Here is a 144179-nt window from a genome sequence, read left to right on the forward strand (position 1 = left end):
TAAAAATATTAGTTAATTAAATATTAGTTACTACGACGATCGTATATTCTTTTTAACCGAGAAGAAACGTGAAGTTGGTCAATTGCAGGAGAGTTTGCTTATGTTGAAATAAGTGATATTTTGAAATTAATAAATATACAGAGAAGCACGCAGTCAGCATTCACTCGCATGGCTGTTGAAAATAATTACTTGCATTTTTATTTGCAGCTCTCAGCGAATGATGACAGTTTTTATTGCTAAGAGCAAACAATTGTAGCGTACATTTCAGGCAATTGTAAAAAATGATGGTTTATATTTTCCGCTTTTAACACTGAAGCCCGACCCACATCAGAGCTGGTTGTGCAAACGAAGGCTCCCCTGGAACCATCCGACAATTGTTTATAGCACAAGTGTTAAATATTTTTGCTTGGCACGCCAGTGCACTAAAACAGCCCAGCAATCCAGCAGCCCGTCGTCCCCTCTACCCGGCTACCCAGCTACCCGGACTCCCCCAGCTATCCACCAACCCAATTTGGCAGGCTAGGAATTTACAAATCCAAAGCGACAGCTTAAGCATTCATGTTGGCCCCGATCCCGCCCTGGCAACAATTACAACGACGCCAAACAGCATAAATAAATGTAGAAATTATTATTAAATGCGAGCAGCAATCAGTTCCCCCATCCAGCCCCCACCCTGGCCCATTGATTGCGCCTTATCGATCTAACAGTTTTTGGAGAGCGCGGGTATTTTACAATAAATAACCGAGCAATACAAAAGCGGAATTCATGTACACATTGGATGGCGGGCCATAAATTAGAGCTCATTCCGAATTGTGGGCGAGTATAACAGACATTAGGCACATTTTTGCATTGGCGCACTTTAATTGGCCTAAAGGGGAAGAACAAAATATTAAAAAAAAAAAACCGAAATCAATTGGCCGACACAGGAACCAACGGCTAAGTTTAAAACTATTTTTAACTTTTTCAATTGATAGAATAAAAAATATTAAACGCCCAGCAACAACAACAACGAGAATAAGGCCCAAAAAGGGCAAAAAAGGTACTCGAAATTATAATGCTTAACCTTTAAGCCCCGTTTGGATTGCGTGTTAAGTCGCCTGAAAGTTCTTTCTTACTACTTAGGCAAGTTGTTGTTGATGCCCTACAGCATGTTGAGGATTATGAGAGTATTATAACTTTGTCTCCGGCTATGCGCCGGGACCGACTTTGTTAAATTTTGATAACTGGAGAGTACAAATAAACTCATGAAATATAAATGGACAGTCGGACATATTTGTTGCCAGCTCAAATAAAACATTTCTGATGCGCCCTTAGGTATGCTTCAGTTTACTTTTTATTATTATTCACAGCCATCCATCAAATATATCAAATATTTCTGCTTCTGCTTTCGTGTAACACATATATTTTTCGCATTCGTTGTCTAGTTTGTCTCTGAGATGCAAGCGTATACGTCTCCTTCGTAGCCATGGCGATATTCGTCCCATCGTCTTAAATGTCAGAATATTCACATTACTTTTTTCCACTTTTTTTTTTCATTTTTTCTCATTTTTACTTTTGACGTTGCAGAGTGTGGCATGGTCGAGGTCAAGCACTTCCTGCCACATGCCTGCCTTTATACTTTTACATTTCTTTAGCCGCCCTATTCCACGCTTGTTGGCACCTACGAACTTTTTTTTTTTGCAGTCGGACGGACTTAAGCCTTCCCAGCTGTTAACGACCTTTGCTAGTTGAAACCCGTTCGCTGCCCAACTGTGGGGGCGGGGCAATCAACTAGCGAGCGCTGCGCTGGGTGGGGGCGTTAAGCTGCAATTGCGAGCAAAGTTTATAAAAATGGCCAAGTGCTTCGCGATGTGTATATAAGTTTTCTAAATTTATTACGATTCGCGCGAAACCTGAAAGCTATAATTTTCGAGCGGTTTTACGACCACGCCCCGAATGTCGAATGTCGATTTTTGATATTTGCTCTTGACACGCAACGCGCTTTAAACTTTTACACAGTTGCGGCTCGCTTCTTCTCTAAAAATATCCATAAATCAATTTTAGTTGATTCGTGCTGAAGAGAGTCGAGTCGAGCCCAGCCGAGGACTGTGCGCGCAACGAGTGTCTTCCACAAATTGAAAGGGACGAGTGGCAGGAGGCAGGAGGCACTAGACAGGAGGCAGGAGCTAGCGGCCAGCAGGCAGCAGTCAGTCGGCGGAAGGGGGTTTGTTTTCGCATATCTTTACATAAATTTAACAGATATCCTTGGCATATTTGCTCACGTTGGCGGTTGTGGCACCAGAAACGGGCCGCAGAATATTTGCTTGGTCAATAGTTTCAATTCGAAGCCGTCAGTTCGCGTTTCAACACTTTGCGCATAATTCCCACGCTTAATTGCATTTTTAATTTTATACATTCGCTTTTTTTTAATTTTTTTTTTTTTTTTTTCCTTTTGGTGCGTTTGCATATATTAAGTGCGCAGTTCCCACGGCTCTCTGGATGTCTGGGTGCCTTTGGATGACTGAATTCGCTCTGTCTGTCATCTGTCCATCGACATCAGCGCTGTCAAAAGATTTAACAGTTTAATGAGGTTTTGCAGTACTCACAGCTGCGGGTAGATATATGTATGTACATATATACGTATGTATATCCTTGTGTCAGCGTCTGTATTTATTGTATTTATTGTAACTCGGCGGTGCGGTCAATCCAGCCGCTGGCAGTCCAGCCCTCTCCAGAGCCGCTTCGTCCTTCGTCCTTCGGCCATGTTGCCGCCATCATCGCACGTCGCTCGTCGCTCGTCGCTCGTCGTCGCATGTCAATGCTGCTGGCCATTGTTGACAGTAGGATTTATGTTTCAGCAGTGTCACTCCTCACTCGCACACTCACACATGGCCGGGCTTATATACACGTTCAAACAAATGTAGCAAACTTTTGCCCATTAACATATTGATTTTTATGGCCAACAAATTTACGAGCTTTGCTTTGCGTGGGCATTTTCTTTGTTTTTTGTTGCTTTGCCTTGCTGGCGTGCATAAAAGGTTTCAAAAGTAACGCCATTAATTTGAGCCAAACGCTTTCTGAATTATTTCCTACCATTGACTCACATTCCATTTTCCAAGAATCGAGCGGCCCCTATAATCGCCAACCTCCGTCCGGCACCAAGGGAACTACAGTTCGAGCTCGGCTCAAGATTTTGCTGAACACTTTGAAAAGATTAGGCAAATCATCTTCAATCATTTTCACTTTAAATGTGGAATATTTGAAATGTAATAGAAATTTAAGCTCGCTTTCATTCTGCTTAAAGAGCAACTCTATTAAAGTGCTTGACTTTCTTAATGTATCACGCTGCAGCTCAATATGGAACACATATCAACTGATGAGCATGCTTTCACACAGACTCACACACCCACACACACACACACACACACACACACACACAGCCAGCCACACACCTGGGCCTAAGTACATTCATAAATAAGCAAATAGTTTGATAACAGCTCAACGACAACAACACTTGAGACGCACAGAAGCCTTCGACCCACCATGAAGTCTGCTGGGTAAATATTGATATTTTGATTTGAAATTAAGCAAACCAATATCCCACTCCACATGCTGATGTGTTTATACTGTTTGAATGGGCTTAGTGTGTGAATAGCATTCGACTCGCATTCCGTCCGACATTAAGCACTGCGAATGTAGACCCTTTAGTGTAATTAAAAGCCGCAGTGCATGAATGCGAGTTTTTCGCTTTGAAGTCTGTGTGGAATACTCGTAGGACGTGTATATAGCGAGCCTGCCTGAAAAGAGGATACGGAAAATGGTAACTATTGCAAGTGCTCTGTGCTTTAGCCGGCGACTGAATCTTGTTTTCGGTTAGTTACTCCGTTACGCCGTAAATATTTGCACACAATTATTTGCGTTAAACGTTTTGTGCCCATGGCCAAAGTCAGACGACGCTTTATTTGGCGCTTAAATAAATTATGTGACCCGCCTTTGGTTCCGGCTCGGCCTGGTGGAGATAGACACGTTGCACGTTCCGGCCACAGCAAACCGCATAAACCTTTACAATTACTTATAAATTTCCAGCATTTATAGCATGCTTAATGAATTTCCACTGGAGCAGAAGCGCTGCCCTCCACCCGCGCCCCACCCGCTCGTCCTGCCAGCTGGCAGCGTGGCTGCCGGTCTGCCTATCCGCTTGGCTGGATGTCTTCCACTTCCTTGCCTTGGCAATGTTTTCGTTGAATTATGATGCTTTTAAAATGTAATTTATTTTTTTCTGTTTTTTTCTTTTTTTTTTTTAAATAAACACTCGGCGCAACTGCTTTCACTCAGCTTTCGGGCTGGCTGCTCGGCTGCCTTTTGCGCTACGCCGCGGCAATCAGTAATGAGTTTAATTTAATTTTATTATTTCAGCCGAAATTATGTATTTCATTAAGATTGCTCCGCGCTGATCTATCCCTTTCTCATTAGCATAATAATTCCTAAATGACTAATTGAGTGTGATTTTGAATAGGAAATGCGCCGAACAGCACTACGCCCTGATGCGCAGAGAAATATACTCAGAATAAGCTCCACTGCATCGGAAATGATGTGCGAAATATATGTACATATATATGAAAATACTTTCAGTAGAAGTCTTCTCACTCGACGTGCACAAACTTGAAGCATGAAATATCAAATCAAAGATGTGCACTTTCCTTATTGATATGTTCATTATGGGCATTGGGCAAACAAGCAGCTCACACAATTTTTCTAACTGTCTGCACTGGAATTGGATGGGGCAAACCAACTTTGTGCAATCAAATTGCGCAAACATCGTCGAGCAACACACTCACACTCACACTCACACACGCACACACACACACTCATACACAGCTCGATATTCTAAAACTCAAGATGTGCATATTTATCAAAACATTTTTGATCGGAAATGGTAGAAAAAATTGCGTGCTCATGCCAAAAGCAAATACGCCAAAAATACAAAATTGCTAGCACTGTACATCTGCCAAGTCTGAGGGAATAGTTCAGTTGCAAGTGCTAGGCCAGACAAGGAGAAGACTTGCTGATTTCGCTGGCAGCGCTGGCAGAGCTTGCAACGCACTCGACCTGCAGCAATGTGTAAAATATGCAACATATTTGAAATGGTGCCACGCGGAAAACAGAGCCAAACATTATTTATTGTCTGTACGTGGAATATGGATGTGTCCGCTCGAATGTGTTGCGCAAGTGTGCCTTTGATTGATGCAAGCAATAACCCGTGTGGCGTATACGTAATGTACACATAGATAAGGCAAATTACGTATGCGAATCGATAGCAAAGGCTGCGGCATTCATGGCAACTATTAAGCTAATCGCTATCGCTGTATTCGCCCTGGTAATTATCCGCGCCAAGCACTGAGCACAGATTGCGCGTGGGCAGAGAGAGAGAGAGAGCAAATTATTTTACACCTGTCAGCGAATAAAACGTTGATGCACAAATACAAAAATCCGTTTAAGTAGCCAAATTATTGTTGAAAGAAATAAGAAAAGAAATCGACGAAGCCGAGCGAAACAAACTGGCAAAAGGCATCCGAAAAGCGGTAGCCAAAGCCGTTGGCCTTGGCATTAGGACGAACAAAATACAAGCAGACAGCTCATTGTTTTTGCTTCTCCATATTCTTCTTCTTCTGGCTGTGCTCACCTTTTGGGCTCTCGCCCACTTTTGCGTTCTATATTCTACCTTTTGCTTTCCTTTTGTTCTTTTCTGCTAAATAAACATTTATAAAAACAGCAAAAGTTTTATTCTCGCTGATGCTGCTGTTCGTCCTTTTTTTTTGTTCGCCCTCACTCCTCCTCCCCTCGCCGTACACGTGTTGGCTCAAAATTTAATTTGAGCTTCCAACACAATCTCTGTCTGTGATGCGTGCCAAAAATATATACATACATATTTGGAATTTGCTACGTATTCGAGATACAATTGGGAAAAACACGCATGTACTTGAATAAAATGTAAGCATTTAGTCAGCAATTTGGCCATCTATACGAGTATTGGTATAACTTTAGAGTAGTTTTAGTTAGTTTTCCTATCAAACAAAATTATAAAACAAACTTTAATTTTACAAAATTGATCAAATATATTAGAAAACACTAATTAATGTTTAAATCCTTATTATAAGTATATGTAACTAAAAATATGACAGTTAAAATATTTAAAATAGCTAAAATAATGTATACTTAAACAAAATACACCATATTTGGCGTTATTTTAATATTCATTGATTTATTTACTTATTTTTTCTTTCTGAACTCTAATTATATTGTAGCTTTTATTTCATTTGCAATCTTTTTATATCAGACTACAAAATATATATTTCTTACTTATATTTTTACTAGCTCTTTCTATTGGGCAACTCTAGAAACTAAAATCTGTTCAATCGCAGTCGGCAGTCTAAAAGACGTCAAATTCGGCAAGTTCAGCTTAATGTTTGATTTTTGTTCAATCAAATATAAACCAGAAACCTTAACACTTCGTAACTTTTTCCTTTTTTTAAGGTATCAACTATTTAATAAACGTATTTCAAAATTGTATAAAATATATTTACTTGTGGCAAAGGTCTGCATTTATATCATGAAGTTAAATCTACGCAACATTTATCATTAATTAAGGTAAGTTTTAAGTGGATATATTTCAAAAACTATAAGCGGCACTAGGCAAAGCGTTACTTTAGACTGAAAAAAAAAAACTATCCGGCTTATCTCATCGACCATATTTTAAAGGCAAACTGTTTGCAGTAGCTAAAGATAAATATGTGCGTGGGTCTCAGTTTCGCTGTGCGTGCGGCCATTCGCCTCAAGCCAAACATCTTAAACGAGATCTGTGCCGCACTGCGATAGATAGGCTAGGAGCATAATGTGGCTGTGTGTTACCAACACACACACATACATACAGAGGAGACAAACACACACTGTGTCGTAAACATAGACACACGACTTCTGGTCATACATTTGCGCTGAGTAATGGGAGCCATTGTTTGTTTTAAGCGCTGGCGATGCCTTGGCTATGATAATGGCATATGAATGCAAGCCACTTGGCTATGCAAACGAGGCGTGTGGCGAAACGTGCATTGGGCGTGGCCATGGCGCAGACGTGACGCCTGCATAGTCCTTAGCATCTGCAGTCGCCGACCACGCCCACAAAATGTTGTGCACGCTGCACTTTGTGTTTTTGCAAGGCGCTGAACGACATGACGGGCTGCAGTTGTAGCTGTCTACTTTGTTGTTGTTGTTGTTGTAGTGTTGCCTCAGTTGTTGTTGCTTTTTGCATTGTCTGATAAGCGTCAAGCTCTACGGGGTATCAATGAGCGTTGATATGCATGTGTGTGTGTGTGTGTGTGTGTGTGGGTGTGAGCGTGTGACTTGTACATTTGTTGCCAAGTTGATGTCTAATTTAACGCTATCGCAATGTTGCCAACGTTTGCCTTGCGAATGTGTTGTCAATGTGTCAGCCTGGCCTGCAATCGGAGCGTGTAAGATATTGCTCGCAAACGCATGCCACTGCCAATCAGGAGAAATTCCTCATGAATCGATGCAGCGTCGCTATTTTAGCATGTAGACATCAAATAGTTAAATACCCCAGTTCATGGCTGTGAAGTCATTCATATTCTGATTGCGGCTCTTTAAAGATTCCATGTTTGCAAAATTAATTCAATCAATACCTAACATTTATTGTAGATAAGTATTTGTTGTAGATTACTACTAGACTATATAAATATGTGAAATAAAGAAATAAAAAATACATTTTATAAATATATTGATGCCAATTGGTGTCCCTAAAATTGACAGAAATTCTTTATTAAAACTTGACACCCATACACCAGAACAGAGAACAAATTACATGTATAGCATATATAAGATCGCCAGCTTTATTAGTTAGATATCGACTAGTGCTCATATAGATAGACTATCAGCAACACAAATTATATATAATATATTATATTATTATATTTATTACATAGCTGGACTAATTTGTAATCAAAGCAATAATTTTGAATTGGCATTTGAACTGACTTCAGTAAATAATAATTATCGCTTTACATCCACTGATTTGCCGTGCTCAAAAATATCAAAGAAATATGAATGCACAAAAATGCTCTTCTTTACATTCTCAATTCAGTGCAAACACAAATGAAAATTGCACACACGGGTATTGCAGACTCACTAATACTCGTACATTATGGGATAGCAGCCTAACTCACGTTGGCTGCAACAAATCCCACACATTCACGTTGCTCCCAAAAAGGTTTTTTATCTGAAGCATATCATAGAGATAGTGAAGCAAACGTGACACAAGAACAATATATTATTTCAATATAAATATAAAAGCAAATGTGATTTATACTTATATTTAGGTATTGGGAGCAAAATATTTTAGTGTCATTCATGAAAAAAATATTGGTTTGTTTTTATCAAAATTGTAAATTATTTCTGCACACATTTTGATATTTATTTCCTATGCGTTCCATAAACAGGTTATTTATACAATTCCATACATTCACGAGCTCTATTCAATGATGGCAGCCGAGAGCTATGATCTCAGTCGATCGCACTTGCAGCTCTAGAAGTCTGCCGTTGGCCCGCAGCACGGACAAGTGGTGCCCCGGCTGGGACTACTCCATTTGCGGCAGGGTGCTGCTCTGCTAGAACGTTTCAAAATCTCACCCCTAAAGCAGCTGGGGGTGCGCTATTTGGTGATCTACAGCGCGAGATGCTGTCCATTCACCGTCGACAGTGGAAGAAGATACAGCTTCAGCAACCCAGCAATCAGCATCTCGAACAGCAGCATCAGGTCGGCGATAGGTCGCAGCAGCAACGGTGGCAACAGTAGCAACAGGGACAATAGCAACAGCAACAGCGGCAAGCAAGCAACCGCAATAGACATACAGAAGGGGAACGTGTGGAGGGCGGCGTTGACTATGAAGACCGTCGCTGCTATTGCAGAGGCCGTCCCGGACTTTCTTAGTCAATTGGCTTTTCAGTCCTCGCAGCTCTATTGTGGGGCTTAGCGTCTTGACTCCCGCCTCGTTTCCTCTGGTGGCCAGGAATGTGCATCAGCTAACTCCGTGGTTTGAGACCTGGCTACCTGGCTATTAAATAATCATCTTTGTGTTGTTACGCATATCCGTGCTGCAAAAAACATTCTAAAAAAAAAAAAAAAAACTTTGTTGTATTTAGCTTAAGACCAAAAAAAAAAATACAAAAAAAAAAAACAACAATTTTTTAATCTTGTTTTGCTGAAATATACTCTAGTAATTTCTATTTATGTAATACAACATTGATATTTAAGACTTGCAAGAAGCAACTGTAAAGAACTAAATAATCTGGACCAATTTAATCTCTTATGTGGTCACCAAGACATAAAACTCTAATTACGAGTTTATTTGGAATTCCATTCGATGGCGAAAGTATTTTGATTCTTTATCACCTCATTGCATTCTCGCGTTACATGTAACTAATCTAAATATCAAAATACTAAAAAGTCAACATTTTCCAATACGTTTATAAACAATTTAATTTAATTTAAATTAAATATAAATGTAAAAGAAAATTATATTCATTTCCCAACTTAATTATGCAGCTTTATTCATATGGTTACTTCAGTAATTTGTATTTCTTCTTATCATTCCCCGAGAAATGACAACTCAAATTTAACCCACACGAGCTTACCCCTAAAAGGCCAACGACGGAACTTATTAGCTTATACATATGTATATAAACCGTATTATACTGCGGTTCCTTCTTTATACAGAGCAGACAGAACACACTTGTTGCGACAGACTCTAATCTGCTTATTCATATTTGGGTTTGCTTACTCATATTGTATTTAGTCCATTATTTTATATTTAGTTATAATTTATTTTGAAGGCTCAAATGTAACTTAATTTAATTTTTTTTTTTTAATATTATTTAATTGAATTCATTGAAATATTTCAGTTCTTAATCAACAGTTGAATATGTATAAAAGCTGAGTTAGTCCAGTTTTTCTTTAACTACGATTAAATAAATGTATATAGTATACCAGAAATATAGCGGGAAATATATGTAGGTAATATATGTATGTATTTCCTCCACGAGTGTAAATAACTTTTGACACAAACTCAATAGTTGTAAGCAGTATGAGAGAGCGGCCTTATATATGTCTGATTAAGGAAGTTGGTGTATAACGGTCAGCGTGTGTGTGTGTGTGCTTGACATGATGTTTTGCAAAGTGATGGGAAATGTTTTCACATTTATAAAAAAACAAACTCAATTTAATTTGCTGATAAGTTGACAGCCAAAGGGGGGCGAAAGCAGCTAGACGAGAGCAACTTGGAGCCATTTTATTTATATAAATAGGCTTAACACTGTTTGGTTGCTAATCTACTTGAGGAACAGGTTTTGCTCGGCGAAAGGTCTAACTGACCTTTTTGGGATTTTTGCGATGCTTTGTTTTGCCATGCTATTTCTGATGGCTTTGCTGCTGCTGTTGCTGTTGCTTTCAACCCTTTCGAGCTACACTTGACTGCGCCTGCGAAAATCTGCATATTTCAGTGTTAATCCTACTTTAGAATTTATAAAATAAATTATTTACTTGACATGGCTTCCAGCGAGAGGAAACAAAGCGAAGAAAAATGATCAACTCAACTTTAAGAGTTGAAAAATTGAAAACCCTTGCAACGAGCCAGAGTGGCTCGGCCAATCGGAGACGCAGGAAAAATAGTTGGCGTCTATTGTTTTCGTCCCTAGCCAACAACTGTTGTCGGGCTTAAAGGCCGCTTTGTCACATGTGTGCGCTGACGTGGCACAAAATGAATCGCACTTGATTGTGGCTGCCACCAGGCAGGTTGGCAGGTTGGCAGGGAGGCAGGAGGCAGGAGGCAGCAGGCGCACCGGCAGCAGCAGCCGCACCCAAACTCAAGCGAATTGCCTGTGCAAAGTGCATCGTTAGCCAAAATTTACGTGGCACCTTAACACAGGGCTGCCAAAAACAAGCCAGTGCTCGCCGAGGTACAGCTCTGCCGACCCCGTCCTCAGCACCGTATACAATTTATGCTGGTGAATTATGAATGGCGTCTTTGCCCACACAAACACACACGTGAAGTCCGTAGACACCCGCAGAGGAGCTCAACTTTTCGGTCTTTTGTAGAAATTTATTTCAAAGCTGCACAAAATGTTCTCGCTTGTGCATTTATTATAAATTCATATGCGTCGCCGATTAATTCAGTTTCTTTCTCATATCTCCTCCATCCCCCGTCCCTCAATTCTCCCATCGTCACCTCAGATATTGCCCCATTAGTTATGCTGTTTTAATTTGCAGCGTTCAATGCGCGTGCCAACTGCCAAGTGTGCAATAATAACGCAACGACGGCCATTCCAGACAATATGGCACGAAGAGTGCTATACGCACACAGACTGTAAATAATATTACTCGTCGGGAGAAAAATATGTCTTAAATACGGCTAAGGCATCCTTATGAATGATTAGTAAACGCTTAGATCGGAATATTTAATAAGTGATAAGAGTCAACTAGATATACAGAATCACTAAATAAAGAAAATAATAAATTTGTAAATTAATAAATTAATAAATAAATATATATATAAGAGAAAACATGTATGTATATGGGAAAGCCATTAAAAATGTTTTACAAAAAACTCCGTGTAGGCTTATCCAAAATCAATGCAATATGATGATAAAAAATATATTCATATGATATATGATAAAACTATTTATTGAATGGTAAACTAAAAAATGGCCAGTCTTGTATAATTATATGCAAAGAGTTTTTGTTTTCATTTTTGTCTTCATCCCTTGGGCGAGTGAGTCCAGCCCAGCGAGTTTTGTGTGTTTTAACAGTGCTTTCATAATCCGGCAGAGCCCGATTTCCATTAGGATAAGCGATGCAGATAGGTCGCATTTGGATTACATTCTATTTTGGCAGCATTGTAAATCATTACTCCCTACTTTGGCAATTCCCCGGAGCCAGCGCCGTGGCTGGTGGACCATTTCCATTTTTCCCTCTGTCTGTGTTTGTGCTTTCATTCCAACAATCAAATAAAAATCCAATGTAATCCTTTGGCAGCCAAGCGAAAAAGGGCACCCAAATTGGCAGCACGAAAGTCCCATCAAATATGTTTCGTCTAAGGCTTTGCCGTTTCCCATCTGTGTCTCCGGGCCTAAGACAATTGATTTCCATTTTGGCAGACGTGTCTTAATATTGTCGATCTCCGCGTTTCCAGCTAAATTTATTATTAGGCAAACAATTCGCGCGCTTTCCATATGCAATCATTTTCATTTTTCCCTTTTATACATTACATTATTGTCCTGTGTTTCGTTTACAGCTCAACAGCCCATAAACACGCAAGCAGAAAGCTGACACACACACACACACACACACTCACACACACACGTGCCCACTCTTAATCTCAATGCTCTTGAAATGAAAAGTAATAAAAGAAGCACAAAGGATAATGCGTTTTTAATGGCAATGAGTTCGGCTTTTGTGCTTTTCGCTCTTCGCTCTTCGCCCGCTTTTTAGCTTCTTGCAAACGCAACTTTTTTATACTCCTCGTTTATTGCGCTTGCACCCCTTAAACAGATAAAAATGTCTCAAGAAAATAAAAATAATAAATAAAAAATATTATTATTTATTTTTGGAAGTCATAAAATCATTTGCAGTCCGATGTACGATGTACATACATGTACATACATACATATGTAAATGGGCTCTGCTCGACGCCAAGTGTGTGAATATAAATTTAATTAATTTTTCAGCACCGGTGGGCGGGTTAGGCAAATTTAAAGAGCATGTAAACAAATTATGTAGGTGAACTCGCAGGGAGCAGGGCGAACATTCTTGCTGCGCTCTACCCTCACAGAAATCTGCGGAACAGCAGCAGGCGGCTCCTGCTGACGCCCACGCGTGTTGATTAAGCGCATTCATTTGACTTTATTAAGGGCTCGAGCGAGCCTGGCGAAAGTTTAAGCCGCCGCATGACAGGGCCCATCAGAGCCTACCAGCCTGCTGGGGAGGCAGCGAGGCAGCGAGGCTCACCACGTTCAGTTGCCGGCATTCATCTGGCCAACTAGGCAACTCTAGCCGCCGACGCGTCGACAACACTTTTAATTTTGTGTAATTATTCAAAAATAAGCTGGAAACTTGCTGGGCCTCTGGTAATTGGCGTCGTTGTTCCTTTTACTGCTGTCGCGATCTCGCGTGCTTCATTATCATGGCACAGACAGTCGCATAGGGCTTCTTCGGCAAATATGTCCATGGCACGTGACTACTCATAAGCCATTAGCTGGCCGTGCACACAAAAACCTGAGCTCCGGCTGCCTTCAGCTCGCCGTTGTTGTGATCCCTTGCAGACTGACTGTGACCCGACCAGTTTGTATTGTCGTTCGTAATTGTTGACTAATTGAAGCGGGCAATGGCAGTGCCAGTGGCAGTAGCAGCACCAGTGCCAGGAGCAGCCAACTCAACTGCCGCACTGTTCCATTTCCACTCGCAGTCACAGTCACAGTCGCAGTCGCCGTCGCAGTCAGTTCGTGTCAAGTCCTGTCGTGTCCAGTGATTTAGAGCGCCGTTTAGTAGTTTGGACATGTGTCCTGTCTCTGGTAGCTAATGAGCTGCAAATCGTGCCACCTTACGTACGTGGCAAAGTCCTCTGATTTCAGAAGCACAGCAGACGTACGTAGCTTTATATAGCTCTATATATATGCACAATGCAACGGACTTTATTGAGCTCTAACATATAGGAGAGAAACATTTGCTTTAATATATGTTTTTATTTCTATGCAAATCTGAGCTTATCTATAAATAAATAATTTCAATTATGCTTTACATCTAAATAGCAAAAATTAAACAATAAATAAACAATACTTAAATGTATAGATTTATGTTAATATATAAATATACATATACATTTTATAAAAACCAGCAGAGTTTATATGAGCATATTTTATCAACCAATAGCTAAAAAGCTATTTAAAATTTGTTGCCTTTAAATATCTGATTTTTATCAACTTACTAAATTTAAATATTTAAATGAACATTACAGTCGGCCTTTTGGGTATACCCTATAGTAATTAATATGCTTAAAGCGAGTATATTGTTAATAATTTGCAGCTATAAATATACTAACTCTGTTTCAATGAGATATACCCATCCACTATCTAAGGTTAAATATATGAATGAAAATAGTTAAATTTATAATTATTTGATATGAATATCGTAGGCAAATAGGATAAGTTTTAAGTTGTAGTATATTTAATAAAAACAATAATACTAAAATAGAATATTTTATTCTTAATCTTGATGGCGCTTGAGTTGCCTTTCTTAAACATGCAATTAGCTTGGAATAGAATTCCTTTCTCGATTTCCTTTTAGGTAACTCATGGCCAGGCTGCCTCAATAAGCCTAATTAAATATTTGTTTTAGTTGAATAATTCATAAAAGCAGGCTCATTTACGTATGCATCAGTTGATTACGCACACACTGTATCGCACGTATATTAAAAGTCACAACTTCGCAGTTCAATGCACAAACGAACTAACAATCGCGCTAAATAATTTTCAAAATTAATTTGAACTCATTTAAAATGATTTATTTTCAATTCAAGGCTTTTTTTGTTGAGGTCGTTAAGTCAAAAATACAAATCTCCCGTAGACACACACACACACACACACACACACACACACACACACACGCACACACACTAAAGCACTCACTAGTTTAAACACAATTTTGGGGCTTTCGCTTTTGCTGTCGCTTTTTATTTGGGCCCTGTTAGGTGAGATAAAGTTGGTTACCTGGTTGGATGGGTAAGCGGTCAGCAAATTGTTATGCAAATCAGCGCATTGACAGAAAATCAATTAACTAAGGTAAACACGCGGCGTAACCGCCAACAATGAGATCAGAGACCAGACACCGGTCGAGCTCCATTTGCAGCATGTGAGGCTGTCAAATGCTTTGTGGGTTTGAAATTAATTAAAATCCATTTAGCCGAGTCTTTGGGACTGCCAAGTATTTTCGGCGCACATGCAGGAGGAGCCTTGCTTAGCCGTGTTACGGTCCGACATTTACTTTAAGTCCGGACAAGAGTTAGAGCCTGTAAATGTCAAGCCAGGGGGCAGGGCAAGGGCAGGGCTGCCTCCCCGAATTGACCCAAATGCACAAGCACACATACGCAGCAATTGAACAATGGGTCAGGCGCCTGTGAAGGCTTAAGATGGGCGTAGGAGGGATCGCTTTGCGGATGGCCCCATGGGCGCATGGGCGGATGGGCGGGCAGCGGAATGTGCGGTTTTGTATATGGCATGACTGTCATTTGCTTTATGCACGCTGTAATATTCATGATTGTAGTTAACAAGGACAATTATGATTGATTTATGTGCCGGGGTAAGCGCGTGTCTGCCTCCTGGCCATTAGTTTAAGCCTTGGCAACTGAGCAACTAAGTTGAACTTTATGCCAGGTAGCTCAAGATTAAAGTTCTACATAATCCCAGCCATACATAATGTCAGCCATCATTTTAAGACAATGTGCCCATAAAAATTATGACTCGTCCTAGGCCTCAGAGCGATACGCACAACCTTGAGTGCCTCGTTAAATGCGAGCCGAAAACAAAGCCACGCGATGATAGTCCCACCTAGGCGTACAAACTAACACTGAAAGCGTGTCTATGCTCATGCAGATGTGTGTTGCGGCATGTATCTGCGTGCGTGTGCATGTGTGTGTATATTTAGCTTGTAACATAAACATAACATTTAATTAGATTGCTTATACGCCACGTAAGACGGCGCCTCAAGCTCAAAAATCAAACTCTATCCCAAAACTCATTTACTCCTGCTCTCCCTGTCCCTGTCTCACTCCCTTCTCTACTCGAGAAATGCAGGCAGGTGCTTACAAGAGAGGCGTTAACGCATAAGCCTTTATTGTTTTAACTTTGTTATTGCTTATGTGTATGGGAACTTAATGTCAATGTCAGCTGAAGAGCAACTTGCTGGCTTAGCAAATTATTCACATAACCAGGCAAATAGAACTTGCATAAATTACTCAACACTTGAGTGGAGAATGTGAAATTAGCTGAGCCTCCTCTCTGGGGTCAAGTGCTCATGGCATGCAGCAACTGTTTGTCATTGCACATAATCGCCTCTGGGCTGCTGCCCTTCATTTATTTACGCACTCACTAATCCCAAGGGTCATTGGTCTTAACGAACACAATATCCGCACTCACACGCACTCACACGCACCCACACACGCACCAGCACAATGACCTGTTTAATTTGTATATAAATGTTGATTATTTCTTTTATTTCCGGCTCTTTTGGCTCGTTCAATTTTCGCCCACCGCTGTGCACATTTTAATCCGATTGTTTTCAATTATTTCTAAACCTTTTGGCTGTTTGGCTGGCCCCGCTGCGTGCTCTGCGGGCGTCCAGGCGCCCAAGTCGCTCGTTATGCATAATTAAATTAGAGCAACAACAATTACATGGAAGTTGGACCGAAGCGAAGGGATTATTAAAATGTTTACGTGCTGCACTGGCCAGCGCGTTGCCTTACGACTGAAATAACGTCAGTATTTGCCCGTCAGTATAATGCAATTTTAATTGCATGTCCGCTTCACATTGAATCTTGTTTCTCAATTTGAGCGGCATCCGAGCCAAGCGCCGTGACATTTATCGGCGCTAAGCTGGAGTCGCTGCGCCTTTAAGGACCGAGGACAACCCTTTGGGGCGGGCTTAAGATTGGTGCGACCATGTCGTTTGCCACAATCGATGTCGTTTATCTTCTGATTTGTTGCCAAACGAAGCAAAACAAATCACTTGGTCGAACGGCTGCTGCTCCCGTTCTGGCTCTGCTGAACTAACAACTATACGTACATAAGCCACATCGAGGCTGCGACCTGCCACGGAGCTGCAGCTTTGACGAGAGATTCGCCCTTCTGCTGCTGGAGGCACTGCAAATGAATTGTTGCCATTTTTCAGGCATCGTTGGCGGATGGCGCATGGCGCATGGCGCATGGCGCATGGAAAGTCGTTGCGATCCGCAGCCGCATAGCTGGCAATAAAGACAGCAACGAACTGGCGGCAAGGACAAAAGGCGAACGCTAAGGAATTCGGTAGGCATCACGCCGTCTTGTGTTAACAATAAAAGCACGCCCCACAAAAAAGGTACAAATGTTGCTGAAATTTATTAGAACGCATTAACCAACACATACACACGCACACATGAATACATACGCCCGTGTAGATGGCTTTCACAATTGTTTTGTTTTCCTGGCGGCAAACTTCTCGTCTTCTTCTTTTTATATTTTTTATTATATGCTGTCGCATATTCCATGCCTGTAAGTTAATCAGGATTTGTGTTGCCTTTTCAAGATAAATTAATTTGTGATCTGACTTTGGGCAACTCCATTGGAATTTGCATAAATATCATTTGCCGTGGGTTGCATGTAAATCTTAGCAGAAACATAAAAATTCTATATCTTGTTGGACGCAAGCAGCGCTCGCAGCAAGTAAGTATTAAACTCCGCACTCGATAAGCGGAGGGGAAAAAAATATATATGCCCTTAGCCTGGGGCACAAAAGAAAACTACAAAACATTATTATTTCAGTACATTAATTTTGGATTTATTGCTTATGACGGGACGCAGCTTTAAGTGGGCGGAACAATGTCTATTTGTCAGTCAATGGTCGCCACTATATAAGCTCGGCATTATATAAATAGAAAAAGCCAACAAGGAGAAATCAATATGTTCTGGTTCCGAGTTCTTATTTTGATACTCCTTCACGAAGTGCGATGGGCATATTCGGTCATCTGAGTAAAACGGAAATTGAATTTGCTAAAAGCAGAAAATCCTTCACTAGCAAAACTATAAATATCTCAGTCAAAAAGCCATAACTCAGCTCTGTATAAAAATAAGTGTGTAGTATAATATAAATAATAATAATAATAATAATAATTTACAGAAAAATTTAATTTTTGTTTTCCAAAAATTTAATTTATTCATAATGAATAAGATTTTTTTTTATGTTTTGAATTTTAAGAACGTTAAGTATTTTGCAGCTTTTTTCTTTGAAAATGTACAATTTTACCAAACAAAAATGATTTTTATAAGATTGAACTAACCAAATTAAGTAATAATTGTATTATGGTCATTATGAATTTTGGCATATAAGTCAATGAGTAATTGAAATTAAAGTAGTATTTTACTTATATGTCGCATCAATAAACTGACGCAATATTATGAAATGTTGTAAACCTGTGGAGTACGAGTTGTGGATTCTCGTTTTTGGTTTGTATTCTCTAATTTTCACTACGCGGGATACAGACAACGAAAGTTGCTGAACGTAATTCCTGTTGTTGCTAAAAGAGAGTGAGATTGCTTTTAAGGCTAGGGTTATGAAGGTTATGGGAAAGCTGGTTAAATTGACACAATCCGGACATTTATATCGGAATATTTCGTGTTAAAGCTAGCTTGAAGATATTATTTCCTGTCTCGTTTTTCCCGCATTATCTGGTTTGGGAAATGAAGTTTTCAAATTTATTAACAAACAGTAAATTATAATAAATAAAACAGCATATACTATATGTGTTTTTAATCTTTGTCCATCCTACAAGAACTGTTTGTTTATTATTTCTGTTTCGCTTTTATATTGCATTTCGATTTTGTAATGTTTATGATAGGCATTTTGGCCAAGGTCGTAAATCTTTTAAAAACGGCAAATTGCCCATTTTGCGTTAGCATAAAAATGCTCCGCCAACCGGAGGAGAGGGGGCCCAATGGCCGATCAATAAAACATTTATTTATATTTGCGCCTTGAGTGGTCATAAAAATGATGCGAATTCGTACGACGAGTCCCCCGAGCTGGCTAATTAATATCCGCACAGGCATCTACAAATATTCAAGAAGACGAACGATGGCCAAACTTCAAAGGTTAGCAATGGGATTTATGGGATGTAGCTCGGTAAATAAATGTAAAAATGTGGCAAGCCACCAACCACTGCCAACAAGCGCACAAAACACAAAAATACGAAGAGGAGAAGCAAGCAAAGAAACTTCCACGGAAGTGTCACCCGGAAAGTCGATTGGTTGCAAGTTCTGGCTGCGACTCCAAACTGCGAGTCAGTCTGTTGCTGAGCTTGTATTTATGTAGCGATAAAATTAAATTTATTTTAACGCCAGCCAAATGTGAGCCCCACAGACCCACAGGAGTCCCACATCACCCGGACAGTGCCATGGGCAGGCCATGCCTTGTGGGCGTATCATGTGCTCACATAGTCAAACATTATCGCGAACTTAGTTGCTCGTCGAAAACTTAGATGCCAATGCCTGGCCACGTTTGCCTATCCTCGCTCTGCAGCAGTTGTGGACGGAAATCGCCTAAATTTGCTGCAAAAGATGAGAGAGATTCCACAAGGTAGGCAGGCAGGCTGGCAGGAAAAGCACCTGCGATAAAAGTTTCTGCCCCATTTTCCACTTGCCTCGCTGTGTCAGGCATTATTGCCACGAGTCGGGGCCATTGAACGAACGCATGAGTCCGACAGGCCGCCGACTGCTAGCCGTGAGACTGTGAGGCTGGCTAACGCAGCCCGTAAACAACCTGGCAACTGCAGTGCAATGCAACACCAGGTGAATGTGGCATTAAGGCGGCGTGACTAGTTTAATCAACTCTCTCCAGATTATTTATTATTATTTTTATACCCTGAACCCATTTTCAATGGGAAATCAGGGTATAATGGTTTTGTTGAAATGTATGTAACAGGGAGAAGGAGGCGTGGCAGACCCCACAAAGTATATATATTCTTGATCAGGGCGACGAGCTGAGTTGATTTGGCCCTGTCCGTCTGTCTGTCCGTCTGTCCGTCTGTCCGTATGTATGAACGCGTCGATTTCAAATTTTTTTTAAAATGTCCGTAATTACAGCGCGCATATCAAGTTTATCATTAAAAATCGATAACTCATCCCGATCTTTTTTATCGATAAAAAACCTTATCGAAAAGCAGTTATAAAATTATATCTTCTACACCTTTATTGCTAGAGTCTCCAAATTTTTAATGTATGCTTACATGCAATTTATACAATTTCGGTTTTTGTCAAAATTAACCCCCCACCTCTAAATTCACCCCCTCACCCTCACTTTTGTAAAAAGCGTATTTCAAATACTAGAGACTTGTGCTTTGGCAATCACATGCATATTCATGTTATAATCATAATCTGAAAGTTTCATGAAGATCGTACGTACATAAAAAAAGTTATTAAACAATTAAGTTCTCATACTAAGCGCACACTGCAGCCCATGCGTGTTTATGCGTGGGTGCTTGTGTGTGTATGTGTTTGTGTATGTGTGTGTGTATGTGTGTGTGTATGCGTTTGTGTGTGTATGCGTGTGTGTGTATGTGTGTCTGTATGCGTGCATGTGTATGTATGCCTGTGTGTGCGTAAGCTGAAAGACGCAAAAAATTATTGAAATATCTATTGCTCCAAGGGTTCAGGGGATCTCGTAGTCGAGCAGTCTCGACTAGAGCTTTCTTACTTGTTTTTTTTTTTTTTATACCCTGAACCCATTGAAAATGGGAAATCAGGGTATAATGGTTTTGTGAAAAAGTATGTAACGGGCAGAAGGAGGCGTGGCAGACCCCACAAAGTATATATATTCTTGATCAGTGTGACGAGCTGAGTCGATATAGCCCTGTCCGTCTGTCCGTCCGTCCGTATGAGTGCGTCGATCTCAGAAGTTATAAGAGCTAGAGAGCTGAAATTTGGCATGCATACTCGTGTGTACCATACGCAGTACGAGTTTGCTTTATTTTTTCGATAAATCGTCCGATAACTTTTTTATCGAGAATAATCGAAAAATTGATTTTGTTTTTTTAGCCTTATTTGAACATTTTTAGACCTGGAGTCTTCAAATTTGTGTTGTATATAAAGTTAATCGATACAAAGATTTTATAATTTACAGATTTTGGATACCACGCCCCATTCGCCCCCAATTTGTAAAAAACGCATTTCAAATACTAGAGACTTGTGCTTTGGAATGTACACATATATTCACCATATGATTACACTCTGAAAGTTTCATGAAGATCGTATGTCTACAAAAGAAATTATTCGACAAATAAATTCTCATAATATTGCCCACACTGCAGCGCAGCCCAAGCGCAGTCGCTGCTTACTGCGCAGTTAGCAGAGCGCAGGCTTATGTGAGCGTGTGGATGCATGTGTATGTATGTGTGCATAAAAGAAGTGCAGAATGATTAGAATATCAGCTTGGAGGGTTCAGGGTATCTCCTAGTCGAGCAGTCTCGACTGGAGCCTTCTTACTTGTTTTTTTTTTGTAGTAGTAGTAGTAGACTTGTAGCATACAATGAAATAAGAGATTTGAATATGATTCGGTAAGTAGTTTAATAAGGATAACCTTCATTGTATACGTTTTATAAAGTAAATAGAGTATATTCGTCTTCTGCCCATCTGTTATCTATTATCTGTTAGTAGTTAGTTTGAAAGCAAGCTATAGTATCGAGATTATCTGAAGAAGTGCGAATAGTGCTGTCACATTTTCTATATTTCTTTATTATATAAATATCCTGTTCGATATATATATTATATTATTAATAAATAATCAATTTTGAAACAGTTTTGTAGCCTTAAGCTAAGCCTTTACTGTCAATTCCTCTCCAACTGTCAAACTCTCCTACATTTTGGCGAATAGAATCGTAAAACTATGTTGCTGTAAATATCCTTCATTAATTAAACGAAAATTGCCTAATTATAATTTCTGATTGCTGCTTTTCAGCATGCAGCTTTTCCACACACAATTATAAATTATATATCTCGTCCATTAAATAATAAATATTATTAAATAGTTTATGAAGCGTGAATGAAAATTTAAAAGTCGATTGTAATTTGTTATTTGTTGAAGTGGAATATTTTGAAATTTTGATGATCTACTTTATTAACAACTAGCTGGCCCGGCAAACGTTGCATTGCCCTCTATATTATTTCTAGGTAAAAAATTGTTGAAAGCTATGTTGTTCAGGCTGGGATACACTGATAAATTTATTAATCGGATTTTCATTCAAGCACCTTGTTGTAAACGACATTCTTCGTTTTTTGGTCGGGTGCAAGAACAAATAATGCGGATCGTTTGCCAACACGTGAGCATGCCACGTACAATTGACCATGAGAAAAACACGCATTTTCTAGATTGAGGCCACAAATAGTCAAAGATTGGCCCTGTGACTTGTTGATCGTCATGGCGAAGGCAAGACGAAGCGGGAATTGAATTCGTTTAAATTCAAAGGGCATATCTGTTGAGCTCATCGGAATCCTAGGAATAAGAACTTCCTCATCTTTAAATTTTCCTTTGAGTATCAACGCGTGAATCACATTGCTCATCAGTTTTCTTATCACCAAACGCGTTCCATTGCACAGTTTTGGTTGGTTTAAATTTCTAAGCATGCAAATCATGGAGAATTGCTCTTTTCATAGCTGTGTTCATTTCTTGACGCCGGTCAAGTTGTTCTTCCATATTGCCCATGAAGTATATTTGCAAGAATTTTTGCTGTGCATCTTCAATAGGTTGCAATGATCCAATGCGATGGCAAATCTGGCCTTGAATCTTTAAATTCAAAGCCATAGTTATAGTTATATTTACAAACACTATTTACAGAAATCTAACAAACTACATTATTCAAAATTTTTTTTTGGCAGTCATAGAAAATAAAATTTTTAACGTAAATTACCTTAAATATCCGTCTCCAATATTTTCCGCCCCAAATTATGTCATTTGGAAACAGGCATTGTATTTTTGAGTGTTCGCTAGAAAATGTCGTGATTCTAGTGTTTCGCCATAAAGCAGGGAACGCAATGGCTATGGTGACCGCTAATGGCAATGTCACTTTACCACTAAGGCAGCACAAACCGGGCGTTTCACCAGCAAACTTCAATGCGCCACAATGCTAGCAAACAACGTCCATTGGACCAATGCAAACTAAACGATTCAAGCTGTAATCAATGGTGCAATCATATCGAAACGCTGCTCGATTCAAATCAATCCTTGAACCATTTCTTATTGCCATTTCACGGGCTGCCTCTCTTTGAGAAGCACGAATTAAGGCCCTTCTTTGCTGGGTACTAACGCGGAGCCTTTCTCGGGCGATTTCTCGCTCTTCGTCAGATAATTGACTCGCGCTATTCCGTTGCCTAATTGCATTATGGGTCCGCCGGGAAAGATTAGATCTTCTAGGACGCGGCATTTTTATTAATAGTAATACTGCCCTCGCACAAAACCATATAAAACAATCGAGAAATATAAATATAAATAATTTACACAAATTTATGTTTGAGACAAACAAATACCTGAACTTTCGAGATATTTAGCTTTTGTAAAAGTCCAAAAATACAATTTTTAATAATTAACTTTTTTTTTTTAATTTCGAATTTTGAATTTTGAATTTTTTATTTATTTTTGATTGTTAGGTTTTAATCTTTTGATTTTTTTTTTAATTTTTGCAGATTTTTGATTTGAAATATTTATAAAGTTTAAAAGTCCGAAAATATAAAAAGCCAAAAATACACTTTTTAATAATTACCTTTTTTTTTTTTAATTTCGAATTTTTAATTTTTTATTTATTTTTTGAACAGTCAGGTTTTAATCTTTTGATTTTTTGCAGATTTTTGATTTGAAATATTTTTCCTTTTGATTTGAAAATTTTTTTTTTTTTTTTTTTTTTTTTTTTTTTTTTTTTGAATAGTCAGGTCTGCTCGAGGTCAGGAGACCGTAGACTGACTGACTACATTTGTTTATTTACTTCTACACTATTGTCAAAACTGTCACTGTTACCAAGCCTACTGGGTATAAAAAAAATTTGAACATTTGGGGAAAAAACCGCGTTTTTCAAGTATTCGGCAAATTTTTTCAGTATTTTTAAGACCCTATACTAAACTCGTTGCGGAGACAAATCCAACAAATCAAAAACCATGAAAATTGGTTCAGCCCAAATCAAGTTATAAGCAGTCTTCACTTTTACACAACTTTCTTTTATATATATAGATTTTCGAATATTATGCATATAGGAAAGTATATCAATTCTGATTAGTAGCTACTAAAGCAATTAGTGCTCATTTTTTCGGTTCTTCAAGAAATTTCGAAAAAATGGCCGATTTCTTGGATTTATAACTCAATAAAATAATGTAGTTCATGTACACATAACCCATCAGAATATGAACTGAGCCATACAGCCATATATATAGGGCGAGTCATTAGGAGTGCTCGAATTTCTTGACAGTCTTAGCTATAAGCTGTAAGCAAAAATATATAAATATGATTTTTGTAAAGCATGATTATTGAATGACAGTAGCGCAATAAGCTCGCCCAGCTGGCTTATCGCATATTTATGCGTGCTTATATCACTACTAATTAAAAGTCTTAATAGTGTATCATATTGATTTTTTGTGTTTGGATTGATGGGCTTAACGGAAGCGAGTTTCGCTAAATGGTAATTGCCCGCGATAAGCTGATAATATACAACGGCCCGTGCGTGACTTATAAATATGAAGGGGATCAATGGGTTCCGGGTAGTACGCCAATGACAGGCGGTAAGACAGCAACGCGGCCCGACTCCTTCCAGCAGGAGCGGGACCAGCAGAGACGCCACAATCCTGACCAATGCAGCTGGCTAAGCCGCACTCACAAGAACCTGCCGCAGTGGAACGCGCTCGGGGCTGGCTCGCTCATCTTCGTTTCAGGTGGCATGAGCTTGGCCTGGGGCGCCGGCTTTGCAGCGCACTCGATGCATGTGGAGCTTCTGCAGCTGACGCTCCATATGAAAATCAGTTGGTACGGAGCGGCGCTGCTTGGAGCCGCGTTGAGCGCAGTGTTGACCCACCGGACACCACAGCGACCCGTTTATGTGAGTATGCCCTAGCCATCTTCTACTCGAAGGCATGAGGCTAATCAATATGCGTCTGCCAACAGGTGGCGAGCTCTTGCCTGGTGCTTATCTGTGGCATGCTTTACCTCACGCTGCCGGAGCAACCGAAGGCCATCATTGCCGCCCGCTACTTGGATGGCTTTGCCAATGGCCTGGTCTTTGTGCCCACGCTAACCACAGTGGGCGAGCTGTCTGTGTGTGAGATGCGGGGCATCTTCTCCGCCAGCCTCGAGCAGCTGAGCTACAATTTCGGCATCTTTATCCTGCTCAGCTACACGGCCATCTGGCACAGTGGCTGGAATGTGACCATTGTGGCCGACCAGGTGCACGGCCTGCTGAGCATTGTCTATGGCGTTGTAGCCCTGGCCCTGGCGCTGACCTGCTGCGTCGAGTCTCCGGTGTATTTGCTGCTGCGGCGCAGTGAGCAAGCTGCGGTGGATGCTCTGCGCCATCTGCAACGTCCATTCGTAGTGACGTGCGAGACCTTCCTGCTGCTGGACGAGCACAAGCGCTACGTTGCTGCCAACCTAGACCTGAGCTGGTGCCAAAGTCTTCAGCGGGGTCTCGTGCCACTGATAAAGATTATTGCTCATCGCTCGCTGTACGCCCTCAGCCTGAACACCATTGTATGGAGAGCTCTGTATGATACAGCCGTGGAGCTAACGCCCCACGCGCACACCTGGCCCTATGTGGTGTTTGGCACTTTGCGCTGGAGCGGCTCCGTCTGTGTTGTCTTCCTGATGGACTCCGGTGGCCGCAAGAAGCCCTCGCTCTTCGGCACCTTCGCTGGCGGCTTGTTCGCCGTTGCCTTTGCCAGTCTGCTTGACCGCGTGCCTCGCATGATCGCTGCTCTGACCATATTGTTTTTCTTTCAATTCTTCGCGGGAGTGGCGCATGCAGCTTCCGCTGTCTATCTGACCGAGGCCTTTCCACTGGCGGTCAAGCCGTACCTTGTGGCTCTAGTCTATATCGCTGAGCTGATGATCAGGATGGGCTGCTGCATGGTGACGCCCACACACACCGACATATCGCTCTACTTTTATGTGCTGGGGGGCATATCCTTGAGCTTTTTCTTACTAGGCATTTTTTGCTTGCCCGAGACGAGGCTGACAACTCTGACAAAGGCGCACTTTAAGTTACGAAAATGGTTCAACGAGGACTTCTGAACTCTGAACTAAACTAACAACAGCAGGATAGTCAAACCGACAACATTGCTATGAAAGAAGCTGTTTTTTATTAAAATAAAACTAAGTTGAGCTTGTCAGAATTGATATAATTTATTATATTAAAATCAATTAACATTAATATCTATATCCATATAAGAGCAAGTCATGTCAGTTGCTTGTATTCTAACGAATTTTTATGATTTCGATGTTATTGAATTTGTATTCATGAAAGAGATAATTTTCGATGTGCGAAATGAGATTATTCACGTATTGATTAGAATCGAGCAGAGTTTCGAATCGATTGGAATGCTTGCCTTTCCCAAGGTAATCCAAGAATGCTATAAATACCATTGCAAATCTCATTATTATGTATATATTATAATTAAACACAGATGTCAGCCTAGGAAATTCCAGTTCTTTAAATGAATTTTTGAACTGCTGACCAAAGCCGCTTACGACTCCCCCTCTCTCTTTACTCTTTACTCTTTACTATGAGTTACATAACTGCAAATTACGAATAAATTGAAACTCTCGATAGTCAATCTCAGAAGGCCGAGAAAATGGTTTGTACTTCGACAACAAACTTTTTCATTTCATTTTTTTTTTTTTTTTTTTTCTTACACTGTCGTTTTAAGATAATTACAACAAATTAGTTTTTTGTTTTTAGAATGGTTTTGCAACACGGACGTGAGTAACAACAGAAATTCGATTACTTAATACCGTGGTAGGCAGACTTCCAGCCATTGATTTAGCTGATGCACATTCCTGGCCGCCAGAGTGAACGAGGCGAGGGTCAAGACGCCAAGCCCCACAATAGAGCTACGACGACTGAAAAGCCAACTGAATAATGAAGTCAACGTCAGCCTCTGCACTAGCTGTGACGATCTTCATAGCCAACGACATCTTCCAAGCGCTCCCGTTCTCTATACCTATTGCGGTTGCTTGCTTGCCGCTGTTGCTGTTGATGTTGTCCCTGTTGCTACTGTTGCCACTGTTGCTGCTGCGGCCTATTGCTGGCCTGATGCTGCTGTTCGAGATGCTGATTGATGAGTTGCTGAAGCTGTATCTTCTTCCACTGTCGACGGCGTATGGACAGCATCTCGCAACGTAGATCAGCAAATAGCGCACCCCCAGCTGCTTCAGGGGGTGCAATTGGGAAACGTTCAAGCAGCGCAGAACCCTGCCACAAATGGAGTAGTTCCAGCCGGGGCACCACTCGGCCATGTTGTAGGCGAACTCCTACTGTGAGCGAGTTTGATCGTAGCTCTTAGCTGCTATCACTGAGAAGAGCTCGTTTTTATATAAAAAAAGGGGATTTTTCCCATGAAATGACTCAGTCAAATTTGATTAGAAAAATCGCTTAGTCGACCAAAAAAGTGTTTCGTTAGGTTCTCTTTTAACTGTCTCATATAATAAAGCAGATAAGAACTTTTATAAAATTTGCGAAATTTGAAGTGTTTGATTTATACTTGAACATGGTTACACAAAGGTGGTATTATATTTATATGTCTAACCCGCATTTGCTATTTTATATGAACAATGTGATAGGCGCTGTTGTCACCAATACACGTTTAGGGTTCGACTGTGATTCCGGGTGAGGCTTATCAGCACAGCGATAAGCGCATATCAAGTCCCGCGTGTCGAATTCGTCAAAAACTTTACAAAAAATGCCTGACCATGGACTTGAGCTTTCAGTTGCCAAATGCCAGTGATCCGAAGCAGTTGAGGCTGGTTCATCAATAGCGAAATGAACGATAAACATATGCCACCCCAACCACCAGCGTATGGCTTTGCGTCAGCGCCAACCGATGGGTCGCAGAACTACCCCCCACAAGGTTATCCCCAGCAAGGGTATCTGCCTCAAGGATACCCACCGCAGGGGTACCCACAGCAAGCATACCCCCAACCAGGATATCCTGTGCCACCTCCAAGCTTTGCACCGCCACAAAGCTATGGAGCGACGCCTCCGCAGAGCTATGGACCAGCACCGCCACCACACGCCTATGGACCTACTCCACCACAAAACTACGGGGCACGCCCACCACAGATGTCAACCACCATAATAACAGTGCAGCCCAATGGCTGGTACAACCGAAACCAGCGGAACAAGCCACAGTCCAATGCTGTGGGAGCTGGTACGTACGGCTGAATCATCTGAAATTACTCAGCTGGCCATAAAAATAAGTGCTCTAGATAAGATGTACAGTGCCAATCTACCTTGCGCTTGGCTAACCTGACTGTGGGCTTTTCAGCTAGCCATTAATGCCTGCAATTCAATTACTAAATATAATTTTCTATGTTTTCAGCTGCGCTCATCTTCATTTCGGGTGGCATGAACATTGCCTGGAGCATCGGCTTTCACAGTTGGTATTTTTCTTTTGCTCCTCTGCACACGCGCGTTGCATGGTTTATAGGTGCCATCATCGGAGGCGTGCTTAGCTGCTTCGTGGCTAACAAGCTACCCAAGAAAATTGTCTTTGTAAGCATGCCCGCATCATGGCCCGAATTTTCAAATGCAACCTCACATTCTTCTTCTTCAGTGCTTCTGCTCACTTCTTGTGATGATCGGGGGAGTCCTAATGGCAGCCACGACTTTCAACATCAGAGCCATTGAGGCGAGCCTCTATCTGGATGGCATCGCCAATGGATTAGCATTCGCCCCAGCCTTGGCATTGACCGGCGAAGTCTCAGTGCCTTACATGCGTGGAGTGACGGCTTCGACCATTGAGCAGATGTGCTACATGACTGGTTTCTTCATTCAGGTCATATATATGACATCGTGGAACACATCGGACATCAGCAGCTTCAATGGCGAGAATATGCACGGAGTCCTGTCCGCTGTCTATGGACTGATTGGCCTAATCGTTGCCTGCTTGCTGTGCATTGAGTCGCCAGTGATATTGCTGGCCAATGGAAACGAGCAGCAAGCTCTTGATGCACTGCGCCGCCTGCAGCGCCCCTACACGATGACCACAGAGACTTTCGTGCAGCTGGAGGAGCACAAGCGTTATCTGGCACAAAACGCAGAGCTCTCCACTGGCCAGAGCATTGTCCAGGCCATGCCAGCCTTGTTGCGTCTCTGCTATCTACGGGCCCTTAATGCCATGAGCCTTTCTGTATTTGTGTTATACGCCCTAGTAATGTCCCAGTCGCTTTTATATATATCGCTATACACACTTACCTGGCAATACATAGTATACAGCGGCTGTCGCTGGCTGCCAGCCTTCATCATCAGCTTATGCGTGGAGTCGGCGGGCCGCAAGAAACCAACGCTTCTGGGTCTCCTGGGCTGCGGTGGCATGGCCATTGGAATTGCCAAACTAATCTATGACCTACCCTACATAGACAGGGATGCCTTATTTATCATCGTGTGTATTTTCCAAGTTTTTGCTGGCATTGCATTCTCGGGCACCTCTGCCTATCTGACTGAAGCGTTTCCACTTAGCGTCAAGCAGCATTGCATTGCCTTCACCTTCATTGTCGAAATGCTGATCTATATTATTACCTCATCTGCTTCCTACAGCCAGACAGGTCATGGGATTTACTTTTGCATTTTGGCTGGACTTTGCTTGCTTGGCTTTCTGCTCGGTATCTGGTGTCTGCCAGAGACCCGGCGTACTACACTACGTGAGTCACAGGAAAAATTCAAGGGTTTCCTGAGCAAGGGCTTTTAACGGGCTGTCCATCTAAGCAACAAAATCTAACATTATCTGTAATACGAACTTTTACGCTTCAAAAATAAACACTAATTAATTTAATCATCCCATTTGGGATAGCTATTATAATGAAATTATGATTGTATCTATATATATACTATGAATCAGCATCTACAAATATCGCATCGCCTAGCTCTACACGGCAAAGACTAAAATTTATTATCGGGTAATCCCCAGCCATCAGAGAATGTGATATGGGGTCATAAAATACGGTCCGTGCCCAGTGGGATTCGACACTTACGAATCGCATAAAAAGGTAATATTTTATTTGGTATCATTCGATATCAACAAAAAGTAGGTATGGACGCGCTGCTGTTAGTTTCATAGAGCTAAAAACTCTTTTGCCGTTTCCGAGCGAAATGGCAGACGACAAATTTTTATTATTAGAGCCACTGGAGTGGACTTTTTTGGCAGAACCGGATCATCAACCTACAGAAGGGAGACAGAAAGTCACTGTTTTTCAGCCCTACCCTACCTTAACAGAGGTACGCCGAGCAACGCCCACCCACAACAACAACCACTAGCGCCTCAGAGCACCTTCAGCGATTGCTTTGACCATGCAGAAGCCGAAGGCAGCTTAGATTGCTTAAACCATTAATTGTACGAGCGAATTCCCCTAAAAACATTTGACGAGCAATTTGTGGCATATCTAATCAGTATTTATCTAATCAGCTTTATAATTTATATTGAACTATTAATGTAGATAAGCTTATTGCGCATGCATACTCCAGTCTATTGTATGTATACCTATTCTGTACATATTTATTAACTAAATATATTTATCTGATTTGAATAGCATATGCTAGATTTACCACAGTAAGTAAGACATTTCGATTCTTATGTTGGAAACAGTGTCCCAGGACATGGCTTAAGCAAATGGTAAACTCAAACACGTTTCATGATTTGGCAACTTGTCTGTTGCTCTATATCTGAAAAGCTTTGCGAATGCTCATATATATTTTGGCAAATCTCAGTCAAAAGGGATCCGCTGCTTTGCCTGGTAAATGTAACGTTTTTTCACAGCTGGCAGGGCACTCACTATGTGGTCGGACTCTAAAAGCTTATGCAAAGCTTTGCTTACCAAGCGCTCTCAATACATTCAATACAGCCACGTTCATATTCTAAGCCCTTTAGAACTTCTCGAACTGATCCCATATCATACATGTTCTGTTTGGAATAGCATATCTAGGCACGCTGGAGCATATGTCCAAGTCGGATACTCCCGACAGGAGCTTTCTTACTTGTTCTTAACTATTATCACAAGCAATATAAACGTATTTTCTTGCACTTTGATCAGTTCGAAGTGGGAGCTCTATGTCAAATTCAGTTCTATCGGCATGCAAGATCGGGAAGCACTAGATTAAAACTACCGCTAATTTGGCATGTGCTATTTAGGATTTAGTATTAATGTGAAGCAGTTTCCACTACGTTATATTATGTTATGACGGCAAGCTCAATCAATGAAGATTTTTAGATATTTATTTAAAACGCAATATTTTTACTTAAATCGTTTTTCTTTTTAATTGAACAAATATGTTTTTATTTTATTTATTTTTGTTTTTTTTTTTTTTGCAAGGAGACAAGAAACCATTTATACATGGCATTTTACTATTCCCAAGCAATATGTACTTATGCAAACGACTGCAAACGCTATCAAGACCCAGAATAATAAGCCAGATAAACTAAAAACAATACATTTTTATCTTGAGAATATGACTTTGTATGTCTGTTGAAGGTCGAAAAATCCACCTTACATTGTTAATAAACAAACATTGAGTCAGAGTTGTTTATGAAAACAATAGCCAAATAGCATATATAATACTGTGAGTGTAAAAAAATTCTTTGGACAGAGCGAGGAAATGCCAAAGTAGCAAACGGGTTGATATATAAATAAATATATATATAATCAGTATAAAAGTCTCACCGCACTTTTTTCTGATATAGAGCTCATTCCAAAAACTTTCTCTTTTTTCCAGGTGTTCACCTGTACAAAAGCGAATTTACCTATGTTCACAAAGAGAAACATTTGCTATCTATCGAATGTACTCAAAACTCAATACAAACATGGATAGATAAGTCACTGGCTGAAGGGTTGCGCTGTGGTTGTTCGATAACGATGGCCGCTGATTCTATGTATGGACTCTTAGCATTTGTCAATCAGTGCGATAAGAAACGTTTACCAATGGATAAGTAACACCGAAACCTGTTCGCTCCGGAGTCGAAAATATTTTGATATTTCGGTTCGCGTAGTGTTCTCTTGTGCCTCGACATAGAAGGACGTACACACAATAGACATGGAACAAAAGAATGAATATCACCGAACGATGTCACAGTCCACCGTGGGCTACTCGCCACTGCCCGAGCCATCAGCCCAGGAGTCTCCTCCGCGACGCCAAATACTCTATGAACAGCCAACCAGCTGTTGCATTCGTGATATGCGCAATCAGCCTCAGGCGAATGCCTTGGGCGCTGGTAAGTCTTAAATCATTCAACAAGTTCATAGGACGGAAGTATTTCCATGAATTTCGAGGCTACTCATTATTTTTGTGGTTTTTCTGAAGTGATATTCAGATACTTGCATTGGTAAGAATAGAAAATTTTGATGACTCATAAAGCAACACAAATTGTATTATTTATAACCGAAGGTGATTTTTAAGTTCCTTGTAGAATGAAACTTCAGTCGATAAAGTCATTGTCATATCTTATGCATTTATTTCACTCCTCGTACAGCTGCTTTAATCTTCCTGTCGGGCGGCATGAACATAGCCTGGAGCATAGGCTTCGACAATCTGGCAGACGAAATAGTAATCTGTATGCCTCTACGGATTTCTTGGTTCATCGGGGCTATCATCGGATCCGTGCTCGGCGTGGTATTCTCCAGGTGCCTCACCTACAAATTGCTAATGGTACGTACAATAGCTGGTTGCACATGTAGATAATCTAACTGATAAGCGTTTTATTTCCTTCAGCAACTCTGCTGCCTGCTCACCATTGTTGGCGGCATTCTATTTACTGCGACGCAGCTGAATGTGGATGCCATGATGGCTGCGCGTTTCCTTAATGGATTGGCCAATGGACTCGCGCTGCCCGCCACCTTGTCCACAGGCGGCGAGTTGGTGGTTTTTTACAAGCGTGGAACTTACGTGTCCGTCACAGAGCAGCTGAGCTGCACACTGGGCATATTCATGCAGATCGTGTTCAGCGTCAGCTGGAGCCCGGACTATGATCTGACGGCGGACCAGCTGCAGGGCGTGCTCTGTACCATTTATGGGGCCATTGCACTCTTCCTGGCCACCGTATTCATTGTGGAGTCGCCAGTGCAGCTGCTGATCCAGGGCGAGCAGGAGCTAGCCATCGATGCACTGATCCGCCTGCAATATCCCAAAGCCGTGACGGTGGAAACCAGCGATCAGCTGACTGAGCACAGCTCCTACGTAGCCCAAAACAATTCACTGCGCAGTACTGAGGCTTGGTGCCAAGCACTGCCCGCTCTGTTGCGTCTCTGCCTGCTCCGTGCACTCTACGCCATGAGCACGAGCATGCTGATCGTCTTTACGCTCACGCTGGCCAGCACCAGTGTCTATGGACTCAGTAGCGGTCCGTACGTGCTCTTTGGCCTGCTGCGGCTGGCGGGCAGTTGCAGCGGCGCCTTTGTCCAGGACACGCTTGGTCGGAAACTGACTCAGCTGATTGGCTTCATGATATGTGGGGCTGCGTCTATTGGACTGGCTACCAGGTTCTCGAGTGCAGACTTCGTTAGACTGCCAGACTTGAGGAAGGCTGTGTGGATGCTCTTGATATTCCAGTTCTTTGCCGGCCTCGGATTCGCGCCCAGCTCGGTCTACTTATCGGAGGCCTTCCCGCTGTCCGTGAAGCGCACGTGCATCGCCATCGCCTATATCGTAGAGCTAACTATTCAGCTAGCCGTGTGCTACGTGGAGCTCAATGTGCACACCAACTGCATCTACTTCTACGGCCTTGGCGTGTTTACGCTGCTGGGCTTTTTGTTCGGCCACTGGTATCTGCCAGAGACCAACTACTTGACGCTGCGTCAGGCGCAGCAAAAGTTTCGCGACTTCTCCTGAAGCAGTCGGCTCACCAAGACTTTTTGCCATTTAATATTAGCTAGATGTAGGCAAACGTAGTAGCTCCATAAGGAGCACCTTTTGCACATATTCCTATATACATATATTTATTGAACGACTGATAACGGCTGTAATACCCTGCAATTATCCGAAACTCTTGCAATAAGTGTCTAATCAGCGGCCAATTCTGGCATCTAGTGCTCGCTCATGACTATAAGAGGATAATACAAGTCCAGTTTTGAATCCTGTTAAAGAAAAATTGACTGTTTTTATTTTTATTATTTTATTATATATGCCATTTTATTTATAATTATTTGCTTGACGTTAACCAAATGATAAGAGTTCGATTGCTGAAATATTTACTATCAATCGCCAGTTGAATGACGTACAAATATTGCGAAATCCATCAACAAATGATTATGCACCTCTGACTGCATTTATCTGCTAACACAAATATAAATATTTGTTATGTCTACGCTAGACGACAGACAGACAGTAATACCTAATTAGGACGAGTCGGAGAATGTTTGTTATAGCTTATAAATATTAATATATTATAAATGTATACACAAATATATACCTAAGACATCATGCACTTGCGTTTGATTATTGTATTGCCCTTTTTTGATAAAAGTCGATAAAACACACATGACTTAAGAGCAGAGAACCAACTAGAAAGAACAATAAAAATATAAACAGAAAATGGAAAGGCAGAGAGACACATAGCAATAGAGAGAGAGAGAGAGGGAGAGAGAGAGAGAGAGAGAGAGAGAGAGAGAGAGAGAGAGAGGGAGAGAGAGAGAGAGAGAGAGAAAAATACAATATTCATGTAGGTTTAACTGCAAGAATGAGCAAAGATAAGATGAAGCCGATTGATACTGCAATAATAAATGTATGAAACTTCTAATCAAAACCTTGAATCTAGAATCCACAATCCAGAGTCTGCTAAATAACAAAAATATCAACAAATAAATAGCTATCATATAATAACACAATATTGTATACATACGGACTTTAAAATGACTATGGCCTAGTTTAAGTAAAAATATAAAGATTTTATATATATGTACATTTATCGTGCATCTATAACATTTAAAAAGGGCATCAACTCAATTGACTTTTTGACATGTAAAGAAAAATATTCGTTGCAAGAGTTTTCTGTATTTATTTATGGAACGTGCAATAAATGCGAAAAGCGTCTGTAATTGATTTTGTTAAATTCTGTACTCCAATCGAATGGCGCGATGCATTATTGCATGAACGGCAATTGGTTTGGATAAGCTTGGCATACACGGCGAGTGATCACTGTACTTGACAGAATTAATCGGAATGGATAAACAATATGCCGATTGCTGATTATCGGTGGACGGTGAGCCCACAGCAAGCAGCAGGGAGTAAAACAACATCTGCTGAATAACATGGCACATTTTGAATAGAGCTTTCATGAGGTAATCCAATGTTAATTATTTGTGTATTATTTTGTTACCTGTGAGTGGAAGTTCATAGATATCAATTAATTTTATTAAGTATTACTGATATAATTTGGCATCTGGACATGGCATGGGGATACATTTAAATTATTTACTTATGATAAGGAATGATTTTAAATGATTTTGCTCAGTGTAGAGCATGCGAAGCTCACCTCGATATCAGCAAACAAACAGCCTGGAAGTCTTTTGGCATTTGTGTCCATGCTGCCGCTTCTGACGCCTACTATTCAAATTTAATTAATTTATTTATATCCAGTAATCATATTGATAAGCGAGCGGGCGAGAACTTTTGTGCGTTTGCTTGTTCGTTTGTATTTGGCATTTATCTTATCGGGGCTTCGACGATCTCGACTGTTGTGAGCGCTTTCCGTTTATCAACTGCACAGGCAACCAGTCGGTCAGGCGAACAGCAACTGGCCAGCGCTCAGGGGGCAAGTGTATGGAGTCGCGAAAAATCAGAAATCGTAAAATCAATCGTAGTATGTAACTCGGTGTGTGAAAATGACGGCTACGGTCAGAACAGTGATAAGTGATAAGTTCTATGACTTCTAGACCTAGAAAACCCAAACCGAATAAACAGAATACAAACGCGAAAAATACCTGCGAGTGACAGTGCGTGCCTGCAAATAAATCAATCTAAGTGTACACAGCTCAAATAGGACAGGACAGACAAGTCTTCCACAATGCCCATTCTGCCGACTATCGAGGAGGAGGGCAAACTGTCGTGGCTGCGAAAGTTGTGGCGCTACCGCCTGCAGTTTCAGTCCCTGACCGCGGGTAAGGTCGCGGAATACCTCGATCAGTAGTAGTAGTGGTAGTATTCCCTTCCATATCTGATATATCTGTATCCTGCAGCTGCGCTGGTGTTCGTGGGCAGCGGCATGCGACTCGCCTGGTCCATATTCGATACGCCCGCGGGCAAGTTCCTCAACAGCTACAGCACCCACAATCTGATGATGAGCTGGTTCATTGGGGCCGCTTTCGGTGCGCTGCTGGCGGCGCTGTTTGTGCAGCGCGTTACCAAAAACGTGGCCTACGTAAGTGCTGCGCCCGCAATTAGCGACTAATCTCACTGCCAATAGCTGATAAACTTCGACTAGTATTCGCCATTAGCCATTAGCCCTAACTGAATTCGGGGATGTACCATAGAGCAAACAGCAGTCGCTCGTTGTATATTCCATATTGATATCATATACCACAGATACACTAACTTGGCTCTCTGTCCTTGCAGACCTCCAGCGGATTCCTGCTGCTTGTGGCTGGCATACTGAATCTGCTGCTGCCGCGCCACTTCATCCCCGCCTGCTACAGCAGCGTCAGCGTGGGCGCCGCGTATGGCCTGACCCAGGTGCAGGCCCTGGTCACGGGCTCGGAGATGGCCAACAAGTCCATACGTGGCATGCTGCTCAGCTGCGAGCGCATCTTCCTGTGGCTGGGCGTCTGCGTGCAGGTGTTCTACACGCGCCTCTGGTACACCCTGGAGCCCGTGGAGAGGGGCTACACGATGCACATTGATCAGCTGCACGGCATCCTGCTGGCCGCCTTGGGCGTGGCGGCGGTCATACTGTCCCTGTCATATCGGCTGGAGTCGCCGCTGTTGCTGTTGCGCCAGGAGCGGGACATGGCGGTCAGCGACACGCTCAAGCAGCTCAACGGCCATGCGCAGTCCGGCACGGAGCTCATGCGCCTGCGCGAGGACTGCCACCAGCTACACAACTCCAGCGACTGGGAGCGATTCACGGATGGCTCGCTCGACTCCGGCTGGCAGCGTTGGTCGCGCCGTCTGCTGCCGCTACTCAAGGTGCTCTTCCTGCGCTGCTTCGCCGCACTGGCGCTCTCGTTGCCCTACAACCGCGCCTTCCTGGTGGTCAGCTGGCACGGACTCGAGTGCGACATGAACTGCCTGTACTGGCTGGCCTTCTGTGGCCTGCTGGGCAGCCTGGGCGGCGCTTTGCTGGTGGATTGGCAGGGGCGCCGCAAGCTGTGCTCGCTGTCGCTCTTTGTGGCGGGCATTGTCATCGTCATCGTGGGCGGCGTCTTCGAGCATCTGGAGGCCGTCAAGAAGACCTACTACGACATCAACCTGCAGGCGATTGCCCTGCTCATGCTGCTCTTCGAGCTAATTGTAGCTGCAGGCGTCGCCGTGCCCGCCCTGGTCTACACGGGCGAGGCCTTCAGCGTGGCGCACAAGGCAAGGTGCTTGGCCGGCGTCCTCATCGTGGAGCAGGCCCTGCACCTGGGCCTCATGGCGGCCGCCTTCGAGCACAGCCTGCGGGACTCGGTATTCTTCTTCACCTTTGGTGGCCTGAGCTTCGTCTTCGGGCTGCTGGTCTTCATGCTGATGCCCGAGACTCGCCAGCTGACGCTGTACGAGTGCCTGTTGAAGTTTAAGAAACTTCCCTAGACTTTACTCTAAAATTGATTACCTATCTCTACTTATGTATCTTTAGTCGTATGCATTCATCTCTCCAATTAGTAATAATACATAAAATAAATACTTCTTTTTGGCTAGCTATTGCAACAAAAGGCGACTCTACTTGGAAGGTGTATTCGCTTCTGATGGGGAAGCTCTTTGGTTAGCATGGGTTAAGTGTTTTGAACTACGGTAAAGCTTATCCTCGCAGAGCTTGAGCTTTTTTATGGCATTGCCCCGGTCCGTCACCAGTATTTCGCGTTCCAAAGCTTTCGCTGGAATGCTCTTACAAATATCCCATTATTTTCATTGTAAACATTGTAAACACGCGTGCTTTTCGCTCAGCCGGCTTCTGGGTAGCTTTTGTCCACTCAACGCGTACAACTTATTTAGGATTGGCATTGCCCTCCAATACGCGGCTTGGGGCTTTTGTGAGTTAAAGGCGTCCTCTGCCAGAGAGCAGGGGAGAGGGAGAGCGACTGTGCGAGGGAGCGAGAGCGTAAGACACATGGCACAAACAGAAATCAAGTTGATGAATATGGCGAGTGATGAGTTTGAATGGCACTCGCAGCAGTAACCGAAAAAACAGAAAAAAACAGTAGCTGCGTAGAACGCTTGCTTAAAGCCAGCGAAAGCCAAGAAAAGCCAAGGAAACAAGCAAAATAACTCCCCGGATAGCTCACTCGAGTGCTTTCCCATCTAATGATGTGGAAAATTTCTTCGCCCACCCAAAAATGTAGATATCCTGCACACACACACACACATACACACATACACCTATATGGACGCATGTAAATACACATACGCCCACACACACAGTCCAGGCTGGCAGGGAAAGAGTTATTATTGATATGCAATATTTGTGTTTTTGTTGCACACATCTTCATTCTGCGGTGGCATCGGCGGGGGTGGTTGAAGGCACTTTGGGGTCTCGTTTGTGCATAAAGTGGCGTTGGTTTCCACGCTTGGCTATGCTGCTTGACATAAGGATTGGCTTGTGCTCTCTGCTTCTACGTCTGCTCGTGCTCTCTGTGGTCGTGTGGAGCAGACTGCTTTGAGCCTGGACCAAAGCAAATATGCCCACAATTAGCAGTTGTGGTGTAGGCCGATACTCACAGGGCAATAACATGTAACCAGCAACAACAGCAATACCGACTGCACCAACAATCCCCGGGGAGCTAAGTAAAACGGCCTCAACACTCAGGTCGGGTAAATGAAGCGTCGGGAATTAAGTTGAAAGTTATTTAATTTTTAATTGTATTAATTAGCGTACGCCAAAAAAAATATATTTATGTACAAACTTTTACAAAATTTGTTTGTTTATGCAGACGTTTTTGGTATTGGTATTGTTGTTGTTGTTTTTGTTGTTTCTGTGTACATGTTTCTCGACGGCCTTGCTGAAAACTTTAAGCTTGAGCTAATTATACAGCCTGGCCCACAAAACTTGTTACCCATAAAAATATACACGATAAGAGCAAGAAGACGGTGTAAGTTTCATAATTGCTTAATGCTCATACAAACACCTATACATATACCAACACACATACACACGCACAGGCACCTAAAGCAAGCAAGGGCCTGCTCCTGGGAATGTTATTAATGCAAATATTCAAGTTGAAGCAACCTACAATAAGTGCTGATCCCGTTATAACTATGTAATTAATCATTTTTTTTTTTTTTTTTTTTTTTTAATATGACTTTTAAATAATTCTTTCTCTTAATAAGGTTTCTCTTTTTTACTGCATTACTCACTACTCAAAACAATTAATTAGGTGTCCTATGTCTATCAAGAGATTCCATAGATATTATGACTGTGCGATTTGATCAGCTAATTCTATAATCTTTTCATTTACACGTTGATTGGTCATAGTTTCATTTCAGCTGAACCCTCTTAACCCACATTATTCTCAACCCACAGGGCTTAAAGTACTTCAATCAAACCCAACATTAATTGTGAAACAAGAAGAAGTAAAAAAACACTTTTTGGACCAATCATACTCTAGCAACACGTAAAACATATCTCCAAATGTAGCATTTTTTTTATATTAAAAATAATAATTGCATTCTTACCGATTATTGTGTAATTATTCTTATGTGTAAAAAAAAAAAAAAAAAAAAAAAAAAACATTTTAAATACTATTATTTTGTTAGTTAGACATGAATAGCCTTTTCCTGTATTTTTTAAACTAGAGTGATAAATGTTATTTAGCTAATGAAAAGTTCACTCCATCTGTCGAGAATTGGTTAAAAGAACCTCTTAAGGAAACAGCGTGCTTAAGACATACACCTAACAATCCGTCTCTGTTAATTGTTTCGGCTTATTTAAACGTACTCTGGAAATACATGAGGCTCTTTTTTTTTTGGCTCTAGATAAGCGCAGCTGCTCCCAGCAATTGCAACGGTTCAAGTTTCACATAGTTCAACAAAGTTACTTTTTGCACTGCATTTCGAAATGTGCTGCACAAAAAGCAGGAAGCACGAACTAAAGCTTTGTTTATTTGTGTACTTTGTGCACAAAATGAGATGTAAGAGAGAGAGAGAGAGAGAGCATATTCGTGTCACATTTGCAGTCGAGTTTGTATAAAGCTAACCAATACTACTGAATGTAGATGATTGAATCAAAAATACTTAATAATATAATCTTTATTCTTCATCAACTGTGCTGTAAAGACATCAAATTTGAATGGCAACAAAAAGAAAGCTAGATCTTCAGAAAGATGCGAACTACTTGGGCAGATAGTTCATTTAACTAGCCAATATTGAAGAGCTTGATGACAGGGTAGTGCTCAGTCGGTTTCACCCGTGGCACCCGACTGCAATGCGTTCAGCTTAGTTTTTTTCTGGGCCAAGTGCGTTCAAAGTGAAAGCAGCGCCAAGGGCTTCCCAACTTTGCTTTGAGCTGAAAATTTAAAAACAGTGGCCAGCAAAAAGCATTCGAAAATATGAAGGAATTTGTACTTTTGGCACTTGGCAGGCGACAGGACATGGTCAATGCTGTGTGTATAGAGGAGATTCTCTCGCATCGTTGCCGCGGGGCTGCTCTTGTATGTTTCAATTAACCGAAATGGTAAACGACTATCGTAGGCATTAACAGTGTTGAGATGCTCGCCTCATGCTGGGCTGCACAGCCACAAGTGCTGGGCGTGGGTGCGAGGGAGGCGTGGCTGCAGCAGCATCTGTTTGGACGACAAACAGAACTAGAACAATTGCAGCCAAGCAAATCGTTTTGCTGCGGCCACAAGCAAAACGAAAAAACAAAACAAAAAGAGCAATGCAATGACGAGCAACAGTCAAGAAAATGCATTTCAATAAGCCAACAAAACGGGCTAAGCAACCAAAGCGAGATAGATGAGGGAGAGAGAGAGAGAGAGAAAGAGAGAGCGAGAGAGAGAGAGAGCGAAAGAAAGGGAAAAGAGCGTGCTGCCGTCGTAAATGAAAAAAGCAAACAAACGTAAAATTTTATTTGTGCGCAATTTTCTATAAATTTTCATTGATTGCCATTGGGATATTGGCGACATTTGCGTTTGGCATTTTACTGCTTACCGCGTCCTTCACACACCCACACACCAACACACACACACACACATACCCATACACCACTGAAATGTTGCTCCTTTGCAGCTGGATAACGCAACTCTTAAGGTGTTGATTTTCCTACCATAACTTTGGCTGCACTTCTTGTTGGCTTACTGTTCTTGTTCTTGTTGTTGTTGTTGTTCTCGCATGAAATTGAAAAAGCATGCACAGAAGTGACTGTGTATGTATGTGTGATTGTGTGTGTGTGTGTAGATTTCCAATCAGCTAGAAATACCGACAAAATATGAAGTTTCTTGAACAGCAAAAACGAGTGCAAATAAATTATGTTCGCTCGCCTAGCGGAAGCGTAAGACCTGTAAGCGGCAGCCACAGCAGCAACAGCAGCAGCAACAGCAACATCAACAATGGTATAGGGGCCACAACAGCCACACGGACATTGGCAGCGAATTAATGTCTCGGCATGCCACGAAATGGCCAACGTGGCGGAATTTATGACTGCCGGAGACAACTCTAAAGTGGCCAACGCTGCGGTGTGACAATAAAATGGCGTCAAATTGCCATAAAAATGAAGCCCGAAGAATGAAACCCAAATCGCTGGCAAACCACAGCCCGAGAAGCGCTCTGCCCATATACAAGTGAAATAATAAATAAGCGCATAAACAGGAGTTGGATTCGGCGGTTGCTTAGGCAGCGGCAAGTCAAAGGGTTCCTCTTTCTCGAGATCAACTCATAAATTTACCGAGGAACCAAGCAGTATGTAGGCAGTGGGCTGCACTTTAATCAATTTCACAATTTTACCTTAATAAAGTTAAAGGGACAATGGGAAAATGGGAAAAGCACAATGAGAGGGAATCAGGTCGGAAATCAGACGAGACTTGAATCCAATCGAGTATAAATTGAAATTACAAATTGTTTGTGATGTTGAAGCATATCAAATAATAAAAATATAGGGTGAATTAAATTACTAAAATTCATTGATTCATTGAAGTGAAAGGCAAATAGATGAAATGAAACCTCAAGGCGAAGAATTGCTGCGACTGCGACCACGTTGACAAAAGTCTAAAACAAACAATTAGCTTAATAAAACAAAATGATATCCTTTGATGATTAAAATTGGAAAATTACATTTTATATAAATTAATTATAAATAATATCAACATTAGTCAAGCAGGTTGGCGAAACGAGCCCGACAGGTAATTAAAATAGTTGTCCTTGATTATGTTTTTAATTCATTTCAATATTTTTCTCTCCTTCACTAGATTCAATGGGTTATGTCTCTGCCGTTACCCCATTTGCCAGTTCAACGCCAAATCTTCTGTTATTCATCAACGCTAAGGCAACGCTGATTCTACTTTCCTTTGTTTGTACCTGTCTTCACCTGGAAGGTCATTCATCATAAATTATATCCTAAGACAGGAGGTATTAATTCAGTTCAAAATGACGATTGACGTTATGACAAAATGCACTTGGATATTAACTGTTATTGGATATTAGCTGAGCCAAAATTTTCCCAAATACCTTTTTTCCAATTGTAAGTTCAATCATTTTTGAGTATAGTCGAATAAATAGTTATACTTCTTTGATCCTTTAAAATACAAGTCTTTGATCCTTTAAAAGTCAAGTCTCATTTAGCAACGACTGCTTTGCTTCGCAATCTGGTTCAATATATTTTGATTTGTAAAAGATTTATAACTTATCGTCACATTAATTGTGCCAGGACTTATAGAATCTCCACAAAGCATCAGATTGATATTAATTAGACTGTGTTCGACATTATATGAAATTGGATTGCAATGAATATGATAATCATTTGGAAAGTGCTGTGGCGGTTTCATCAGCAGCTCTTCAGATGTATCTAATATTACTACTTACATATAGACACGGCCCACACCCGATAATCAGCATAATCATTAATCATAATAATCGTTCATCCAAATGCTCACTAATTCCTTTCTCCAAGTGTAAAGTGTAAACTGAATTGAAGGAAACTAAAGTAAAGACGAAACTGTGGCATGATCTTAAAGCTACTCAGAGACATCTCAGTAGCTCAACAATATTCACGCAAGCTTAAATTCTAAAACGAAATTTAATGTTCTATATGAAAACATTTTTCTGCTTTTTAGAACAAAGTAAAAGTCATCAGACCAAGACTTCAATGCAGATAGATTTCATGAATAGAAGGTAGATATGGAGAGCTGTCGTGTATGTATGCTTTTCGAGTTTGGTAGAAATTTCCTTTGTCACAACAAATTGACATGTGTGCTGTTATTTGTTGCTGGCCAAGTGACTGTGTCTGGTAGCTGTCAGGGCCAACTAGAGTGTTTGGTCTTCAGCGCAGTGCTCACTGCGTAGTCAATCTTTTATTTAAACTGCAGAAGTGCTTAAATATTAAAGTGCCTTGTCTTCGCACTTTGCAGTCTGAGTTGAATCGTTTACCTCGTCGTCGTCGAATTCGTGTCAAGCGAGTCGACTTCTTCTTTTCAGTGCAGAATGCCACACAATGGGCATTAAATTTAATTAGCTGACATAAATTTGCAGCACTGGATCGGAATGTAAAGCTGAATTTGAATCTTTGGCTGGTGTTGACTCTGCTTGTGCAGCTGCGGCTGTGGCTGTCGCAGGAGCAGGAGCAGGAGCAGGAGCTGGGGCTGGGCAGGGGCTGGGGCTGGGACAAGGACTAAGGCAGTGGTCTGGCATTTGCATCAAAGTGAAAAGCAAGGTAAGCACGAAAATCATTCGAGTTGACATTTTTAATGGAAGCGGAGCAGAGTGGAGCGGCGGAAGAGTCTGTGCCAGCCAGTTCACAAAAAGTCTGGACGGGGCCTGTCGAGCTGAGCGCATGCATTTTCATGACTTATGCAAGTTTTGACGACAGGTGCAAGCCTGTCTGTCTATATATATGTATATACATATATATAAAGTGCAAGTGTAAGCGTGTGTGTTCGTGTTAAATCAACTGTCACTTCCTGTCGACAAACTTCGTCCTGCAAGGCAGCAGGAGTCGGGTAGGGTGAGTCGGGCTACACAGGGAACATCGTTCGAGGGCCACTTCGAGTTATGATAGCTGCATGCATTTCAACAATTTACTTAACTGTTAACTGCTCTAAAAATTATGGAAGAATCCGAAAATCGACAACTTGCTAGATAACGAGCTGGAGACCTCCTATAAATACTAATATGAATATACAGCTAGAGCACCTTTTGAAGTAGGTCAAAGCCAGGTAGGAGAATACGAATAGTATTTTTTTGTTTTTTTAATGCTATTCATAAATGTTTTTGCTACCACAATTTGTTGGACTTTAAGCCGGTGTCTGATTATATGTATGTTTCTTTTTTCATATATCTTTATTTTATTTTTGATTTTTGTGCACGCGTCCAACTGTAGTTAATTAATTTTTTGATTAACACAAAATTGAGCTGACGACTTGCTGAGCGTCATTTATGGCATGAAATTAACGCCATTAAAAATCACTGCATACTAATTAACTGCAACTGCAACTGAAACTGAAACTGAAACTGAAACTGCAGTGGAAACAGTAATTGCAGCGTTTTTTCTTATTCTTTTGTATCAATGAAAATGCGTAAAATTAAGCTTCCAAATGGCAAATTATAATCCCGACGACACGTGGATATACACAAATTACAGGTCAGCATCAACACCAAAGAGCTCGTTTTTTTAAAGTAAATTTCAAATCGATATTTGCAGCCAGAGTATATAATTATATTTTATTAATAAACAATACATGAAAGCTGAATAAAAACATTGATTTATTTTTATTTATTTGGATGAACTCAGTTGAACTCAGTTACAACCATCTCTGCTGCATTCCGATGAAGAAGCTCAAGCTCTCTCTCCTCTCTCAGAGCGGCGGCTACATGAATGTGTGAAAAAAGCGATCTACCTGTACACTGATAAATGGGCTATAGCGATCTATATAAAGCTCTAGTGAATAATCGATCCCAATAATCGATTGTTTTGACGTTGAGGATGGTCGTAAATAAAAATGCTACAAGAATCTCATTTTGTCGAAATCAATTCATTCCTTGATAATATATAACATTCCACAGGCTCAAGCTTGAAAATATCCGATTATTTAAATTTATTTCCGTATCTATATTATTTTATAATATAACATCTGAATAGTAACCCCATGTCTGAGTTAAAATGTAACTTAAAATGTCTGAGTTTACAGAGGAACAGTAACGCATATTTCGACAAGTTGACTACGAACTTACGCTGATTATAATTATATAAAATCCAAGTTCTCTGGTGAGAGCTTACGGCTTAAGCACGGCCATCTGTCCACGGAAAGATGCGTATGCTTCGCATCCGCTATGAGCCTCGGTTATGGCGCTGCTTCCATTTTCCATTTTTTATGCGATTGCCGCATCCTCGCACGGAGAGAGGAGTAGTTCTTCATTGGTGTTGTTGGGATTTTTGTATATGGAGCGCTGTGCGGGAATCCCCCAATGGCTGCTCGGTGCATTGCATTCCATGACGTAACTGATGTTGATTACGGATAACATGGTGACTGCGCCACGCTCCTGTTCACTCCTGATTTGCTGCCTTTTGGTATGATGCACACTCGTCGCTGCCTCCGCACCTACTCCAAAGTGCAGGACTTTGGACTTTAAGAGCGTCTGCCAGCAGGCATGAGCGCCTGTTCTATGCAACGTAAACTGAATACTGAATCATGTGGTAATGGATCGAAATAATTAGATTTAACTCAAATACGTTGCATTGGAAGGTCGATGCTTAGAAAGAGGCATTTTTCTTTAATGTATAAAATAAATATATATATGTGTATTATTATATAAGTCAATGCCAACTGTCTGTGCTTTGTTCTTACAGTCAGTTCAATCAATATGCGGAGTATCTGCTATAAGTTCTCAATTCATTCGATGTTGTGGAACGCAGTGAACGACGAAATTCTAAATGTTGAATGCCAAGGAATGTTTTGTGGCAATGTATTTATTCTTCTGTTTTTTGACACGCGAGTGAAGAGTAAACAAAGAAGAAGAAGAAGAAGAAATAAAATCGATTGACATCCGTCGAGCAAGTCAGTACAACAGGGCAGAAGTCTAAGTGTCCAGGGGTGAGGCCGGGGGGCGGCGATAATGTCTGCCGGTGCATTGACAACTGCAACTGCAACTGCAACAGCTTCGTGGGTTCTCAGCGCTATTTGAATTAACTGACAGCGGAAACAGGTCGCGTCGAAGGTTCGTGTTGTTCTGTGTGCTCTACGCTGAACTGTGGTGTGGTGTGGTGTGGTGTGGTGTGCTCCGTGCCCTGCCTCGCCGCCTGCCGCCAAGCGCTTGTTTACAAAATAAGCGAAAGCTGTGCCAATAAGCCTCAACGTCGCCTGCACTTAATTTATTTGCAACAAAACGTGGAGAAACCAAAACTTTTACGCAAGTGCAACTTTGCTTTACGTGCTTTTCTCATTCCCATCCGCATTCGCATTCGCATTCGCATTCGCAGCCACATCCGCATCCGCATTCACATTCGCATCACTTGGCTTGTTTTCAACACATTCAGCGGGAGCGCAGGCCACGCGCTTTTTGGCGACCGCAAACACGAAGGAGACGGCAGCAAGTCTATCGAATTACACGAAAATGGGAAAAGGGAAGCGGCAAAGGGAAATGGATGTTCAAGGTGGAGGACGAGTATCGAAGACCGGGGAAGGCAAGTAAAATTAAAGCATTTACATATTCCCCAGCATCTCGGCAGCGGCACAGAGCAAACGGATCCCGAGCAGCATTGAATCCGAATTGAGCAAACAAATCCGTGCAAGAATATGAGTAGAGAACACTTGTGACATGTGAGGGTCCGCCTCCTGCTTGGCGCTGCGGCTGCGGCTGCGGCTGCGACTTGCACCGCGAAAGCTTTCAGACATATTAAAAATAATTTTCAATTAGTGTGCCGTAATAAAGTTGATGGAAGGAAAACGATTTGCAATATTCATTTAGCATTTTTAGCAGAAATCGAAGTAGTTGTTGGCTTTTGTTTGCCTCGACATGTAGCCAAATAAAATATAAAATATGTCACGCGCACGCAGAGGTCGTTCATTTATAAATATTATTTGCTGGCAGGAAGCTGGGCGTAGATTCCTGCTCTAATTTTGCATATAAATTACAAGCAACAAATAATCAAATGCAAATATGTCCTTAAGATTCAATTTTTGTGCAATCAACACACTTAAACGCATCATCACCAAATGCCATCAAGAGCAAACGACAGCAGTTATAGAAAGAGAGAGAGCGAGATAGGGAGAGAGAGAGAGAGAGAGTGAGTAAGAGCGGGTGGGTGGTTGAGATAGATTGCAGACATTGGAATTGCGTTGAGTTGTAGCGGCAAAGCAGACATGGAGCATAGCTGCAAGAGTATGTCTGTATGTGTGCGTGTGCCTGTGTGCGAGTGTGTGTCTGTCGCCTGTCTGTGTGCGTGAATGTTTTCCTGTGTGCTCTTCAACTTTACGCGCTGTTTGGCAACGCCTCAGCGCGCCGTCAACGAGACGTTGTCCTTCACACTTGTCACAGGCGCCCCATTTTCCATTTTCTGCTGCATGCAATCAAATTTTAAATCCCGCCAACTGTCTGCCAGAAGCCCGGCCGGTTCGTATTAAAGCCTCGTTAGCCCATTGGAGCACTAATAGCTGTTGTGACTGCTGCGCGAATTCGCCCTGGATCGAGTGAGAAATTGTGAGATATGTGAGGCTGATTGGGCTGCAGCTTCAGCTTTTGCTTTCAGCTCGTGTCATTGACACCTTTGAGCTGCCTGGCAAAATTAGCACTCGGAATGGACCCGAGTGAATTGAATAGCTGATTTATGATCGCACTTAATGTGTAAATATGTAAGCAGGAGTCTCCATCTCCATCTCCATCTCCATCTCCATCTCCGTCTCTATTGGTGCTAGCCCAGCAGCTTGTTTGTTTATGCAGCGCACATTGGACAAAGGAGACGAGATAGCCAAAGGCCAGAGGGGAACGGGTCAGTGGAGGAGCTGCCGTCTCTTCTGCTGCGGCTGCTGAACTGAATTGACCAACATTTGCTTAAGCAGGCGTGTGAAAATTGACCATTAGCAATGCAATATATTCTCAATCTGTGTATGATATAGCTTGTTGGTGTGTGTGTGTGGTCCCAGTGTCTTTCTGAGTGTGTGTATGTGCGGGGCTCTGATAATTGGTGTAAGGACCGCAGGCATTGGCAAGGGACAAGCGCCAGAAATAGGCTCATTTATTGTATCTCGCTTGCACGCACACAAACACAAAACATACACACACACACACACACACATTTGCGTTTAATATGCAGCTGCATAACTTATGGCAGTGGGAGCCATTAATTTGAGTCTGCACACATGCAAGACACATGCAGCAAAGGGCACAAAGGGCGACAGAAGCAGAGAAGCAGAGAAGCAGAGCAGAGAGCAGCCAGCCAGAGAGGAGGCAGGCAACAAACGTTGCATAGCCACAGGCGCACGTGCGTGACCAGAGAAGGCTGCCTGGCTAGGTGCAGAACCTGAGCACACACACACACACACACACACACACACAAATACACACACACATACATATGTATATAGATATGACTGGCACATATTTTATTTTAATTTGGTCGACAATGGCCAAAGCGAAAGCGAATTTTCGTTTGGTTTGTCGCTTGTCGCCGTCGCAGTCGCCGTCGCCGTCGCAGTCAGCGTTGACGTCGCGTTGGCATCTTCGGCGTCATTACGAGTGCTTCATTTGCCTTATTGAATCTGGCACACGTTTCACAATAGTTGCCGCTACACAGAGCTGAGGAAATCACAATGGAAGCACAAAACAATATGCAAACAATTTTTACCTCTACATGACTGAAATACACAAAATGCCAAAAGGAAGGCAGCAGCAAAGGCCACGCCAAAAGCAAGGACAAACCAAACGCATTTATGGTCACGTGCGTACTACATATATACATACATACATATATATAAATAAATTTACTCAATGGTTCACAATTGACCAGACACGAAACTGTTTGGGCGAAAATAAAAAATGCCCACAAAATGACAGACAAACAATTTCACAGCTCTCAGGCTGCTGCCCGCCCCGATTTACAGATATCGCAGATAATTCCTTCTGCCCTGCTACGTCATTCATTTCATGTGTTCTCTAACCATCAATTGTTATTTAACGCAATTATTTTGGCGCTATATTTAAAGTGTGCTTGCTTAAATAAAGAGAGGAATGAAAAATGTGGCAACGCTGTCAGGCCACAGACCCCATACCTGTATTCGCAGTTCGTAGCTGCTTTGCATGTTAATTAGCTGGCCATTCATTTTAAAAGTTTAAATTCTGCTTTGCTTCACTCGCCAATTTTTATTGGTCTTAACTTGATCGACGTTTTCCTTATTTTAACGCACACAAACTTGTCTGTCACGGCAGCAGAGTGTGCGTGCGTGTGTGTGTGGCAGGGTGTGTGAGCGAACGTGCGTGTAAATGTGAATGTGTGTGAGCCATGGTGATTGATGATATCCCACGAAAGGGTAGGGTAAAGGAGATAAGGCCAAGCCCGAGTTGACAATTATAATTTAATTTGGATATTTTATCAAGTCACAAACTCGAAAAGGGAATATCCTTGGGAAAAGGTATATTTTATACATATTAGCAATATACAGCGAAATATAACAGTTGGAACAAGGTATGAAAATTTACTTTGCATCAGTTCTGTTATCACGCCATTCGTTGTATTTAAAAACATGAGGAGCAGAATCGTCTAGTGTGGAGCAGTTCAAGTACGTTCGTCAAGTAACCTCATGCTTCGTTAAGCTTAGAACATTGTTATAATGCTCGATAAGAGTGTGGATTGTAATAACGAAATTCGAGTATAGTGTTATACAGTGATTTCGTTAAGTTCTTATTATCGTTATTATCTTAGACTCAAACCAAATACACTGTATATTGTTATAGTGCTACCAGACAGTTAAATATGGAAAATAGCCGAGCCAAGCACCTTTTTATACTCGTAACAGTTTCTTAGCTTGGGTAACATTACCAATTTAAAATGTAATTATAACAGTGTTAACAGCACTGTTATTGATCAACTCCCGCTTGTGAGTAAACCAAACGGAATATATTTATTTCAAATGCTCTGTTATAAAGTAATTGCCAGTTATATGTACATCAATTATATATTTCAGTTTTTTCGTTTAGCATGGAACATTACTTGAATTGAAGAAAGAAAAGTTGATACTCCTTCGATTAAATCGTCTTAAGGAATTAAATTTTTGTTTGCTTTCCGTGGGATGCCTGTGGCTCGGCTGCAGCTTTGTTAGCTGCTCCATAACATCCGTCAACATTTGCTGAGCAATGTTCGCCTTGCGCCTGAGCCTCTCCAGGCCCAGGTTGCCCATATCCTCCACATCCACGAGGCCAGACCCAGGCTGCAGCCCACTGCACCCCCTACAGGCCTTCGGCGGCTGCCTCGCCCCCGCCCTCGCCTTCACCTGTTCGCCTGGCCCGCTGTTAGCCGGTGACATGGTTGCTCTGGCTCTTGCTCCCGCTGCTGTTTTACACACGACACTGATAACAATTGAACTTACGTAGTCGCTGAGGCTGCGGCGGCTGCTGCTGTTGCTTCACTTGATACACAAATCATTCTGTTGGCAGCTCCAAAGCTTTAATAGCCAGCGGGCAAACGTTTAGGCAGCACGTCGACTGCTATTTGCCAGCTCCTCGCTCTGCCCCCTCGCCCCACATATTATTCCGTGTTGACTCGTTAAACATTGCCGACGTTAAGCAGCCGCTGGCTCTGGCTACGTTTGCTAACGAAATAAACGTTGAGACTAAAGAATTCACAGTATATTGGTTAAAAATGGGCCTCGCAACTAGCAGATACCCTGGAAACTTTAATCTGAGCCGTGGATATTCCATTTGCATTATGAATTACTCTGTGCTATGAGAGAAGGCACTTATCATTGCTTGATGCTTTCTCATTTGGTTTTCAAGCCATAATTTGAAACCCATTGAATCTGGGGACACCAAATTATAATATATATAATAATATATTTTAAAGAATATATTATGCATAAGATATATTATAATATATATTATTTAATAAATAGTCGCTCACCAAAATACTTATCTGAGTCTTATCTAATCTACGTATTATGCAGCATAAATGCAGTCGACGAATAAATTTTATTTAATATTGGGAAAGAAAAGATTGGCGGATTGCAAGACTACATTTATTTTAGGATAAATAAACAAATGTTCAAGTCTAGATTTTGTTGTTGAATGAGTCACCCTGCGAATGAATCACGCTGTGAGTATTTATTTTCGTTATACCCTGTGTCCACTGAAAATGGAAAGTCCGGGTGTCATTGTTTTGTCACAATGTATGTAACAGGCAGAAAAGGGCGCGGTAGCCCCCATTATTTATATGTATTCTGGACGTGTGCGACGAGCGGGGTAAATTTAGCCATGTTTATCTGACCGTCCGAAAGATCTTCAGTGTTAGATTCATTTAGTAGTGGAGATGACTTGCCCAGCTGTCTGTCGATGCTGAAACCTTCTTAGGGTCACTTACGAAATTCACTTTCCGACTCCCCTTAAAGCGTCCGTCCGTACGAAAAAATTATTTGAGTAAATCTATATGGTTATAGCGTCTTCCAGATATAACGACGATGCCTTCGGTGTCGTTATAATCGGATTCTAATGTAGTCGTTTTAGCTAATGGGCAATCTTACTTTTTCCGCTTTTTTCTGACTTTTCGCTTAGCTCCGGATATCTCCAACACTAATTGATCAGTCCCGACATTAACATTTTATAAAAAAAAAAAACATATTTAATTGTTTAATTTTTACTCTTTAATGGTTTTCATTTTGTTTTTACATTAATAGTTTTTATTTTGTAGTTTTTTTTTTTTTGCTTTTGTTTTATTTTTTGTTTGCTTTTTTGTGCTAATTATATTGTTAAACATAAAAATTGTTGTTTGCTTATTTTACCCATACAGACATAAGTATATCGTTTGGTTGTTTTTGCCTTTTGATTGTATTTTCTGGTTGTTCGAGTAAAATGCGATTTTTTGATTCAATCTGATTCAATATGATTCAATCTAATTCAATTTGATTCAATCCGATTCAATTTGATTTGATTTGCTTTGATTCGCAGACTTGCTGTGTGATGTGATTTTCAATTTGCAACTTTGTGTTAAATTCGTAAAATTCGATGTTAAATTTAATAAACCATTTATTACACATTATATAAATAAATGCATATAAAAACGGATTAAAAATACTGCAACTCCATTGCTGGATTATATACATACATATATACTATAATATACATATATATATATTGATAAATAATAATTAAAAAAGTGCTTCATACGAATTCTATCAAGTGTCTAGTTTTGTTTAAATACTTTTTTTTTTTTTTTGCAAATGAAACTCGAATTCGCAGACTCTTTTGGCTGCCAAGAGTCCGCGGCCCTCTGGCCCTCTTCTGTCCGTCTGTCTGTCTGACAACCTATATATAGTTGTATATATATAAATTTATCTCTGAAGTTGCTATATACTTATATAACGCATTTATTTATTTTGTTTTCTGTTTTTGTTTTGTTTTTTTTTTTTTTTTTTTATTTCCATGGAGCTAATAAATCCATTCGGCTTTATTTATTGTATATTTTCTTAATACGATTTCTTGTTGACTTTGCTTTCAAACAAATTTTGGCACATGGTTTCCTAAACGGTTCTGAAAGTTCTCTGATGTCTTGTCGGCTAGACGTCATATAAGTTTTGTTGGCTAGTTTAAAATACACCTAATTAATACGTGGATTATTCATATTCACTAATTGTAATTTGTAGTTGCTTTTCTGCTCTCCTCACTTGGCCTTTCCTCCTTGCCTTCCTTCTCTGCATCTATTTGCCCGAGAGCTCTTGAATGTTTGCTTCTAATTTGATTACGATTTGCTTTTGATTTCTATACTTTGGTGTTAAAAACATCTATCTACACGCTGGCGAACGACCGATTATTGTTTGGGAACACTAATTGCGTAGATGCTGCGACATCGTGTCATAAAACATATGTATATCAAATATCTTCGTATCGTCTATCGCATATGAATACTGATTCAGCTGGCGACTCCTGCTCCAGCTCCTGCTCGTGCTCCTGCTCGTGCTCGTGCTCGTGCTCGTGCTCGTGCTCGTGCTCGTGCTCGTGCTCGTTCGTGTATACATTGAATATATCAAATACATTTAGTTAACATTCTTCATTCTATATATATATATATATATATATATATATATTTGTTATTATGAAGTTATTTCTGTTTCTGATCTTTTGTTTCAGTCAATTTCGTTTTACTTGTGCCTATTTACAAAATGTAGCGCTAACAACTAGAGATTTCTTGATTCCAGTGTAACTGTGTGTGTGTGTATGTCTGTGTGTGTGTGTGTATGTACAGACAATTAGATTTTAGTATTTTAGACATAAATATAAATAGATTTGTACACAGCATATGTCTTGAGTTAATTGTTAGTTTGAATTGCATGTTTTAAATTCCTCGTTTTACATGTGGAGAATGCGGATTCAATTCGAGGGAACTTACAAAAATATCTCAAGTCCCTAAACGTTACCTATATATGTATGTATAGACGGTATATAACTCAATAAAAAAAAAAAGAATAAAGAAACAGTTTTTGCATTGATCAAACTACAAAATTCGTACAACCTCTCTACACACATACATTCATAGAAAAACAGTTCGATTATGGGTAGTACGAGTAATACGCGTTAGTATATGCATTAGTATTCGAGTTACACGCCGTTAGTAGTTCGAGTTACACAAGTCGTTAGTACTTAACACTAGATTAGATTAGCTTCGATTCGATTCGATTAGATTGGATCGGGTCTATAACGGATATACGCGTATAGATAGATAGATATACGAGTCTATGTACAACATTTGGAAGTTCGATAACTGACCTGGGTTGTGGGTGCATGCCGTAGTACAACATGCACAAATCGTAATTATTATTACCTATGTAGTTGTTGTTATTAATACTTTGTAATATTTGTAAGTTTATACGGTTATATGAGCGCTATGTGATTACGGGGAAATGGAGAGAGTAACAAATGGGAAGAGTGTGCGTGTGGGTGCGCTGGGCGAGTTGCCCCGCCTCTCGATGGTTGTGCAAATAATTTTGAGATTGATTGTCCGAAAGTTCTTGTGTTTTGTCTTTGTGTTGGTTGGGGTTGGGTTGTCAAGCTGGTTGGTTGGTTACTGGGTCAATGCGGGGCGGTGTGGACTTGGGGTAGAGCGGATGTAACGGGAGTTGGTGGCATTACATAAGTGTAGGTACGGCGCAGCTGCTGCTGTTGTTGCTGCATACCTAAAATCCACTCAAGGAGTCTCACGACTCACGAATGCCCAAATTTAGTTTCACTTTCATTCAATTGTTTGCCATCTGGTGGTCCATTGGCCGACCTCATCCTAGCTGCTGATCAGGCTTGGATCAGATCTTACCAATGTCTCACACAGATATCGAATAATCCGATTTCTCGCTAAGCAATTTCTGGCCTGGAGCGGGTGAATGCTGCTGTGGGCGTTGCTGTTGCAGGGGCTGCTGTTGCTGCGGCTGCGGAGACTTTGAATGTGCTCGCTTGTGTGGTGGTTGCTGTTGCTGACGTTGCTGCTGCTGCTGCTGTTGCTGTTGGTGCTGCTGCTGCTGCTGCTGTTGCTGCTGATGATCCGGCTGCAATTGGGACGTGGTGGAGTTCGGGCGCGACCACAGCGAGGATCGCTGGCCCAGCTTCAACTTCTTAATCGTGTCTACATCGCACTCAACCTCGGCCAGCTCAATGTGATCGCCACCGTCGCGCTCGCCGTGGTGGAAGGCGCCGGCGCTGCACTCGGCCTGCAGCTGGAGCGGGTGCAGCGTGCGCAGGATGCCAGCTCTGCATGGTTTGGTAAGGGGAAGAAGAGTATCCAGAGTTGTTTGATACTATTTGAGTTCTCTAGCAACCACACTCAAGCATTCAGTATAACAGAGACAGAGAGAGAGAGAGACTTAGATGTGTTCAAGTGTTCCAAGTTGTGTACATGGTGGTTGGTGGTGGTGTGGTGTGCTTGCTGCCGAGAGCTGCTGGCTAATGGGCGCCCTCGGGCCCACACACCTCACCGTAGGCCAAGTCTCATGTGTGATCTATGGGATCCATGTAGGTGCACGATATCTCGCCGCCATTATAGCCGAAGCTGCTGCTATCAGCCCCGCCTCCGCCGCCGTACTCACTCCCCCCATTGGCCGTATCCTATTTGGGCAACGGCAGCGTCGGCGCCGTGAAGAACTTCGAGGACAGCAGAGCCGTCGAGGGATTCAGCAGGCCGCCACCGCCCCCTCCTTGGTGTAGCTGCTGATGGTGGTTTTGGTGTGAGTCATGCGCGGGCATTATGGACTTGTGTGGAATGGGGCGAAACTGTGAAGAGGGTGGCATGCAAGTAACGGGCACAACAGATGCTAGGGTACTAACGCCTCCGTCCAAGCCCAACAGCTCCTGGCCACCAGCATGCGTGGCCGTCTGCTCGAGCTGATGGAGCTTGGGCTGGATCAGCAGCGGTTGCTGTTGCTTCAAACTACTGCTACTACTGCACTGGGTCTGACTATGATTGGGGTTTTGGTTTTGGTTTTGACTCTGGTTCTGGTTCTGGTTCAGGTTCTGGTTCTGGTTAGGGCCGGGCTTACTATTCGACTGTTGTTTGTGGAACTGTTTCTGGTGTTGCTGTTGTGTGCTTATCGATGGCGATTTGACCAACGTGGGTATGTGGCATTGTATGGAGTCTTGTGATTTGAATGTGCTCGATATGGATTTCAGATTGCCGCTGCCGTTGCGCGGTGACAGAATTTTGCTCGAGCTGTTCACTGATGTGGCTGTGTTCGTGTTAGTGGCCGTGTTTGTGATGTTGTTGCTTTTGTTGCTATTGTGATGACGCGGTGTTGTATTGGTGGAAAACTGATATTGCTGATGATGATACCTGGAGCGACCGCGTCGTGGTAATGATTTTTGTTCGGACATTGGTGACAGATCGGAGGATGTGCTTGATTGTGCTCCATGGTAGATGATGCCTGCATCGCATAGAGCATTCACGTTTTGGAAAGAGAGATAGAAAGAAAGAAAATACGGGCAAATAGAGAATCGGTATGTGGATGGGGTAACACAAACTTAAAGCTACATTAAGGCTAACCAGCGAGAATTACAATATTATGAATTCATAGTTTCTTAGTCTTTTCTTCGTACTGGCCAAGTGTTATAGGTAGGTAAGTTAGTGTAAATCTTAAGTGCATTGTGTGGCAAAAGTGGTGCAAAGCGCGTTGATCTACTATAGATATGTTATCGATATGTTGTGATTTGGAAACTGTTGTATTAGTCTAGAGTCTGAGTCTGCAAAGTAAAGTAACGCAAAAAGAGAGAGAGGGAGAGAGAGAAATAGCCAGTAGATTACTCCTTGTTACAGGTCCAGGTCCACTAAGAGCTACAAACTATTGCGGGAAAATAACTTAAAGCACCTGGAAGCATCACGTTATGAGAGCCTTACTTAACAAACTGACGTCTGGGAGGTCTATTCATATCGATAAGTCTTTAGTCGACATGGCCTGACTAAGTGAGACTCTTTTCATGCTCTCAGCAGAAGTTCAAGCTCGATCAAATATTCAAATATATTAACATTTGCATGTGTATGATTGATCTATCCATTGCGGATAAAGAGGACAAAGAGCAATGAATTTCTTGCTATATGGGATATTTTATACAGACAAACCAACAGACAGTAGAAACATTATATCTATTTTGACTTATTCCCTGTATCTGCCTATGCTTTCCCTCTAATGTACATACATATATATTTATCTTATCGACCTTCATATGCGACACTTGCCAGGTGCTGTGACTAGGGCCAGAGGGTCAATGGACTTACTGTGCTTGATCTTGCCCTCGTGCTGATTGGAAGACTCGGTGCGGCTGGACGTAAGCTGATCCTGGTCGGACTCGGACTCCTCGCTCTCTGGCTCCGTTTTGCGTGAGTGGCGCCGTCGATTCTTGGACTGCGCATAGAACAAAGCATAACATTAGCAGGGACTGAGTTAATGATCGCCAGGCTCGACTAGCGACTACAAAAGCGTTTGGGGATGGTAAACGCTCTCGAACGAAACAAAGGATCAACTAAAGCCCAACAAAAAACTGACATGTGAGACGAGGCAGAGCGCGTCGCTCAATGCCCACACGGTAGACGGCATTGCACTTAAGGGAACTTAGATAAACGTAAGACTCGAGCAGACTTAAACAACATAAAAAGCACGTAGTATTCTATGGAAAAATACACACTAATTGTAGGTCTAGTGCCCCCCACAGACTGGAGAGGGGCACAGATGAAGAGAGAGAGAGAGAGAAAGAGAGCTAAAATCAAAGAAATGAATAAACAAACGCACGATATTATGAAACGGTGAGGTTTGATAATAATTATGAATTGTCTTTTGTGGACGTTGGTTGTGGTGGTGGTGGTGATGGGTGGTGGTTGGTTTTAGTACCGCAGCTGGTGGTGGCGACGAGCAGCCCTCGGCCAGAGCCCTCTCGTGGTACATGAACGAGTGCAGCAGCGTGTTGGCCGGACCGGCATGATGCGGCTGTGACATGTTGCCCGCTTCCGACAATTGGAAGGTGGCGTACGGCGAAATGTCCTCAGAGGTTTCTGTGGAAGAGCCCCGGGCTTAGAGCTTGGCCGTGTCAACTGATTGAGCGCTGACACTTACCCGGAATCTTGTCATTGTTCTGCATGGAAACCTTGTGGATGGTCGCATAGTAGCGCTCACGCTGCGCCGCCTCAGAGTTGGCGCGGTTCTCCAGCGACTCCTTTTGTATGTGGTTGCTTTGTTCTGGGCGAGCAAGGGCAGACACTCAGTGAGGTGCTTGGCGTAAGACGCGCTCTACTTACTGTGGCGATAGCATATGATAACCAAGGCAATGGTGCAAATCATGCCGGAGACGGCGGCAATGCTCGGAATGAGCAGGTTCACGTTGCCGTAGAACACGCTCGGTCCCCGCTGGCCGCGCTGCACAATCTCCGGCGGGGGCGGGTCGCCGTCCTTGGTGAGCGTGACGAAGCTGAACTCGGCCTGGGACACGCCCGCCACATTGTGCGCCTCCATGCGCAGCTGATAGAGCGTGGATGGCTGCAGATTGGAGATGACGACGCGACGCTGGGGCTTCAGGGCATTGGAAACTAAGGGGGAAATGAAATGTGGTCAATCATAGTCTTGTTAGCTGCCACTTGAGTTGGTTGTCCCCACCTAAAATCCACTCCTTGTCGGGGTCGTCTGTGACCGGGCGATACTGCAGCACAAAGTACATCAAGGGGCAGCCGTTGTCGGGCCAGGAGTGCAGCCGGATCAGCACCGAGGTGGAGTTAGGAGCCAGCAAGCTCGTGGTCGCCGGCATGCCGGGCGCCTGGCCTTGGGTGCGCACGTGCAGCATGACGCTCGCCGGAGAGCTGCCCACCTTGTTGTGGGCATTCAGATGAATCTGGTAGGTGCTGCCGCAGACCAGGCCCTTCAGCTCGTGGCTGGAGGCGTGCCGGGAGAGCTGCATCTCCTCGGTGTTGCCCGTGGCGCGCCGGTAGAAGAGGGTGTAGCCCGTGATGGGGGCGTTGCCTGTGAAGCCGCACTTCCAGTGCATCAGAATGCTGCTCGAGGTGGCGCTGGTCACGTAGAGCACGGGAGCAGAGGGCGGCACCTGGACGAGCAACATGTGCGTCAGGCGGTCCGTGCCGATGCCGTTGTCCACCTGGCAGCTGTAGTTGCCGCTGTCGGCCAGCTGCAGGCTGGAGATGATCAGGTCGCCGGTGTCCAGCAGCTGCGAGTTGTGCAGGCCGCCCTGGCGTAGCGCCACATCGCCCTTGAACCACTCCCGCTTGGGCTTGCCCACAGCTGTGCAGGGCAGCGTCACTGTGGAGCGCCAGGGACGCACTATGGAGCCACCGAAGGAGATGATCCTGGCCGGCACGCGATTCGTGGTAATCTGGGAGGCAACGCGCGAGCTCTTGCCCTCGCCCACGCGCGTGGAGGCTGTCACCCAGAACTGGTACTCCATGTGGGGATGCAGATTCTTGGCCTCGTAGTAGGCCTGCTGCGAGGGCAGGCTACGCTTCTCGTTGTTCAGCTCCTCGCGGCCGTTGACCACGCGTGTGTAGAGGCTGAACTTGGTGATGACGCCGTTGGGCTCGGTCGGGGACTGCCAGGAGATGAAGAGCGACTGCGGCGAGCTGACCACAACTTTGATGTCAGCCGGCGCCTCGGGCACGTCCTCCTCAGTGTGGCAGAAGAGCGGCTTGGACAGGACGCCGTCGCCCATGCGCGTATGCGCCAGCACCTGAATGCTGTAGTTGGTGTACTTGCGCAGCCCGGTCAGCACCGTGGTCAGGGCCGTGGTCTTGCGCGACTCGACCTCGTCCTTGTTGGGCATAACGTCGTCGATGATGGGCTCGAAGATGAGCTTGTAGCCCTGCAGCAGGCCGTTCGTGTGGTAAATTGGCGGCGGCTGCCACGAGACTTGCAGCGACTGAGACGTCAGGGCAGCGCAGCGAACATCCTCCGGCGGACGACTGGGCACTACGCAGAAATATAAGTATTGATACTCATCTTTGAGAAGGTCGCAGTAATGAGAGCTTACCATCCTCCATAGTCTGCGCCCCAATCGGCTCTGACAGTGGGCCAGGACCCACTTGATTGAAGGCCTGCACCACGATATTGTAGCGCGCGAATTTCGACAGTCCACTGAGCAGGAGCTCTCCATTGCCGCCCTCACCGTCGCCCGCAACGGACGTAAAGTTGTAGGCCGAGTTGCCCGAGCTGATCAGCTTGTAGCCCACATTGTAGCCCTGGATATCGCCGTGGCGCAGCTCTGGCAGTGGTGCCGCCCAGCTGACCAGCAGTTCCGTGGACGAGAGAGGGCGAGCAGACAGATTCAGGGGTGGCCCAGCGGGTCGTTGGGGCTCTGTGCGCACAATCAACTCCTGACTGGGCGCACTGCGTCCCGCATTGCCCTCGGCTATCACCCGGAAAGCATACCGAGTCGCCGGTTTCAGATTCTCAATCAATGCATTGAAGCTGGGCGGATCTTTGACCTCCAAATGCTGCCACTGGTCGATGAAGAGAACGGCTAAGATATGAAAATAGAGAAGAGAGAGAGGGAAAGAGAGCTAGTTTGATGGGGAACTATTCACAGTAGAATGCTTACGATCTGCCTCGCGGTACTCCACTATGTACTTGGACACGTCGCCCGTGCTGAGCGCCTTGGGCTGCCATTTGAGGTTCACGGAGCGACTGCTGATCATGGCCGCCTCCAGCACACTGGGCGGCTGCGGCGGCTCCTGCACTTGCAGCTGCACCAGCTGCTGGTCGTTGCCATAGAGATTGCTGGCGCGGCAGAAGTACGGCCCACTGTCCGTGGCGTCCACTGTGCGTATCTGCAGCTCCGCCGAAACACCATCCGGTGTGGCCTCCTGCTTGACCGAGATTCTGCAACGATTGAGATTGCCGAATGAGTAAGAGCATGAGCTATACACCTCTCATTCACACTCACTTGTAATTGGTTGACGGATTCAACGTATTCTTGCCCGAGCGCATCCACACAATATTTATCGGCTTGTCGCCGCTGACGGTGCACTGCAGCAGAGCCGTGTCGCCCTTTTTAACGGTGACCGAGCGCGACGTGGAGGAGAAGTATGGGGAGGCTGCAAAATTCAAAATGCAAAATTTCACATTTCAATTATCTCCACAGCAGCAGCTGCTGCTGCTGCACTTGCAGCCAATATAAATGCACCCGAATCACAATTGCCGTTGCAATTAGGAAAATTGCCGACTTTCGTTCTATCTAGCACATCCCCCTGATACTCACAGTTGACTTTCAGCTGTATGACCTTGCCAATGCCCGTGCCGATGCCATTGTTCGCCTGGCACAAATAGAATCCCTCGCGATCCTCCTTCACATGCTGCAGCAGCATCGAGCCATTGCCCAAGAGCTTGGTAAATGGGCGCTCCCGCACCTCTTCATACTCGCCCGATTTGCTGCCTGTTGATGGGAATCGTAAATTTAAAATGGACACGATTTATTCTCCTTTTCTTTCTATATGTATATGGTATACTGAAGTGAGACTATAAACTATGAATAAGATGAATACGAGAATTTTGCAAGGGAAGAATATAGTCATACATTTGTAATGCTCTAATCTAATTTATATATTAAATAAAAAGATGTGGGTCGATCGAATTGACATATCTGACCTGTTGCCTTCTTCCACACGATACTGGGCGTGGGCACGCCCTGCGCCTGGCAGTGCAGCATTATGTGACGATTGCGCTCCACATTCGCGTCGGCTGGCTCGACAATCCAACGGGGCGGCACTACAGAGCGTATACGTAATATTAGAAATGTGTGACTGGCAATTCGATAAAGGCTCAAATCAAAAGTCCTCTAAGACATACAGAATAGGTATTAATTTGAGAGTTATAGAGACAGACAAAGAGAGAGAGAGAGATAGATAGAGAGAGGCAGAGGAAAAGTGAAGATATCTGGCAAAGTATAAACGGCAAAATAAGGCTCTGTGACTATTCAAATTGGTTGAGAGTAATAGAAAGGTTTGTAGCGTATAGAAAAAGATTCAACTAATGTACAGTTGGGCTGTTCATATCTTACTTATAATTGTAATTGTAACAAAAGGTTTTATGCAACTCAATCAAAATGGAAATAATTTAAGTAGTCGATGCTTTAAGCCGGATGCTTTATTTTACATAAGATCCGTGAGGTAAACTCTTTAATGAGGTTGGTTGTTGTGCAAGGATTTTTTAGTCATATTTTAATTATTTTTATTATTGCTGTTTCTGTTTTGTATTCTTTTTTCTTTGTTTTTTTCTCTTTGTATTTTAAATTTATATTTGTTTGTGGGCCCACGCTCTGCGGCTCGCTGTTTCGCAGTTTATTGTACAAGTTACAAAAAACAAAAAATGAAAATAAATAAATAATAATAATAAAATGAAAAACTTCCCCTTGTGGTGGGGTAAATAAATGTCAAAGGCATGCCAGGATCGTATTGGGAAATATTGCCATTAAAATGAAACTGCAACAGAAAGGACATAAATGTTTTATATGCACGATTATATGAGTTTTATTGTTAAGCACGCAGATGGAAATGAAAAACTTGATTGCGCAACACAAAAACCAAACGGGCCTTCAATAATTAGTTTTTAAAAGCATGTGCCACGCCCACGCACTCGCATGGCCGCGAAGTGCATTTCGATGATTTATAAGGCCAATAAATGTTTTTTTTTCACAATTGCATTTACTAGCCAGCCCTTTGCTCGTCAAGCAGTTATTAATACAAAAGAAATAAAGTAATGTGTGTTCATAAAGGAAATTAAGAGCATTTTTAAAAAGCAGTTTGTAGTCTGGTTTGGGTTGGCTCTCTTGTGACATAAAGCGGGTTCGGCTGGGTCTACGACAGCGCGTTGGCTAATAGCGACTAGTTGGAAAAAATCTTTGCACACAACAGCAGCCTGGGTAATTGGGCATATAAACTAAATCAAATCAATGTACACACGTGTTCTCGATACAGTTTTCGACTCGGTTTCGCCAAGTAAATCAGATTTGTAAAGAATTTGGATGCATATTTTGCATTAGTTTAAGCTTGGCGCAGCACGACTGAAAACAATATCGAGAGCCAACTGCGTTTAAGAACAGAGCAGAGAGCAAGCAAATCATAAATAAAAGAAACTAAAACTCATTCTACTAAGCACTATGCACTATGCACTATGCACTATGCACTATGCACTATGCGCATGCAAATGGCAGTGGCAATGGCAATGGCAATGGCAGCTGGCAGCTGGTATTGCAAAAAATAATTGAGCTAAATTATGTACAGTTGCATGCAGAAAACAAAAAACAAATGCAATTGAAGGGAGCGTGCAAAGTATTGTGCTGCTGCCACAACATGCCACATTGCTATGGTACATACATTGTCAACTACATTAGCAAATACTGCGAAGCTTTAAATTTATATATTGTTTATAATTTGGTTTCACTGTACTTTTTATTCTGCAAAAAAAATATGCTTATGCATTTAGAGAGCAGAATAAAAAGCTCACACACCCACATATGTATACACGCAGAAGCAGGATAGAGAAAATGGCCATACACACTCGCACACACACACTCACACACACACACATACGCAGAGTGTCAGCAGTTAAACAGAGTCCAAAGCCAAATTGAAGCATAAGCGGGGCGTCTTCAGTGGATTTATAGCTGATTCAGCTTTATCAGTTAGTTTATATTCTTGTTAATTAAGCACAGCACATTTATAGCTAAGGCTTGGCCATTCAATAATTCTGGTTTCGTATTAGTTAGCGTTTTTATTTTTATTCGGTTTTTGGTGGGGGAGCGGGCAAACAGCAGCCGTTGTGCGCTAAGTTTTGAAGCTGCAAGTCCAAAAAAAATGGCAGTAACAAAAACAAATCAAAAGAATGGGTACCAAAATTCGTATGCATCGTACTCTATACACAGCGAGAGAGTTGGCAACAAAAAGGATTAAGCGAATAAGCAAATTAATGTTAAGCCAGCTAATGTTTTCATATTGTTGTTTTTGTATGAGCATTTGAATAAATTATAATTCGAGTAAAATGTTCGAGACGTGCGCTCTTCCAAGGAAGCAAGAGTGAAAGGATTCACTCTTTAATACAATCTCATACTAAATGCTTACAATTACTTAGAGTTCGATAACTACCATCATTTCAGTATAACATCTTCTTTCAAAGAGCGCATTTCAACCACGGCAAGCCGTCGTTTCTCTAGTGGTATAAAAAGCGTTGTAAATGAAATATCGCAACTCATTTGTCAATTGATGTAGTGGTTTATTATAGGTGAGAATACTTAAATATATATATATATATGTTTAAAACAAATTTTGCGGTTCTGTTTACGAAGCGAATAAGAAGCAGTGCAGTTTATGAGGTTACCTGGTGAGACTGTTGTTAAAAAACCCACAGCGTGCCAAAGCGTCTTAAGGGTATGAGGATTTGTATAAATAATTTTGTGGATGTTTTAAGCTGGGCAATCTCTGGCATTAGGATTTATTTGGGATTTTGATTTGTCTTGTTTATTATTAGATTATATGATCTTTTTGTTCGTTTTGTTGTTATTTTGGTAGAGTGAAACCGTCAAAAACAAAGCACCAAGAGTTTGGCAACGTTCAGTTACGATTGAGCTTGTGGGGCGTAGGACAAGCATCAAAAAGTTGATTTCTTAGAAATTAAACGAATCAAATCAAAAACTCAAAACCATTAAGAAGCGCTTTTCTTGAATACATCAGCGAGAAAGCAAAAATGATTATTTAGGGGCAGTTGTGAAAGTTTAAGGTGATTAATTAGATCCTGTTAGGTGTTGAATGCGACAAAAGTGTTGGAGTATTGGTGTGTTGGTGTATTGGAGTAGTGTTGTTGATTGTGTTATGGGTTTGTAACCTATTACGCTACCTTTGACCTGCAACAGAGCGGTATATTTGATCTCAGCTGCCGGGTTCTTGGCCACGCACGTGTATTCGCCGGAGTGCGAGGCCGACAGCGAGGGAATGCTCAGCAGCGAGCTATACTGATCGAGCATGGTGATATTCGCACCCAGCAGCTCGGGCAGCGGCTCGCCGTCTTTAAGCCAGATCAGCTTCAAGGGCGCATCGCCGCGCGAAACGCCACAGACAGTGCGCGTGCGCATGCCCTCGGCCAGGCCATCCTGAAAGGCGAACGGTTCTATGATCGGCGGTACTGCAAGAAGGAAAGAGCAACCAGAAATGTTAACAAATCTCACTGCCAGACCTAAGAGTCTGCAACCGTCGGAATCCAATCCTTCAATTGATGTTGATCCCGCGCTGAGCTGCTGTTTGCTGTTGCTGTTGCTATTTGCTGTTGCTGTGGATGTTTCCTAATTTAAATTTCATACATACATTCATATGTACAGCTAAACCTTCGCAGATTTGTTAAAGGATTGTTAAACTCTACGAAATAGTATATTACTTGGTTGTACAAACATTCCAGAACTTGAAGTGAAAGTGATTTATAAAGATATACGATATGTTTCATAACAATATATGGAATAGCTAATGCCGTTTCTTGAACACAATTTACAATTATATGAATGTATATATATTATAGACAATATATATATATATGTTTATGTATAAGGATGTTGCAGGACAAGTGAAATTTCGATTGTCGATCATTAGTGATGTTGTTGATTACATTAAACAAAGTGCATACGAAAAACGCAACTACTATTAACTAAGGATAATATTCGTAAAATACTTGATATATAGTGTTTTTTATAGAGGAGTGAATGATGTTCACAGCTCAGTTGTTTACCGTTCACCAGGAGCGCCTGCGAGTTCTCCACCTCCGCCGCCGAGTTGCGCACCACGCACGAGTAGTTGCCCGTGTGGTCGCTGCCCAGGTGGTCAATGACCAGAATGCTATTATACTGATCCACCTGCTTGACGGACATGTGCTGCGTGGGGTCGATGGGGCGGCCGTCCTTGCGCCAGTTGATGGTCAATGGCAGATCGCCCTTCACCACGGAGCAGGTGAGCGAGGCGCGATCGCCCATGTTCAGCTGCAGTATCGACGTTTGGAACGGACTGAGACGCGGCGGCACTGCAAGTGGTTGGGTCAAGGCAAACATGAGTGATAGAAGCGGGAGGAGCGCCCCGCTGAGCCAGCAATCAATGTAATTACGAAAACTTTAACTGCGGCCCGCTGATTGCGGCAGCGACGGACCAAATCTCGGAAAAAGGTTACAAATTATCAACATTTAATTAACGTTGCGCTTCATTAGCCCGCGCATTCATTAATTAAAATAAAAATAAAACTGAAAAAGAAAAAAAATAAAAAAAGGGTCGCTGGCCACGCCGCCATCAGCAAATGCGCTGACTCGCACTCCTCCGCACTTTGGTTTGCTTCTTCTTCTTCATTTTTTAAATTTACAAACTTTTAAGCTGGGATTATTGCGCATATTTAATAAGGGTATAAGCAGATGCGGCATACGCGCCAAAATTAAAAGCGAAATCAAAACTTAAAGCACCGTACAATCTACTTAATTTGCTGTTAATAATTAAAATGTAATTTGCACTCGACGTCATCGGAGCTTTCATTTGTCTGTTCCCTTGTCATCCAATCCGCACTGTGAGCTGAGGCTGCGGCTGTAGCTCTTGCTGTAGCTGTAGCTGTGGAGGAGACTGGCCAACTGGCCGACAGTTGGCAGTTCACAAAGATATACTAACCTATGACCGTCACCTCGCCGCTGCGCCGGGCGCTGTGACCCTGTTTGTTGCGGGCCCAGCACGTGTAGACCCCGGAGTCGGTGTGCTTCTGCACTGGGCTGATGGTCAGCGAGCCGTCCGGCTGCACGCGCTGCCGTATATCGTCGGGCAGCTCGCGTCCGCCGCGCTCCCAGTGTATCTCCTCGATGGGATAGCCGGCGACGGGGCATTTCAGATTCAATGTCTCGCCCGAGACAGCTGTCACCTTGGGGATGAGGCGTATGTAGGGCAGACCTGCGGGGCGAGCGGTTGAGAAACGTGAGTGCTTAACAGATTTGTGTACACGTTGCTCATTTAATAATGCAGCAAACAGCAAATATTACAGCGAGCAAACAAGCAAAGCAAAAGGAAAGGCAGGAAGCAGCGCAAATGTAATATGCATATCCTGGCAGCCGTCACTCCGACTCTGAGGCTGACTCTCTAAGCAGAGCCGCCGAAACGCTTTTCGCTTTTCGCTCTGTGCCTGCAGAATGCGGAAGGAAACAATGCAGCAAATGCCGCCAAGCAACAACAACAACACGTTGTTGGTGCGCTGCTACGGCTGCTGCTTACGCTGGTGCTTGTGGATTCTGCGGAGTATGCATAATTTTCTAGCATGTCATACGTGAGCAGTTTGGTGTTGCTGTCTGCACCCGCGCCAGAGATTTTTGTAATCACCGCCATTACCAAGTCGCGTAATCAGCGACACTGCGAGAATTCATGCAGGATGAGGCGCTGCTTTGAGATACTTGCATTATGCGAAGTAAAGCAGAAGTTCTGACTAGAGTCAGCTTGGCATAGGAAAGTCGATGAGAAAGGATGACTTTCGAATGATCTGAATCATAATGTGAGCATATCATAAATACATAAATTATGTATATGCAAATTTAAGAGAATTGTAAAATGAATTAATGAAGATTTATTTGATTAACCTCATACACTTTGAATATGTCTGATGACTAATGACTAAATATATATACGTGATACTATATATGCAACAATTTGATGATTATCAAATAGTGCTTGTCTTATCATATAGACTCGCAGGTTGTTTTAACATCGACAAGTCGGGAATGCCTTTTGCTTCATGTTTAACTTTAAGCGAAAGCGTTGGGCGCAGTTCTTATTTATTTTTCCTCTGCTGTCATTTTGCTTGCGCTTCCCTCCGCTTGGCAACGCCATTTTGTTTGCGCGGCGACACAAAAATATTTGATTTCTTGCAAAAACAAGGTAGACGAGGCCCTCAGCGAGACGAGGCCCTCTGCTTGTGTGCACAAGGGGGAATGCGCCTTGAACAACACTTTAGAGCTGCAAAGCAAACTGCAGCCAGATACTGCATACATACGTAGATAGGCGAGAAAGGCGCACAGAGTGAAGTGTTGGAAACAAAGCAAAAGCGATGTAAAAGAGAAAAAAAGGGAAAGAAAATGGTGCACAAAAGTAGGCAACATAAAATCACCGAAAAGAGAAGACCAAAAATACAAACAAAAACTGAGAGAACTGAAAAACGTTTAAGTGCATGTGTAAATTAGCTGTTTACACACACACATACACATATATATAGAGAGAGAGAGAGAGAGGGAGACATACATATGCAGAGACAGTTGTGTGTGATTTGCGAATGTAGCACATACCATAAATATTCAAGCGAGCTGCATGCTCCACTCGACCCGCACGATTTTCGGCTATGCAGGAGTATTCACCGCCATCCTCGACCATGACATGGCTTATGTTAACATGACTAATTACATCTCCATGCACGGTGATGTATTGTCCGATCATAAATCTGCGAAAAGAAGACAGAGAAATACCATGAGAACAGATGCATTAGTACGAAAAACATTTGAATGGCCCACACGCAGAATGCGCGCAGTGCGCAATGCGATATGCATTTTATATTCGTATACTCGTGTATTCGTTTTCTATTTTGCTGCATATTTAAGCGGCAGGCCAGGGGCATTAACGAGCAGCTACATGCATATTAGTGAGCCATGTACGAGCCCTTGTACATGCTCACACACACACACACATATTTGCACAAGCTCAACGAGCCGCATCTCGTATGCAGGCTGACCCAAATCCTTTGCTTTGGCTCTGGGCTTCATTTGTTTTCGACACAACACGGCGTATACGTAACATTGCATTATTTAGATGTAATGAAGTCTGCCTCCATGTTGCTCTGCCGCTCTGTCGTTCTGTCGCTCTGACAAGCTGTCAGGCTTAGCACAGTTTCTGCTCTGCTTTCAATGTCATGTGCCACGCCCACAAGCCACAGCCAAATAGGCATCACAGTCGAGCTCCACTTAATGCGCCCATTACGTTGTCATGGCAAATAATGAAGAACAAAAAACAAAAACAAAAAAGGATTTTTATGAGCGCTCAAGCTGGCTTAAGTCTATTTGTTTGCAAGCCGTCTTATTGGCGAATACATTAATTACAGCTAACAATGTTCCGCATTCGCCATATGGCACACACACAGACACACACTAACACACACACAGACACAAGCGGCTTTGTGGGCTCTCGCTAGGAAGCGAAGCATCGCATCCAGTGGCTCATTAGTTTGCGGGCGACGCGCTATCAACATTTCAATTGGCATTAGAGATGGAGCAGGCAAAGTAATTACAATTTTAATTAACTTTTGCAGCTGTCCGGGCCAAGCCCTGCGCGGGCTGCACAGCGATCGTAAATGCACTTGGTTCTCGGACGCTGATTTCCCCAGAAAGTGACAAAGTCAACGGAAAAACTTAGCGGCTGGCGGTTGCCACTCTATAAAGTGGCCGTGCCCCACGAGCGTCGCGCGACGCTTGTTAAAAACAACAACTGTAGTTAAATGAAAATGAAGCTGCTCAAAACTCAGGCGTACAAGCACCCACACACAGACCCACTCATATCCCTAAATGTTCAGCCATGGACATGGCTGCTAGCTGCAACAATTGAGCGCATTGAAACAATGCCGGGACAAAATTGCAACAAAGTTGCAAGTTGCACACATCCGCAGATGGCAGAACGAAAGTGGCCCCGCATCATCCAGCCATGGAGTGGCAGCTTAAACGCCATTACGAAACTTTAAGCGGAAGCGAGTGTGTGAGATGTCTGGTTGAGTTTATAAGTCGGCAGCGGGTGTGGGAAGGGGCATCAGGCAGGGGCCGGGACGGGATTGGCTGTGGCATAAAGCGCTTTGGTTGCAACAAAATAAACCTAATAGTTGGCGCAGCTTTTGTGTGCTGTTTTAGTTGATTGTTGTGTAAATCCGCGTGTGTCGGTGTTTGGCTATGTGTGTGTGTGTGTGAGTGTGTGTGTCTCCTGTGCAAGCTTTTAGGTGGCTTAATTTCGACAAAAATAAAAGTAGTTGTTGCAACAACTTAAGATTCAGTGCGAAGTGAAAAAGTTTGTCTGCAAACTTACAAAATTATGAATTTCAATTTGTCTGAACCGAGATTCCACGTGGCGCACTGCAGCTCGTTGACGGTTAAATGGATTATATGAGAGCGCTTATAACTTTTACAGATAACGAATTTCTTAAGAGGACACCTATTATGCCCCTAATGTAATTCAATGCTTTATGAAATTTATATAAAGTCGATTAGGGCAAATTAAGTTAAAAACTTTTGAGCTTTGACAAAAGGCTAAGCATGTCGGGTTTAAAAAAGATATAAGTCACGAAAAAATATATATTTAAATTATTGGTGAGAATCAAAATTAAATGTATGGTAAGTTATCATTTTAATTTTAATATAATTTTAAATTTAATATGGTTATTAATAAACAGCATTTCAGTGTTTCTGTGTTTACTTAAAATGTGTTTACTTAATATTCACATAAATTTATACACAGTGGGCAGTTTTCAATTAACTCCTCTGTTATTTTAGTGAAGGGAGTTCCTAAAATATTTTCAAATAATCTGATGAATATATACGTAGAGCACGTATTCCAAATGCAAAGAACTTACGTAAATATTTATTCATGTAAAATCTACGATTACTTCCTAAGGGAATTGCAAAAGCTTGCAAAGGGAAAAAAGTATATAATCATAATTATATAAAACAATTATAATTATATAAAAAGAAATAAATCATTGAAAACAAAAGAATATAAATCTATCTAGAATAATAGTATGTACAGCAGGAAAAACAATAAATGAAGAAAAAAATTACTTTAATAACTAAAACCTAACTATCCGTCCTTCTCTCTGGACAAAGGCCACTTTACCGATATTAAGGCTATTAATTTCACAACTTTTGACAACTATTTTACGACGATAATCGATATATCGCATATTATACATTTTAGACCTATTATACAGATAGACCTAAAGGTAAGGAGTATATGATTAGTAAATGCAATTATAATCACACCGTAAACGAGTATTAAGCAGTCGGTGATTCTCAATGGCGCTTGCCTGCAATGTATTTAAGAGCTGAAGCTTGAGCTTTAATTGAAATTTCTGCAATGACCCTGGCAATAGGCAAATGCGTTGCTTATTTGTATAAACTTATACACAACTTTCTATTTGGGGCGCACTTAACGCTGAATAATTCAAGCCAAAATTACACATACACATGCACGCTTCAGACAGCCTGCAGCTGTAGACGAGCGCAGCACAGCATGCGCACACACATGCCGAGCGAGTAAGCGGCGACGCCTTCAATGCTGCCACATGCTACATGCCTCAGACAAACTTCTCCAAATGGCGTAAAATGAGCGTTTGAGTGTTGCGTTACCTCGTGCGCGCAATCATTTAATTTCCGCCCCAAGGCGTCAGCTCCAGCTCCAGCGTCAGCCTCAGCTCGCCTCCTGCTCGCAGAGCCCCCGCATTGCCAGCTGCCTGCCTGGCTGGCTGTCTCTCTGCCTGTCTGTCTGTCTGTCTTTCTGTCTTCTTGCCAAACTCGCTGTCTGTCAGCCTGTTTGCTCGACTGTCTGGCTGGCTGTCTGCGTGTGTATTAAATAAATACAGTTACCGAGTTGATATACCTTTAAACCAAATAATGTAAACCACTTAAAACTCGGCAATTACAGCAAGCGACAAGCGACAAGCAACGAAATGTCTGCAGTTGGAAATTGGGTTGCCCCAGCGCCTTCAATACGGGCATCTGGGGGAGTATAATGCCTAATGGCATTATTTGTCAAAATTGTGTTGCTTAAATAACTTTTAAATTGAAGCCAAGGGCGACGAAGGCACCCAGAGTGTCGGCAACTTCTGGGCAAACTTTTGCACTGCCCACTCGAAAATACTTGTAATCAATTTGTGCCCTGTGGTCGGCCAAACTCCTCAAAAAGTGCTGGACATATTCAAATGAAGCTCAGCGAGAAAGAGCTCAGCCCTTGAATAAAACATATTCATGGCAAAGTCTCAAGCTCCTTACATGAATAATGTTTTTGATTATTTTGAAGTTCAGCCAGCGCATGATATGCAGCTGAAGAGTGACAGATGTGGCTGATGAGAGCAATTCCCTCAATAACCGTCAGGTCAGACTGCTGGCAATTTGTTTTTTTTTTAAATGAAATAAATAAAAAGAATTTCTTCAGCGAGAATTGAATAGATGAAATGCTATCACAGATGGGATATAGGAATATTCAATATATGCAGTATATAATCAAATTAAGAGAAAAAACAAGACGGGCTTCTGTTCATATATATACATACATATTTATGTAACACTTTTGTAACTTTCAACGTGCTCTTTGGCCAGCAGATGGCATTAGTTTTAATTAAAAACAGCAGCTGCAACGGAGTGCAGTTGGGAGCTGAAGCGCAGCCATGATTTTTTTATTGGACAGCAAACAGACGAACTAAATGACAGCCAAAGTCAATGTTAATAAAACGAACTGGGGCCATTTTTAATCAACAACAGAAGTCAACAACGGACCAACTTTGACTTGCAAATCATTACAGACGTAACTCAAACAATTAGTGGCAGCTGGCAACAAACTGAAAATGAAGTGCGGCCGGAGAGTGCAGAGTGGAGAATGCCGTAGTAAAAATCAGATGAAATGCCAGTGACAATGTCAAAGCAGCGCCATCAAAGCCAGCCCAGGAGGGTGGATGGGAATGGGAGTGGGAGCTGCAGTAGAGGCAGCCAATCAATCGATGTGCTGTTGCATTTTATTTGTTTGTGGCAAATAGAGGCAACTACTTGGAGCGCTTGACCGTTGAATGCAAATGTCAATGTCATTAAAGAGCCACTGGGAATTTAATAAGCAGTTGCCATTTGCCAGTTGCCATTGCCAGTTGGCAATTGGCAATTTCTATTGGATGTTGGCTCTGGGCCAGACTAAAAATGTAATTAAATGCGTAAGGCAAACAACACACTTGCCGAGCCTTAATTAACAAATAGAAAGCCAAAGCCAGAACCTTGGCCAGACACAGGAGTGGGCCGTGCAAAGTCTTTAGACCGTTGCCAGTGGCTGCGCCCCTCCAAAGAGTGAATGAACGTTGAAGCCGGCGCCGAGCCGCGCACTCACTAGGCACGACTAATGGCAGTCGGCGTTGACTTCGGCGTCGGCGTCGGCGTCGGCAACCGACAGAGCTACTTTCTATACGTGCGATGTTTTAAAAGCCAAATGCTAAAAAAAATGCAAAAAGAGAAAAATATATACAACGAGCGCAATAAATGCAGCTTCCGCCGCATTTTTCTGTTTCTGTTCATTTTTCCTCTATTTTTTCAGTTGCGGTGCCACCCGCAGAGTTGGCAATAGTCGAGCTCCACCCACCGGCAGCGCACTAGGCAGAGCCCGTTTTCAACAAGTTCAATTACCTTCCGTTTGATGGCAGAGGAAATCCGTCCAGTGTCCATGAAATTTGCGGGGATGGATTGCCGGCTGCGGAGCATTTGAGACTAACAGCGGGTCCCGGCTGCAGCGTCTGCTCGATGAAGCTGTAGAGTAGCACGGGCGGCGCATCTGCAAGGCCAGTGTGGTTGCGGATATTCATATAAATATTTTAGCTGCAATTACTCGGCGGCTGTTGCCAATTCTTGGCCTCGCTACTTACCGCCCAGCTGCAGCTCGGCAGTGGCCTGAAACGTATCGCCCTCGGGCCGTCGCACTACACACTGATACATGCCGCGATTCTCACGGCTGACGCGCGGCACCACCAGCGTGTCCTCGATGCGGCCGGACGAGGGCAGCTGCCGCCCGTCCTTGTACCACAGGATGTTCTGCATGCCCACGGGGCTGCCGTTGCTGGTCACCAGGCAGCGAAACTCGGCCGTGCCTCCCATATGCACGCTCAATACATTCGGCGAGATCTCCACTTGTATGGGCGTGGCCACCGTCAGCCGCAACTCGGCGCTGGCCTCGCCGCCCACGTTGCTGGCCGTACACTTGTAGACGCCCGAGTCCTCGCCAGTGACCGCCTCGATGGCCAGAATGGGCCCCAGCAGTCGCACCCGCGGCCCGCTCAGCACAGGCAGCGGGCCAGCTCCGTTTTGAGTGTACCAGCTGGGGGAGAGAAAAGCAATAGAGTATGAATGTGGTTAAAAATATATATTGTAGATTTTATATAATTCAAGCCTGACTCTGTCCTTAGGTAGATTCACTTGAGTCCGAAGGAATTATTCGGATTACAAGAAATGTGATCGTAAATTTTAGCGCCAGCTTAATCCGACTATTTAAATTATTAAAGTAAGCTTCACCCACACACACACACACAAGAATGCTTCTATGTCTGTGTCTGAATGTTTTATCTACTCTTCCTTTGTTTAATGTTGCATTAATCCCAATGGCTGGCTCATTTGCCAATGTGTCTGTCGCTGTCTACCCGCCTGTCTCCCGACTTTATTAATTATGAAATGGCTAGAGTTATATTTTTCTGCTTCTTTTTTTATGCAGTTTTATTTGCTGCTCAGCAATCTATCCATCTATCTGACAGTGGTTTGGTTGCCCTCATAGATTCTTTTGTTTCGCGTTTACAGTCTGGCATTGTATCTCGGAAATTTACAGCCGCTGCCCCCGCTGCCTCTACTGGCGGCTCCCGTTTGCCGGTTGCCGTTGCGAGTTGCCGGCTGCCGGCTGCCGTGCAGCGAAAGTTTTTTATTACTTGCCTGCTTATCAAAGCGTAATTATGTGTGCACATGTGTCCTGCACCTACTCTAGCAGCTAAACGGCTACACACACAAACACATGTCCTATGTACACATTTCATTCTCTACAATTTCACACACACACACGCGCGGTACGCACATCTACATCAGAGCAGCGTCTAGTGCTCGAGTTCAGGTCCAACTTTAAGGCAGACGGCGCTCAACTTCATATTTTAATTAGCGTTCCATGGCAAGCTGGCAACTCTCTCGACACATTTAACACAATCACTGGCCATGTTGCAGCGGCCACAGTTTTATTTATATGCTTGGAAGCCCTAAACGCTCGCACACACAACACCCTTCTGTGTGGGTGTGAATGTATATGCGTTCCAATTAACTCACACAAAGGCAGCGCTGTCAACGTCAAAAGTTTCACCTGTAATGTGTCTAGCTGGCTGACAGTGCCATCGATTTTACGCCCCACCCGATTTTACGCCCCCGCCTGCCTACTACCTACCTGTATTCAGGCGAAGGGCAACCCTGTGCCACGCACAGCAGCACCGCGCCCTCGTCCTGCGAAACCTGCACATGAGATGTGTGCTCCACAACGCTCGGTGAGATGATGCCGCGATGCGCTGTATGAGATGTAGAGATTGACATTGGTTAGTCTTGCTGTTAGCGCTGTGCACCTGTGCACCTGTGCAGCGATGCACCTGTGCACAGTGTGTGCGACTGTCTCTTTGAGTATTAGGCAGTCGCTGTGATTGGGTCACTCACAATTAATGCGCAATCGCGTGGGCGAGCTGACAACAACCTGACGGGTTAGCCGATGCATGCTGCGACAGCGGAAGGATTGCGACTCATCGCTCTCCTGCAGATTGTGAATGAGCAGCTCACCAGTTGGCAGCAAATGGAATTTGCCATCTGTGAAAAAAAGGAAAATAAGCGATTATTCAAAGATAACATGAAAGCTGAGTCGGACGCTGCCGACTACGTAATACTCATTCAAGGTCACAAGCAATTGAATATTTTTTGATGAAGAAAAATGGTGCGAGATTCCTCTACCACTATCTCTACCCTACTCTACTCTATATCGAATGGTAAATCAGCAGAGGAGATAATCAGTAGTTTCTTTAGTTAGTAGATCTTATTTAAACCCTGTATATATCTAGTAGGAATATTAATATACAATTATTTATATCTTAGTACTTAATCAGGCTTGACTGATGGCTATTCAAAAATCAAATTCCCAGCAGATATGAATATCACAAAACAGAAAAGCAAACAAGCTACAATAATGAAGGCAAAATAAGAAAGATAAGAAAATGTGGTCATGATTGAACGAATTTATAATTTATAATTAAAATATGTCCTTTGGTATGAATGTCATTCAGCGAAGTAACGATATCATAAGAGAAGTAGTACTTTGAGGTAGGCCCAAATTTAGATATATCTATTTTAAAGGATTTAGACATAATTTTAAATAAGCAAGCATTGAGTTTTTGTAGAAAATAAGACATTTAGCAAATCTTTAAATGTTTGTTTTTCGCTCATTTTGAAAATTATAATATTAATAATAATAATGCAGTATAATATTAACAAAAAAAAAGAAAAACTCTTAGATAATGAATAAAAATAAAAGTCATAGGATTTATTAGAGTATCGCACTTATAAAATGTCATAAAAATGAACTTGAGTTTTTGTATCTTTATGGTTTTGTGTAAAATTATGTTGAATGAGTAAACTTTGAAAATGAACAAAGGCGATCTATCTATATATTTAAACAATAACACATTTGAATAAGCATAAATCCTTTTTTTATGTATAAACAATAGCATTCAAGGAGAAGTTATTAGAAAACTAGAAAATACAAGTGTAATTTAATAATGAATGTACACATAGAATTTGAAATGTTGTCTGAGTACACGGATATGCCTACTTTAAATTGCTGTCGCCTATCTTATGCATTAAAGAAGTCTGCAAGATACTTGTGTCTTAGAAAGCTGCATCGCTAAGCGCTTGCCAAAGGCTTAACTACTTATCACTGCACAAAATTGCACCTTTGTTGGGGCAGGGTTAAGGCAAGTTAAAAGCTCTTCTCAAATTGCCAAAGGACAATGTTAATTATGCATCAAAGCATGGGGCATAGCACACACACGCATACTTAAATACACCCACACGAGTACGAGCACATGCACACATGCACACGTACATACGCGTTATGGTATATAGGCAAAGCGATGGTAGTTAAGCAGGCAAATACTGAAAACAAACAATGCACTTTGTTGGCTTGGTAAGCCGCTACAGGGACAAGGATGCAGGCGAGCACCGAGGCCGAGCCTGCGACTCCAGTTGAAGCCACGTCAGCAGCAGACACGCAGACGCGCAGACAGTGAGATAGCGAGACAGATAGACAAGTATGAGCACCCGCGTTACTTACCGCCTTGCAGCGAGGGATAGATGTAGATAGCGGGTTCATGAACCCACGAGACCACTCGTACCAATTCCTTGACAAACGTGGGCACCACACAACGCAAAATGGCTGTGCAGCCGCGCGACGCGGATAATACCTCCACATCCACTTTGTAGGCCTGGGCCACGACTGCCGCAAAAGTACGAAAAATGTGAAAATACAAAAAATATGCAAGCCTCAAACACACACGCACATACGTACGTATGTATGTGTGAGTCTACATATATGTACATATATATGATGCATTTTGGCTGACTCGAAACTTACCCGCCCGCACTTGCACGTCGCGCGACACAATGCGGCCCACAGAGTTGCTGGCGATGCAGCGATATATCGTATTATGTATATCCTGATGATAGGCAGCCGCAGCAAAGGGCATTAGCACGAGCGTGCCGTTGCGGAGCACACGACGCACGCCATGAATCTCCGTAACCGCCGTGCCATCCGCGTGCACCCAATCGATCGTTGGCTGGGGACTGCCCGAGGCGGAGCAATCCAGCCAGCCGCCGGACGAATTGGAGAACTCAACCCGACCCGGAGGCTCCATGACAAAGCCGGGGCCGCGCAAATGTGTTTCAAAGGGCTCGCTAATCGTGGCATCTGTAACAAAAAAAAATACAAATAATATAGTTATATATTATATATGTGTTATTAATATTTAAGATTTTAAAATTAAATATGCTCTAAATGTCCCCATTTAAAAATTGGGCATTTGGATATTTTAGACTAAAACGCAAATATCTTAAAATGCAATTAAATGAGGAGCCACTCAAAAATTCATAGCGCAATTCTCATTTCTCAAAGTTCCATTAGCCTGCATTCAACTGTACTCCTTTAAAGAGGAGGGGTGCTCGAAATCTTTCTATATTTCATCAGGCGAGCTTTCCATTTAAGCCCGTTCCAATGTACTTGTCCGCCTGCATGCCGCTTGGCAAACAGATTGCGCCTTATCTTAAATAAGAATAACATTTTTGTCTATGGCTTCGCCATGCTTTGCTCTCTCTTTCATGCATGCACACACACACACATGTACATACACACTCACAGTTATATATTTCGTGTTGTATATGTATGTAGCTGTGTGTGTATTTCTAAAATTGACATTTCGCTTCAAATTCCACATGAATACGCCTCGGCTGTCAGTGCCACCCAAGCGGCTCTCCCTGCGGCGCTCTGCAAATCCTTGCAACTCGTTCAAGTCTGGCACTAGGAGCCTCTTACCGCTCTCCCTGCCTCCTGCCCCGCTCGCTAGGCTGTTCCGCACCACCAAGTCATTGTGTCTGCAATTAGAGTTGTTTTTGTTCTTTTTGCTTTTGTATATTTTTTTGTTGCCGTTGCTGTTGTTGTTGTTGTCGTTGTTGTTGCTGTGCCTGGCCAGTCGCTTTTTGTTTTATGCTTGGCATCATGGATTTTTATGTTACTTCTTTCTGGTTTCATTTTTCTGCTCGTCTCTCCGGCCCATGTTCGTTTCGTTTCATTTCGCTTTTCCCCGCTGATTTCATGGCTCCCGCTGTTCGGGAGCGAGCAGGACGAGGCCTCTGCCAGGCCATAAAATTATTGCAAGTATGTCTTGAGTACGCCTGGCACTCGGTATATTTTTTGTTTCGGCCAGAAAGGGTATATTTTACGAGCATGTGCCGCAAAGCGCACACACATGGGTGTCCAGGCTCGCTGATGTGCATATGTATGTGTATGTGTGTGTGCGAGAGTGTGTGTGTATACATCCACTTGTAGGTTTTTTATTCTTTCCTGTGAAAACAAAGGGTCTACGCCGCGAGCGCTACTGTGCGTCTGTTCTGCCTCTGCTCTTCCTGTCATTGTATGCCGTGTACCGAGCCAAGTATGTCTTCCTCTCCCCCATCCTCGGCTTCAGCGTCGTCTTATTCTTTTAGCACCTCAACTTGGGCTTATTGCTGCGGCTTAACTGACGAATTCGACGTTCACGCGAATATTTACGATTTGGGCTGTGCGGATTTAGTGCCAAAGCCATGAAACAATTTAAGACAGCAGGGATTGAGTGTGACACACAAAGAATGAGATGCGATTCAGTTCCCATAGAACAACAAAACTCGCTCTAAAAATATCGAATGTACATAAATTTTCTACTGTCTTTTATATTATTTCCTTTACTATGCTCATATATCTTGATAAGTTTTGTATATATATATAACTATATCGGATGTCCATAGTCGCGCTATCCGCAGAGCTATCTTAATTTATTTATAATGCTATTAAAGCTGCTGCTATTTTACAACTTGTCAAACTGGCTGATAGTTCGTTGCACTCCTGGAGCTGCAACTGCAACTGCAGCCGCGGTTGGCTTTTGCATCCTTCAAAGCTTTTCTTCGAATTTCCGCTCGGCTTTTTCGTCTCGCTTTTCCACTGACTTTCATTTGGAATATGAGTGTGTTTCGCATCTACTTGGCGACTCGAGAGGTTGGTTTTGCCTTTGCGAGGCGACTCAGACTGTGTGCTTCTTCTCTGGATTATGCCCTTTTGGCACTTTTTGAAATTATTTCTTTTTCCTTTGAGGCCTTGCGTGTGTGCAAGCTGTGTAGTTCTGTTGTTTATGATACTGCAGACGTACTGTATAAAGGCCTAGCCGTAAAACAGCCTGAGGCATTCCCACTCAGCCTCGAAACTAACAGTTTCCAATGCGCATTAAAGCTCAGCGGCGAGCTCTTTAAAGGACTTTCCCAGCCGCGGAAATACTCAGCAGAAGTGCTGCCAGTTGGTACCGGCACCGGAAATGATGGGCTGTGCCCTCTGCGTAATCAACCCAGAAAACAGGAAATTCAATTTTTATGCGCTAAAACAAGCAAAGGAAACGTCAACACAGAGACACACACACACACACAAACACTCATAGCGAAGCGTATTTCCAATTCAATACTGTTTTGGCCTAAAGTTGAAAGAACTTAAAACGTTTACAGACCAACGCGCATTCAGACAGGCACAATAATAACAACGGCAGCAGTAATAATAATTGTAAATAACTTTTTATGTTGGAGCAACGGGAAACCAAAGAGATGGCCCTAAGCCCCTTCAAAGCCGACTTGCACACGAACCAAAAGCAAAATAAAGCAAAGAAGAAAATCCGTAACAAAAAGGCAGCTGAATGAGAAATTTTAAATGTTTATAGCGCAAATTGATTTTCGAGAAAACCCAAAGCGAATTCGCAACTCCTAAAGAAGTTGACATCGTTTTTTACACCGTTTAAAATTGAATAAAATTTCAGCAGCAAATAAAATTAATTTTGAAACAAATAATATTTTGAAACTTGAACAGAAAAAGCGACAGCAGTGCATAGAGGTTGAGATGAGTTGAGGCTAGAACCATTTTTCTTTTCCATTTCGAGCCAGCTGCGCTCTGCCTGACCTCTGCCCCGGAGACCATTTGACAGGAAGCCGAAGCGAGCATCATTAATCGCACACGAAATTAAAGCGTTTGTCACAAAGGATTTAAAATACAATCAATCTGGGAGAGCAACAGCCCGTGTGGAGCCAATATAAATATTCCATAATTTTGTTGTAACAGTTTTGCGGGCAAACCACTTTGCGGGTTAAGTTCGCTTGGTTTAGGCCCTATAGACTTTTCAGCATAATCGAATTCCTGTTGTTTTCCATGCTGAATTTGTGTTGCGCATTAGATTTTATGTTTATTTTTATCCGCATGAAAATGAAATAACAACGAAAACCAAAAGAAGTATGCCCCTCAGATATTGAGCAACAATTTCATTTGCATATTTTTCATTTGCTCGCAGCTCGGCTAGAGTGCGAAATCATACTATGTATATGTATTCATGGTATATCTATAGGTATGTCAGTTGCTATTGCCGAAGCCATCATAAATATGAAAACAGTCAGGCAATGAAAATTGGAAAATATCAAATTTCTAAAAGCTGCTTTATGTGTGTGTGTCAGACTCTCTCTGTGTGTGTGTATGTGTGAACGATTTGATGGGTCTACTGTGGTTCGATCGAGTGCTCTGCTTCTGACACATTTCATTAGTCCACTCACACACACACACACACACTGGCACACTGACACACACACACACACAAGCACACACACTCAAGTTGCTTGGCATAAATTGACGCCTGGGTTTTTATCATAAGGCAATTTCATATTATGTATACGCAGTTTGCGCGTTGGCTGGTTTAGTTTTTGTTGTTATGACCGCCATTTTATGGGCTTGACGTAACATAAACGGACCAAATCATTTGCACTTAGTTCGTAGAGTAAATGCTGGCTCATAAATTATGCTAACACCTCTCTCCCTCTCGCTCGGACTGAGAACGTTTGTATTCATGCGAGCTCTTATGATTTATGTAGCTGCGAGGCTTAGGCCTCAGCAAAAGACTACACAAATTTGGGAATGTCTTGAGACTGCACTATATATGTTTAACCGAATAAAATATGGCTGGAATATGAGGTTTAATTAAGCATTGCTGGAATTTGATATATTTTTAAGGCATATTAAATTTCGCAAGGGCTTAAAAGTCTGCACGCTTTTGCCGTTTGCGCTCAGAACCCGTTAAATCCCTGAAAAGCCTTATGAGACTGGGCGCCTTTTAGAATAATAAGTTTTGGAGCGCGTAAAAGGAAAATATTTGCCGACAGCTGTTGATAGATATTCGAAGCACACACTCAAGCACAAATCTAAGCATACTTTGCGGCGCATTCCGAGCGGTGCGGCAAAGTAATCCTGGTGGCATGGAGTAAGAGGTAGGGAAAGAGGGGGAAGGGTAAAAAGCAAGACGAGTTACACCTACCAAACCTGAGCAGCAAACAAATCACAAAAAGGCGGCTACTAATCCACATGCTTTCCTCTTCGGTTTCCTGTTTTGATTTTAGTTTCACTTATCGTTTCTTTTTGTTTTCCTTTGTTTTTGTTTTGTTTTGGTTTGGTTTGGTTTGGTTTGCTTTGATTTTCGTATTGTTGAATTGGCAAAGATTGATTTTCGGCTCACGCAATTTTGATTCGAATTGAGTTGCACTGTCGCACGGATTTACATTTTAGACACTTTTTCCCTGTCGTTTGGCACCAATGTTGTGTAGTGATAGCTAGAACTAAATGCTGATGATTTGTTGATTTTATGATGCTGGCGATTTACTTTAATAGCCGGCACACTCCGAGCACAAGCGCGCACTCACAACCTCACTCAACAATCCTGTCCAGGCAACTGCACGCGTGCAAAGATTCGCATTGACTGCGATGCCTTTTCCACCAGACAGCGAGTCAAGCTCTTCGTTGCGTTTCTCGGATTCTCGGATTCTGTGCTCTCTTTGGCGCGCTCTTCGACTATGCGAATTCACCACACATGCGAGGCGAATGCCACTTGAACTCGTACCCGCACTCGCACTCGTACTCGAACCGCTCGCACTCAAAGCCCAGCACAGCACTCACTTACAGCACTCAGTGTACACTCAGTTTCCGCATTTTCTGAACCGCCAGAGCCGTGCGTATCCTACGAGCCTCGAAAAGCAACTGACTTGGCTGCTCCGGCCTCTGCCATGGTGCTTCCGCTTTGCAGTGCAGTTGGCAGCACTGCAAACTCGGCGGCTCGGCGCATGCGCCCCTCCACCTTGTTGTCTGTGGTTAGGCACGAATGCGACTCGGACAGAAGGCAACCGTGAGTGGGGGCATCAAAACAGCTGTGTTTACACTGGGTGGTCAACCGGGCTGATAGAAGTATGGGTCAAACACCGAACCCATTGCCAGTGCAATGGAAATTCTGAAATTACTGTATGAAACCTCTCATGTTTGATCTCAATCATTGGCGTGTATGAAATACCACTTGGTGCAACACTCCTATTAATTGAGTAAAATAAAATAAAATACAGTAAATATAAATAAATATAAAATTAAATAAAATTAAATTAAATAACATACAGTAAAATGAATTGAAAGAAAAATAAATAAAATAAAATAGCATACAGTACAATGAAATATCCTATAATAAAAAATAAAAAAAAATTAAAAAAAAAATATATATATATATATATATTTATAATAAAATAACAAACAAAAAATTTAAATTTAAATAATACATAAAATAGCATACAGTAAAATACAAAATAAAATAAATTAAAAATTTAATAAAATATAATATAATAAAATAATTCTAATAAAGTTAAAAATAAAAAAAATATAAAAATATAAAAAAAATGTAATTTAATGAATAGCATTTGATGAAATCAGAGTAACGCCCAAATCGGAGCCTGTGTGGGCATTTTTATATTCCTTTAATTTGTTTGTACAACTTACTTGGCATTACGAACAAACAATTTAACACTTAAAGCGCCACGGCCTGCGCATAAATATGGCCTGATTTAGCACAGGATGCGGCTAATGAGCATCGAGGGAAATGCCGTGTAGCGAGGAGCAGCAGAAAAACCCATAGCAAATGTCTGCCAAATGTTGCTGGCTGCCAAAAAATTATAATTACTTAGCCTAAAAGCATGTAAGCAAGGCACATAATTTGTTTGTGTATTCAACACATTCTGCTGGCCAATTTGGGCGCGTGAATGCGTAAAAAGCGTCACAATAAGAGTCCGCAACACAATCAGAAATAAGAACAAAAAAAGAGCAGAAACCAAAAAAAACGAAAGCCGCAACACAACAGCATCGCCTGCCGTTGACACACATTAGGTACGCCAAGGACAGCAACAAAACATCAGCCGCAACGCCAACAACAGCAACAGCAGCACGAACACCAATAAAACATAAGCCGAAACGTGTTTGTTTGCCAAATTTATTGTCGGACCCGCTCGCATTTCCCACAGCGCCCAACCCAGAACATACAGCAGCCCTAGCCAACAACTGAGCGTGTATAGGTAGCTGAACATGTGTCCGTAGACGTGTGTGTGTGTGTGCGTGTGTGTGCTCGTGTGTACCTGTCAGAGAGTGCGTGTCGGTGTTGTTACTAATGACAACGAAGCCGCGACGCGCATCAGCGAGCGACACCAGAAAGTCATTGACTCATTGAGTTTTCCCTGTGTGCGATAACAACCGCCAATGCCACACCCCACACCACAACGCCCCACGCTCTGGCGCTACGACGCCTCCACACTTAGTAGTGCTGCACCGAGCTTCCCTTGGAATGTTAGATTGTTTGTTAGCCAGGAGGTTGGTTGCCAGGTTGGTCGGTTGACTGCCTGACTGCATGGCTGCGTGTCTCCATCTAGCCAACGGCACCACCAACAGCGCCCACAACAACAGCAGCCACAAAGTGGGCACTGCGTCTGCTGCCGTAGCGTTATGGCAATGATTATGTAGTGGCTGCTGCACTTACTCCATCATCATTAGACATTGTCAGGTGGCACTACATTGCCTTGGCACTTTGGCCACTTGCCTCTGCCAAAAACAGAGGCAGGACAAAGTCAAACTCAAAGAGTTCACTTTAACAAATTTTGGCAAAGGCAAGTGACCCAAAAGTAAATTGAACCCATCGATTTGAAACTTTTCGAGTTACATCGGAATAACACTTGGACCCTTAGCACCGGAATTTATTCGAATAACACTTTCAGTTCTAGTTCCCGAATATTATCTTATTTTAGCAGCACAAATATTTAGTCAATACACAGACTGATCCCATTCATTTATTAATAATAGCTTTTTTATTTGAAGCTTTACAATTATATCATTTTATGCTGTAGTTTATTTTGGAAAATCTGTAGACATACAAATATTCGTTACTCACACAACTAAATGAAATGACATTCACTTTGGGCGGTAGCTAATGGTCCATAACGACATTTATCTCTTTATGACTCTATAAACAGTTTAGTTATTTACAAGTTCATTCATGCCAGCAATTGAGGCCTGGCAAATATTTGGGTAAATAGTTTTAATTATCACGGCAAGTTTCGCAGTTAGCACTTTGCTTACGATGCGTCCGATTCTAGTGTTTTTTCTATCGATGGGCGTGGCCCTGGCAGTAGATATCAAAAACGTGGTAAACTTTCTAAAGTAGCGCCAGTATTTTCCTTCGTAATGAATTTCATTTATCTTCAGGTGCCAGTGCCAGTCAATCGAAAATTTGTCATACAATCAGTGCAAACTAATTCTGATAACGACTTTGTGGAATATTTTAGAAAAGTGCCCAATGAACGATTCCTTTACACCTTTCGCGTAGTCAAACCAGCTACGTCCTTCACAATCAGTATTACCCTGAGTACCGTAAAGTCCAAACGGATAATGTACAAAATTGACAAATTGAACGGCTGTCAATTCTTGAAAAACCAGATGATGAACAAGTTTCTGTCACAGATCTATCGAGCCTTAGTCGTGAACAACACATTATTTGAGTGCCCGATCCGTGCGAACGTTTACTTCCTGAGGAATTTGATCAACCCCAAGATTATGCCCCACTTTCACCCGCTCGGCTACTATCAACTAAGCATACGCATTGAAATGCCGGAGAACCGAAAGCCGTTGATTATGGAGATTCTCTCAAAGTATTTTGTGCTAGCCATAAAATGAACATTGAGATAGACTTTGTCGAGAATAATAATCAACCAACAAAAGATGGTTCTCATTGTCATCTTCTGACTCGGAGATACCGTTAACCCAACACACATTAACAACTTTAGTTTCCTTCAACACAAACATACAAAGCTGGTACGCACTCAGAACTACGGAAGCATTTAACTCAAAGGAAAACTTCTATAATCGTAGATACACATATATCCCATGTTTTTCAGATATAATTATCGAAAATTAAGTAATTAAAACCTTTGCACCAATATCAAGTCCATTGTGCATTTTATATCACGGTTCCATTCCAAGTTAATGATCCATAACATTAGCTTTTTATGGCTTTGTTAATATATTAGACAGTCATCTAAAGCGATTAATGATGTTCGGAAAAAAATGGGCTTACAAAAAATGATCAGTAACCTAAAAAACGCCCATTTGAAGTCTACAATGTCTCCATATCGAGTCTATTTCTTGTGGATCTTTTTACTGCTTTCAGTCGAGCAAGTAAGCTTGAAATTATGCCTTTCGGCATTCCATACTCTATATACATATCTTAAGTCTACAATATTTTAACATAGATATATATGAAACGGCTGGTTGTTGTGGAATCAGTGGAGACAAAATGCGATCACGCTTTTGTGGAATATTTCAAGAAAGTACCTAACCAAAATGGGCTCTATGCGTTTCGCCTAGTAAGGCCGGCTACGTCGTTCACCATCAGCATTGTGATGCGCGCTGTGAAGTCGCAACGCATATTGTACCAGCTGAAAAAGATAGATGGCTGCCAGTTTTTGAAAAATCAGTTTATGAAGAAGATGTTGGCTGAAAGTTACGCAGCGTTAATTGTGAACAACTCATTCTTTAAGTGCCCGATAGCCCCCAAGGTTTACTACCTGAAGAACATAAGCAAAGCCTTGGTCTCGCCGACTTTTCATCCAACCGGATATTATCAGCTTAGCACACTGATGCAAATGCCAGAAACTTCAGCGCCGTTTGTAATGGAAATCGTCTGGAAGTACAATGTCTACTACAAATAGGGATTTAAGAATCTGTTTTGTGACTAAGTACAAGTTACTTAATTAAATCCATATAAAGACAATGTCAGTTTATTTGATTTTCCAAAAATATCATTAATGCATTCATTTTCGTAGTCAAAGTCAGTGGAGCATTGCCAAAATCTGCTAACAAACCACAATACGATTTCATTATACTACATTCTTAATAAAGTTAATCCATACTCATTAAATTGAAAGAGGATTAAAAATATATATATATTATTTATAATTAATTATTTACCGCCTAAATCCAAGGATTGTCTTTTCAAGTAAAAGTTAGGAGTGCACGACTAGGAGATAAACTGAGCTTCAGTCAACCAACTCATACATTCATAAGGAGCACATTATACCGGTCTGGCTGTCTGTGTTAACGAAAACCATTTCGTGGCTAATGGAACTAGGAATACCCTCGAATGATTAGATGTAAATATATTTATTCCCGATATGCCTACAGTGGTGCAGAGAAACTACTTACATCTTATATAATAATATCGAAATTATATGAACCCAATATGAAAGTTACTACTTAAATTCTTAACATATCTTTATAAAAATCCTCTAACTTCTAACTGACTGTCAAGCTTAAAAATTAGCCAGAATCTTTAAAATGAATAATTAGACTAAAATAATTTTTTATTTATTTTTTGGGAACTCTTCCAAGACAATTTAACACATACATAAATGCAAAATGCTCCCAAGATTTCACTGTTTTATTTAATTTTGAATGGTCTCTTAAAAAATAATCCAAATTTATATTTCAGATGATATCAAACAAAAAATAAATATTAAAAAATCTTTTCAAATGTTTGCCACACTCTGCTGGCAGAGGCTCTACTGTGACTATCCATCGGTCATGACACAAGCTCAATATGATTCACTTCATGAACGAATATAAATGTTAATTTGACAATGATTAACCTAAGCTGGTATATAAATTCCCAGTACCGTTTATACAACTTAATGATCCATAACATTTTATCTTGATGGCTCGATGAATATGTAAGTCAATCATCTAAAGAAGATCGGTATAAAAATTGTTCAGTCACTTAACTATCGCCAGTTTGAAGTTTACAATGACTCTACTCGGGACGTATTTATTGTGGATATTAGTTCAGCTTTCAGTTGAGCAAGTAAGCCTATCTTCGCAACAAAATATTGGATGTATCCTGGATGTATTTATGTATTTTCACATAGGTACATATGAATGGGCTACCCGTTATAGAATCAGTGGAGATAAACTGCGATCACGACTATGTGGAATATTTCAAGAAAGTGCCTAATCAAGATGAGCTCTATACGTTTCGCGTGGTAAAGAAGGCTGCATCGTTCACCATCAACATTGAGCTGCGCTCTGTGAAATCTCAACGGGTATTGTACGAGCTAAAAAGGGTAGATGGCTGCCAGTTTTTAGAAAATCAGTTTTATAAGAAGATGTTTGTCGAGAGCTACAATACCTTAGTGGTGAACAACTCCTTCTTTAAGTGCCCGATTGCCCCGAAGGTTTACTACCTCAAGAATTTAACCAATGCCCTGATCTCACCGACTTTCCATCCAACTGGACATTATCAGGCATTCGTTCAAATAAAAATGGCTGAGAGTCCGTCTCCATTCATTATGGAAATTCTCTGGAAGTACAAAGTGCGTGCGGCATAAATAATTAAGATCTTTATACATTTGTCTTTTGTTCGATTATCCATTAATGCGATCAATGCATTAATTATTGTAGTCATTGTCAGTGAACAAAAAATGGGAGAATTAAAAGTGCTTGCGTCATACCGAATTTATAATAAAGTTAATCCAAGCTATTATAAATATTAAAAGTTAGTTTTGACCAAATATGTTTTCGACTGACAGAAGCTGGACAGAGCAAAACAGATAATTTATTCATTTCTATCAAACGTAACATTCGTAATGATGAAGTTACAAATATATAAAATAAGAAGAAGAAAAATTGTAAAAGAGCATAAATCATTTGTAATAGAGGACTTTAAAGCATTTCAGACCGAATCGAATCAATAATCCCTTCAGCTTAAATGATTAAATATGAACAATTGTATGAATATGTTTTATCTATTTTTGTACCGATAACATTATCCACCTATCCAATGAGGGAAAGCTTTGTAAACAAACGAAAATACCATTGAAATATTTATTATTTTTTACTTATATATGTGTGTATATTTTATATAATATTGTCATTAGCAAGTGCATATCTATGTGTATCTATTATGTATGAATTTATTGAAAATCTGAATGAAAGGCGACTTTAAAAATATATCGAAAACGTTTATTCAGCATTAAAACTTGGCATTTTGGAGTGATTCGTTCTAAGTGCACATCTGCTGCTGGCCACTGGACGCCAGGGCTGTTGTCTGCTGCCTGCAGCATGTCCACTCGAAATTGATAAATCTACATAACAATTACGATGCTGGTTAGTATTAAAAACAATAACGGGGCGAACTTGCACAACGGCAATGGCCATAGCTATGGCTATGGCAGTGTCCGTCATATTTCTAACAATGCGTTCGCATCTGCACAAAAAGGACTTATCTGCAGGCAGAGCTCTTGTTGCTGTTGTTGTTGTTGTTGTTGATTTTGTTGTTGTTTGGCATAGCATTTATGCGCCTGTTTGCATGGCGTTTTGTATGTAGGTCAACATTTGCACGCTGTATGACTGACGTCAACATGGATGGGCCAGCACAGTCCGTTTCCGCTTCCCGTGTTTATGCAATGTTGCTGTTGTTGTTGTTGCTGTTACGCCTACACCTCGTCTACCAGGGACGCCATTGTTGTTGTTGCTGTAGGCTTGTCGCTCTGATTATTCCTGCCGTTATGACAAATGCCCACACTACACGGCGAGCAGCAGCTGACCAGGCAGCCTATATGCCTAGCTACATATATAACTGTATATATGTACAGTGCTGCATAGATATATGTGCATACATAGTGCATGTGTAAAATGCATATAGTAACTGTGTGTGTGCGTGTGCGTGTGTGTGCGTCGCAGCATCATCGATTTTTATTTTTGCGTGCTTTTCAAGCGCTTTGTTGCACTTATTTGCGCTGTCATTGACAGCAGTTGCCACACATATATGTCTGTAGCATACTTTTTGGGGCGTTGTCCGTTGCATTTAATTGGTATACACGCTTCTTCGCACGTCAACGCAATGACCATGTGTGTGTGTGTGTGTGTCGCTGTGGATGTTTGCGTGTGTCGCAGACTCTTTAAAATTGTAAGCGAATGCCACAGCCACCCTGCGCAGTGCCCCTTCGTACGGCTGTGCTGTGCACTTCAAAAATGCAATCGTCAACGCGTTTCACATGTTATTTAAACATTTTTTCTGGCCTAGCCCGAACTCCTTTGACAGCTTTGAGAACCGCACATACACATAATTGCAGCCTTGAGGCTTGAGTCTGGCTCTTAGCTTCTCAGCCCAGCGTTTTACCTTTTTTTATACATTGTTGATTGTTTATTGATTTTTGCATGCCACTGTGAATATATTTTGCATGTTTTTAATGACTTTTTGCCAGGCTGTTACTTCATTAAAATGAATGCCATAAAAATGTTGCATTTCCCATTTTGCTTTTCACTTCTTTTTTTCGAATTGCGCTCAAGTGGGTCGGCCCTTGAGCCGAGTTGTCGCTTGGCTAAAGGGATTTCAATAAACTGATAGGCAGGAACATCTTTTGTGTAGTCTGGCATAAAAGAAATCATATACATCATTACAATATTTATTTGCGCTCACTCTTAACCTCCGCCAACAACATGTGGGGCTGTGTTTCCAAAGACAAAGAAACGCAGCAGCAGGAGCAGTATCAACAGCAGCAGGAGCAGCAGCAGCAGGAGCAACAGCAGCAGCAGTAACAACAACGTCAAGTTGTGAGTTGTAAGTCTTCTGTTCTGGGCAGGAAGCACATTTGCATGTAACACGTGAGTTCACAAAGGCAAGTGACATTGTTTGGGGGCTCGTGGGTCGCTGCCTGGCACACAAATTAAAGTGAGAGTGCAAGTGCGTGGTAGGGCTGGCTTTTGGCTCAGCATACAGACAGGCGCAACCCCTCAGCCCCTCAGCCCCTCAACCCTCCAACTCCTCTACGTGTCAACCCGAGTGCAAGGGGCAGCAAGGAGACATGCGCCGCACACATGACAGCACACAAATAGCCCGGGCGAAACAGCAGAGCTACATGCGGATGAGGCGCTGTTGATGCCGCTGCACGCCTCAGCGCACACAGCAAATTATGCGAAAAGCATTTGCAGCTTGCTAAAATTTCTGTAATTCCATATTAAATGATTGCACAATTTTAAATACTCAATACGTTCATCCATAATCTATGTCATTTACATATGAGAAAATTTGCAATGGCACAGAATAACAGCTGATCTAATAGATAACACTCCATAAAGAGATACTTTCCCTATACTGTCGTCTATCTATCTAACTACCTGCTTTATATATATCTTATAATTAGTAGCTATTGTTTTGTTAACTTCACTTAATAGAGACCTTTCAATTCAACAAAATTAATTATTATAATTATTTTTTCTATAACCCTTTTACTGAGTTTCAATTAGTTGCTAAGCATGTGGAGTCCAAAAGTTGGGGGAATAAACTTTTCTACAGTTGACTGATTTCATTTGAAATTGTAGTCTAAGCAATTGAAATTGTGATGCTTTTCATTACTTAAGCATTTAGCATGAGTGGAATTAATTTGAAATCAAAGCACGTTGATAATAATCAAGTGAGTATTCAAGTTATTCTCACAAAAACAATAAATTAATTGAGCAAGTGAACAAGCGAACAGCGAACTGTAAGCAATCCATTTTGAGATATGAGCATATAGTACTAGCACACAGACCACCTTTCCGAAACGTGTCAGAGGTACGCCACACTGAACTAGCTTTCTACTGCAAACGACACTCCCCCTCTATGCTAAGAAGGCTCACGAAACTTAACTTGATATACCCATCACTCTTGCCAGTTGCGACTATTTCATCTAGAGATAAATAATTGAGCTTTCATGTCTTCAAATAATTTCTTACACCAGCAAACAACCAATATTATAGTCAAAGTCTCTACTTAGCAAACTAGAAAAAAGTGTATGATAAATAATAATTTATCAGAAAATAATATATTGTCATATTCAATATTTGACTTTATAAAAGTTGGCTGAAGTTTTCTGCTTTTTAAAAATCACTCTGAGATTTGAAATCTGTAATCTGTTGACGGCCATCTCTGCGTATAAACATTTGGCCGACATTCTGATCAGCACAAAAGCGGCTTAACACGCACTTTCCATTCACGCATACGTAAACACACACAATGTACACAATACATACAGCACACATACGCACACAATAAAGTGAGGTTGAATGGAGTGTTGCTTTTTCGCCCTATCATGCTATTTGCAGGCTTCAGGGAATATCATAATCACGCGTTAAGTAACGTTTTCAATTACTGTCCTGCTGCTGCATCTTGTGGCGTCCTGCACGACGTTGTCCTGTCCTGGCCTGCCCCGCCCTGCCTCGCCCCACCCTGTCGCTCTGACTGCCACTCAAAATGTCTCTCAGCTCTAACCACATAAAAAACTAATCAACTTATTTATGAACATTTGCGGTGTACAAAAGGAGCGTGCAGAATTGCGTATTCCGGCCAGCCAGAGAGTAAATAATGTTAAGGACGCAGAAGCACAGTCCGTGCCAGTAAATATACTTAAGGAAGCAGCCGCGAAAAAGGAGCGACGCATTACCAGCAACAAAGTGGAGAGTGGAGAAATGTCGGGGAGCAGTTTATAATTTTTCAGCTAACTGAAATTACATTTTATGCGAGCCACAGACGTGAACAGTCGTAGTTTGCACACGCCCATAAAATATCGAAGGATTGCTCCAACTGCGGCGCATTGATCAGCCTCATGCAAACACTCGCCTCACCCTCCCAGAAGGTTTTGGGTTGGCCCTGCCTCTTGACCACAATTTAGGCCACTTACATTACGTATTGCGTCCCAGTGACCATGTGCGACCATAAATGCCCGATGCTGTTCAGTTTATCAGCTACGGCGCGTGTGGGGCATATCAAAATGGCATTGGGACTGCGAGTGACGATGTTTTTATGGCTGGACAAAAGCCTTTTATGTTAGCCGGGGGCAAGTTTTATGATTTCTTTCCTTTTTTGAGGCAACTCAAAAGGCGCAGATCCTCGTATCGATGGGCAGCCGTGAATCTGGTGGGGGCTGGCCGTGGGGCTATGGGCAAGTAGGCCGTGCTATTCGGCACGTTAATTAGTCATAATTACCCGTACAGCTTTTGAGCTTTGTCAGCTGCCTTTTGTGCGCCGTCACGCCTCTGATTTATGGCCAGCAGCGCGCTTAAAGCCCCACAGCTTTAACTCAAGCGAAATTGCCACATACTTACGAACACACTCACACATACCAGCACACCCTAGCCCACTGACAGATCTAATGCGTGTGCTTAATGATTTGGAATTGATTAGAAGTAGCCCGCAAGCAAAACAGAACGCAAAAGCCATACAATAATATATCAAGCCGATTGCTGAATACCCTTGTCAACATGTATTATAGGAGTTGTAAACTGCTTATATATAGATAACTCATATATCAATATAATTCGTATATATTGTATGTATATATTAGATAATAAGAAAGCAGACTACAGTGCGCAGTCGACTTTCAGCTCTAACTAACCTAACTACATACCATATGTACAGATTATACCTATAGCTCTGGAGTCTACAATTAAGAGTATAAGTCCAATAGGTATAAAGAGCGCTAAGAACACATGTTGCTTATCGTATATTCTAATATATAATTAAAATGATGATAACACGTCAATAGTATTAATATCTATAATATTCATATCTGAGCTATTATGAATTGAGTCATTCAAATATTACCAATAGTATCTAAAATATTTTCCCATCCGTTTCACATTTGATGATGGAATTATAGCGGCCTTTAAAAGAGTATCAAAGCGCACAACTGTGGGAAAATAAAAATAAATAAATTATCAAAGCAAGTTGAGATGAAATTTTCATGCCAAGACGACGGCAAACTTCATTGAAAGTTCTGGGCAGCCGCAAGAGGCGTGTCTGGTTATGGAAAAGGCTTCTTCAGTGGCTGCTTCGGATGGGGTTTCATGGTCCGCCTGGCTGCTGAAGATAATAAGCTTCACCAACAGCAGATAAACAAGAGCAGCCAAGCCCGAGCAACGGCTGATGGCGCTAAAATGTTGGCACATCTTGGCGGGCTTCACATCTACTCTTTATCCGGCTGCCAAATAAACTTCCAAATGTTTGCACTTCATCGCCTCGTTTCAATTGTGCTGAGCTGCTGACAGTTACAGATACGTAGAATATATATGACACGATACGAAAATTAGCACAGGCAATTGCCGGTTTATTTATGTTAGGTTCAAGAGGGCAAGTTAAGAGCAGCTTATAGTTTTGCCTGTTCAAAGAAATTGAACTTGTTCAGTCAGAATCTGTAAATAAGATGATTCTGAGGGGAGTTTTAATATTTTGTGGCAAGTACTGTGTGCAGAGAATGAGAATCCTGTTCTGGACAAAATGGAATACAAAATAAAAATAAAAATAAAAATAAATATCACTTTTTCGCAAAGAAAATACGCGAGTATTTATTAACTTTTGTATTGGATAACTTAATTATAACTTGTAATTTTTCAATGAAAGCAGCATATGGCCTGCATATTCTATAAAATATGCTTCAATTTAGTATAATTAGTATAAGTGCAAACTTTTTCCATATTTCTAAATTGAAATATATATAGTTTTATAGGCATTCATTATTATTAATATTGTCTTTTATTGAAAATATTAAAAAAATAAAAATTTATTAAATGAATATAGTATAAAATACACCAGCAGCTGCATTAAAAGTTTTATTACATTTAATCCAAGCACATATGAGAAATTATTAAATAATTAAATATTCAATCATTTGCATTACAGTTCAATAGCTCTTATACGGGAGGGTGGTCATAAGACAGACTGACAGATGAACTATATAAACTTCATGATCACGCTTTTATATATTTGATAGTGTCTTTCTATATATTATATATGTATGTATATGTATATCATTTCCCATTTTTAAGGGATCAGGGCATGATAAATAAAATAAATATTTATTTATCTACGCTAAATTGTATCAGTCCATTTCTCCGTCCGTCCGTTTGTATGTGTATTGTTGTATGTATGTATGTATGTCTATCTCTGCTCCTCGGGCAAAATAGATTTTTTGCGAAAGTCGTTTTTTACAGAATTTGTTGCTTACGCTCGCTTATTGGAGCCCGTTTCGACAATTCTCCCTTGTTATTTGTTTACAACAACATAACACTTGTCGCCCCATTGCGAGACCCTCCGCCAATCTCTATTAGTTTTATTGCCAGCATTTTCGGGCGGCATTCGCAGCCGTTTTGTTAACATGATGTTTTCATTGATATGATATTGTTGTTGCTGCTGATGAGTTTGTTTGCTGTTATTGCTGATGAAAATATATTCAATTTATTATATTCCTCATAGAGACACTTATTCTGCGCAGCCATGATGCCACGCATAAAGCTGGGCATCCCTTCAATTTCGTGGGAAAAACGCTTGGCCGTATATTTTGTTATCCATGGTGACAGGCGACGCGTCGCCCGAGGAGCATATGTGCCGGAGTGTCGACGCGTGGGGAGCTGCTAATATTATATCTGTGTGGGTAATGAATCTATTATTAAATTGTGTTGCTTATGCCAGCAGCAGCAAAAACAACAATGACAACCGCAACAACAACGATAACACTGGCAACGCAAACAAACAACAGCAACGTACATCGACTCCAATATCAACTTCAACGCTTCCTCTGCACATTTTGGCGACGCAGTCGACGCTGCTGCGGACGTCGCGTCGCTGCCGCCATCAAGTATCAATCAAAAACAGACGCCGCTGAGCGCTGTTCTGCTACACTCTCAGAAATTTATGAAGGTTCTAATGGCCAAGGCTATGAATGTGCTGCCTTGGGTCGAGAAATATCAACAACAACAGCAGCAACAACAAATATTTTTCGCTCTAGCTATTATTGATGTCTTTGCAGCTTAGCTCTCTCTCTCTACCTCTCCCTCTCTTTCTCTAAACTTAGTTTCTGATTTCCGGAATGCAGCTGGAAGAGAATTTCAAATTTAGACGGATAAACTTTAAGCCCAAACCTGATAATCACTGTCGCCTTTCAAAGCTCTCATTAGCAAAACGTTCAGAGCTCTTTGGCCAACTTTTGACTTCATTATGTCGGGCTCTCTTTTCTCGCTCTACCCTTATCCCTCTCTCTCTCTCTCTCTCTCTCTCTCTCTCTTTCTGTCTGCCTCTCTCAGTTGTTGTGCCCACGTCGCTTTGTCGCCGCAAAATTGTGCAACGTTTCCGCTGCTGCTTTTGGCGCACATCCGTTGCCGCCGTCCTGGTCCTGTTCGTTGTGCGGTTGCCCCCACTCTGTGGTTATTCGCCATTTCATTTTATTTTGCACATTTTATTATGACTGCCGCTTGCGAGGCAGCTCATACATTTTTTATTATTATGTCTGCTTATCAGCATGTGGCAAATATACTCCAGGACCACCGCCTGTGCCAGCGCCAGAGGCCCGCGCGCCCCCTAGCTCCGTGCCCTAGGCCGGGGATCCGAGCCGACCCGAGCCGAGCCAAGCTAAGCCAAGCCATGCGTTGAAATGCGCGTTTAGAGCCGCTCGTTTGGGCGCGTCGCTTTACAGTTCGCTGATTGTTTGAATGATGACGACGTCAGCAGCGGGCAAAGCCCATAAAGCTGCGCTTTGATGCTAACTGGCATTGAATTGTCACGCCCAGTTAAACACTGCTCTGCATTATTCCAGCCAAAGCACCTCATACGTTTCAAATACATTTTTCCAAATCTCTTGTATTTTTACAAAATATGATTTAGAATAAAATTCACCAATTTATAAGGAAAATTTTAAATATGCGTTTTAATGTAGGCAATTACAAATTCTTAAACAATTTATGATAACATGGATCGATTTCGGCTATTTTTAGCTATTTGAAAAGCAATTTACGATGTATGCAAATCCAACTCTCTATTTGGCATGAGAAAATAGAAAAGCTAAATTCTAAGATATCATAAGCTAACAATTGGCAGATTTATATATTTCTCGACTTACTTATATTTGTAGAACAAATTATGGATAAACTTCAAGCAATGCTAATTTTTAATGTATTCGTTGAATGGCTGCAATACAATTTCACGTTGTCACAGACTGCAATACGAACAAGCAAAACCACGACATATATGTGTAACGACATTCACAAAGGCTGAGAAGAACGGGAGGGATCTTTATATTGTATGTGAGTTCATAACTCTATTCGATTCTGATTGATAATTCATATGAATTAATTAGTGCACTTAATTGGGTGTAAATCACATGCCTCCCCTTCCCTATATACAAATAAACAAATAATACACATCGATCTATTATGAGCACACAAAATGGAGCGGATAAATAGAAGCCAACCCTTTTCTCTGCTGCAGTCCCAACCCCACGACAGTTTAAGTATCTGTTAAAAGGAGAATAAATAATGCAAAACAACGAGAAAAACAGAAACTAAAGGTAAATTCCAGTTTTTATTGGCTGTCAAGCATGAAAACGTTGAATTTCTATTAAATATCTGGCGCTCACATCGTATACGTAATATCAGATTACGGCGCCGGCTTAAAGGCAAACAAACAAAAGCACAGCAAAAAATAAAAATAAAGGAAAATAACAAAACAACAAAGGTAAATAGCAAAAGAATAAAAAAAGGAGTGCAGCAAACAAAAACGCGCGCATAAAATAAAATGGAAATTACACGGAGAGAGAAGGCGGGAGAGAGATATAGAAAAAACCTGGACGTGGGCGACGGGAAGAAGGGTTCATATAAGGTATGGGATCGGGGAATCGGCGCTGTTGGCTGGGAATGAAGGTGCTTACGCTTTTTTAATTACCTCGTTTAAGCCAACGGGGCCTTGAGCTTCTATGTGCGAGCTCAGTATGTTGGTATTTGTAAGCTTTGCTGTAGTTGTATTTAAGTGTGCCTGTGTGAGTGTGTGTGTTTGTGAGCGCTTTTATCAACTCGTTTCGCCGTGTTTTACTCACTCGCAGACGTTGCCATAAGTTTTAATTAAAATTACTTTGCTCGCTGTTGGCTGACGGCTGCTGCTGCCTGATTCTCTCCCGTTTTCGTTGTTGTTGTTGTTGCTGTTGTTGCTGTTCTTGTTGGTATGGATGTTGGTTGAGTGTTTTGCCGTGTGCTTTTTGTTATTTGCTGTTTGGCCGCTCACACTCGTCAGCTATGTGCATGTATGTGTGATTGTGAGTGTTTTTTGTGGTATTTTGTTGTTGTTGTTGTCGCTGGTGCCGGCAGTTTGTTTTTGCGGCCTGCGTCTCTGACATTGCCCCAGCAAATGACAATGGCGGTCGCGGCCACGTTCGCGCAGTCAATGGCCGTTGGCTTTTGTTATTGTTGTTGTTGTTGTTGTTGCCACTGCATACTTTTGGGCCGACCGGATATTAAAAGCCCTGAGAGTTGCTAAATATATTTATCAACTATTCAGCCAAACGCGTGCAAAAACTGCATAGATATCAACGGAGAACATTGCATTCGTTAAAAAACAGTTAAATGTTCTTATACATAGATATCTTAAAGTGTGGATGGACCATATCATTTAGATGTCTATGTGTGGATAAGGTTTACTATGATTAGTCACGTTACCTAGAAAGAAAATCTAGAAAATTTAGAAAATTCTAGTCTTGTTCCGTAAGAGGCATAGAAATCACCAATAAGTAGCTGTTGACTTATATATGCATGCATAAGTAAGTCTCAGCATTATGTAAAGCTATAGAATAAGCTTATATACAAATAACATATTAATATATTATTTTGCAAACTATAGAATATTTTTATAAAATTTACATTACTCAGTAGGCTTTGGTGTATGAACTATATATTCGTTTACGAAGTTTGTGTTTAATATATTCAGTTTCTGCTCTGTAGCACCCAAAGTGACATCGTTTTAGTTTTTTATAAAAAAAAATAAAGAAAATGTTGGCCCCAAATATGTTACATATCTACTTTAAGTACGTATATTACATTTAAAATTTTGAACGTTGTTTAATCGACTAAAATATCTGATTCAATTTACAGCTTAGAATCAAGAAAAGGCAAGACACCGCTATCCATTTAAAGGCTTTGGTTTGATTCGATTTAGTATTTCCAATAGTTTTCATTGAACGTTCACATCTTGGCTCTGCGTGTTTATGTTTTTATTGTGATTAGCGTAATCACAGAATGGACGTTTTTCAACTCAAGTGTGATTCGACGATTAAATTAATAAAGTATAAATTAATAAGTATAAAAATTGATTTATTCTTAGTTATCAGGAGAGTTTTTTAGCCAATTAAGTTCTGTTACAGTAAATTGTTGGAATTACCAGCTCAAGTAAAATCGATTTTAAGCAGTGCCTGGCCAGGACTGGCCTATGGCTCCGTCTGCTGTCGTATATAAATGCAAATCCTTTTAGGCGTGGCTATGTCCACAGGAATGCCAATCTCTGCTCTGCTTAATATGCTTGTAATATGCGTCTGGTTAATGCGCGTTTAGCTCAATGTATATGTAGATATATTTCTATACATTTGAGAAATGGGAGTTACTGGCCTCTTTCCACTCGAGCAAGTGCAGCTGTAAAGTGCAAAGTGAAGCCAAAAACAGTTCAGGCCGGTTGCTTGATTAACCATTCATTGCTTTGCTGCTTTATACTGCCTCAATAACTGAAGCCGGACTCCTCTGCAACTCCTCTAGTTTCAGCCGTAGTTGCAGGTGCAGTTGCAGCTGGTCACTGGCTTTTGGTCGATGTTAGCTGCCAACTGCTTGCTTGCCTGAGTGACTTGGCTTTTGCCTTTCAGTGAGCTACCCTTAGCCCATGCTTTAGCCGCCTGAGTGGTTGGCTTTGTGTGCTTCGGGCCTCCACTCCGGCTCCGATTCTGATTCCCATTCCCATTCTGATTCTGATTCTGATTCTCACTCCGACTCTTGTGCCGGAGCCATGCAATTTACGCTCAAGGAGCAAGCAGTTCGTATTTGTGCCGTAGCTACTATAAGCTGTATTCTCTGATTATCGCTGCCAGCTTTGCCAGCTGTAAAGTGGCAATCCGTGCAGAAATTGTATTTAACTTTATTTTCAAAGCGAGTTGCACTGCTAAAAACCGGTAGTTTGTGAGAGAGAGAGAGAGAGAGACAGGGCGAGGAAGCAGGAGAGCCAAGTTGAAATGCTCGACTGTGCGAAACCCCTGTAATCCTCACTCTTAGTCCTCCCAATAGAATCGGAAGGCCAGTTATATTAAGCTGGGATTTTAAGCTGGAATGTCTGTATATATCTAAATCGTTTATTCTGTATTTAATGAGGAAAATGAGGAGAGAATGCTTTTCTGCTAGTTGAGGCCCCTCTCTTTGGCACTTTTTAAAAGAGTTTTCACAGGGTATGATAAGCGAATTCCAACAGTTGCTGTGCAGCAGGCAAGTGGCCCTTGCATGTCCTGTTCAAAATTTAATTAACATTTAATTTGGCCAAACTTGCGCCTTGCCATATGGCTTAAAGGCCCCAAAGCCAGGGCCACAAACACAAGCTTGGCCCTGGAAAGTTGTGCACGAGCACAAGTTTTTTACTGGTGACAATCACAGCATGGGCTGCTGTTGCCGTACCATATGCATTATAGCATTACATTGCAGTTGGCCAAAAAAGCAGCAGCCGCTTATGTATGCAGCACAGCACAGCCGTGGCCAGGACTATGAAATCTGTGCCAAGCAACTGCATCCTTAGCCTCGGCTGCAGCCTCAGTGAATCCTTACACGTAGCGGAAGCAATGATCTGGCAAATTTTAGTTTTACTTGTAGTAGCTGCAAGAAGTTTCGCTTGCTCTTACACTAAATAGCGTTAGCAGCAGCAGCAGCAGCAGCAGCAGGAGCAACAGGAGGCAGCAACATCGGGCAGCAAGGAGTACCTGGGGAATGCCAGAGTTGTTGACGTGCTTAGGTGTTGGCTTATGATTGCGCTTGCGGCAGCATTGCCAGCTGCTCCTGCTGCTACTCCTGCTCCTACTCCTGCTGCTGCTGCTTGAACTTTCTGCGACTCGTTTTGCCGTTGGATGCAGCGACACAAACTGCAAGTAAGTTGCTTAAATTGCAGCGAATTTGAGATGCTACACTGAGCTTACCTAGCCCGAGGCCAGCGACTATTTATGTGAGCCTTTGAAATGCTCTCAGCTTGTAGCGCACTTTAACGTCGTACAACGACGTAAAGCTAACAAGTTCAGTCAATCTGAACAACATGCCCTACGCTCTCTAAGTAGAAGAGTTGTTTACGAAATAAAGCTGTTAAGGGTACTCGCTGTTGAAACTTGAAGAGATTATTGTAGATAAAGTATATATTAAGCTTTATTCTAATGGAATAAAAAACAAAAGATGATTGAATCATCGCAAATTCTAGTATTAAATGCATTATCGTGATAAGTCGGATTTTTATTAACCCTTAACAAAATGAAGTTAAAACTATATATGTTTGAGTCATACTGAATTCTAGTATTGTCTGTCAAACTGACTTTCAAAGTTACGTATATTATGATCGATTCGTTCGAAAAAGTCTCCAAATAGAATATTGGGCTGTAGATGATGAGCGATATAAGTATAGCAATTAGGCTCGGCTTAGCTGAGTTTACAGCTTTTCTACAGTTGCTGTAATAGCTAATTTGATGCTTTTCCATTTCAACTGGCAGTTAAATTCTATAAGCATTTCTTAGAGGAATACATCTATAAAATCCGTCTAAGCAAAATACTAAATCAAATGTAATATGCATATAAAAAGACTCAAAATAAATTTAACACTGACAAATTTAAGAAACCCAGCTCCGATTTCTATCCCCAGCGCAGCTACTTGCAGTTTACTCCTCTAAGCACACTAGTTGCCCTCTATTAATTGAGGTGAAAACGTGTTCACTGACGAACAGACTCGAATTACTTACTCTTCTACTTTTGGAGCCACAATAGGTATCTATTTTAGTAATTTGTCTAGTTAAGTGCAATTAAGTTAACTTGCAATTTCTTGCAGTGCACAAAGTTGCCAAACCTACAAATACACACATACCCACACACACACAAACTGCCTCACGCACACACAGATCCGAGGAGACAGACAGCCACAGTCATAACCCCTGCCACGACCGCTGGAACATCACGACCACAACTTATAGTTACTTTCTACATGGGGGTATATGTGTAATTTTGCAAGATTTTATATTCATTGAATAATCCTTGGGTATAAAATGGAAAAGTTTTTCGTGCAGCGGCGTTGAGCGGGCGGCCGGGGAGGAGGCGCTTAGTTGGCAGGAACCCTTGCCGGCTCACGCAGGATGCAATTTTCAATTTGTTGGTAATTTTATTTTATATTCCACAATCTAAGTCAAGTCAAGTTTACCGAAAAACGTTTTACCGTGCAAATGATTTTCATTCCGCCCTGGCCGGGACGAGCAACTTGTCGCTGCACGAGCAAGTTGTAACTGCAGGCAATGAGGCAACGGGAAATCGGATGTGGGCGATGCGGGAGACGCGGGGCGAGGCTAGCCAGCTAGCTAAGGCAAAGGACAACATTTTCATCTTCGCTTCTGCGGCATTCGCCGCATTGTCATTTGCCCTGCCCCTGGCCAGGCAGCCAGTCAGCCAGTCAGGCAGTCAGGTAAAGTTGGAGTTGCAATGCGAGTTGAAATCTGAATGCGAGCAGCTGAATCCGTTCATGGAACAGGCAAAGCCAGGCGACATACTTGAGGTGTGCAGCTGCCAGCTGGGTACTGTTGCCATCCGCGCAACGGACAGTCAAATGACTTTTTGCCTAGGAGAAAGTTTTTACAGCAGCGGGGGGGCTGCCAGCAACTAACAGCACAATTATGCCAGCGACGTGGCTGGAGTTTTTCTTTAATGCTAAAAGCGCTTTCTCCGCATCTGCGAATGTTCAGCAGGAGCAGCCGTAATTACCAAACATGCCAAACGTGTGTCTTCTGGCCTGACAATTAAACAAACACACAAGCCGAGAATTCGCATTCATATACTTGTGGCATTTCACGCGCGCCGCCTTTTGACTTGCCCTGCAGCCATTCGGCTGGATCCAGAGCTGGCGTTCGACGCGGGTTTATTAAATCAGTTGTAAGATTTTTGTTTCATGCGGAAATATTTAATTTGGATTTTAAATGCGTGCTGCCGCGCCGTAATCCAAGACCAGCGAAGCGACCCTTGAAGCGAAGCAACTTTACCTCTTGTCGCAGCTGTGGCACGTTGCCAGCTCCATGAAAACGAGAGAAGTGCGCCACGAATGTCAAGCGAAACTTTTTACGGTCGTGTGCCTGCGGCAGGCAACTCGCCTTCTAGTCGCAGCTCTCCATCCTACGGCCTGTCGTCTCAGCTTCAGGTGTGACTGACTTCCGAGTTAACAAAGTTTGAGCGCTAGCTCAGATTTCGCCTCGTATTGGCTTCCACAATGTTAGTCATGCTGCCAGCCAACATCTAATTGATTATGGGAACTACAGCTAATTGCTAAGACTTGTAGACATTGTGCCCCAATCGAACATGCTCTGCTCATATGTTTTCCTTGACTCGGGCGAAAACAACATTTATTTAATTGTTTTGCAAATTAATGTCTGCGTATCGATGTCAATGTTTACAGAATACTATGGGTATTGCTACAACTCGAAAGATTCAGAATTTCAACAACTTTTCAACGGGAATCATCATTTAACTACAATAGTTTTTGCAGCATTTGACGTCCGACTGATGGCATGACAGATATACAAAATGCCCTCGAGTAAGCCCAAGAATCACTGCCTCGATATCCGTATAAAATAAACACACGTTGAAGACAGGATGACAGACATCTAAAAAATATGTATATTATTATTAGAGAGGAAAACCAAACAAACTAAAGGCTTGCATAATGTTATAAATAAATACTTTTGAAATAAGTGGTATGACTAAAATCATTTTCTTGTCTGTCTTTAAATAGCCATGATATGAAATATGAAAAAAATTAGGATACTTTGAATACAACATTTTACTCATTTGATATTAGGTTTTAATATTATTATAGTGCTATTTCTGTAGGATTCGTTACCAAACTTCAGCACTTATTTATTTTATCGGGGAAACAATGACTGAAACATAAAAAAGAAACGCGTTTTATATTAATAATACTGATCTTAACTCAGCAAAGCAAATAGTTAGAATAATGTGGAACTCCTATTATAAAATATTTTAATATTGTTAAAAAGAAGAGTGCTAAGCATTAGACTAATAATTGAGATTTAAATTTCCTCTTTTGGTTTAGATTTTATTTATTTTAGATTTTTTTTTTTTTTTTTTTTTTTTTTTTTTTTTTTTTGTGCTGATTGAAGCTTATGCTAGTGCACTAATACATACGACTATAACTGCTTTGTATTAAGCTTTGAATTTTTTGCTTTATCAGATTCTTTTCTGCTGACTATGTGCTCAGCACAAGCTCTCGAGTATCCAGTAGTGCATGTAATGCCCTAACACAATCCTTTATCAACTGTGCCACTTCACATTACCCTTTGAGCAAACTAACCTATTTGGTTATACACACGTTGGGGCAGACACTTTGAGTAGCTGAAATCCAATTCAGCTCTATGTGTTCTGCTCCATATAACACGAGAGATACTTCGCTTACACTACTAACATTTAATTTGCTACATAATTACGTAATTAATAAAACACGCTGCCAGTACACACACACACACACACACACACACACCTACCCAGGTGCCCATGTGATGCTCGTAGCTGAAGCTATCTAGGTAAACAGCAGCCTGACACAGCCTGAGTGATGGCGGCGTATACGCAATATTGACAGCGCAAGATTTACAGAGGCAAGTTGAACTTTAACATGCAGACACGCACACGCTTCAGGAACAGCCTGAATAATAATAATAATAATAATAACAACAACAATCATGAAACGCTCGAAGGCAAAGCTTACATTTGATTACAATGTCATTGAGTAATTAATGTGTCCTTGTCAATAAAAATGCCAGCAGGCATACGCATTGCTGCCTGTCAGGATACAAAAGCTACAGCAGCAGCAGCAGCAGCAACAACTACAATGGCAACAACAACAACAACAACAACAACAACAAATGGCAAGTGTGTATACATGAAACTAAAATCCTTTTGTTTGCTCTGCCTTAATTAATCTCATCAGTTAGCCCAGCTGGTCGTCCTTTGACCGGATGTAACCGACTCTTGTTGTTCAGGTGTCAGCCAAAGCCCCAGAGCATTGTTCGCTTCCTGCTGCTGTCGTTACTCCTGCTGCTGCCGGCGCTGCTGTTGCTTGCCTGAGGAAATTGTATTTCTAATTAATGAGCATAAAAAGCAATTTTCGACAATTTATTACGTATACGATTTCGTAGTTTTAACAATCCCAACATACATTAACGAAAGACTTAACAGCGCCCAGCTACGTAGCGAAATATTAAAGCCCCAAGCAAAGCAATCAAAATAATTGCTGTAGTTTTGCGGGCAGTCGTAAAAGCAATTCAAATTCAAATTATAATTAAGACTCGACCGCCCCCAGCAAAAGCAATTAAAAATCACAACAATTCTGATAGTACGTTGAAAATAGTTTTGTCAGTGCGACGACAGGATATTAGCCAAAAGTTCGAGGTAAATTGACTTTGTCTGCCAACGGTTCCGGTGTGAGTAAATGTGTGTGTGTGTGTGCGTATCTGCACATACACTTATATATATTTTGAGCGGCATTCGAGCCGGAATAGCATTGAAATTGACCAGCTAATTTATTCGCTTGACAAACTGAGCCCGACCAATTGATGAACACGCTCCAGATATGGCTAAAAGACAGCAAACTGTTGTTGCAGGTGCTCATAAGCACACAATTTGCAATTTACATCGAAAACTATGCTTCAACTATACGATAACAATAATTCGAATGCATTTCACTTAATTAAGCTTTCGCAAATCATAGAGAAAATAATTTGATAAGTCTCGTCAGATATTTCACCAACAGCAGCACAAATTGAATTTAATTCCGTTTTCATTAAATATTCAGCATATAATCGAGATTATTCCATTTGCAAATGCTGCAAGTCAAGAGCAGATGATCATAGGCAGCTGTTGAGGTCCACTCCAAATCAGACAATACGCGGAATAGATACAGAGAAAATATAAAGGAGAATTTATGAAGTGGGAGTAGCTGAATGCATAATACTCGTTTATATTTATTGAATATGAATACAAAATATACTACAATAATAAATATTTCCCAATTTATTATATTTTATATAAAGCATTATACATTAAAATATTCTTAGAAGAATATATATCCAAATGTATTATATTATATATAAACTGAACTTTTATTTATTTTCGTTTATCCAGCTTTAAAATCGGACAAATGGTCAGTCAACAAAACGAATATATGTTTATTTGCTCTTCGTGGACGAGCATAATAACAGCATCCGTTTTGCGGTTTGTTCGTTTGATATTTCAAAGCGAATGTCAATTACACGCAATTAAATCGCATTTCTATGTATGCGAAGTTTCATTTCCGGCACGGGCGCTATTGGATATGCGATGTCAGTAGCAAAATGAAAGCGTACGCTCTGGCGCAAACAAAACGGAAATTAATTTCATTTGAATTTGTTATTATGGAATATGAGATAGATTTGGCTAACGATTTTTATGCGATGGCTCAATTGACTCTGCACAGAGTTCAATGGCCGGACCGAGTCGTTAAGCATGTTATTATAATACAGCAGCTATTATGAACAGGCGTCCAAAGCCGAAGACCACACAGAAGCAAGCCAGCCATCAGAGTAAAAGAGTATGGCCAAAGTTTGTGATATGTTCGGCAAACAAAATGCCGATGGCCAATTGACAGCAGCAACAGCAGCAGCAGCAGCAGCAGGAGCAGGAGGAGGAGTAGGCAGGGCCTGGACACTGCCGACAGATTGAAGTGCAAACAAAGTGTCAGCCAAGCTAAGCGAGCGGCTCTCTGCCGTGCATCAACATGTCAAATCTGGTCGTGTACACACACACACACAACACACACAACACACACATACACACACATACAGTTTTAGTAGCACATGCCACTTGTACTGCGAGCTTAAGCTCTGGGGGGACTCTGGTCCAAAAAACAAAAACTAATACAATAATATGCAGCACACTGCTCTCGCCATGCCCCTTCTCTGGGGCCATTCCCTGTCTATGGCGGTCTCTGTCTGCCGCGCTGCTCCACTACACCAGCTATCGCCATCTCATTCCGTCCGACTGTACAACTTTCACTGAGGAGCATGCATTAAGGCGTGTTGAAGCGCATTGAATTGTGTATTGGGGTTTGTTTACAATGCAGCAGAAAGTTTTTACGTTCGCTTAGCCAAAGGCAAAGCAACTCCCAACTTTCTTAAGCAATTGTCCACGACCAGCAGCAACAGGACGACTAGCAGCAACAACAACAACAACAGCAGCAGCAGCAGCAACAGCCACTGAGATAGTTGGGTAAAGCTTTTGGCATTTATTAGATGCACAGCTCGTTGCAATCCAGTTGTCGGTTTGTAGCTTCCCCTGTGCCTCTTCTGCGTCCTGTGCGCAAATGACATAAGTTTGCCCTCGGTTTTTGGCTTTGAGGCTTAAGAGCAAGTTTCATAAATTTATTTAAAGCATCTTGGAAACAGAAGAGACTAAAGTAAATTCAAATATTACTTACAGTCTTTAGATGTTATCAAAGCACCTTTAAACCTACGCAATTTGATCGAGTTTGATAAGACTTTTAGCTATATTTATGGAGCATAAAATTCAATTGATTTGTTTTTCGCTTACTATTTTAATTGGCTAGCTAATTTGAAATATATTATTTTATCATTGAGCTACAAACTCTATTTATTTTGTATGAATTCTGTCTATTCTTTATCTCTGCCTGGATGCACGCGATATTTTTAAGCCCCCTTACATACGCTAAAAATCAATTAAAACCCCCCTAAAACATGAAAATAAAATCACCGCAAATGCACCGCAAAAAATATGCCACAATAAAAAGTTGGCTTTCCGTTGCCAGGCAACTTTATATGCAAATACGAGTGGATGCTGCGTGTGCATACATATGTACATAAATGCATGTATATGTGGGTGAGACAGTGTGTGTAGTAGTGCGTGTGTATGTATGTAGGTGAGCACGTTACATTTTAAATGAATTGCTCGCGCTTTTGTTTGCACAGAACGCGAAGGCAAACAGCAAATTAAATAAATAAAATTTATTTACTAAAAAGGAGGGATTAAAGCGATATATGTAACGTTATCTATATGTACAAAAAAATATATATTTCTATATACATGGAATTACGTAAAAGACCCGTTACTATGCAACGAAATGCGAGAAAATCTAACAAAAAATGTTGATTTTTAGGGAGCTTAAGACATTTATAAAAATATTCATGCCTCTACATATATTTCACATGTACATTCTTATGTTTTAGCTATTATATGTAAGCCCGTTGAGCTCGAAAATTAAATTCACGTTTCATAGAATTCTCATATGCAATTCTCATACAACAATCAGGCTTCATATATTAATACGTTTATTATTACAGGGTATTTTCGATTCGAAATCTTTGCTCAGCCTTTCTTGTTTCATTTTATTTTTATTTCTACATTGGGTGGGTGGGTTTTTGGGCCAATGGGTGGCTCAATAAAAATGTCAACGCCAGCATAAAATTCGCCGCTTTAAATTAAATATAAGCCCGTATACGTAATATTTTCAATGCGTGTGTTTTTAATTTGGTTTTCACCAAACGGCAATTTAAATATTTTATTACTTTTATATAATGCGCAAACTGTACATATTTGAAATTTTAATTTGATTTTTTTCGTTTTCTTTTTTTCTGGCGGCCTATCTTTTTCATAACAATAATGGGGCACCCCGACCAGAAAATGGGAAAACTAACGTTTTATATCCACTTTTTATATCGCACACTTAGCTTTGGCTTTAATTATGCTGGAAACCCTTACTAGAGCCTCGTCAGCTGCAACCGAAGAGACCCCCACAAAAATGTAGCTCATGAACTGTGGTTCATTGTTTAAACTTTCAAGTTGGCGACAATAAACGTTGAAACTTTTAGTTTTATTGCCAAAGTTTCGACGAGATTTTCTGTCGAAACAACATACAGCCAAAAAAAAAAAAAAAACGTCTATGTATAATAATAGCCACAAGGCAGAAGTTTTGGGGCCCGGCCACAAAGCGCTCCCAAAACTTGTCTCAACAACACTTTCGCTTTGCAGTTAGTTTGAGCTCCACTCACAAATCGACGACTAAGTGACTGACTGACTGACTGCCTAGGCAGGCTGTAGCCTGCCTGGCTGACAAGTGCCCGGACGCTGTTTGCCCATAAAACTGTTGAGCAGCCAAACAAAAATGCAAAGCGGCTCTAATCAAGCGCTACCTCCCAGCCATAAACAGTTACAGTTGCCGGAGACCCAATACGCCCCTGTCTGCCCTCAACCATACCTCCTAAAGCCGAAGGAAGCCCCAGTAAAGACGCGGCTCACGTTAAACGGCGCCCGAGTCAAACTGTCCAAACCTGCACGTACCTGCACTTGATCTATGCGGATATTAAGATATTGAATTACCTTTCAGTTCGTGCAGCTCAGAGCCAACCGACTCGGTTCAGCTGACGCCCATCCCCCGCTGAGCTGGTAACGTGAATGGAACATTCCAGCGCGCACAGCTCTGAGATATGGAAAAATGCGAAATAAATCCTAGTGGCAATTGAACGTTTATAGTTAAATAATGCAGTGCCAAATATGCGCTCAATTATGCTTAAAATTCCAGGCATAACCCATAAGTGGGTAACCCCAAGGCCTGGCCAGCCCTGTTAGACACAGACGTGTCCATGCGGCCGTCTAGCTCCATTAAGTATGCAGCATGCGTGCAGAGGCCGAGACAAAAGGACATTGATATGGATAGAGCCTGGCTGGAGGAAGGTGTAAACTACCACGAAGCTGACGAGCTTACAAATATGTCTCGCTTTCGCTTAGCTTAGAAGAGAAACATCTGTTGTTTTCAGCAAAATCACAATGTTCATAGTAAAGTATAAGTATATTTATAGTAATACAGATGCATAGTATATCTGAAAACTCATAACAAAGGGATACATATTTTAGAAAAATCATAAAGTATTATATTGAAAATACTTAAGTTGGTTAAAGACTTGAGAAGTCTACCTATAGAGCTGTATGATATGACGACTACTAAGTATATTGATTTAAATTTTTTAGTCATGCAACAAATTTAAGAAAAATATATGTTTAGATTCCATTAAATAAAATTAATATTATAAAAGATAGATAGATAGATAGATAGATAGATTCATGAATCTAATATAATTATTATCATATTATAATTTAGTGGCGGCAAGCCTGAATTCGATGAACGTTTCTAAATAATTACACAATATATATATGTTTATGTGATATTGATAAAGGAAAAATTGAGCCAGTAAGAGCGTGATAAGACCAAGGCTGAATATATGTGATGAGCTTTAAATATTACAGAATAGAAACGAATACTGAATATATAAGTTTATATTTGATATGGAGCCTTTCAGGCCCACTTATTAGTTAAAAGAAAAATGTTAACAAATTGAACTGTATAAAATATAAGTAACTAATCATTTTGTCATTTTGCTATAATTTTTTAATAATTTGCAAAATCTAAAAACTATGCCAATTGGATAATTACCTTTGCTCCATCCATAAGCACTCATATTTTATTAGCGAACCCACTATTTAAAGTCGAAATTTCAACTTCAACTTCATTGCTCCTTTTACATAATGTGTTGGGAGAACTTTACAAATAAAATATGATTAATTTAATTATATGGGATTTCATATCATTAGAGCGACCCGCCTAATGCCAATTGTTCATCTTACTTAAAGTTCGAATAAGACGAAATCTGTGGGACTGCTACACTGCGTAGACAGACTTTGGAGGCTTAGCCGCAGCTGCGTCGTACTTTATACATTACTGGATTGCCAAAGACGATAGCTGGAAATTTATGTCTTTGAGCGTAATTTAATAAAGGCGTAGGAAGGCTCAAGCAAACACAATAACGATGGCGCAGCGGGCCACGAATGTTGTTTATGGCTGAAAATATTTATAATTGGCGCAAATGGCGTGCCGTGGCAGCTGCTGGCCGCCTTTCGGCTGATGGGGCTGGATGTGGCGAGTGCGAGTGTGATTCATTCGCCAGTTGCCGAACATTTCGATGGCACTCGCCTCCAGCTTATAGTTTGCCTGGCGACCAAAGGTCCCACAGAAGTGCGTGACCGTAAGTAGTCGTTTCTTTTTATGGCCAGGACTGCGCTGCCAGGGCCACTTCACTGCAATTGCACTGCGGACCTAATTGCAATGAGTGCCAGCTGAGCCCACAGTGTCGCCAGTTCCGAGCTGATGAGGCAAGTGCATTTCGTTGCAGGCAGGGAGCTGCAGTTGATGGCGTACTTTCTGACAGAGAGATAATTAAAGCTGCGGAGCGAGAGATACTCGCAGCTTAATTTGGTTGTTTCAATTAGCTTAAGCAATCCGCAGCGCGGTTTCTGGTATAAATTTCAATTTAGTTCGCCATTTACATAATTCGTAATAAAAAAGGGAAAAGAAAAACAAAAATAACTAAATCGGAACGACCAAAAGCCCCAAAAATGCAAATGTTACACAGGCAGGAAGCAGCAGTCTGAATATGCGGCTAAGACTAAGACGGCGGAGACGGTGGAGACGACGGAGCCGACGGAGCCGGAGACGTTGACTTACGTCTTGCTGAGCATTTGGTAAGCACTTGTTGCTTAAGCTGCAGCATCTCCTTCTTCGTCTCCTGCCCCCTCTCGCTGCCCCTCTCCAGCAGCTACCCTTTTCAAAGTTTTCGACATCAAATTCACTTAGACTGTCGTGGCTGTCGTGGCTGTCCTTGCTGTCGTATGCGTTGCTTTGCTGTCTTGTATCTGTTGCCTGGCATCTGCATATTTGTAGCAACCGGATGCAAGAACATTGCAGGCATGTTGCCGTTGCTGCTGCGACTTGCATGCAAATACAATTTGACTGCCTTGTTAGAGCGCCCCGACTACGGTATTGCTCACAAAACAATAAGACGCTCAGCCAAGACTGGGACACAGACCAAAGTCAATCCCTTTCCCTCGCTCTGCCCTGCACGGCCCCAGCTGTCACATGGACAGCCATTTGGCATGAGCTTAAGCCACGCTGTGGGCTGCCGCTGTGGCTGTCGTGTGGCATCTCAAATAAATGCCGCAGCAGCTCAGCTGACAGACACTTACCTCCGCGCCCTCTGCGCTCCATTCCACTCCGCGTTCTATTCAGCCTTCGGCGACTAATGTTATTTGCGTGCGGTACTTTTTACGAGTCGCTTGGGTGCCATAAGTGTGCAAAATTCATACGCTTCATGCACAACATTTGATATACATATATGAGGTCCAACACTCAACATTATCAATTTTGAAGGCCGAAGCATCAAAATTATTATCCCAATGTCATATCTAATATGCGAACAATATAGAATTGCATAAAGTATAATCAGACAGATAAAGAAATAAAAAATGGCCTGCTCAATACAATCTTTCTTAGGCTTATAATAATCTGAAACAATAACAATTGTGGGATCAGTATAATATAGCATAATATGCAGAAATACCTTCGCTTATGAAATTATGAATCAGAGCAGAGAGCATTGATTCGCATTCATTAGATAGATTTATGATAATAGAATTTGAGTTCATATTTAAAATTCGTGTAATAAATTTACTTATCTAGTAATAAATAATGCATGAGATGATTTGTTACCTTTGGGAGCTGAAAAGATAAAAAATAGATAGTGCTCCTTGGATGTGGGGTGCTCGTCCGAGGATGTTAATCTATATCTATATGAACTTGGTTGGCATGCAGGGAAAATAACGGAATGTCAAAAGTTCAAATAGATAAATGAAAACAGTTTTTGAAGTTCAAATCAGAAATAAATTTTTATTCGGCAATTCTTATAGTTAGAACCTATGTCTGCGTACGATTACATATGCAAGTTTATAAGTCCCTATGGGGGTCTTCTGCTGGTAACTCGTAAGACTAATTAAATGATTATCGGAGGCACTATACAATAAATCTATTGCTTCATTGCAGTCTATTAAATAATATTATTTAAGCTGCAAGTTATTCTGTTTATACTGACTCTTATTCAGAGCGACGTTTTTGTTGTTTTAAATCTTCCCCAGTCCGCTTGGAGGCTACAGAAAGTGGCCGTCAATATTGTGTTTAATAAATACTGAATATATTAAAATTTTAATTTTAATTATTCAGACATTGTATTATTGCACTATTTTTCTGAAATTAAATATTTGGTATCCAAAATTATATTCATAATTTCTGTGTCTCCCACGCGTATTTTATTGTTAGTTTTCCTTTCATAAATCACTGTTTCAATTCTATTATTCAATTTATTCATAATTCTATAAAAAAGAGTCTTTAATGTTAAAGCAAATATTTTCCATACTCCAATGCTGGATATAAATTGGAATTCAGCTATCGCAGTGCAATTTAAAAGTACCAAATCCATTAACAGCGCAGACAGAGCTCAGATGCACAAAGTACGTGATGTGCGGCCGTATGCTTAGGATTGGCAGGGTAATTCAATCATGAGATGAGGCTTCTGCCCCGGCTAACGATGTTGTTGAGGCTGGGGATGTTGATGAAAGCAAATTCTGGTGAAGTGTAATGCTTTGTTAAAAGTTGACCTCGTCAATGAAAATTGGGCGCCAGTCAGGCAGCCAGGCAGTCGAGCAGCCAGGCAGTCGAGCAGTCAAGCAGGCTCGGCAAACACAGAGAAGCCGAAATGAAGGTGCATGCAGTAAACCAAGTGTGCAGATTTTGACACACATTTGGAAATCGCTGCGGTTGGTATGTGTGTGGGTGTGTGTATGTGTGTGGATGCAACCGAGGGTCGTTGTGCGGTTGCTGAAGTGAGACATGCCAAAGCAAAAGTCGTAACCACTTTGTAAGTGTCAAAAACATAGCAGCTCTGAAAATTGGATCGCTGCAGCAGCAGCAGGATACGGAAGCGGTAACGTAAGCCTCGCCTGACCCACACTCGGAAGACGAGCCTACGTTATGAGCAATGGCCTGTCTGCCTGTGGTTTTTGTTGCTGTTGCTGCTGTTGCTGTTGCTTCTGCTGCTGCTGCTGCTGCTGCTGCTGCTATTGGGGCCATTATGTTGGCTAATACAATACATACAAATAAGCAGATGGGTGACTGTGACTGACCCAGCGTCAGAGTCAGACAGTGCGAGGGACAAACGACCAAAAGCGAGCGAGAATGAGAGAGAGAGCGAGTGAGATAGAGAGGGAGAGACACACGACAAACAACGTGAACACGAGCAGAAAGCCCTCATTCGCAATGTGGTCTCTGGTCATTCATACGCAGCGTCGACCCCACCCATGTACAAATGCATGCAATCAGCGTCTGCTAGGTTGAGGGTGAGATGGCCTGATAGGGCGTTGGCTGCAGCAGCAGTAGCTGCAGCAGTAGCCCTGTGAACTGACCTGCCCTCGTCTGGATCGTCGTAGCCCGGACTGGCCAGGGAGCTGGACACCATTGCAATGAAACTGAACCGAGCCTGTGCTTTGAAAAGCTCGATTTATATTTGCTGTGTTTGGTCATCGATTTTGTGCGGTGCCTGGGCAGCGCGGGCGCTGCGGGGCTGCTGGCCTCGCATATAAATTGCTTTTAATTTGCTCATACAAATTATTGCATAATTGCCATTGCATTTGTAAACAATTTGCGCACTAAACCGAAGCCATGAAAGGTTGATTGAACTGCAGCGCAGAATCGTTTCCATTCAACTTTACTTTATGTATTTGTATGTATTGTGTATGTGTGTGTGAGTGTGTGTACTGTTGAGGCTGTGGGTGTTTGTGCGACATTTTTCATGCGCTACTTTCATATATGAGAAATATTTTATGGCCAATATAAATGTTCTGCACGCACTTGGGGGAACAATAACTTTGCCAAGCTGCCGTTGACGTTGGCAAATGCCCGAGGAGACTTCAACTTGAGCTCCCCGAGGTCGCGACGGTTGCTGTTTAGACTGGCAAAAGCCCCCAAAGTGTAGCAACAATGCGGAAAACAGAAGCCAAAGCAAAGCAAACTAAAAAGAACTGTGTGAAAATGCTTCAGAGTCGAGAAACACAGAGAAACAACTTTTTTTCAGGAATTATTTTTATGGCAATTACCAGAGCGGCCAGTGGACGACACACAGATCAATGGCTGAATGCGGCCCAATTCGGTTTGCTTGTTCAGCTGTGGCAGACCGAAAAAAAAGAGAAAAACCCTTTGACACTTGCAATCCACTCAAAGTTTCGCTTCACTCTATTCCATCAACAGGCCGTCCTTCGAAGATTCGAAGAGCCACTCCACATCATCATCTTCATCCGCTGAAAGGCTGCCCACATTCATGCGCTTGGCTGCTTTCAAGCATTGCTTCGACTATGTCAAGCACAGTCTCGAACGCCAAGATGAACTGTTTGAGAACACGAAACCTGATACATTCACAAAGACATGCCAACATACAAGCATGTGTGTGTGTGTGTGTGTGTGTGTGTGTGTGTGGTAATGGAGTCAATGCAACTCTCGTATGCATTACAAACCAAACATAAACAGCTTAAAGCAAAGTCTGCCAAACATTTGTTATTGCAGAATAAAATTATGTTGATAGTTTTGTAGAACGTAAGCTTGGCAAATTGGTTTTTATCAAATGATGGCAAACTGTAAGCCATTTCCCTAAATACATACTATAATATTGTTGACAATAGAACTCTTTATTAAAAAAAAATTTTAAAAATTGTTTTTCCTGAGATATAAAAAGTTTATTCGGCCATTTGAATCATTTTCAATATTAATTCAATCTACTCAAATCCCCGCTGTCAAAGTTTCGTTATTCCCCATAAGCCAGCTGCTTCAACCTGTTAGTCATCCAACAACGAACAACTTTATGCTGCATTTTTCAACTTTATAGCTAAGCAGCCAAACAGGCACTTTGAGTTTTTAATTATTTTCCCTTTTATATAATAGTCAAAAAGACAACAACGACAACAAAAAACTATTACAAAGTTGCTCAAAAAGAGTCGTGGTTGCTTGCAGGAGCACTTGAAAAAAAAAGAGAAGAAAACATTTTACGAGCGGGCACCGCAAAAACTAATAACACTTTGGCATGCCCCCTCGACATCCACTAAATGCAGCCTTGGTTCCGCAGCCCTAGTCTCTGTCTTGCGCTTGAAACTTGAGCCAAGAGTTGAAGCTGACCCAAACTGCAATTGCTAAGCCTTTGCTTTTTGTTAGTTTTCACCCAGCTTTTATTATGCGTTTTTTCTCATAGTATAAAAACAAGGCAAACTCTTAAATAACTGTGAAATTAAAGGACAATTAAAAGCATTTTTCATAAAAATAGGCCCTATGAAGACTTAGACATGATACTAAAATTATCCTCTTTCAGCAGGCTATCAAATCGAATTTTGATCAATATAATTAAAATTGCATTTAGCAAGGAGTTAGCCGACAGAAGTTTAGGATTCCACATGTAATTCTTAATATTAATTTAAGTAGATAACATAGAATATCATTTCGAGATTCAAGGCAATGGAATTTCTTTTTCAATCTTTGTTTGGAGCAAAGAATGGTTCCAAAACTTTCGTTATTAAATATTATTATTGACTACCTTGATAAAGGGTATATCTTAGTCGAATACATTTCATTGCAAGTTTTTTCTTGCTATACTTGAACCACAGAAAAAACCTCTCAAAGAAGGATGAAATAAAAACTTATATTTCGCAACTGCTAAAAGTGAGCACCACAACTGTAAAAAGTCTTTGTATAGTTGTTTGAAATTTAATAAATTTTTTTTTTTTTTTATCAAAATATAGCACAGGGCGGTCTTAAAGACAGATATGAATGATGTCAAAATAATATATAAACAGCTGAATAAATTCATCTTAAGTAATTAATAAAAACAAGAATAATTTTTTAAATTTGTTTAATAATAATTATAATCATAATAATAATAATAATAATAATAATAATAATAATAATAATAATAATAATAATAATAATAATAATAATATTAATAATAATAATAATAATAATAATAATAATAATAATAATAATATTAATAATAATAATAATATTAATAATAAATAACTTGGTAAGTTATAAATCGTACATAAAAATTGAGAATATCAGATCTGTATCGCTTTCGGCAAAATCTGCTGATACTCCTAGGCTGATGGTTAATTCAATTTCAAAATATTTGCGCAAATGTCATGCAGTCGCATGTATGTGCTCAGCCTGCGTCGTTCTGTCGCTGACTGCCTGTAGGTCTGTCTGTCTGTCTGTCTGCCTCGCTGTCTGTCGTTGCACTTCCATTTCCTGTGCACGCTGCAATTGCAAAACTGCATTCGCTCGTATTAGCATTTGCATTTGGTATGCATGCAACATACTCTCTTCATAGGTGTTTGTGTGTGAGTGCGAGTGTGAGTGCATGTGTGTGTGTGTCTGCGTGTGTTTGCGTATTTGATTGCTGCTGATTGTGACATTACACTTGACATTTACGGCGGTAACTGCTGCTGCCGCTGATGTTTCAGTTGCCTCAGCAATGGCAACAGCATCATAGGCAACAGCAGCAGCATCAGCAGCAACCAAGCATATCTCTCACTCTAGTGCCTCCCGCTCCTCTTGCTGTTGCTCTTGCCTGACTTTCAAATTTCAACTCGCTCTCGTCTCGTCCAATACAGTCCGCCATTTTGACTATTCGCCGCATTGCGCATGCTCACCATGACAAGAGAGAAGTAACAAAGGCAGAATTTCATTTGCATGCCCTTGTTGTGTGCCGCACTCACACACTTACACACACACACCGCAATTTGCGTAGCCAACGTACCCAACATTCGCCTGCTGGCCACCCAGCTCATTGCGTCCATTGCTGCTAAGTGGCACATTTTTATGAGTCTCGACGGGTTTTTGCTCCGAGTTGATAATTTTCACTGCTGATGCTGCTGCGGCTTCTGCTTGATTTTGTTGCTGCCGTTGTTGTTGTTGATGTTGCTGTTGCTGGCTGCTGGTTGCCGTTGCCATTGCTGTTATCATGTTGCATGTGCTGCGCATTTAATCAATTTAATGCAAAAATCTCCCTAGCGATTCGCTTTAGCCGCCAAGCGTCGCTGCTGAAAGATTGTTATTTATCACGTTGGCTTTTATTTAATTATGCACTGCCGCGACACAAGCGCCTCCCGCCCACCCACTGACCGCCCACTGGCCGCCCACTGTCCCAGCTGCTGCTGCTGCTACGGCTCCCGTTGCTGATGGCAATTTGCTGATTTATGCCTTGCTGGCTGATTATTATTGTGTTCTGCTTAATTGTCATTCCCCAAGCAGAGGCCGCCCGCAAAGTGAAAAAGAAGTAAGCAAAGAGCACGAGAGAAAGATGATTATTAATAAAAGGCAGTCAGAAGTCACCGGCCCAAGTGTAGCCTAGCCAATTTGCTGATTTAGTCAACGGGGACCGTAAAAACCTAGCTGTTGACACACTTATCAACACATACGCACCCACACTCACACACACACACACACCCACACACCCACACACATATACACATAGCTGGCATAGTCGCATGCATAAAGCACATGAAGCATCATTGCTTGGAACGTGTTCATTTGCAAATTTATTTGTGTGTCGGTAAGTGGCAGTTTGATGCGCAATGTGCTCTTCAAATGCCGCCCCATGCGCATGAAGGGGACTTAATAGAGATGCCAATGTGTGTGTATGTGTGTGGGTGTGTGTGTGTTGGCCAACTGGCGTTGTTGTTAATATTAAAGCACATCAACGACGCCACCAAGAAGTCATTGACTCGTTGAGTTATGCTTACAACGAGCCCCACAACGGTATCATTGTAGTTGTAGGCTTGCCTACACCGCGCACACAGTCACATCCAGACTCACACACATACACACTCACTAGCATATGAGAAACATCAGCGCAGCTCAGCGCATTCGTGCCTAAAATTATGCTAACATTTTGTCCGTGCGGCGGGTTGAGTTACACGTGTGTATGCACACGTATGCACGGCAGTGTGTGAGTGAGTGTGTGTAAATGTGCAGAAGAGTGTGTGCTGTCGCATAGCGGAAAGTCACTTTCCCTAAGTAGCAGCGTATGTGCAAATACACAGCGCAAAGACTTAAAGAGTTTAATGAGAATGCAAATCAAGAAAATCTAACGTGAAGCGAGCAACAGAAAATGCCACGGCATGATCAGATGAGGCCGAAAGACAATGAAGATTCTTAATAAAGAAAGAAACGCAAAGTAAGTAAAGTAAACCATCCATTTTTGTATTGAGTATTTGTATTAAAGTTTTTTTAGGGATTTCATATAAGAGCTTCAGTATAACAGTTTTTGAATACGAGTGTTTGAATAAAATTGTTTGTATAATGCACATAAGTCGAAGAGTTTTTGTATAGCAGCTGTATATAAGAGTTTTTGTATAAGAGTTGTCTATAAGAGTTTTCGTAGAAGCATTTTCATATGGACTTATGGAGAAGAGTTTTTGTATAAAAGTTTTTGTATGTGACTTGTTTTTGCATAAAACTTTTTAAAAGTTTAAGAGTTTAAGAGCTTTGGTATAATAGATTTTCCATAACAGTTTTAATATCCGAGTTTTAATATAAACGCCTCCGCAATAGGCCAGAAAACTTTAAATTAAATAATTTGACTTCAGACACAGTATTTATGTATTTATTACTCCAATTACAATTTATCACGCTAATCAACGTTTCGTTGAACTTTTCATTGACTATAGTACTTGCATATGGAGTCAGTTTACGATTACTTCTATAGAGAAACTCCCTAACATGATATACTATAAAACATTATATATTTATTGGGTTAAGGGTATAAAAACGACTCTGATCTACTGAAAGTTTCAGAAATATGTAAAGTAAACTCAAATGAATAAGATATTTATTTCGAAAATATAACTTTGTTAGGCATTCGCCGAAGATTTTAAAATGTGGCATAGTCGTTGAATCGACCTAACCGTTTCGTTGATAACAGTCTGTCTGTCTACAGTCTGTCTACATAGTGAGGAACCATTTAATGGTAATTCATGTACAGAGTAATAAATTTATGCATAGGGTATATTTTAATTGGCTTTACAATTATGAACAATTAAAACAAACTTTTAAATGGTAATTAGCCCATTAATTGCAATGAAATGTGGCAAATTTATAACGAATTTAGCTCGTCTTCTTGAAACGATTAAGTATGCCGATTGGATTATAATATTTAACCAACAATTTGCTGCCTGACTGTCTAAATGCCTGACTGCCAGACAGTGAGTGAGAGTAAAGCTGAAAACGTAGCTGGTGACCGCTTTAGCGACTTGGTACACCACGCACGTTGTTGTTGCTGTTGCTTAATGCGGCATTTTGCGACAAGTGTTGCTGAAACGTTTCTGGCATCGTCATCAGCACGCACACACGCTGTACACACACACACATACACACACACACGCATACACACTGTGGCCCCGGCAATTGTACGTAAATTGTGTTGGTGGGCAGTGGTGGGGCAGGAGCAAGAGGTGGCTGGGTGGTGTCGGTGCGAATCTCTCATTCACTCATGTAAAAACCACACACACACTTCACGTCAAAAGGAAGCTGCAGATGCCCCGAGAGGAGGGCCGAAGCGAAAGCGTTACATACGCCTCGTCACAAAATTAGGCAGTAATCAAAATACACACAAACGCACGCCCACACTTACGCAGCGCACACTCACACATACACATATATAGAGGCAACGCTTGCGTGTGCTTATGAGGGTTTCTTTGAGAGTTTTGCCCAACCCACTTTCAACTCAAATTTGAAACAGTTTTTCGTTTGCCGTTTCAGTTGCCGCCTTTTTTTATGTCCTTTGGGCTCAGCACACTAACCTGTTGACCTTAATATTTTCTAATCTTGCTGCGTGCCTTCGTCCTTTCCCAATGGATGTGTCTCTGTCTCCGTGTGTGTGTGTGTGCATGTGCGTGTGTGTAGCAATTTTAGATAAGCTCAAAACGAAACGAAATGAAACGAAAGCAAAGCGATGGAATAGAAATAGAAATAAAGAAGATGCAGAGAATTGGCAGGACAGAAATACTTTGATGCCCATGCCAGAGACTTGAGCCCCTCTCACTGGATCCCATCATGTAGGACGTCTATGTATGGTTGGCAACTCAACTGATAAGCACTTGGTCTCATTTTGCGAGTAGCTGTTGTGGGTACTGCTCGTGCAGCTCCTTAATTAACAGCATGGCAAATTCGTTTCGCGCAATTTAAAACAATTTAATTATTTGTGCGTGCATAATTGAAAATGCATTGCCATCAGCCAGAAACCCACACACACCCACACACACACACGGACTCTTAAAAACCAATCGATACAGCGGCCAACGCCCAATAAAAAATGGCGGAAAACAACAATAACAACAACAACAGCGACTTCAATTTGTTGAAAGTTCTACTATATACGACATAAACAAATATACATACAATAAATAAATTGGAGCAGGCGTAAATACAAACGCACACCGACACACGCACACACACACGCACAGACTGAGGTGAACAGCATGCAGATGCAGCGTACAATAAATAAAATGCAGCAAGCGCATTGCACAGCAGCAGAAGAAAGAGTGCAGAAGCTGACAACGATGTTTGGGCGAAGTGTGGGCTAGAGAGGGACGGCGAGCGTAGGAGCCAAGGGCTGGACAAAAATGAGATTTGTGAAGCGGCCAGCTGGTCGCACGCACGTAAAGAAGCCCCACATTGAAGGATTAAGCCAAGGGTTCAAGTACATAAGACCATCAATAGGTGTATAATCCAAGGCGAGATCCAAATCAAATACAAATATTTTGTAAGGAAATAAACTCCTTGCCCCAAATGGGTTTATATAGAGAATTATAATGTATATACCATTTATATTAAGTCTACTATTTATATTCTATACAATAAGGTGAACAAAAATAGAATTTCATTAATCCCATAAATTTAAAGAGAATAATGATATATCTACTTTTTTAAATTTTTCATTACACAATTGTATATTTCATTAAACAAGATTTCTGATATTTTAGTTATAACTTTATCTTGTTTTACATACAATCAATTTATTACAATTTTAGATTAAAGATTAAAGAATATTTAAATTCTACACTAGAAACTGAAAGAAACAAAAATATTTTCATTTCGGATTTTTAAAAGATTAGCTCACTTTGCTTTACTAAATCAAAACTGAAGAATACATATCATAGAAATATTCAGATACTTCGTATACAAAAATTTGTAAATCAATTCAATTTATTTTCAATATTAAATTTCAAATAATCCAAACATCTTATGCAGGCTCTTTCATTATGCGGCAGCCCTGGTCTGCAGCATAAATGAATAAATATTTTGCAATTTTTTATTTGTGTATTTATTTTTATTTTTATTTTTCATCTGCTCCTGCTGTTGCTGTTGTAGTTTCGCAGCGTATATGAGTAATGCAAATGGGCAGACAACGCGGCAGGAGGCAGCGGCGAATCGAGGTGCGGCTCACAATGGGCGACACGGCGTATACGCAATACATACGCACTGGCGCAAACCATGAACGGGACATGTATATAACTGTAGCGTACAGACATTGGTATATAGATATATATATGTGTGTATGTGTGTGTGTGTGTGAGTGTGTGTGTGTGTAAAGCGGATTTCGAAAGCATAAAAACGACGAAACGACAACGAGAACGGGAATGACCCACAATGAAAACGGACAGTGTGTACAAATAGGAGCAGCAGCAGCAGCAGCAATGGATACACACATTCGACCACATGCACATGCACATGCACATGTCCCATAAATATAGCACACACACACACACACAGAGAGGAAGAGAGACAGGCCATATACACATGGGCCTATTTATTGAGGCTCTGTTGTGTATGTAGAGTCGTAGTAAAACGCTTGGCGCAGGTAAGAGGTTCGCCCAGCTCCACGGCACTTTACAAATTTGCAGCTGAAAACTGCGCTTTGAACAATCAAGCGTGCAGCACACACACATACACACACATAGAGAGCAAGCAAGCAGAGACAATGAAAGCAAAAGAGTAAACGCAACGCAGCTGTCGAAAGCGTAAATGAAAATGAAAAATTGTGTAGACGGCATGCAGTAGTAGCAGCAGCAACAGCAGCAGCAGCATCAGAAGCAGCTGAAGCAACAGCAACAACAAATTGAAGCACAACAACAGCACAGCAGCTACAATGCAGAGTAGGCTGGCAATGCTGCACGTTGCATATTTCGGGGCGTGTTGCAGGTCCAGTTAATCGGCTGCAACGTGCGTATTCAGGTCATCATTATTGATTCGCACTCGCCGCCGCTGTGCGTATAGAGACATGAATTTTACGTACGCACTTGCACATAAACTCGTATATGCATGCACACACATGTACACATGCACTCACACGCATGCAGGCATGTGCATACATATTTTTGGCATTATGTAGCAGGCAGCTGCATATGGCACTGGTCCCGTTATGTATTTTGAGCCCTACTTAGTTGCGGGCGCTATTAACTCTGGTCAGGCTCATTACTAGCGCAACACCCCACCACCCCAGCACCCCCTACCGTCCTGTCGCCCTATCGCCCTGCCAGGCATTTTCTACTAATCAGCAGCCATTATGTAAAGTCAGTCAAGCAAGCAACAGCAGGAGCAGCAGGCAGTCGCTTGTACATTGCGGCGTATGCGCAACGTGCCCCAGCGCAGCCAATTTAAGGCGTTGCAAATTGCTCTTGCCGCAATTCACCTGACGAGCCAGCGCGCGCACAGTTAACGAACCACCCACGCTTCATCTTCTGCGGCTGTAATTTAACATAGGGAACTGGAAGAAGAAGCAGCTAAAAAAATAAATACAAAATAGAAAAAATTAAAACGATATCCATTTTGGCTCAGCAATTTCGTCTCGGTGTCGTCGTGCAGCGCAAGACTTTCATATCTCGTATTTTAGCGCCCTGAATACGCAGTGCGTTGGCAATTTGCTGACAGCAGACAGGACACGTCTGGGGGACGGCAAGGACGACTGCCTGCCAGACCGCCAGCCTGCCTAGGCGGGCAAAAACTCGTTTAGTTTTCATTTCATTTTCCGAGCAACACTGCAAATGCGCTCGCTTGCCACTTTTTGCTATATTCACAGCTGCCGTGGCATAACCTCATACAATTTCTTTAACATTTATTAGAATTTGTGCGAAGACTTTTAGCTTGGCGTTTGGAGCCTGCCCGTCTTGGCTTCCCGACTCTAAATTGCTTGCAGCCTCCAATGTACACTGTGTACATACATACACAAACATGGACAGTTTTCTCCCTTCCTTGCTCAATTCGCTGTCTGCATTCATCCGAAAGGCGCCCAGCCCGGCCCGGACCCGGCCTTGCCAGCTGCCGTGTGCCGTGTGCCGTGTGCCGGTTGCCGGGCAGCCAACGTGAAGCAACGCGCTCTGCTGGGTGTGGTGGGCGTGTCGTATGCCTTGGTGTTGGCGTGTCATAAAAACGTCGACGCTGCCAACACGCAAAATGACAGCTGCACAATGGGCCAGGTACTGAAAATCCCTTCACTTTACTACTTTTATAAGAAAAGCAATGGAAACGTTTCATAACAAGCTTGATTTGTAATATAATAGCTTGGCTATAGAACAATTCCAATTATATAGCTCAGATCCATAACAGGGCTCAGGCCCAAAACTACTTATGTGATAATTAAGATGTTCTAATATTTTGTATTCCAATTTACGTCACAGCCTTACATAGAATAGACTTGATAACTGTTTAGAAATTGTAAAATCATATGTCTGCTAATTAACATTCATTAGTATTCCAGTCTGTCAATTAATATATGTAATATTCCATCAGACTGTAGTGAGTTTGTCTTTCTATTAGCACTCTTTCTACAACACTCATTTGGCAGTACCGTTAGAACCACTTTCGATTTTAGTGTTTACACATCCCATTCAATCAGGTTTTTCTGTTTAAAGAATTATTAACTGCAGCTCATTGTCTATGACTCTATAGCGCAGTCATCACTAAAGCATCAACTTGATTGGGTGCTCGTGGTATTTCAATGCTAGTATTTGTTAAAAAATTATTAATATTATCAGTGATTTCATGAGTCAGTTAAGCGGTAATCGGATTTGAGATGGTGTTCTGTAGCTGCAAATGTGGTAAAGTCGAGAGTATAGGCCATAGAAGTTGCTTAAAGACATCTACAGAATTGTCATTTTCATTTGTCATTTTCATTGATTCACTAATAAACATTTTCAGCTCTAAAATTTTAGACACTATGCAAAGCAACCATCTTTGTCAAGTAGATACGTTTTTATTACTGTCTGTTAAATATAAAGAATTAGTCAAACAATTAATTTAATTTTATAGATCAAGACATAGAAGTAGAATCATTTCCATCATTATTTCTTTAGAATATTAATAATTTAACACATGTTAATATTTCACTCAAGCTCTCAGTTCACTTGCATTTTTCACCGCAGTCTCTTCGATTCGATGCCACTGTACACGATTTAACATTCGCCCGTTGGCAGCTTGTTTATTTTTGTCCTCTGCATGCTGAGGAATTATTTTGTACACATTTATTTTTCTTATTTTTCCAAGTTGTTGTTCAGCACTCATTTGCTGCCTGTTGTTGTTGCCATCTGCCTGTCGGCCAGAGAACTATGCGCGATTGCCCTGATTAGAGGTGTTGATAAGCCAAGTCGTCCTATTTCAAGCAGCCCATTAAAATTATGCATCCATCTATCCGTCTGCGTCTTTGCGGTGCGTTTTGCATTAGCCGTGATTATCGCTGTGGTGCAGTGGCACAGTGGCTCATTGGCGCAGCCAGGCAACCAGAACCGACACGATTTCCAGCGTGTTCGAGCAGTTGCTCCACCAGCTGCCGCGGGCCGACGCCACTAACAACAATTCGTAGATTTGTACATTTATTTGTGTGTACAACAACTTGAAGCGCCGTCATGTGCAGCATGTGCGGCATTGTTTCGCTAAAAAGCAGAGAGCCCCAACAATGGCAGCAGCGACTGCTACAGCTGCTGCGTCATGCACTTGAAATACCAGTCAAGAGCAGCGGCAGCAACAGCACAGTCGCCCCAAAATATGCTGTTGGAAAATGGTTTTTGAGGCCAATGTTTTTTATTTTTTGCGTTTTTTTTTTTTTCAGTGCTGTAAAGAGAACAATACGAATGCAAATACAACAACAAGAGAACGAAAACAATTACGATGTTTGCAAATGTAATTACACACATGTTTACCAAGAGTTGAGGCACCTTGGTGGGCGGGCTCTTCTCTACGGTTGGCACAAGTTAGCTCCAAGCCTTTCACTTTAAGCTGGATAGCTTTCATTTGAGATACAGTGAGTTTAGGCGCCCAAAAGAGCTTTGTTAATCAAGTCGACGATAGTTATTACAGAACGATCGTCAGTAGGGAGGGAGAGGAAGAGAGATAGAGAGTGAGAGAGAAAGTGAGGAATAGAGAGAGACGGTAAAAGTAGGAAGAATATTTATTATATTATATGAATACAGATATGATTACAGATAACAATTCTCTTGAAAATCGTTAATTTTTTCATAAGCAAATGAATTACTTAAAAAACTAATAAATAAATTTTTAGATAAATACAAATCAACATTTGTTTGTGATAATCATATATTTTTATTACTTTTAATACTTATATTTGTTAATATCATTATTTAAGACTATCAAAATTCTCATTCTCTCTCACAGCCAATGCCAATTGCTTGCGCTGTGTGTTAGTATAAGAGCGAGAGCGCGAACGCCCCTGGGACCGCCCCCTGGAATGCCCACGGGAACGGCCGCGAGAGCTAGAGCGATCGCGTTTGCGATCTTGTCTAGCTGCAGAGCTTTTTCTAGTGACTGCAAGCTCTTGCAAGGAACCGTCTGAGTCGGGATAATCGTGACAACGGCACAAGTAACGTCTCCTCTTTGAGCGCTGCTCAACCAAGAGTTGGCTCTTCTCCAACTCTTTCAAGGCATCCACAAGCAAAGACTTCGCTTTATTCGCTTGTAGAACTAAGCGAGTAATCAACTCTTTATTGTCCCCAGTCGACATGATAATTTTTTTTTTTTTTTAACTTTTGGCACTTACACTTTAATGGGGCACCGACCTTCCCGATGCTCGCACTTGCAGCTCTCGTTATCAACTGATAAGAAGTAAAATGCCTCCACAGCTTTTATAGAAACTCGAGTGGCGTTTGGTAAACGTTTACAAACGTTCGATAAGCTTCGAAACGTTTTTGCGCTGCCGCCAAACGTACGGTAAACGTTTACCCAAACGCTGAGTCATAGCGAACCGTTAAATTATAAATACAATGTTTCAAAAATCAAGCCAAATGCCATGACAATAACAAAAAAATAAAATAGGAATTGCAAAGCTGAATTTTTGATCGAATTCGCAGTAGAAAATCAAAGTGCGTTCTCAACTAGCCAAATTAAAGTTGAGCACTGGAGTAATCAATCATCGAATACCCTGTAAGTTGAAAGCACTAAATAAATATTTTCATAAGGGGATTATTTAATTTTTATTTATTTAATTATAACTATTCTCATGTGAAACATTATAAAGTCGTTTAGTACGTTAATCGGTATTTGCTGAGGCAAGCAAATGTACTTGGCAAAATAATTATAAGCAAATAGGAGAACATCAATAGATTGTTTATCTTGAATTAAGCATTGTACTTATTATAGTTCAAAGAAATAATAATCATTTCTTATACTGATGCGCGTTGAGGAATCAACTATAAAGTGATTTAGCTCTGATAGTTCATTAGAATTTTAGCCAGATGCATTCAAATCTGCGAACTAATATACCCATGATAATACATCTGATATGGGGTGTGCGAGGCATCGCGACTATCGCGCACACAAATAGAATAAGAATGAATCGCAGCAGGGCAACGCGGGAGAATTCGCTCGAAGTAAGTTTTGCCATGAAATCCCTGGGAACTTCAATTGTCGACAGTCGACGCAGTGAGCTGAGCACATTTTGCGCAGTGTAGGAATACGTGAGATGGTTGAGACCACGTTCATCCTGTGCTTGGCTCCTCAAGTAGCTTCAAGTTAGGAATTCATTGTTAGTTATGCGATTTCATTGCTTGTTTTCTTTGCGAATTTCTCCCGACGACAACGGCCATGGAGCTGAGGACACCAAGGCAAACTAAACGTCTTTCATTGGATTTTGGCATGCCAGGCATCAGGTTTGGAATCACGACTCCCAGCAGCCGACAGCAAAACAACACCAATACCAACACCAACAACAACAGCAACAGCAACAGCAACTACAACAATGGAATTGAGGCGAGTAGCTGTAAGCCACCCTCACTCAATCGCATTGCATTGCATGGCAGCAAGTCAAAGTCAAAGTGTTCGACATTATTTGAAATTCATGAGTGGCATTCCGGCTCTCGCTGGAAGCCCCACGTTCTGTCTGGTAAATAAATTCAAGGAGCAGCAGCTGATAATGGCATACTTAGCCCCTCTATTCACATACATACACACATATAGCTCCGCCCTCAGCAACATCTGCAGCAGCAGCAGCCACGCTTTTAATTGAACACGCACGCTAATTAAGACACCAATAGTTCTGGCTTTACTTTTAGTTTTAGTTTTAGTTTTAGTTTTAGTTGCTCGTATTGTCGATTGTGCGCAGCTTGGGTTCTATCTGGTATTTGGCTGTGTAGCGCTTTGCTTCACAATCCAATTTTCGTTTCGCTTCGCTTCCTGTGGGTGCTCATGTAACGCAATTATTGCGCTAATTAACTGTTTAAGTTTATGCTAATTACACGCGCCCAAGTCGGCCGAAACACTTCCTGCCAAGCGCTCAATTAAAAGGTCGCCCAATGCCAAGCACAAGCGAAATGAAATGTCTCCAGAACTTGCAACATATACATACGTCGGATAGACAAGCCAATATCAGATTTCACTCAGCTCATAGAATATTCAATCCAAACGAAAGTGTCTCTCTAATATATTCAAAGCAATTCAATTAGGTTTTCGCAGCGGATTTGGGATTTAGGGTTGCGCAACATCTTTATGGACTTTTAGACTGTCTGCTGCTTTATTTTTAATTACCGCATTTTTTGCTCTCTGTTAACTTACCATGCCTTACCTACTTGCACCTCTACATCCGTTGGAAACAAAAAGAAAAGAAAACGAAGTAAAGTGCTTTAGTTGCTTAAAGCTGCCGTATTATAATCTTAAACGTATTTTCACATGCGCACATACTTACGTTTCTCTTCTCCTACCTTCACATTTCAACTTTTTATTTCTTTGTTTCACATTTTACGTTATTGCCAGCTGCAGCTAAGGGATGAGATTTTATTATTGCTTAGATTTATGATTGTGAGATGAGGCAAAGCCTTTCGAATTTGGTTTGCTTTTGTCATTGACGGATCGCCATGTGGCTTATAATTTGCATATTTCTAATACTAATAAAATAATATATTTAACGATCTATGCTATATTCAGAAAGATAATACGTATACTCTTAGGAGCAACGTCGTATTTTAAATGATTCTTAAACGAGAATACTTTTCTAATAAACTCAAATTTGCTTAAAAATATATTAAGTTTATGAAAAATGGTCTGCCCTATATAATCAATTTTTATGCTTGCACAGTTATCCCTAATACCTTATTTTACAACTTCCCACATTTATTTACACATACTATGTCCACATTCATTATCTTCTTTAAAGAATGTAATACATTTTAAATAGAGTCCCCGTGTGTTTCCTTTTTCAACACTTCAAACATTTTATCTCCCGTACTTCATTATGAATTTAAAGCGTAACTCTGCAGTCGAATGTAACCGACTGCCCAATACACGCTCATGTTGCAAATGAAATTCCATTTTTTAAACTCAATGCCGAATACATAAGGCATACATATATACATATACATACATACAGACAGATAGATGGACGGATTCAATATGCTCTACTGACTTTGTGAACGGGTAAAAGAGTGCATTCCATATTAAAACATGAGCTCATTGTAAGCGCCAGCTCTTTTATTTGAAACTTAGACAGCATCTTAAACTAATGCACTTACTAACTCATCACGAAAACCCAAAACCCTTCAGCACTGGCGAACCCTCGCAGCCATTTCAGGCGCTGACACTGGAGTCCATGGCATGTAATGCTTCATTCCTGGCATTCGCACGTCAGCGACAAGCGGAAACAGTTAGCAGCCATCATGGCTGCTCGGCCCGCGCTCCCCTCACCCACTTGCTCTTAATGTATGTGTGCGCATGCATTTCTTAAAGCCTGCCAGCGTGTGTGTGAGTGTGTCGGTGAGTGTGTGTATGTAATTATTGTAGGTCCAACGTCATCGTCGTGTTTGTGTCGACAACGCCGCCAACTTGTTTGCATACAAATTAAACTCGTCATTTACGTGCGCTCTCTCTCTCTCTCTCTTTCTCTCTCTATCTTCCACTCTCTCTGTCATTTTCTCTATTCATGCCTCTTTATCTTTATCTCTCTCGCTTCCATTCTCCCTCTCTCTTTATAACCATCTCATTCTCTTTCTCTCCCCTCTTCGCTCTCTTAGCGCTCCCACTCAATAGCGCGCTTCGCTGCACACTGTAGATTAATTTATCATCTCGCTTTACAAGCATTCTATGAGTGTAATGAACTTTTAACAAGCAACTGCCACGCCCACAATGCCCAATGCCCAACCATACACAGCCCGGCGTCGACGCGTTAGTTTTTGCGCATCCAATTAGTTTTTGCAATTTTTTCCAATGCTTTTATTAGCGCAATGCAAATATTGTTCAACTGCCCCACTACACATCCATCAACCGAGAAGGAAATAAAAATAACACCATGCAGATTATATCTACATACAAATACATAGAGCGGGAGATTTATACAGTTATGGTTATAGTGATAGAGATTTGATACCCTGTTGCAGATATGCTAGCTGAGGTCCTAGCTCAAAATGTGAAGTTTTTACTTCATAAATGCAGATAGATGTTAGCTCACGTATCTATCTCTACCAGATTATTAGATACTTAACAGTAAACTAATTTAAGATAAAAATCAATTACAAAATTAAATTAAATTGCATTTTATTTAGCCTTCTATAAATTGAAAGTTGACAAATTGCATTTAAATTGCATTTTATTTAGCCTTCTATAAATTGAAAGTTGACAATGAAGCTTAAGATAAGTTCCATAATGGAATCAAATTCTTTTCGCAATACTCTGATGATATACCAGCAAACATATACATATACATATACATAGTAAATATAACAGAATTTGTATATGCTGTTATTATGTATACAAAACTAATATTGTGAGCGGGATGGGAGGGGGCTGGAGGAAGGTTGTTCTGGCAGCTTAACAAAGTTGAAAAACATAATTAAAGTTTTGCATGGTGCCGATCCTTTGGGACAAATGCCTGAAACCAAGACTAAAAGTTGACTAATGCGCGCAGCTTTCACGCGCCGAAAGGTAATTAAAATGCTAATAAACACTCGTTAAGTACATAATAACCCAGCAGGAGCCACAACAGCAACAGCAGCGCCAGCAGCAGCAGCAGCAGCCTCCTGATACAGAGGGCCCAACTAATGCGACTTATCTGCAAATTTACACCAGGCACCACGAGGCAACACGTCGCACACTTTGCTCTCTACCAAAAATTTGCTAAATTTATGTCTCAAATATACACAACCACACACATAAACACACACACACATACACACTCACACAGAGCCTGTAACTTAAAGGTCGTGTTTTGGGAGCTCCCGACAGCGCTGACTCTGGCGCACTACTCGACCCGACTCGACTCGACTCGACTACTCATGCTAAAATCATTTAACAGGATCGCATTACTTGTTATGCAGCCGACGTCGCCTCTAAAATATGAATTACAAGTGAGATTTAAATAAATTAGCCTACGCCCACGCACACTGGCGCACTCGATACATACGCACACACACACAAGTAGCCACACATACAGCTTGTCAGGCAAATGCACATTGTCAATCCTTTCAGTTCGTCCTTGTTGCAGGCCTTGTACGATTCCCAGGGATGTATTAAACAAGCTCGGCCAACTAATGGGAATATGTACAGCTATAATTATAAGTGAAGGGTGTCGAATTCGCTCTTCTATGTGATTCTCATGCAACGAGCTTAAAAGCTTAGCATGTCATAAGACTTTGCTTTTTTGCACGAGAAATCAACGAAGCTTCACAATGAATCAAAATAGCTGACAAGTTGAACAAATATTCTTCACATTTAATATAAAACATTTTTTATAGTTCGACTCTTTCATTAATTAAATAGAATAAAGCCTTTCTTCAGTTCGACTCTGTTTAAATATTCTCGCCTGCATGGAGCACCCTATATACGAATAAATCGCACCTTTTAGCCAGTTTTATCCCCCAAACACTGAACTCAAATTTTAATTAAGTTTTTTTCAAGTATTTTCTGTGCTTATGAAGCTGCCCAGGCACTCGGTACGGTTCTCTGACCCTTTGCCCCACAAATTGCTAGCAATTTCTCATGCCCATGTTGTTGTTGTTATTGTTGTTGTTGTTAATGTTGTGCTGTTGTGGCTGCTAGTGTGTTGGTCAGAAGCAGGCGACTGGGAGCGTTACTATATAACATAATATGTCGGATATGTTGGCCTTGCCCGGTTATTGGACACCGAGACCCAGGCACATTATAAATTATGACATAAAAATGTAATAAGCCCCAGGATCGACCCTTGGATAGACAGTGTCAAATATTGAGTGTACAGACTGAGATGCCAAATAATGTTGGTATGAATGTCTATGTGTGTGTGTGTGTGTATGAGTTTGTTTTGGCCAGAAACGGTTAGTCAAGTGTTAAAGCTGGGCAAAATGCTTACATTATTCACACTATTGTCGTGCATAAAATATGTGAAAGCATTGGGTGGAGAGGAGAATGTCAAGTCAAAGTTTGCAACTTTGTTGGACTAGTTGCTGTTGTTGTTGTGGAAAATGAGCAAGAAAATGCGCCCGTTACGATATTTGCATAAAATGAGCGAATAAATGCAGCAGAAGGCCAAAGGCTGAAAGAAAAGCGCGCGACTGTTGGCACATAAACAAGCTGGCGATGAGCGAAGCGTCTCAAATGCCAACAGGTTAGCACCCGACACGCCCACTTATTATAGACCCACAAAACGCCCCACCACACCCCACATCCATCTGCTGGCAGTTGGCTGTGTGCTGTGGCATTTAGACAATACAACGAAGCCAACGCTCACCTCGCAGTGGCAACAAAAACGAATTTACATAAATAACAAAAACATATTTAAGCCACCCCTCTCCATCTACCGCATTGCTGCATAACGGGATGCCAAAGGGGCAGGTTCAGAGATCGGGCTAGGCCAGGTCATGCTGGCCCACAAGCTGGGGCAAACTTCCTTGGCAGCACTCGGGCTGCTTGTTTCCTTCAGGACTCTTCTCACCTCGCTCAGACTCTCTCTCTCTCTCTCCCTCTCTACGTCTATCTCTGTTTGCCCCCTGCCCTTATCTAGCCTCTTCCTTTCTTTTTTCACGTTGTTTGCGCTGTGCATAATTTAGAGACACGCATCGAGCCGAGGAAGCTGCGTTGTCGCCTTGCGGACATCTTGTCTGCCTTGGTTAGTTGATTTCTTGTAGCCCATAAAAATCAGAAAAAAGTCGTTCGTCTTGCGTCCTCTGTCAGCTTGTGTTTTTCTACTCCTCCTACTCCCTCTTCTTTTTATTTCCACTTCTTTTTTTGCATTTTTTGATTCGGTTTTCAGTCTTTGGTAAATATGCATGCAAATATTGTTTGCAGAATGTGGCGCCAAATATTTGAAATAAGCGCAAAGCGGCAAATAAACGACAGCTAGCAACCGGATCAGCAACAGGATAAGCAAAAACGCGTTAAGGAATTTGCTTGCTTTCAAGTTTTCATAGATTAAATATATACGTACATACATACATACGTACAAGCCATGACTACGAGATGCTCAATAAACTGAAACTGTCTTGGCCTGACTCATGGCAAAGCGCACACAGAATCTGGCTACACAGAAAGAAAACTATGTAGTTAAATGTATGTAAGAAAATATGTAGTTATATTGAATTAGACAACTTACATACAAAGTGATTCAACTGTATATTCAATTCAACTATTTTATTACAATAATAAAATATTACAATAAGTAATATATCATTAGTTACTTTACCATTTCTACTTAGATATATGTATGTAGTATTATATAAATAGTGTAAGGCGGCTCGCCGAACCGCCTCACATAACTTCCGAAATTCAAATGGGTCAAGGGACGCGCGCAAGTCGCGGCGATCGGCAATACAACTCTGCCCTTTGCGGCGAAAGTTCGAAGGGCCGACGCCGTGGTGAGTTGCGTTGCCGACGCCGAGGCGGATCGCGGCGGAGGCTTAGAGGCGTTCGGCCGAAAACAAGATAGTCATTAGTTAGCGAACGGCGAATAGAGGCGGGTGAGCGAGATTAGCTAATTAAAGTTTTAAGTGAAAACGAAAGCAAATTAAAATAAGGGCAGGCGAATAGTTTATGAATAGCTATTGTTTTAATGAAATATTGTCAAATGAATAAAATATGAATTGAAAGTCGAACTCGAAGTGCCTTTTAAATATAGTGATTTAAATCGGTTAAATATTAACACACAATAGTGAATCCCTACTCCTCCCCCCCCCCCTTGTTTGTTGCGTTTTTAGTAGAAAATCTGTCGCGGCAACGCCCGACTTTAAAAGTAATCAATGTTAACGTAGAGAACGCGGCTATGCCCGTTCGCTGAGAGGCCAAACCCTCGGCATTGTTACCCGTTGTTCCCTATACCCCCCCCCCCCCCCTCTCCAAAGTCCGGTCACCGCAATTCATAAATTTTCTTGTGGCATCCACCCTGGGCAGACTGACGCTGCCCCAGCTGAAAAATTGGAGCGTTACAAGTGGCGCCCGAGCAGGGACCAATGACTGAGGAGAGTGTGGTAAGCTAGCGGCATAAAGACCCGTAAACTTGCCCGAATATAGGGAGCCGGACAGCAGAAACGTTCGCAGAAAAAAATATTGGTTCGCAGGTGCGTAGTCGAGCATACCCGCGTGTACCCGACCCGCGCAGCGAAAAGGTGAAAAGAAAAAAAAAAAACAGTGATAACAAGGTGTAGGTTTGCGTGTATATGTAGGCATATAAGTGGATATGCACATTATATGCATATACGCATAGATGCACATATCTACGTGTGACTATATGCGCGTACATATATATACACATATACATATATACATATATACATATATACATATATACATATATACATATATACATATATACGTATGTACATATATGCATATATACATATATACATATATACATATATACATAAAGAAAGAAAAGAGAAAAGAGAAGGTGCGTGGAAGCGCGCGGTCGAGCATACCCACAGGTACCCGACCTGCGCAACGAAAACAACGAAAGAATAGCGCTAGCGGCGGCGAATAACAGCGTGAGCGCAACGGCGCTAAAGGGCATTGCACCGAAGGCGCGTCAAAAGTGTGATGAAAACTTATATATTTGTATGCACATATATGCATATATACGCATATATATAACGGAAGGGACATGTACGTATATGTACATGCATAGATAGATATATCTACACAACAAATAAATAAATAAACAAGCCCATATATATACATATATATATATATACACGCACTCTTTTTATATATATACATATTTTTATATATACAGATATACACAAAGTTTTTTTCATATACAAATGTCAACGAATGTGCGCGGCCTCATAAAAGTGTGGCGCACAGTGGGTCGAGAACAAGTGAAAACTTAGACAAAACAAGTTACAGTAAAACTGCATGAAACGAGAAAATATAAAGGAAAGATAGAAGGAAGGAAGAAGAAGAAAAAAAAAAAAAACATATACATGTACACTTATATATATATAAGTAGTAATAATAATAACAACAGTAATAAGAAAATAAAGTAAAATTTTTTTTTTATTCTGGTGCGCGCGAGCTCGTGAGCGAATATACCCCACGACTCAACGCAACAGAGTAGGTTAGCGGTCACTGGGCCATAAAAGCGGAGCGCACAGTGGGCCGAAGATGAAATAAAATAAAAAAAAAAAAAAAAAAAAAAAAAAAAAAAAAAATAATAATAATAATAAAATAAAAATAAAATAAAATAGAATAAAATAATATAAAACGGAATCAAATAATCTAAAACAAATAGAATAGAATGAAATAAAATAAAACAAAACAGAATTTTTTTTTACAATTTATTTCTGGGTGCGTGCGGGCTCGTGAGCGAATATACCCCACAGCTCAACGCAACAGGATAGATTAGCGGTCACTGGGCCATAAAAGCGGGGCGCACAGTGGGCCGAGGATAAAATAAAATAAATATAAAATAAAATAAACATAAAATAAAATAAACATAAAATAAAATAAAATAAAATAAAATAAAATAAAATAAACATAAAATAAAATAGAATAAAATAAAATAAAATAAAAACAAAATTTTTTTTTTTTTTTTTTTTTGTGTTCTGGTGCGCGCGGGCTCGTGAGCGAATATGCCCCACAGCTCGACGCGAAAATTGATTAAAATAAAATAAATAATATAAAATAAACGTAAAATAAAATAAAATAAAATAAAATAAACTAAAATAAAAGTAAAGCAGAACAAAATAAAATAATATAAGACAAATAAAATAAAAACTTTATTCTTGGTGCGCGCGGAATCATGAGCAGATATACCCCTTGGCTCAATATAGTAAACTCCAGGGCATGAGGCCATAAAGCGAACAGTGGGACAAGGATGGAACAATAGCGGATCAAATTAAATAAAATAAAACAAAATTAAATTAAATTAAATTAAATCAAATTAAAATAAAATAAAATAAATTAAAATAAAATAAAACAAAATTAAATTAAATTAAATCGAATTAAAAGAAAATAAAATAAAATTAAATTAAATTAAATTAAATCAAATTAAAATAAAATAAAATAAATTAAAATAAAATAAAACAAAATTAAATTAAATTAAATCGAATTAAAAGAAAATAAAATAAAATAAATTAAATTAAATTAAATCAAATTAAAATAAAATAAAATAAAATAAATTAAAATAAAATAAATCAGATTAAAATAAAATAAAACAAAAATAAATAAAACAAAATTAAATTAAAATTAAATTAAATTAAATAGAGCTAAATTTAATTAAAATAAAATAAAATAGAATAAAACAGAATTAAGGTTAAATTAAATAAAATAAAACTGAATTGAATTAAATCGAAGTAAAGTACAGTAAAATAAAATAAAATAAAGTAAAGTAAGAGGAGAAAAGAGAAGGGAAGGGAAGAGAAAGGAAAAATAGATATATAAATAAATAAATAAAAAAAAAAAAAAAATAAAATAAAAAAAAAAAAAAAAAAAAAAAAAAAAAAAAGAGAGAGAGAAAAGAAGAAAATATAAAAACTCAGATAAAGATGGAAGGAGAAGCAGGACGAAGCTCGGGACTCAGCGTGCGCTGGGTATACTACCGCAATAAAGAGGAGTTGGTGGCAATAGCTCGGGAGCTCGGACTGGAATGCGACGGTCGGGTGGACGACCTACGTAAAAGGCTGTCGGCATATATACAAAGCGGTAAACACTCCGCGGGAATGAGGATGCGCCTAGGCGAAATAGAGGCCCGTTTCCCTAAAGTGACGGATACGCTTCCGGGACCAACAGCGGAAGGCATGGGGGACGCGCCTATCAGAAATCGGAACCTGACCTCCGCAAATTGCAAGAGTTGGAGTCGGCACCGGTGGAAAACTTGAGGCTAAAAGTGCCTGTCGTCGACGAGGCGAGAGTGGCGCCACCTACGCCCAGAACCCCTTCGCGCGATCACATGCCCTTCTTACCACCGGAGAGGCACCCGCCCTGGTGCGTGGCTGAACAGGTGAGGAAGTGGGGTATGAGGTATGACGGCCAAGCGGACCCGTTAGGATTCGTTGAAGTGGTAGAAGAGCGGGCCATAACATACGGCATAGAGTTGGACCGGATGCCGAGAGCGATGAGCGAAATGTTCAGCGACAAGGCGGCGAAGTGGCTTTTAACCAGCGGGTTGAGAGACGCGACCTGGACCGAATTCAAGAGAGAGTTTCTGGACTTTTTCCTGCCACCGCAATATTTCGAGCGTCTAGAGGACCAGATCCGGGCGCGTCATCAGCGACAGGGTGAAAGTTTTAAGGATTACCTACTCGAACTCAGGTTGCTGATACGTCAGGCCAGATACAGCGCGGCGCAAGAGCTACACAGGGTGTACGAGAACGCCGCGCCTGAGTATCGGTTATACGTAAGACGCCACGATTTCACTACGCTGACACAGTTGACCCAGATGGCGACGGAATACGAAAATGTCCAGGGCCAAAGAAGGATTTGGGAGAGGAAGCCCGTGGCGAGCCACTCGAGGGCACCTTGGGCGATGCAGACGGACAATCGGCCCGGAAATCCGTTCCGTGCGCAAACGTCCGAGCAACGAACCGAGCAGCGAGGCTCAGGCCACACTGCGGCAACGGCAACGGCACCAACGGAGGCAGCGCATCGCATGATAGCACAGGATGCCAGCTTCGATTTCGACCCTCGACGGGTCTGCTATCGGTGTGCGCAAGTGGGACATTTCGCCAGAGAATGTCGCGGCGCACAGGTGCTGTTTTGCCGACGATGCGGCAGAAAGGGGAAGAGTACCCAGGAGTGTTGTCTTCAGACGGAAGCGGGAAACGAATAGGGGCGCCGTCCTACGAAGCGGGGTGGCGCCGATTAACACCAAGGGAGAGAGGAGAATACCCGTTAAGGGTAAAAGAAGGAAGGATCGTCGCAACGGTGAAGATCGGGGGCCGGCTCATGACCGCTACGATCGACACCGGGGCCACCCGCAGCTTCATGAGTAAAGAATGCGTGCGCCAGCAGGCAGTTCAAGGAGAGTCAGAGGAAATACGGTCGCGAATACGGTTAGCCGACGGGTCGTCGCTGAACGTAACGCGAACAATGAAGGTGGTCGTAGCCCTCGCGGAAAAAGTAGTGCAAATGACGATGCTCATCATGCCGACTATGTTGGATCACATCATTTTAGGGATGGATTTCCTGCGTGCGGTGGGGGCGACGCTGCGCTGTGGCGAAACGGAACTGACAATGAGGATGGAAGAAACGCCCAAAGAGGACAGTCACGCTGAAAACGGGGAGTCGCTCGATCAACGCTCGAGCTACGCTAATGCGTCATGTTTGGACACGGAGGCGCCAAGCTGGACTCCGCCGTCTAAGAAACGGAAAGCTCGAGCGTATACGGAACCGCAGAGGGCACCGGACATTTGCGCGAGGGCCGACAGGAAGGGAAACGAGCGGCTCGAACGGAGGCTAGGAGAGCACCCCGCGATACAAAATGCGACAGATTCAGAGGAAGAACGCGACGCAAGGCCGGCCCTCGAAGCCGTGGTATGGCCGGAAGATCTGGAGCCTAGCCTAAAGGAGTTCCTTGAAGCCGAGCTGGCACTCTTCGAGAAGCTCGAAGGAGTGTCCCACATAGCAGAACACAGCATTAGGATGCGGGACGATAAACCTCTCAAACAGAGATACTATCCAAAGAATCCTGCAATGCAGAAAATAATCAACGAGCAGGTTGACGAACTGCTCAGGGTGGGAGCTATCGAGCCATCGAGGAGTCCGCACAGTGCGCCCATAGTTTTGGTCAAGAAGAAGACTGGAGAGTGGCGCATGTGTGTGGATTACCGGCAGCTCAACGCTCACTCGATTCCCGACGCCTATCCTGTTCCTAGGATTAATCACATCCTGGAGAGATTGCGGCAAGCCCGGTTCATATCTACACTCGATCTCAAAAGCGGTTATTGGCAGATCCCGATGGCGGCGGACAGCAGGGAATACACGGCCTTCACGGTCCCGGGGAGAGGGTTGTTCCAGTGGCGGGTAATGCCCTTCGGACTGCATTCGGCGGGGGCAACCTTCCAGAGAGCGTTGGATACGGTGATCGGACCCGAGATGGAGCCTCACGCGTTCGCATACCTGGACGATATAGTGGTGATCGGAGCCTCGAAAGAAGAACATACGGCCAATTTGAGGGAGGTTTTCCGGCGACTAAGAGCAGCCAACCTCAAGGTAAATAGAAAAAAATGCAGTTTTTTCCGAGAAAAGTTGGCGTATCTAGGCCACGTCATTAGTGGCGAAGGAATCTGCACCGACCCCGCGAAAGTCGAAGCAATTCGAGAATTCCCAACGCCGAAGAACCTGAAGGAGCTACGACAATGCTTGGGAATGGCCTCTTGGTACAGGCGATTTGTGCCGAGCTTCGCTTCATTGGTCCAACCAATGACCAAGTTGCTCAAGAAAGGGCAGAAATGGGTCTGGACCAAGGAACAAGAAGATGCGCTGCAGAAGTTGAAGGAGAGCCTGACGACAGCACCAGTCTTGGCATGCCCCGACTTCTCGGAAAAATTCGTGCTGCAAACCGACGCCAGCGACTGTGGGCTGGGCGCAGTACTAACTCAAGAAATCGAGAGTCGAGAACGAGTCATAGCCTACGCCAGCCGAAGACTGACGAAAACGGAGGCGAACTATTCGGCCACGGAGAAAGAGTGCCTCGCGATCGTTTGGGCAATCAGGAAGATGCGCTGCTATCTAGAAGGCTACAGGTTCGACGTGGTAACAGACCACCTGGCGTTGAAATGGCTGAACTCGATAGAGAGCCCCACGGGCAGGATCGCCCGATGGGCGTTGGAACTACAGCAGTTCCAGTTCGATGTCCGTTATCGCCGGGGAAGCCTAAACGTGGTGGCCGATGCATTGTCTCGCCAGCCCTTGGAGAGCTGCCAACAAGCGGTGGAGGCTCACTACCCTTGTAAATGGTTGGCAAGGATGCGTGAGAACATCGCTAGCAACCCCGAGAAGTTTAGAGATTACGTGGAGGAGAATGGACACTTGTACCGCAACCTGGGGCATCGGACGGACGACGAGGATTACATCCCCTGGAAGCTATGCGTCCCGGAAGGCCAAAGGAACCGAGTACTCCAGGAGTGCCACGACGCCCCCACGGCTGGACACCAAGGTGTGAGAAAGACGGTGACAAGATTAGCACAGCGATACTATTGGCCAGGTATGTCCCGAGACGCCGCTCGCTACGTGAAGCGCTGCGTCACGTGCCAGAAATTCAAGGGCGTACAACAAAAGCCGGCCGGACAGATGCTGACCAGACAGGTAGCGGAGCCGATGGCGGTCCTGTGCGCGGACTTCGTGGGACCGTTGCCTCGATCCAAGCATGGGAACACAATGCTATTGGTGTTCCACGACGCTTTCGCTAAATGGGTGGAGCTGGTGCCGTTGAGAAAGGCCACTACAGCACATCTGCAGTCGGCGTTCAGGGAACGAATACTCGGCAGATTTGGAGTGCCTAGGATATTCGTCTGCGACAATGGCGTTCAATTTACGAGTAGGAGCTTCAAGACGTTCATGGAGTCCCTGGGGGTGACACTCCAACATACAGCGCCGTACTCGCCACAGGAGAATCCGACGGAGAGGGCTAACCGTACGATTAAAACGATGATCGCACAATACGTCCAGGGTCACCAGAGCTCATGGGATGAGCTACTGCCAGAAATAACACTGGCTATCAACTCCAGCGTGGCGGATTCTACGGGGTTCAGCCCAGCGTTCCTGATGTTAGGGCGAGAGCCACGCCTGCCAGCTGCCCTATACGACGAGGTAACACCCGGATCGGCGACAGAGGGGCTTCACCCAGATGCTAAAAGGGACAAGATGAGAGAAGTGTTCGCAATCGCCCGCAACAACCTGCAGAGGGCCTCGAGCGACCAAGGGCGCTATTATAACCTACGTAGACGCGAATGGAGGCCGAAGCTAGGTTCATTAGTGCTGTTGAGGCAGCATCAGTTATCCAACGCGGCGGATGGCTTCGCAGCAAAACTGGCGCCGAAGTATGACGGGCCGTACAGGATCGTTGGGTTTGTCTCTCCCAACATCGTGCGCCTCGCCAAACGCGGCGAACGGAAAAGAAGGGTAGCTAATGTCTCCCAGCTCAAGCCCTTCCATCACGACGGCGACGAGAGCGAAGAAGAGCGGGATGAAAGCCGAGGGACCATCGACGTCTCTGACCACTGACGGCAACATACCTCAGTCTAACCACGCCTTTTCCTCACCTCAAACGTGTTGTTCAATTACCCCCAGTAGTATCTCGTAAAAGTTGTGATATTAACCCGTAGTTTTGGGAAGCAATATCCTAAAAGAGTATAACTTAATGCTTCAGCTTTCAGATACAACAACGATGGAGGACGAGACTATCATTATCAGCAGCGAGGACGAGTGGGAGGAAGAAGAGGCGGCCCGCGTCGAAGATGTCAGCGATGCCGACACCGAACCATTCCCGGGTCCGGAGTACCAAAGGCGGGGCGATCCGAGGATGGGCCGGGAATATTATAGGCCTCGTGAGGAGCGACCCCCACCTAAGTACAAACACACGGTCCATCGATCCTCGATCAACATCGCCGAGAGGCTCGATGGATGTGTTATGTTGATGAAGGTGGAGTTTACCACTATCTATGTGGAGATTCCCGAGTCGCGAGGGGCACCGCCGTACGTGGAGGAGCCACAATCCCTCCCGCCGCCGCCAGCGATATCAGGGCCGGAGGAACGTGCCGCCCCCCAGAGCGAAAGCGAGGAAGAGGAGATGCGGGAGACCCAGTCGCCGGAGGAAACGAGGAGGCAGTGGGAAGCGGATTCGTCTGGAGACCGATCCCCGTCCCGGGGACAGGGTAGCCGCCGGGAGTACAGTCCTTTCATCGCACCCCTCGACTCGGAGACTGCAGCGTGGGACGAAGGGCAACGATCCCCGTCATTGTGGACGCGGCGAGGCGAGAGGAGGAAGGCACGAGCCGTACCTTTGGAGTCGGAATGCAGCGACGAGGAGAACGAGTCGAGCCCCCCACTCCGACGCCGGTGCCGGCGAAGTCCGTCGGAGAGCCCGGCCAGAAAGGTTCCGAGGGTCGACCTGGCGGAAGTAGCGGCCGGAGCAAGGCGGGCACGACCCATCAGAAGAGCCGAGCGCAGTACCGGAGCCGGAAGAAGATGAAACCAGACTGCTGGCCGACATGGCTGACATTTTGGACGGGTGGGAGCCAAACCTGTTCGAAATCCTCATGGGGGAGGGCCCCATCCCATGCGAGCCAACACCTACCATCCCAGACAGCTGGCGGGTCCGTCCAGCAGGCGCGACGCTGGACGAGCTCACGATCGAGGCGGTGCAACGGGAGTTGCAGAGGCGGAGGCTGCCCAACAGGAGGACGCGTTTCCGCATATGGATCGAGGGGGCCGCTGTAAACGTGACAGTCGCGCCCTCGGGAAGTGTGACCATCGCTCTGCAAAGTAAGGGGGGGGTGTAAGGCGGCTCGCCGAACCGCCTCACATAACTTCCGAAATTCAAATGGGTCAAGGGACGCGCGCAAGTCGCGGCGATCGGCAATACAACTCTGCCCTTTGCGGCGAAAGTTCGAAGGGCCGACGCCGTGGTGAGTTGCGTTGCCGACGCCGAGGCGGATCGCGGCGGAGGCTTAGAGGCGTTCGGCCGAAAACAAGATAGTCATTAGTTAGCGAACGGCGAATAGAGGCGGGTGAGCGAGATTAGCTAATTAAAGTTTTAAGTGAAAACGAAAGCAAATTAAAATAAGGGCAGGCGAATAGTTTATGAATAGCTATTGTTTTAATGAAATATTGTCAAATGAATAAAATATGAATTGAAAGTCGAACTCGAAGTGCCTTTTAAATATAGTGATTTAAATCGGTTAAATATTAACACACAATAGTGAATCCCTACTCCTCCCCCCCCCCTTGTTTGTTGCGTTTTTAGTAGAAAATCTGTCGCGGCAACGCCCGACTTTAAAAGTAATCAATGTTAACGTAGAGAACGCGGCTATGCCCGTTCGCTGAGAGGCCAAACCCTCGGCATTGTTACCCGTTGTTCCCTATACCCCCCCCCCCCCTCTCCAAAGTCCGGTCACCGCAATTCATAAATTTTCTTGTGGCATCCACCCTGGGCAGACTGACGCTGCCCCAGCTGAAA

The 144179-nt window shown here is 42.0% G+C and overlaps 7 protein-coding genes and 3 long non-coding RNA genes across 18 annotated transcripts; 7 read left to right on the top strand and 3 right to left on the bottom strand.

Annotated features, from left to right (window-relative positions):
- Positions 1–22026: 22026 nt before the first annotated feature.
- On the bottom strand, positions 22027–24054 carry LOC149269453 (uncharacterized). The gene is made up of 2 exons (XR_016269878.1): positions 22746–24054; positions 22027–22621 (listed from the first exon to the last, which is right to left on the bottom strand). It is a non-coding gene; the product is annotated as an uncharacterized LOC149269453 (long non-coding RNA).
- Positions 24055–24346: 292 nt separating this feature from the next.
- Positions 24347–27549, top strand: LOC108612789 (uncharacterized). The gene is made up of 2 exons (XM_018005789.2): positions 24347–24914; positions 24980–27549. Exons 1-2 carry the CDS (start codon positions 24498–24500, stop codon positions 26099–26101), a joined length of 1539 nt encoding a protein of 512 aa, XP_017861278.2. The 5' UTR covers positions 24347–24497; the 3' UTR covers positions 26102–27549.
- Positions 27550–27770: 221 nt separating this feature from the next.
- Positions 27771–29859, top strand: LOC108614094 (uncharacterized). The gene is made up of 3 exons (XM_018008018.2): positions 27771–28236; positions 28408–28580; positions 28642–29859. The coding sequence occupies exons 1-3, from the start codon at positions 27849–27851 to the stop codon at positions 29773–29775; spliced, it is 1695 nt and encodes a 564-aa protein (XP_017863507.1). The 5' UTR covers positions 27771–27848; the 3' UTR covers positions 29776–29859.
- Positions 29860–31430: 1571 nt separating this feature from the next.
- LOC108614095 (uncharacterized) lies at positions 31431–34493 on the top strand. Its single transcript, XM_018008019.2, has 3 exons — positions 31431–32289; positions 32548–32723; positions 32787–34493. The coding sequence occupies exons 1-3, from the start codon at positions 32112–32114 to the stop codon at positions 33900–33902; spliced, it is 1470 nt and encodes a 489-aa protein (XP_017863508.1). The 5' UTR covers positions 31431–32111; the 3' UTR covers positions 33903–34493.
- A 1535-nt stretch (positions 34494–36028) lies between these two features.
- LOC108614096 (uncharacterized) lies at positions 36029–37918 on the top strand. Its single transcript, XM_018008020.2, has 3 exons — positions 36029–36169; positions 36248–36429; positions 36624–37918. The coding sequence occupies exons 1-3, from the start codon at positions 36076–36078 to the stop codon at positions 37794–37796; spliced, it is 1449 nt and encodes a 482-aa protein (XP_017863509.1). The 5' UTR covers positions 36029–36075; the 3' UTR covers positions 37797–37918.
- Positions 37919–52177: 14259 nt separating this feature from the next.
- Dscam2 (Down syndrome cell adhesion molecule 2) lies at positions 52178–82710 on the bottom strand. 9 transcript variants are annotated; one of them, XM_089466464.1, is made up of 22 exons: positions 81983–82710; positions 77476–77808; positions 77176–77337; positions 75513–75659; positions 75253–75370; positions 73706–74154; positions 73470–73614; positions 68346–68497; positions 66694–66966; positions 64901–65185; positions 61658–61777; positions 61272–61445; positions 60957–61107; positions 60612–60892; positions 60045–60533; positions 58667–59983; positions 58312–58599; positions 58130–58252; positions 57908–58068; positions 57298–57424; positions 56359–56449; positions 52178–55283 (listed from the first exon to the last, which is right to left on the bottom strand). In XM_089466464.1, exons 1-22 carry the CDS (start codon positions 82029–82031, stop codon positions 54860–54862), a joined length of 5859 nt encoding a protein of 1952 aa, XP_089322590.1. In that variant the 5' UTR covers positions 82032–82710; the 3' UTR covers positions 52178–54859. The 9 variants fall into 9 exon arrangements, with proteins under 9 accessions (XP_089322590.1, XP_089322588.1, XP_017863502.1 ...); XM_089466462.1 differs by lacking the exon at positions 64901–65185 and adding an exon at positions 65780–66067 and having other exon boundaries at positions 57809–58068; XM_018008013.2 differs by lacking the exon at positions 64901–65185 and adding an exon at positions 65780–66067 and having other exon boundaries at positions 81983–82709.
- Positions 82711–86100: 3390 nt separating this feature from the next.
- LOC108612426 (uncharacterized) lies at positions 86101–86784 on the top strand. The gene is made up of 2 exons (XM_018005308.2): positions 86101–86196; positions 86271–86784. The coding sequence occupies exons 1-2, from the start codon at positions 86101–86103 to the stop codon at positions 86727–86729; spliced, it is 555 nt and encodes a 184-aa protein (XP_017860797.2). The 3' UTR covers positions 86730–86784.
- Positions 86785–87530: 746 nt separating this feature from the next.
- On the top strand, positions 87531–89001 carry LOC108612427 (uncharacterized). The gene is made up of 2 exons (XM_018005309.2): positions 87531–87877; positions 87942–89001. Exons 1-2 carry the CDS (start codon positions 87821–87823, stop codon positions 88398–88400), a joined length of 516 nt encoding a protein of 171 aa, XP_017860798.1. The 5' UTR covers positions 87531–87820; the 3' UTR covers positions 88401–89001.
- A 9743-nt stretch (positions 89002–98744) lies between these two features.
- Positions 98745–99175, top strand: LOC149269454 (uncharacterized). Its single transcript, XR_016269894.1, has 2 exons — positions 98745–98894; positions 98962–99175. It is a non-coding gene; the product is annotated as an uncharacterized LOC149269454 (long non-coding RNA).
- A 26101-nt stretch (positions 99176–125276) lies between these two features.
- LOC149269455 (uncharacterized) lies at positions 125277–127202 on the bottom strand. The gene is made up of 3 exons (XR_016269699.1): positions 127155–127202; positions 126301–126424; positions 125277–126211 (listed from the first exon to the last, which is right to left on the bottom strand). It is a non-coding gene; the product is annotated as an uncharacterized LOC149269455 (long non-coding RNA).
- Between the last annotated feature and the right edge of the window lie 16977 nt (positions 127203–144179).

This window comes from Drosophila arizonae, chromosome 4 (assembly GCF_054131065.1).
Source record: "Drosophila arizonae isolate 15081-1271.41 chromosome 4, UAZ_ARI_1.0, whole genome shotgun sequence".
Taxonomy (NCBI): Eukaryota; Metazoa; Arthropoda; class Insecta; order Diptera; family Drosophilidae; genus Drosophila; species Drosophila arizonae.

Coding starts and splice junctions, on each gene's coding strand:
- LOC108612427 (XM_018005309.2), top strand. CDS start 87,821: ATGACTCTACTCGGGACGTATTTATTGTGGATATTAGTTCAGCTTTCA. Junction 87,878..87,941: donor TTCAGCTTTCAGTTGAGCAA/GTAAGCCTATCT, acceptor ATTTTCACATAG/GTACATATGAATGGGCTACC.
- LOC108612426 (XM_018005308.2), top strand. CDS start 86,101: ATGATCAGTAACCTAAAAAACGCCCATTTGAAGTCTACAATGTCTCCA. Junction 86,197..86,270: donor TACTGCTTTCAGTCGAGCAA/GTAAGCTTGAAA, acceptor ATTTTAACATAG/ATATATATGAAACGGCTGGT.
- LOC108614094 (XM_018008018.2), top strand. CDS start 27,849: ATGAACGATAAACATATGCCACCCCAACCACCAGCGTATGGCTTTGCG. Junction 28,237..28,407: donor GTCCAATGCTGTGGGAGCTG/GTACGTACGGCT, acceptor CTATGTTTTCAG/CTGCGCTCATCTTCATTTCG. Junction 28,581..28,641: donor TACCCAAGAAAATTGTCTTT/GTAAGCATGCCC, acceptor CTTCTTCTTCAG/TGCTTCTGCTCACTTCTTGT.
- LOC108614095 (XM_018008019.2), top strand. CDS start 32,112: ATGGAACAAAAGAATGAATATCACCGAACGATGTCACAGTCCACCGTG. Junction 32,290..32,547: donor GGCGAATGCCTTGGGCGCTG/GTAAGTCTTAAA, acceptor CTCCTCGTACAG/CTGCTTTAATCTTCCTGTCG. Junction 32,724..32,786: donor TCACCTACAAATTGCTAATG/GTACGTACAATA, acceptor TATTTCCTTCAG/CAACTCTGCTGCCTGCTCAC.
- LOC108612789 (XM_018005789.2), top strand. CDS start 24,498: ATGGTAATTGCCCGCGATAAGCTGATAATATACAACGGCCCGTGCGTG. Junction 24,915..24,979: donor CACCACAGCGACCCGTTTAT/GTGAGTATGCCC, acceptor GTCTGCCAACAG/GTGGCGAGCTCTTGCCTGGT.
- Dscam2 (XM_018008008.2), bottom strand. CDS start 82,031: ATGTGGATTAGTAGCCGCCTTTTTGTGATTTGTTTGCTGCTCAGGTTT. Junction 60,893..60,956: donor AATCCGTCAACCAATTACAA/GTGAGTGTGAAT, acceptor CAATCGTTGCAG/AATCTCGGTCAAGCAGGAGG. Junction 56,450..57,297: donor CGAGGGCAAGATCAAGCACA/GTAAGTCCATTG, acceptor TATGCGATGCAG/GCATCATCTACCATGGAGCA.
- LOC108614096 (XM_018008020.2), top strand. CDS start 36,076: ATGCCCATTCTGCCGACTATCGAGGAGGAGGGCAAACTGTCGTGGCTG. Junction 36,170..36,247: donor GTTTCAGTCCCTGACCGCGG/GTAAGGTCGCGG, acceptor TGTATCCTGCAG/CTGCGCTGGTGTTCGTGGGC. Junction 36,430..36,623: donor TTACCAAAAACGTGGCCTAC/GTAAGTGCTGCG, acceptor CTGTCCTTGCAG/ACCTCCAGCGGATTCCTGCT.